Source organism: Balaenoptera ricei, chromosome 16, assembly GCF_028023285.1.
Source record: "Balaenoptera ricei isolate mBalRic1 chromosome 16, mBalRic1.hap2, whole genome shotgun sequence".
In the NCBI taxonomy this organism is placed as follows: domain Eukaryota; kingdom Metazoa; phylum Chordata; class Mammalia; order Artiodactyla; family Balaenopteridae; genus Balaenoptera; species Balaenoptera ricei.
Genome location: NC_082654.1, coordinates 18,862,148 through 19,006,326, shown reverse-complemented (window position 1 = coordinate 19,006,326; position 144,179 = coordinate 18,862,148). Strand labels below are relative to the sequence as shown.

The window sequence follows — 144,179 nt, the reverse complement described above, 5'->3', positions numbered from 1 at the left end:
CTGGGAAGATGAGCCTCCCAAGTCTGGCTTTGAAGGCCAGTGGGGCTTGTGCATGGGAAAGCCAGAGGGCTGCAGGAAACAGAGATCCACTTTTAAAGGGTGCATGCAAAATCACACATGCTCTGAGACACAGTGAAGAGGCACTAATTCAGAAGGAGACTGGGTCAGACACAGTTGCTGATCTTGGAGAGCCTCCTAGAGAGGCAGAAGGAAACTGGGACTCTCCCTGGGACATAGATGCTGGCTGCAGCCATTTGGGGAGCTCATTCTACCATGAGAGCACTGGTGCTGGAAACTGCACTGGAGTCCTCTCTCTAGCCTGTTAGTGCTGAGGCTTACCTGCCCACCAGCTGGATAGTCCCAAGACCCCTCCAGGCCGGGCAGCCAGCCATGCCAGGGCCTGACCCCACCTACCAGGGGCCTGCAGCCTCCACATGAGGCTTACCAGCATACCTACAGTAGTTGGCCATGCCACAACAGAAGGGCACATTCAGCCCACATAGGGGGCACCCCTAGATCATATAGCTCTGGTGACCAGAGGGGAGTGTGCTGCTGGGCCCTAATAAGATGTATCCTACATAAGGCCACTTCTCCAAGATCGGGAAATGTAACTGACTTCCCTAATTATAGACATAAACATAGAGAATTAGGCAAAATGAGGTGACAGAAGAATATGTTCCAAACAAAGAAACAAGACAAAATCTCAGAAAAAGAATTAAATGAAAAGGAGGTAAGCAATATACATGATGGAGAGTTCAAGGTAATCATCATAAAGATGCTCAATGAACACAGGAGAAGAACAGATCAACAGAAGTTTAACAAAAAGTTAGAAAACATAAAGAGAAACAAAACAGAGCCGAATAATATAATAACTGAAATAAAAAATACACCAGAAGGAAGCAAGAGTAGAGTAGATGATACAGAAGAATGGGTCAGCAAACTGGAAGACTATTAGTGGAAATTACTTAGCTGAACAGAAAAAAAGGAAAAAGAAGAATTTTAAAAAATAAGGACAGTTTAAGAGACCTAAGTGAAAGAAGTCAGAGGAAGACAAATACCTTATGATTTTACTTATATGTGGAATCTAAAAAACAAAATAAATCAACAAACATAACAAAACAGAAACAGAGTCATAGATACAGAGAACAAACTCAGGTCTGAGTCATCTTTATAATAAGTTACTCACGTGGTAAATGAATAATTTTGGATGAATCTCTTAACCTAAGATATTAGTATCTTCCCTGTAAACGGAGCTTAGGATACTTAACTTGCAGGGTTGTATGAGCTGAATGAGATAGTAACATTTTTCGTGATACCCAGCTACACCCCAGGGTGATTAAATCATACTCTCAAGGTGGGATCCAGGTATCAGTGCTTTTAAAGCTCCCAGAGAATTCCCATGTGCAGCCAAGGTTGAGACCCACTGATTCATGGGGGTTCACCTCATGACAGACATTGTTTTAAGCATTTTATTCATATCACTGTTACTCATTTTGACTGGCAATTCACATAACCTGAAACCAAAATGCCAGAGAATATTCATAAGTGAAACCACACGTGCTCAAATTTTCTTTGCCTGGACAGAACTATCAGGTTGCCCCCTCTTCTTTTAGTTTCAACTATCACCTGAATTTTTGCCTTGATTCCTCCTTTCTTCCCTTTGTGTGGAGATCTGCTAGGCAACTTCTATAGGGTAACCATTTTCCTGCCAATACTCATGGGTGAGTTGCCAGGGAAACCTCAAGGCAAGAGAGAGGGCACGGTGAGACCCACTGAGTTCCTCAAGGTTTAGAAGACGGCTGCTGGCATCCTTGGGAGCCATTTCGGCAACCGTCTAACCTTCTTTGCCTCTCCCAGAGCCTGTGGAGAACTTCCACAGCGGTTCCCACAATTACACGGGCCGCCTGGGGACTTCCCTCATTCAAAGCCAAAACCCAAGGGAAGCTCCACTCAGCAGCAAACCAACAGTGGCATCTGCTAACCACAGACCTGCCCTTTGGGGCTCCTACTTGGCCTCTCTCTTGGCCATTATGTTCCTCATGCAAATATTTCCTTAGCTGCAGGCCCAGAGACTGACCTTTCCCATATCACAGGACATCTTCATCAAAGCGATGAGACCAGAGATTCGAACGTTTGAAACTGGTGGAAATGAGAAAGGAGGGGGTGTTTGCTTGTTTCCTTTGTCAGGCCCTCTGTTTTGCTTTATTTGGTTTCATAAGAGAAACACTTCTAACTTGCCCTAATGATGCTTGGCCTCTTTGCATGACATTTCCTGGTCATTCTTGGCAGCGGTCCTCTCACTTGTAGAAGCACTAGTTAGCGTAGGGCCGCAACGTGTGGTCTGGGACCATTAGCATCAGAATTACTGGAGCTATGGGAGGCTTGTTAAAAATACAGATTCTTGGGACTTCCCTGGTGGTCCAGTGGTTAAGACTTCACCTTCCAGTGCAGGGGGTATGGGTTCGATCCCTGGTCGGGGAGCTGAGATCCCACACGCCTCGTGGCCAAAAACCCAAAACATAAAACAGAAGCAATATTCAATAAAGACTTTAGAAATGGTCCACATCAAAAAAAAAAAATCTTTAAAAAAAAGCAGCAGATTCTTGAGGTCCACTCCAGACTTAACAGATACAGAACTTCTATATAAGTGGGGCTCAAGAGGTTGAAATTTTAACCAGCACCCTATGTGATTCTGAGGTGCAATAAAGCTTGAGAATCATTGGTTTTAAACTCAATATTCTTAATTTTGTGCGAAATTTTAGCACTTGGGTTTATATTATCTTTCTTCATTTTCTCTTTGAAGAAAGGTGTTCCATGCATGAGGCAATAAATATATAAGGTTCCTGAGGGCTTGCATCCCCAATTGCATCCAGCTCAGCACCAACCCACAAAAGATGCTTGGTATAAACTATCCTGGATCGACTATAGTTGCAGCTCAAAAAAAGAACATGATTAGTGCCAATTTCCGTTTGATGGCCCAGTGCTTGGAAAGTGCTGGGCTGAGGGCAGGTCAAGGGACTAGCACCCTCTAATGATGCCAAGAACAAAGTTTCCTTCTTAAAGGAAATTTTTTTTTTTTTTGGCTGAGTTGTGTCTTTTGCTGCTGCACGTGGGCTTTCTCTAGCTGTGGCGAGCGGGGGCTACTCTTCGTTGAGGTGCGCGGGCTTCTCATTGCGGTGGCTTCTCTTGTTGCAGAGCACGGGCTCTAGGCGTGAGGGTTTCAGTAGTTGTTGCTCGTGGGTTCTAGAGCGTGGGCTCAGTAGTTGTGGCGCATGGGCTTAGTTGCTCGTGGGATCTTCCTGGACCAGGGTTCGAACCCGTGTCCCCTGCACTGGCAGGTGGATTCTTAACCACTGCACCACCAGGGAAGCCCTTAAAGGAGATTTTTATAAAACAGATTAAGGACTGCAGGTATATTGGACCTGGGGCTGCATCCAAGGTCTGGCTTAGCCTTACTTTAGCCAAAATGGTTGAATTCTCATAATTTCTGATACATTTTAGAAAATGAATTGTAATTAGGGTCTCTTTTTCTTCCATTGTTTTCTGTGGCTGCCTTTGAATTCAAATTACCCCGAATAACAATAGCTACAGTCACCCTGAGATGGAAAATGAAATCTATTAGCTCAGCAGATCTTCTTGGTGTTAGTTACTGACCGTGATAAGTTACAGTTTATGGTCAAGGTATAATTCTAGTTCTGGGCTTGTCAGCTGGATCAATATAGTTGAGTTAACAGTTGCAGAGAACTGTCTTGCACAGCTGTTGTGAACTGCTGCCTGATTTACTCACCTGATTCTGCTCTGGGATTGCTCAGGGTGGAAGAGGTAAAGCATTGTTTTACCTGAATCTTCCCCTGATTTTTGCATATTGTCTTTTCTTGCCAGCTGTTAGCTATGCAACTGGGCCCCTTGAAGGCTGAGCCCTGACCTCTTTTTAAAGAGTGTTTAGTCTCTCTGAACCTCTGTTTTTGCAGATGGAGCCCATCTTAGAAGATTTCCATACTTTTTTTTTTTTTGAGTGTGGCTTCTTTCACTTGGCATAATACATCTGAGATCATCTGTGTGATCTGTATCAGCAGTTCATTCCTTTTCACTGCTGAGTAGTATTCCATGGAAAGGAAGTAATATAGTTTGCTTTTCCATTTACTCACTGAAGATATTCGGATTGTTTCCAGATTTTGTTGTTAAGTATTTGCCATAAAGATTTGTGTGTAAACTTCATTTTCCTTTGAGAGTGGGATTCTTGAGAAGCATTTCTGAGGATGAGTTCTTTGGAGAGTTCTGTGTTGAGTGCTTCTCCCATTAACTGAAGTCAAAGAGTGAGGATTCAGCAGGACCACTTGGAGAGCTTGATATTTGTATGTGCAGTTAGGGGGATAAAATTGACTGGTGTTTGGTGTGAGTGACTGGCTGATACATGAGTGAGAAAGGCTGTGATAAGGTCCCTTGGTTGTTAGTGTTTCTTGGAACACCGTTACCCTTTTTCTTTGTTCAAAGTAAGTCCTGTTTCAAATGGAAAGTGTGACCTCTCAGGGCTGTCAGTGCTCTTGCTTACTCTATCTTAGGTATAATGTGTTTACCTCGTATTCACTTTGAGTCTTGCTAAACTCCCAAGCATCTTGGGTCCACTGGATTTTTGTGCTCGTGGGGCACTGAGATACTATATGCAAATCGCAAGAAAGGGTGGGCATGCATTCTGCGTGTATCTTCTTGATTCATTCACATGCTCCATGGTCCCAGTGGATGGAGGAAACTCCATATTTCCAACTACAGAGATCGGGGATGCTGAGATGTGACCAAGGGGTTTCAGTGGCTGTTGTGTCTTTGAAGAAATGAATCAAGTGTGGATCCACGTTTAACCTGTGCATCCAATCTTTTTTCTTCCATCTTTCTTTTACAATGTTTATTATAGACTTGACTTGTGCTGAGAATGTGGGATAGAGCATCCTCCTGGTTTCTTGGGACAAAAAACATTTCTCTGAGGCCTGGTATGGAAAGCCCAAGGCTTGGGTTCAAATATTGCTCACACATTATGCAGTCTTGGGCAAGTCAATTCTGAGTCTCACTTCTTCCTTTTAATATGGGAATTAAACAATTTTTATGTATAGGGCATTCGTGAGCATTCACACAAGGGAAATAAACTTGGCACAAGGGAAATAAACTTGGCACAATAACTGTTCAAATCCTGGGGACAGACATCTGCATGGTGCACGCCTTGCATCTGCTCCTTCTCCTTTCCCTTGCTGGGCCCTTCTCCCCACTGTGCCCTGCAGACCTGGCCCCTCAGTTGCCCCGGCCTCTACAGAGAAGGGACTTTGCAGATGTAATCTGCTCGGTAGGGCTGGAGGTGGGTGTGTGTGTGTCTTGATGTGGCAGCGTGCAATGAACTTCATCAACAATTAGGAAAACCTTTATGTAGATCAAAGAAGTGTTGATGGAAATTATTTGGTGGTTTGAAGACCCACTCCCTACCCGCACGCCCCCTTTGACTCTGCTATTGCTGCCACCTCTGCAAAGCACTGGGCTAGGAGTCAGGTGACCTGCTTCAGCTCTCTCTCTCTCTGCAATTCTTGTTTCATGTCTTTGAGCAAGTCATATTGCTTCTTTGTTTATCCATTTTTTTATTCCTTACCTGATTACTGGAAATTTCTAAAGTGGAGCTGGTAGTGTTGTCAAATTTGAAAAAAAAAAACAATATGGAACGCTTCACAAATTTGCGTGTCATCCTTGCGCAGGGGCCATGCTAATCTTCTCTGTATCATTCCAATTTTAGTATATGTGCTGCCGAAGAGAGCAGCATATAGCCTCTTTGAACTTCAGTTTCCTTATCTGTAAAATTTTGGTTAAAGAGTGCTTATTCTACCTACTTGCCAGGGAATTTGGAAGCTGTAGCATGCTGTATCAACATAAAACATTATTATTACCATTATCTAACACGTTGTATGATTTCAATTTAGTGTTTTATCTTGCTCAAGAATGACAGCTCCCTCCCCCATCTTTTAAAAGTGGACTAGAGATAATAAATCCAAAGGAGTGAATTTCTAATTGTAAAATTTCTAGTACTGTGGCCCTAGGATAGTCTTGCTATTTGAGAGTAGGGAGAACTTCCTGGTATCCCTAAAACAAGTGTAATTTAGGCAGTTGAGTATTTTGCTTACATCTCAGGCTGCCTCTGATTCCCACTCCTGAAGGCTCACTTCAGGCCTGTGGGTGGCTTAGAAATTTGTTTTAGAAACAAGGTTTATGTGTCAATTGCACTTCCTCTGTGGTTCTCTTATTGTCTATTTCTGACAATATTTGCATGAAACCAGATATTTGATTTCAAGAACATCTGTTTTTACAATTCGTTTCCCACCTGAATCTACAGTGTTCCGCCTGGGCTGGAAGAGCTTCTCTGCTCAGCGAGATTTGGGATGCGGGCAGCAGGGGGAGGGGAGGCTTGGTGGAGATGTTTACGAATACAAACAAGTTTGCCGGGGCGTCCAGCCTCAGAGGAAGATGTGATGAGTGTGGAAGCCTTGGGTAACTAGTGCTGTTTAGCCCAATTTTTCAAATGGGCCGTATTCTTTTAAACATTAGGATTTAAAATGATTTTGCTGTTTTGGTTAGAAATCTTTCTCAAATGTGGGGCTCCTCCTTACCTCCCAAATTGGAGCATGTGGAATTCATTGAGCTCTTATTGCCTGCTAGGCTTTGTTTTTTGTCCTCTAAGTGGAAAACATGGAGTCTGATCCCTAAATGTCAACACATGCACTGTATTATACTGTTTGTGATGCTTTTTGGGTTTATTAAGGTCAAAGAGCTTTGTTCTTGTACTAAATGGCCCTAAGGCCTGAGGATGTGAAGGAGTGGCTGAAAAAGGAGGTCTGTGGCTGGTCTAGTGAGAATTTAATGCCTCCCCTTCCCTTTCTTGTATAATTCTCAAGGCTATGACCTTTGAGAGTATTACACCTTTTAGATACAAAGTTGCAGAACAGAGAGTAACATTTGTTTTTATGGTGGTTTATAGGAACATGGTGACCTGACCTGCATGGACAGCAGTGAGAGCAAAGGATCCAACACCAAGAAATATGCAACAAATAACCGTGCCTCTCCCTCACCTTTCCTGTAAAAGGGAAAGGGGTGCTTGACATGAGCTGGGCCACAGACAAACAGGGGGTCCTGCCTGCATCCCCGGGTTCCCTGGCCTGGTCTAAAATCCTCACAGTGGCAGGAAATCACTGAAAGGTCTTAAGCAGGGGCACGAGTGATCAGATTTGTATCTCCAAAGGTCTCTCAGACTGCAGGTGGAGAACGAAGTGGAGGGGTGCTGAGGAGGCGTGTGAGTACAGTGGTCCAGGCGGGGGACAGGGGTGTGCGAACGCCCTTGTGATCTTGCATCTGCCCTGCTTGCCTTTCAGGATTGTTCTGCGTGCTTTCTCCCTTCTAACTGCTGCCTGTGTCCTGCCTTGCCGGGTTCTGCTCAGATCCTTAAGTCAGACTTGCCCCTCTATTTTCCCATAGAAACTCTCTTCTACCTATTAAGCACTTCCCCTCATCTTGCCTTGAGTCTGAGCAATCCTGCAATCCCGGTGGATTATCATTCCCTTGAGAGCTGGGCACAGTCTCACTTGTCTTTGTGTTTCCTGTAGAAGCCAGCTCAAACATGGGGGTGTGTTAGATTACACATTGTCCTATAAATGTTAAGTGGCATTTGAAAATACAGGAGGCAATGGGTAAATCTGTTGTTGAATAAATGAATGAATGGATGGGTGGTGAATGAATTGGTGGAGTTAGGGAATTTTTGTGAGGTGGTTCTTGATAAGATCCTATAAGCCAGACCCTCAAGTTAGAATTGTGTGTAAACTTAAATTGCCTAGATGGGAATTCTTTGTATTTTAGTATATTGGATTCAGAAGTTCCATTTTGTGCTTGCCCTGAAGCCATTTTGGTTTCCTTCCTGGTTCTCAGCTATGCTCTTGGTGGATGAAACTGTCAGAGAACCGAATGCATCTATTTTGGAGATAGACGAGGGAGATTTTGAAAGACACCTGTTATCAGGTTACTCCTGGGACTGCTCTTGCTTGCAGAGTTAAAGCAGTCACCTGCATGATGCCACTTCAGGGAACTCTGGAGGGACTCCTACTTTCTCCTCAAAATAATCCTTCTGCTGGTACCGAACGCAAGTCCGTGTGCCTGACGCACAGTGAGGCCAAATAATAGGGAAACGCCAGAGTTTGGAGCAGAGGAAGGTTTATTGCAGGACCCTGCAAGGAGACGGGTGGCTTATGCCTTAGAAACCCCGAACTCCTTCCTCCAAGGCTTTTGGCAAAGCCCTTTTACAGGAAAGGTGAGGGAGAGGCACGGTTAGTTGTTGCATATTTCTTGGTGTTGGATCTTATTTGTTGCATATTTCTTGGTGTTGGATCCTTTGCTCTCACCGTTGTCCATGCAGGTCAGGTCACCATGTTCCTATAAACCTCCATAAAAACAAATGTTACTCTCTGTTCTGCAACATTTTATCTAAATGGTGTAATACTCTCAAAGGTCATAGCCTTGAGAATTATACAAGAAAGGGAAGGAGAGGCATTAAATTCTGTCTCCACGCCTCCTTGCTGCTTTTAACATTTTACAAATTACTCGTCATTTTACTTGTTCCAGGTCCCAAGTCTCGACTTTCACCCTCAGAGATCCAGACGCTGGCTAAGAGGAGGGGATCCCTGTGTGGGCCGGTTGCCCTGCCAGGGAGCGCTGGTCCAGCACCCAGTCTGTGCCCTCCCTCCAGTGCCCAGGCCCAGCCGAAGAGGCAGATATCAGCTGGGGGTGCCCTCAGGGCCAGGTGCCCGGACCCTGCCCAGCTGTCATCACTGAGAGAGCCAGGCGCCCAGGTCCCAGCCGGCCCTCAGGCTCCTCAGGCCGCGCAAACTGGGGGCTGGGTTTGAGGACTGCATGCGACCTAGGGTGACTGCTGCCGTGGGAACAAGCGAGATGCTGACCATTGGCTGAGCGGGACCCATAAGGGCCAAGTGCTACAGAGAAACGGTGCCCGCCCTGCCCCTGGTACACTCCCTTTTCATGGAGGCCTTCTTTAGTGGGGTCTACAGTTTTATAGCCACAGCCCAATGTTCCCGGAAGAGGTCACACTCTGCCTCAAATGGGTTTCCTACCAAGGTACGAATGACTGTTGGCAAATCTTTTCTTGAGAGAATTGAGGGTCCAGGGGGGTGGTGGGGAGAGTGGAAGGGAGAAAGGGGAGGTTGGGGAATGCTGATCATCGTATCTGGTTTTCCACTTTACATGGTGTTTCAGTCAGGATTGTTTAGGTCAGGGGTCAGTGAATGTTTTCTGTAAAGGGCAGAACAGTGAGTATTTTAGGCCGTGTGGACCGTTCCGTATGTGTCACAACTACTCAGCCCTGCCGTTAGTGTGCGAAAGCAGCCACAGGCAATACAGAAATGAAGTTGGGGGTGGTGAGGGGGACAAGGGGAGCTGTGTTCCAGTAGAACTATTTACAAAAACAGGCTCTGTGAGCTGATTTTGTCCTGCCAGCCATGGTTTGTTGACCCTCGTCTAGGTCATTCTTAATTGAAAAGACAAAAGCAAAGCTTTTGGCTCATGGATTAACACATAAAAGGATTATTTCTGGCTTATACTAAATGTCTAGTGTAAGTCAAAAGAGTGCTCTCATGGTCATTCAGGGACTCAGAATGACAAAGTGTCCATCTTAACAGCTTCTACAGTCACCTTGGCAACGAGAAGACAGATGGTTGCGCTGCACCCTGGCTCTTGAAGTTGTTGCTTCGAAGAGACATGTGTCACTTATATTCACTTTTCACTGGGCAATGCAAGTCACATGGTCACCTCTAATTTTAAAGGGATAGGAAAGCGCAATCTTAAGGGCACAGAGGAACCCTAACCGGAATTCTGGGCTGGGTGATTTGCACTAATGAGAACCACACATGGGGAGATCAGAGTTCACAAGGATGCCTCTATTCTCTTCTCACTCCAACAGAAGGGGCAACTGTGGCTTCCTGCCCCTCCTTCAGCATCCTCAGGTCAGCACGTCTCCCAACGGCCTGGCCTGAGTCAGCATTTCCATACCATTCCCACCGCCTACTGGATACTTAGGGTGGTGCCTCTACTCACATCTCATCCATGCCAAAGCTCATCTGGTATTTCTGATTACCAGAGCCTGTTAGGATTGGAAGATGAGTTACTCTAGCTGAATGAACTAGCCTGTTGAAGATCTTCACTTTCCGGTTTCTTAAAGATGCCTCCCAACTCAAGTTCTCAAGTTCTAGACTCCGTAGGAGGAATTTTTTTGGCTTGGCTGGCCTTTTAGTAGTTCTCCAAGAAATAGTCTGAAAAAGAAATTTTTATGTATGTTAATCACATATTAAGCAATGTTTGGGCAACCTTTTATTACCTGGGACTAGACTTCCTGTCCTGGTTCATTTCCTACTGCTTCCCATACTTCACTGTACACTTCAGCCAAGCCACGCTCTGAAAGGAACAATGTGGTTACACGTCTTCACGTTATTGCCCATGCTGCTCCCTCTGCCTAGAAAGCCAACCCTTGGGTTGATCACCAGACCGAGGTCAGTTTTGTTAATAATGTTCCAGATCTTGGGTGGGTAGTGAGTTCACTTGTCTTCATTGTGTTATTAAAATCAATCAATAACTCCAGTAGAAAAGGGCTATCATCAGCCAATGGTGAGAGTGTGTTATGAATTAAGGATTGTGATTAATCCAATTCTGGGAACCTGAGGTCAAATAAATAAATAGATAAAATCCTATTGAGCAGGAGTTGGCAAACTATGGCCTGAGGGTCAGATTTGACCCGTCACCTTTTTTGCAAGTAAAGTTTTGTTGGAACACAGCTACACTCATTTGTGTATCATTTATGGGGTTTTCACACTGCAGTGGCAGGGCTGAGTAGCTGTGATAGAGACTCAATAGCCCATACAGCCTAAAATATCTACTTTTTGGACTTCTGCAGAAAATGTTTGCTGACTTGTGCTGTTGGTACGGTATGGTGAGCACTGGATCCTGGCCGTGGGGTCAGCACAAGAAAACGTTGTCACCTGAGCGCATTGGGGTTGAAGAGATATTTCTAGTGAGAAGGGATTACGCAAGAGTTTCCCTAGGAGAGGTCACCTTGAGTTCTGTTTCTGTCTCTGGTATTTTATTTACTAGTAACAGAATCCCAAATCAAACTGACTTAAGCAAAAATGGGGGAGTGGGGTGGTGGGTGGAGGCAGAGCAATTGGCAAATGTAACCAAAATTCAGAAAAGGCAGGGGTGGAGCTGACCTGAAGGTTGGTTTGCTTCTGGGAGTTGGAGGCACTTAGTCTCTTGCTCACTAGTTTTCATGTCTGTGTTTCTCTATGGATTGTTTCATTTTCTGTTGCAAATGGACTAGGGGGCAGGGAAAATGCCACTGGGGGGCTTTGAACTTGCATCTTCAGATTTTGGGCTGGAGGAAAATGCTTCCAGCTTCCAATTACAAAAATCACAGGGCAAAGGACATGGAAGCAACCTAAGTGTCCAGCAACAGATGAATGGATAAAGAAGATGTGGCACATATATACAATGGAATACTCAGCCATAAAAAGAAACAAAACTGAGTTATTTGTAGTGAGGTGGAGGGACCTAGAGACTGTCATACAGAGTGAAGTAAGTCAGAAAGAGAAAAACAAAACCTGTATGCTAACACATATATATGGAATCTAAAAAAAAATTGGTTCTGAAGAACCTAGAGGTAGGACAGGAATAAAGACATAGATGTAGAGAATGGACATGAGGACACGGGGAGGGGGAAGGGTAAGCTGGGACGAAGTGAGAGAGTGGCATGGACATATATACACTACCAAATGTAAAATAGATAGCTAGTGGGAAGCAGCCGCATAGCACAAGGAGATCAGCTGGGTGCTTTGTGACCACCTAGAGGGGTGGGATAGGGAGCGTGGCAGGGAGGGAGATGCAAGAGGGAGGGGATATGGGGATACATGTATATGTATAGCTGATTCACTTTGTTATAAAGCAGAAACTAACACACCATTGTAAAGCAATTATACTCCAATAAAGATGTTAAAAAAAAAATCATAGGGCAAGACTCTAATTGGTGGGTTTGGATTTTATGCCCACCTCTTGGACCAGTCACTGAGGCCAAGCCTGAGAGATACTGTGTTTGGCCTGGCAGTGCTTGTATGCCCACTTTGGTGATGTGAGGAGCAGACGTTTTACCAGAAGACATGACCATTGGGAAAACTGTTGTAAATTGCTTCTCCAGTATGTCTTTTCTACAGCTGGGTATTCATGGTATTGACGGGCAGGGGCCAATGGATCAAGGCATTTCTAGATATACATTGTTTGCAAACAAATGAAGGAATAAGCGATTTGAAACACTATCCATTGGTTCTGAGACTTTTTAAAAGGGAATAATTAGTTGATTTTTAGTAAATTTACGGAGATATGCAAACACCACCACAATGCAATTCTAGAACATTTCCATCACCCCAAAACATCCCCTTTACCCATTTGTTTCTATCTCCAGCTCTAGGCAACCACAATTCTGATTTCTCTGTATGGATTTGCCTTTTTTGGACATTCATATTAAGTGGAACCATGCAATATGTGGTCTTTTGTATCTGGCTTCTCCCATTTAGTATAATGTTTTTGAGGTTCATACATGTCATAGCATGTGTCAGTGTTCTGTTTTTCTTTATTGCTAAAAAATATGCCATCGCATTGATATACTACATTTTGTTCCATCATTTGATGGCCATTTGAGTTGTTTCCAGGTTTTGCTATTCCAAATAATGCTGCTATGAACATTTGCCTGAAAGTCTTTGTGTGGATAGTTGCTTTTATTTCTTTTGGGTAGATAGAAAACCTCTGTGACTTCTTAAATTTCTTTTTTTTTTTTTCCTTTAAGTAGTTCTTTTACATCTAGTAGTTTTTGAAAATATATAGGGTCAGTTCCAATTTGATCTGGTTCACTGGTTTAAAAAAAACTTTCAATTCAATTAGAAAGTTAATATTTGGATTCGCTGTGGGATTTAGCAAATGAGTACATTCATTTCTAGTTTCTGATTCACGTTCCACTTTAGTTCCTGTCCCTAATGGCAACTTAAAAGTCTGTAGCAGATTCTGTGCTGGAAATAAAGGCAGATTAGTGTACAAGGAGAAAACTCATCGCTGTATTAAACTCAAGCTTTGCAGTTAAATTGTCTTCTCTCCATCCTCCAACCCACATCCCCACAACCATCCTTGGGTATAAGATTTTATTCATTTCATAAAATGTCCCACAGTCATCTCTAGAAGGCTGTGGATTACTGCCCTAGAGGCCACTAGGAGCAGGTTCTCAGTGTGTGTGAGACAGTGATTCAAGCTTCCAGAGCATAATTCTGTCTGGCTGCAAGGGCAGGGGTGTCTCCTACAGGAATACAATTGTATCTCTGGGAAACAAGAGGCAAGGTCAGGACTGGTCCTTTCTTCTCTTTGACCTGTTGCCCTTCAGACATTGATCTTATTTTAATGCAAGCTCCAGCATTTAAGGGTGATTTCCTATACTAGTGAAAATGTATTTACAGGTAAAGGAGAGATGATTGTAAAAATCTCACCTATGTCTGGCAGCTTTTGGTTTTGAACTACAGAGGTATCTGCTATGTATGACCTATCTTTCAAGTAATTGCATTCCTTTTTGGGTTCTGGGATAACTTAAAATGGAGAGTTGGCAAATGATCTAAGAAATTATATTCGTGTTAACTGAGAGCCAACTGGCAAACTGGTTCATTGTATAACACTGAGAGTCACTCTTTCAGCTAAACTTTCCCACTGTCCTTCTAAATGTCTACCCTGTCCCCACATATCACCATAATGCAGGATGAGAGGGGAAGATCAGAAAGAGAATTATTGGGAGAGATGGTTTCTTGTGCTTGCTGCAATGACCTTGGCCTTTTGACCTTGGAGTTCCCCATCCACCTTCTCCTTGTGAACTCCTGGCATCTCAGTATCTGAGCATAAACACCAAAGAACAGACATCTTGGCTGTGGACTTCTCCTTTTCTAGAACTAATATTTCAGTAGTCAAATATCCAAGGTTACCCAACATCTGCCTATCGAATAGGGGAGAAAAGGAGATAGCGGTACTAATTCAGTGGTTCTGAATAGGGAAATAGGGAAAGGCAAGCTAGGGCATTATAGGATTGCTTAATCCAGAGTGCCAGGGAGCAGGGACAATTTATGACCTTGGAGAAGCTGTGATCTTGAAGCCCAGAATCTTCCCCTAATTCTACTAAAGCCATTCTAACTATACTGTGTTCCACCTCGGCATGTTCCTGTGAGACAGTACACAGATCACTTTCCAGATTTTATAGAAGACGCAACAAGGTTAGTCATGTGAAAGTGACCAAAATCCATGTGACCCAACACTTTGGTTCAACATTCTTTCCTCTTCTCTGAAGACTGCTTATCCATTATCCCAAATGAAATTTTTATTTTTGTTTCTAAGAGTTCGAGGGGGCAGGGAGCTGGACAAGTAGAGCATTTGAATCAATTCCAGTCTATTACTAGAGCTTTCCCACCTGGCCCTGGGATCCTGGGAAGAAATAACATTGGTCTATTTGCACGCAGTCCCCTGAGAAAGCCTGCTGTTAGTTTTGACACTGCAAGGAGAGGGCAGTTGAAGTTTTTTATCTTCCTGTTTGTTCTTTTTTTGGCTGGCATCCATTACCCTTCTGGTAACAGCAGGCTTGTTTTCCTCTGGGGAACACTCTGCCTGGAGTCTAGGTCCATGTGGTCTGAATGTTGTTAATTAGGCTCCCTGCTCTTAAGTGATCCTAAGACTCAGGTGGGGCCAATAAGAGCTTTTCACTCCCCTCCTGGATCAAAGTTTAGGAAATGGGCATATGACCTAATTTGGACCAATGAGAATCAGAGTAGAACTTTTGCTTTAACTGTGAAAAAATAGAGGTTCCTATTTTCTGTTGGGTTGGCTGCCAGAATTTTCCAGATTTGTATTCTCACAACTTCATCCTGCCACCACGATGGAAGAGTCTGTCTGATAATGGAGCAGAGAAAAACAAAGTTGAGAGACGGTAAGAAACCAGATCCTGATTCCTTCTCCTCATTACTATTATTATTATTTTACTTTTTACTGAAGTATAACATAAGTACAACAGACTGCACTAATCTTAAGAGGCCAACTCAATATATCTTGACATATTTGGAAATATGTATACATTTGTGTTACCACCACCAGATCACAGCATAGACTATTTCAAGGGCCTGGTTCTCTCATGCCCCTTCCCAGATAACAACTTGCCAGAGAGGACCAGGAGTCCATACATTCTCAATGGGGTGATACCAACCAAGGGGATGAGAACTGGTTCTTGGGGGAGGGAGGCAAAAAACCCTTAGCTATTACAATGGTTTGTGTCCTGCCAAAGGGCCACAGTATATAAACAGCTATGCAATATACCTGTGATATTAACATTTAATGAGGGAGGTGTTTTAGGGAGAAAATGTCTAAAAAGGCTCCTTGTCACAGGGGTTGGGGGGACAATAAAGGATAAAAAGACTAAGATACACTGCACTAATCTGATTCTATAACTGCTGATTTATTTTGCCTGTGCTTGAACTTCATAAAATGCAATCATACTGTATGTGGCTGGAGTTTGGACCCATCGATGGCTGGCTTCTTTTGTTCAGCATATTATTGTGAGCTTCATCTGCGTTGTTGCACGTATCAGTTGTTTGTTCCTTTTTGTTTACTGCTGAATTATTTTATTGCACATATGCTACAATTTGTTGATCTGTTCATCTCTTGAGAGATATTTGGGTTGCTTCTAGTTTTTGGCTATTGTGGATGCAGCTGCTATAAACACTATGTTTTCTTTCCTCTTGGGTAAATGCCTAGAAGTGACGGTGCTGGATCACAGAGTAAGCATATGTTAAACTTTACTAGATCGTGCCAGTTTTCCAAAGTGGTAGTACCAGTGTCCTGCAGCAGTATATGAGAGAGTTCCAGTTCCACATCCTCCTAACCGTTGGTATTTTCAGTCTTTTTAATTTGAATCATTCCGGAGGGCGAGTATTGGCAATATCATTGTGTTTTAAATTTGCCTTTCTTTGATGTTGAACACCATTTCATAAGTCTTTTGGCCGTATGGAGATCCCCTTTTGTGAACTGTTTTTTCATGACTTCTGCCTGTTTTATCTGGATTGCTTGCCTTTTTCTTACTGGATTGTCAGATACATGTATTGAAATTATCTTTTTCCAAGCTATGGTTTGCTTTTAATTCTCCTGGTGGTTACTCTTGATGAATAAAAGTTCTTAGTTTGTTGAGGTCCAATTTTGTTGTGTTTAAGAAATCTTTGCCTATTCCAGGGTGATAAGGAGTTCTTCTGTGTCTTTTCTAGAAGTTCTATGCATTTTGCTTTTCCACTTAGGCCTATTCTTGAATTAATATTTATATATGACATAAATAGGGATTACGGTTAAAGTGGTTTTTTCCATTTGAATATCTAATTGCTCAAGTGCTATCCATTACAAAAAAACCCAACCATTCCCCCATTAAATTGAAGTTATGTCTTTATTATAAATCAAGTGACTATATGTGGTCTGTTTCTGGATTGTCTATTTCATTCCATTGGTCCATTTATCTAACCCTGAAATAGCATGTTAATATAAGGGCATTTTTAAGAAGTCTTGCAATTAGGTAGGGTAAGTCCTCCAAATTTCTTCTTCTTCAAAACTATTTAGGTTATTTTAGACTTCACGCATTTTAATATAAATTTTATAATAAGCTTGTCAATTTCCACAAAAACTTGAGATTTTGATTGGAATTAAATCTGTAGATGTATTAGGAAGAACTGACATCTCAAAAATACTGATTCTCACAGTTCATGAAAATGGTATATTTTCTCTGTTTAAGTTTTTAATTTCTCTTGGCAATGTTTTGCTGCTTTCAGTGTAGAGAATTATGCACACTTCTTTATTCTTAGCCATCTGGTATTTTAAAATGCGACTGTAAATGGTATTTATTTTTAAGATTTTAGTTCCCAAATTTTTCTTGTTAATGTATAGCTATTGATTTTGGTATATTGACCTCACTCATGCAACATTGCTGAATTTTCTTTTAAATTCTAATGATGTGTTTGTAGATTCTGTGGGAACTTTTACATATCCAATTATATCATTGGCATAAAATGATACTTATATTTCTTTCCTTCCAATTTTATACTTCTAATGTCTTTTTGTTGCTTTCTTGCACTAGCTAGAATTTCTAATACAATCCTGAATACACAAGGTGATAGCATATATCCTTATCTTGCTTCTGATATCAGGGGGAATTTAAAAATATTTCATCCTTAAATATGATATTAGGTAAAACATTTTAACTTTGAGAGATAATTTACAAACAATAAACTGCATCCATTTGAAGTACACAATACAATGGGTTTAACCATTGTGAAACCACCTCTATGATAAAAACAAATGACCATTTCCATCACCTCCAAAAATTTGTTTGTAGGCAAAATTCTAAGAATGATCTCCAGTGGAGCTCATCCTAGTAAAAATCCCCTCCCCTTTAAGTGTGGATGGAGCCTGTGAATATTATGAGATGTCATTCCTATGACTATATATGTTATATGGCAAAAGGGAGACCATTCAACTTGGCCTAACTTAAAAAGCAGAGTATTTTCTCTGTCTGGGAGAAGCAGAGAGATTTAAAGCATGAGAAGGACTTGACCTGCCTTTGCTAGTTTAAAGATGGAGGAGCCACATGAGAAGGTAGTTTTATAAAGCTTAGAGTGACCTCTGACTAACAGCCAGCAAGGAATCAGGGACTTCATTCTTACAAACACAAGAACATTCCAACAACCTGACTAAGCTTGGAAGCAGATTCTTCCACAGGACTTCCAGAGAAAAGCCCAACTCCGCCTTGATTTTGGCTTTATGAAACCCTCAGCAGAGAACCCAGTTGAGCCTGCTTAGACTTCTGACCTAAAGAACAATGGTGAGATACTAAAAGAGTGTTGTTTTAAGCTGCTGTGTTTGTGGTAACTTAGTAGGTAGCAGTAAAAAACGAAAACACATTTTGATACCTGGAAGTGGGTGCTACCATAACAAATACCTAAAATGTGGAATCAGGCAGATGTTGGAAGAATTTTAAGGAGCATAATAGAAAAAGCCTAGATTACCTTGAGAAGGCTACTAGTAGAAATATTACATAGTAACAGGTATTGAGAATGAAACATGTTATTGGAAACTAGAGGAAGGGAAATCCTGCTATATAGTGGCAGAAAGCTTTGCAGAATTGTCTCCCACTGTTACGTGGAAAGCAAAACTTAAAATCACGAACTTAGACACTTAGCTGAGGTTTCCCAGCAAAATGTTAAAGGTACAGCCTAATTTCTTCTTGCTGCTTCTCGAAAAATGTGAGAAGAGAGAGAGAAATTGAGTGAAGAACTGTTGACAAAAAGGAACAAGACGATAATTGGGAAATTGTCAGGTGGCAAAATGTGATACAGTGTAAAAATGGCTGCTGCAAGCATGACATAGAGAAAAGACTGAGGATGTAGTTATTCAAACTTTTGCTGAAACCTCAGAAAGATCAAAAGATCAGAGTATTCAGCTACACAAAAGACCCTTCCAAGAGATTATACATCTTCTAAATCAAACCAGAAGACTTCTAGGACACTTAAAAACATTGTTCCTCCACCATCTGAGTAGAAGCCAGAGAAGAAATTCTACCTGTGAATGACAGCTTTAGCTATGAAGTTGTGGAACTATGGAGTTTCATCCTGCCTGAGGATCTGTGTGATGAGATCTCACTCCTGGGAATGTGTTATGTTATATGGAATAATTTACCTTAAAATAAGGAGATTATCCAGGTGAGCCTAATTTAATCACAGGATCCCTTAAAAACAGAGAGGTTTCTCTGGCTGGTGGTAGAAGAGGAAGGCAGAGGAGAAGTCAAAAAGATTCAAAGCATGAGGACTCGATACTCTTGCTGGCTTTGAAGATGTAAGAGGGCCATATGAAAAGAAATGAGGGCAGCCTTTAGGACATGAGTGGTTCCTACCTAACAGCCAGAAAGAAAATGGGGACCTCATTCCTACAGCCACAAAGAACTGGATTCTTCCAGCAACCTGAATGCACTTGGAGGCACATACTTCCTCCTGCCTGCCCCCCTGCCCTCTACACACACGCATGACCTGTAGGTAAGAGGCCAGTATAGCTGATACCTTGATTTTGGTCTTGAGACCTGGAAAAAACAACCAGTCAAATCCACCTGGACCTATGATCCTCCAAATTGTGAGAGAAAATTTTCACTGCTAATATTGTAGTGTTTGTTACACAGCAAAAGAAAACCAATAAAGCTAGTCTTTTAAATTTTAGCCATTTTCGTGGGTATATAGTGGTATCACTTTTTGACTTTATTTTTAATTTCCCTAATGATTAATGATGTCAAGCATCTCTTCATATGCTTATTCTCTATCTGTATATTTTCTTTGGTGAAATAGCTGTTCAAATCTTTTGCTCATTTTTAAATTGGATAGTTTGTTTTCTTATCCAGTTGTAAGTGTTCTTTATATATTTCTGGATATAAGTCCTCTGAGAGATATATGTGTTGTGTTTTCTGTGGGTTGCCATTCTGCCTTCTTAATGTTATTTTTTCAAATAGCAAAATTTTACAAATTTTAATAAAGTTCAATTTATCAATTTTGTTTTTTAAGGTTCATGGTTTTTCTGTCTTGCTAAGAAATATTTTCCAGTCCTCCAAGGTTGCAAATATTTTCTCCTTTGTCTTCTTCTAGGAATTTTATAATTTACTTTTTCTATATATGATGTCATGTGAGGGACAATATTCATTTTTTTCCCATTTAGACATCTACTTGTTCCAGCACCATTTGTTAAAAGGTTTTTCTTTTGTCCATTGAATTTCCTTGGTATCTTTGATGAAAATCAATTGACCATATTATGTATGGGTCTATTTCTTGATTCTTTTGAGTTCTGTTTGTGTATACATACACACATTTATATTTAATTTTGCAAATACCACATTGTCTTGATTACCGTAATGTTACAGAAAGTCTTAAAATTAGGTAGTGAAAGACCTCCAATTTTGTTCTTTAAAAAAATTGCTTTGGTTATTTTAGGACAACATCTTACCAATTTCTACAAGAAAACCTGTTAGAGTATTGATTGGGATTGTATTGAATTTATAGGTCAATTTGAGAATACTTGACATCTTTATAGCATTGAGTCATTCAACTCATGAATATGATATTATACCTCTCCATTTATTTAGATCTTTAATTTCTCTCCAAATTTTTTCTTTTTTAGTTTTCATTGTATGGGTTTTGTACAATGTTTGTTAAATGTATTTTGTATTTTAGAATGTCTATTGTTTATGGAATAGCTTTTCTTAATGTCACTTAATGATCATTCATTGCTACATATAGAAAGATTACAAAGATATTTTGTATGACACTGATCTTGCTAAAGTCACTTATTTGTCCTAGTAACTTTTTTGAAAATTCCTTAGAATTTCTAAATATAATCATGCAATCTGCAAATAAAGAAAATTTTACTTCTTCCTTTTCAGTCTATGCCTTTAAACTCTTTTTCTGGCCTCATATTTGCTATGATAACCATGCCAGTGTTGAAAGAAGTAGACACCCTGCCATTTTCTTGATCTTAGACAAAATAATTTAGTCTTTTTACACTAACTACAAGTGTTTTTGTTTGTTTGCTTTCTCTTGTTTTGTTCTTGTTTTTGGTAGATGCTGATTACTCATTTGGAAAATTCCTTTCAATTCTTAGTTGACTGAGAGTTTTATCAGGAATGGCTATTGAATTTTGTCAAGTGCTTTTGCTTCATTGGTTGAGATTATCTATTTTTTTGATCTGTTAACATGTTGAATTCTATCAATTGCTTTTTGAATGTTAAATCAATGTTGCATTCATGAGATAAATCCCACCTAGTCATGATATATTATCCTATTAATATATTGCTATATTCAGATTGGTAAAATTCCATTTAAGATTTTGGCATCTATGTTTGTGAGGGATATTGGTCTCTAGTTTTATTTTCTTATAATGTCTTTATCTGGTTTGCTGTCATTGTTATGCTGGCCTCATAAAATGAGGTACAAGTATTCCCTCCTATTTTATGGAAGAATTCTTATTGAGTTGATTTCATTTCTTCTTTAGATGTTTGGTAGAATCCTCCATAATGTCAACTGGGACTGGTGTTTTCTTTGTTAGAAAGGTTTAAACTACACATTCCATTTCTTTAAAAGATATGGGACTATTTATGCCTTCCATTTCTTCTTGAGTGAGTTTTCTAGTTTCTATCTTCTTTTTTCCCATGATAAATTTGGCCAGACATTTATCAATTTTACTGATATTTTTTGGTTTCATTAATTTTCTCTATTGTTCTTCTATTTTCAATTTTATTTAATCTCTAACCTTGTCTTTATTATTTTTCTTCTTCTGATTTATTAGAATTTAATTTGTTCTTCTTTTTCTAGTTTCCTAAGGTGGAATCTTAGATTATTGACTTGAGACTTTTTAACATAAGCGTTAAATGCTATGTTTAACGCTTTTAAACATAAGCATTAATGCTCTGTTTCCCTTTAAGCACTGCGTGAGCTGTATTCTGTAAGTTTTGATATATTATGTTTTCACTTTCACTCAATTAAAAATATTTCCTAATTTTCCTTGTGATTTCTTCTTTGACCCATAAGTTAAAAAGAAGCATATTGTTTAATTGTCAATGATTTAGGGGTTTTCCAGGTATCTTTTTGCTATTGATTTCTAGTTTAATTTTTTAATGATTAGTGAACATAGAGAACATTTTGTATGATTCAGTTTTCCTTGTATGCTTTTTTATGGCCCACATTATTATCTACCTAGGTGAATGTTTCTTGAACACTTGAAAATAATGTGTAATCTGCTGCAGCTGGATGGAGTATTCTATAATTATAAGTTAGGTCAAACTGGTTGGTAGTGTTTGTTCAAGTTTTCTATGTGCTTACTGATTTTTTGTTTTCTTGACCTATCAGTTCCTAAGACAGGAGTGTTAAAGTCTCTAAGAATAGTTGTGAATTTATATATTTATCCTTTTTATTCTATAAGTTTTGCTTCTTGTATTTTAAAGTTCTGTTATTAGATACATACACTTTTACAATTGTTACAGCTTCTTGATTAATTGAATTCTTTATCATTATGAAATGGTCTTTATCTCTGGTAATATTTTTTTTGTTGTGAAGTTTACTTTTCTGTTATTAATAAAACTACTCTGAATGCTTTCCCACTAAGTCTGGCCCCACAGATTCCCAGACACCTATAAATCTTATTTTCAAAAATAACTTCATGTGTAAATTATCACTTCAGTATTGATCCTCAAATAAATCAAAACAAATTCAAAAGGAAAATTTAGGAAGAGGGGCGGATACTCTTGTCTAATAATTTTAGACACAAACACCAATTCATACTAAGCCCATGAATAAATGTGAGAAATAGACAAACTTTTGGCAGTAGTACACCAAAAAGCTTCTCTTTTTCTCTAATAATGTAAAGAGAGATCAGCCTACTGATATGTTTCATATTAAATTTGAATTTGTCTGTAATGACCATCACTGTCTGTGTGCATCAGCATTCCCTCCATGGCTTTTATTATACACCACACTCCAGTGATTTGAGATGTGGCATTTTGCCAGTAAATTGGCCAAGATCCTAAATCATACAATTCCTGTGATCTTTGGTCTATGAAAACTCAGCATCCCACAAAGACCTGGTATATTCCACTGGACAGCAATGAGCTAGGATGAGTTAAGCAGTGTGGCGATTGCTCTATTTCTATAGATGACTAGTTATAAAGCTTGACTTAAGAATGGTTTTGCTTGTTTCTTCTGATTGTTTCCTGATGTGGGTGGTGAAGCTGGAGCTGGCTGGAGTGGATGTGGGGTGGATGGGATCAGGTATTGGGTTAAATAGATGTATTCATCAATGTGAAGGGGTTATTGGCTATAACGGATGGTTCTGCAGTAGATGTTACATAGCCTTACTACTGCTATTTTCCGAGCATCAACTTTTTATGGACAATTGTGGTTTTTAGCTATCTGCTACTGACTCAGGCTTTGGGAAAACTTGTATCAAGTTGGTTGGAGCACCTCTTTAGTTTCTCTCCTAATCCTCTCCATTCTTCAGAACCCACCTCTATTTTCTGAGATGCCTCTCCTGACTACTTTAGTCTTCATCAGTCTCAAATGTTCTCTGATATTATTGGACATTCCATAATTCAGCATCAATTATGCATGACCTTCTGCACTGTAGTTTTGAGCACTTGCTCCCACAAATATAACAAGAGCTAATTGATTGTTGAGATCAACTCCTACAAGTAGAAGTGCCCATAATTTCTGTTGAATGAGTGAATGAGTCAAAATTTGGGATGTTGGGTTTGGGGAGAATTTTGTGTTTCTGCTATATATGAGAAACTGTCTGCAATATTTGGTTTATATATCAATATATACCAACTGAAATTTCTTATAATTATTGATTGTTTCCTGGACCACAAGAGTTTAACTCAGAAATATTTCAGAAAAATCAGGGCATAACATCTTTCTACATACCTCACCTGTATTTGCCACAGGACAAAATACTTTGTAGTGATGATATACTTTAGTTTTCCATTTTTTACTATATTTGGTCTCTAAGTTAGGGGACATGGTAGCTGCTAATTCAACTATAAGGGAACCTCCTTATTGAAGATAGTATAACATCACCAAGACATTACCAAGTCTCAGAATCTGAAAACTTAATACAGTGATTTCAAATCTGGCTCATCATCAAAATCACCTGCATAACTTTGTAAACAGTTAAATATCCATGATCAGAGACTCTATTCAATACATTTGAGAGGGAACCTGGAAACTGAGTTTTGAAAAGTGCCCAGATAGTTCTGTTGATCAGCCAAGCTTGGGAATCTCCAACTGCTGGCTAGTCCTGTGATCAGAGCCTAGCCAAGGTGAGCTGCACTGTTGCATCAGCCAGACATTTGCTCCTTTGAAGGAGAGCAGCAGTGTGGACATGACCCAGTTGCCCCTGTTGGTGGCTGCACAGCTAAGGATGCAGAATTTGTTTACGTTACAAATTTTATCTAGATGGTCGATTCTACGAGTGATCAGTGCTAGGCTTCATTTCACGTTCCAAGGCTTTGTGGCTCTTTTTTTTTTTTTTTTTTTTTTAAAGCTGTTTTACAGAAAAGTTTTTTTTTTTTTAATTTATTTTTTATTTTTTTTGGTTGCATTGGGTCTTCGTTGCTGTGTACTGGCTTCCTCTAGTTGCAGCGAGCGGGGGCTACTCTTCATTGTGGTGCGTGGGCTTCTCATTGCAGTGGCTTCTCTTGTTGTGGACCATGGGCTCTAGGCGCACGGGCTCAGTAGTTGTGGCACATGGGCCCAGTTGCTCTGCGGCATGTGGGATCTTCCCGGACCAGGGCTCGAACCCATGTCCCCTGCATTGGCAGGCGGATTCTTAAGCCACCAGGCTCAGCCACTGAGCCACCAGGGAAGCCCAAGGCTTTGTGGCTCTTGATGTAAGAGTAAAGGAAGAAAAATTCCAATGAAAATGTCTAATAAAAAAAGGCAACCAAGCAAAAACTTTTAAAAATGATTTTTTCATGAATGTATATAAGATGAGAAAGTAATCATTTACATGTGCTATCTAGGACAGGTAAAAAAAAAAAGTAGGCATTGGTATTTTTAAAAGGACATTTTTTTGTAGCCCTTTGTCAATTATCCATGTGAATTCAGGCTTCAATCTTAAGAAGGGTTGGTGGCCCTCATCTAACTTTAGCCCCAGGCACTGGTACCTGAGTTGAAGGAGAACTGGGAGCTCTCACTGGATGAGCTGTGCTGAAAGGATTCTTCCTGCGTTGTTTCAGTTCCTCCAGCTTCCTAATGAACTAAAGCCATCCTTCTGGGCTGCAGAGGAATGGCTAATCTGATGCCCCAATCAGACGAAGAGTTTCAGTATCATTGGCATCTGCCCCTTGGGAACTCTGGCAAATAATAATCCTTTGAGCTGGTCCCGAAAGATAGGTGAACACTGCCTTGAAGGGCAGATCTGCAGGGTTGTCATAAGGGATTTTTTTTCTTTGTGGCATTGGCATTGTACTCCACACAGCATCATAGAGTACCTAGCTCCACTTGGACCTACATCAAAACAGTGTTCTTCAAAGAGAGTCCTGTGGAACACAAGTCCTACCTACTTTTTTCAGCTAAAAAGATCAGGATCTGTGAGAGGATAACCCCCAGGTGAATGCCCCTGTGACTGTGTTATGTACAACATTCTAATTCCAGAATTTAGCACAAAGCTTGGTTAGAGTAGCAGCTCAATGCACTAGGCCAGTGATTCTCAATCAGGGATGATTCTGCTCCCCAGAGGACTTTGGCAAAGTCTGGAGACATTTCTGGTTGTCACAGCCGAGGAGTGGAGGAGGAGTGTGCTACTGGCACCTAGTAGGGAGAGGCAGGGATGCAGCTAAACATCTTACAATGGCCTTCACAAACCTGGGCGTGCTGCACTTACCTGTCAGAGTGGTGCGTTCCCTCCAATGCCTTTGGTGGATGCTGTTACAAATTGGATGTGCCGGTTTTCACGGTGCAGCTAGGAATAATTAGGGAGTCAAACCTGCCCCAGCGAACTGCTGGCCACCTGGAAAAGGCCTCACAGGGGAGGCCTGTACAGCAGGAGCTCAGGGGCAGGGGGGCTGGGCGGGCTCTAGGAGTGTCTCAGGGGTGGGGCCACATCTGTGCATCCGTGCATGTAGGGCAGTCTTTCAGAAACTTTGCTCATCTTTTAATTTCTTCTTTGGTAAAGCTAACTGGCCTCTACTAATATCTCAGATTTCTCACTGCTCTGGTTCTCTGAAGATCAAAGATATAAAAAATTAAGAGAGAAAGAAGCACCTGACAAATTTGGACAGGTGTCAGACCTTGCTCACATATACTTTATTGATTTATAAAAATGGCAAATGTCCATTATATAAAAGATTCAAGCAATGCTGACAAGTGAAAAAAGGCTACAAAACTCCTCAAATACCACCACCCAGAAATAATCAGTGAGTATCATTACAGATGTCGCCTCCTGATTCTGTGTGGGCAGAGGGATGTGAGCGAGAGAGAGACAGAATATTACAGAAAGAAGGGTAATGAGATGGATGGATGGGGACAGAGGAGCAAAGGAACTTGCTGTAGGCGACACAGCTGGCTCTGATTCTGGCCACCATGGGATCCAATCCAGTGTTAAAAGCTGATTTTAAAAAAGTAAAATCATGATGACTCTCATTCAGATATACAATAAACATGTGTTAAAGATCGTATTTAACTCATCACTAATAAGGGAACTGGAAAGACGTTGTAAGTGGTTCAAAGAAAAATCCAAAGAACAGACACATTGATAGATCAGGAAAGTGGGTGTAGGGAGGAGTGGGACTTGTCCCTCTACCAGAAAAACCTCTGATTACATGTCCACAGAAAAAAATTTTTTGCATTGATTGATGTTATGCACAACTTACAGAGTCGTAAAATTGCTCAGAGGCAATGAAAGACTAGAACCAGATAATCCTGAGAGGTATGAGCCAAACAATGCATAAGTTTCCTTTGGAGACATCCAGTAATCTATTCTGTTTATTCTAAATTTCGTTATATGCAGATGTTCTTACTTTAAGACCCAGATGTCTTCTGAGGTTTCTATTTCTTACTCTTGCCAAAAGGAAAAGGAGTTTTTGAGCACTGCAGGTACAGCTGCAAGAGTCAGAAAGATCTTAAAGATCTTTGTGCATTTATACTTTTTATCCTTTATTTTAAAAATCATATGCTTTATTCGAATAAATGAAAAAAATCCAAAAATATGTAAATAAAGTATAATAATTTCTGCACTCCTCCCCTCATTCTTCCCATATCCACTGCCTCTGGAGGTAACCAATACAATTTGTTATATATTCATTTATATTATATATTCATTATTTTCACAATAACACATAAACATTTAGACACATGTAGGAATTTTGGTTGTGAAAGGTTACACAAGTGGGAACATACTATATATATATATAACTGTATCTAGCTTCTCGCATTTAAAATAATACATTGAGGCTATCTCAGATACACAGATATTGAGCGAATGCATTCATGTAAATAGCTGTAGGACATGCTGTGACATGGACGCCAGTCTCCCAGGCTCTGATTCCTGGAACTGAGTGAGGAAGAAATGCAGACAGTCGTGGAATAGGAGAGAAGTTGTCCTTGCAGTGGGCATGGTGGGGAGCGGGGAAGGAGCACAGGCTTGGGCCGGGATGGAGGCACAGCCATTGCCCAGCTACAATGCACATCAGCACTCTCCAATCGTGCTGGTGTTTCACAGTCAGGGTGTGAGTGGGGAGCACCATTCATTCATTTTAAAGAAAATAATTATTTCCTTAGTAACAAAAGACAAAGAATTTTCAAAGAAAATTGATATATTTACTATTGGGAAAAGCAGTTTCCCTACACCACCTTCTAAGAAATACTGAAAGTCTATCACAGCAATCTTAGGACATCGGAGGAGTGCTTGCTACATATAGCAGATTAAACATTCCTATTCTATGAAATAATGTCATTTGCAGCATCATGGATGGACCTAGATATTATCATACAAAGTGAAGTAAGTCAGAATGGAAAAGACCAATAACCAGATGATATCACTTATATGCAGAATCTAAAATATGACACAAACGAACTTATCTATGAAACAGAAACAGACTAACAGACATAGAGAACAGACTTGTGGTTGCCAAGGGGGAGGGGAGGTGGGGGATGGATGGGTTGGGAGTTTGGGGTTAGCAGATGCAAACTATTATATATAGGCTGGATAAACAACAAGGTCCTACTGTATAGCACAGGGAACTATATTCAATATCCTATGATAAACCATAATGGAAAAGAATATGAAAAAGAATGTATATATATATATATATATATATATATATATATATATGTATAACTGAATCACTTTGTTGTACAGCAGAAATTAACACAACATTGTAAATCAACTACACTTCAAATTTTAAAAAACATTCCTATTCTATAGAAAACCCCAACATTAAATAACACTGAAAGTTGTTTGTGTGTTAAAAATTAGCGATCAGAAAGAAACTCCTCATTACTAATACAAATTTATGTTATCTGGAGCCAAGAAAAAAATGTTTGGTGATTGAGTGGGAAAGAAAAGGAGTGTAAAAAAACCATTTCTGAAAGGGAATGCTATGAGATTTACTCGTGTAAGACTCCTTCCTAACTAGAAGGAGGCAAACCCTTAAAGCATTGTGAGCTTGTTAACCTGGAGGACACGGAAACCAAGAGCCCTGAGAGGAGGGAAGGTCAGCAAGGCGGGCCTTAAGCCAAAGGGCACCTGAACTGCCTTTCCTACGTGTCCCCAGGCCTCAGACCGGCAGTTTTAAAAAGCCAGCTCCTTTATACTTTCAGTGGTACACTCTGTCCACACTGGCCTTTCGTTCCAATCAATCAACACGTGTTTTATTGATCATTTCCTATGTGCCAAGAGCTAAAGGGGTTACAACTTCCAGTTACGATAAGCTTTTTTTTTTTTTTTTTTAAAGACACCAATTGTACTTGAACATTTGTTACTTTTTTTTTTTAAATTAATTAATTTATTTATTTTTGGTTCCGTTGGGTCTTGGTTTCTGTGCGAGGGCTTTCTCTAGTTGCGGCGAGCGGGGGCCACTCTTCATCGCGGTGCGCGGGCCTCTCACTATCGCGGCCTCTCTTGTTGCGGAGCACAGGCTCCAGACGCGCAGGCTCAGTAGTTGTGGCTCACGGACCTAGTTGCTCCGCGGCATGTGGGATCTTCCCAGACCAGGGCTCGAACCTGTCCCCCCTGCATTAGCAGGCAGATTCTCAACCACTGCGCCACCAGGGAAGCCCCGATACACTTCTTAAAGGTAGAAACCATCTCGTTGAAGACAAAGAGCATAAAAGTAGAAATAATATACAAGGCAGCATGTAAAGAATTTTTAATAGCGAAGTCTTAGCACTTGTTGAAAAGTTTGGAGGTTTTCAGCTGAGAGGAATTCTGAGAGGTAGAGAAAAGCGTTTCTCATGCATCAGGAGCTTAATACATGTGTGAAGTTTAGAAGGAGAGACTCCTTTGAAACTGGGCGCTCAGAAAGGTGTCAGTGAGGCAGTAAGGTGTCATAGGAATAAAAATAGCAGTAACTATGATCATGGTAGGAATGACAATAAAAGGGACTTGTGTTTATTAAGCACATCATTTCACTAGATGATGAAATTAGATATTTTGATTATTCCCATTTTAGAGATGAGAAAAACAGAGGCTTAAATCAATTTAGGGAACAAGTGAGACTGTGGTAGAGTGACTAGAAACCACAGGCTTAGCCCCCAGGAACACACCCGTAATTGAGAAAGTTACTATCACTCATTGCAATGGTGGGAGCACACACACCATGGGGAACCGTGGGGTGTCTCAAGAAGGGGTGTTAGAACTATTGCTGGATTTGGGATTTAGATGGGTAAAATCGGGAAGTGACTAAGGAAGTGGATTCTCTCTTGATCGAGCAATTCTATAATCAATTAATAAATCTTAGCTAGAAGGAGGGCAGACCAGAGAGGATAAAGTTATAATTGGTAGGAAAGTAGCAGCCACTCATTCAGCCAAGGGGAGGAGGGGTGTTTGATGTTTTGCTTGTGTAGTGACATCTGAGTGGATATTCTGTGAGACTGTGGCCAGGAGGAGGAAAACATGATTTCGCTCTAAGCATCAGCATTCCTGATATCATTAAGGCTCAGCTATGAGTTGCCAGATGTTAGGGGCTGCCTTTTCCTTTGCAACACGTGATTAGTTCCGGCAAGAGGCTGAGCCAGTTGACTTCACTTTCATTGTCTGTAAACTAGAGCTGTGAGAATTAAATGTCACACAGACAAAGGACCTGACACCTAGCCCATGGAAGGCTCTCCATCACTGGGTTATTTCTGGGGGCGGAAGACCAAAGATAGTGAGAGGATGGATGGGATTTCCCGTCACTCAGGAGATGGGGGAAGGGCATCTGATTGTGCCATGGCAGGAGTACCGGCAGGGATGTGGGGACAATGTAGTTTCCCTTGAAATTCCCATGAGTTGGCTAGACTCACCTTTCAACTTCTTTTGGCCCTTAGGAGCTCTGTTCAGTCAGGGTCATTTTTTTTTTTCAGAAAAGGGCAAAGACATCCTTACGATTTCCCCAGCAACATTTCCCTTTGTTATTCTGGGCATAGAGAGAACAGCATCAGCCTCTGGAGAAAAACTGTTTTATAAGAAAAGGTGCTTTTGTTTTTTTCTTTCCATTGCCGATATTGGTGAAATAAAGCTGAGCTCATCATTTAATCTTTTCCTTTTATACAGTTATAGACATTTGTTTCTTAGGATCGTAGAAAGCCCTGATGCAGCAAAAATGTATGCTGCATAATTAAGTTCCAGCACATCAGGTGATGACTGAAGCTCAGCTATAGTTGCAAGGAAATAATTTTTTTTCAAACCTGAAGATAAGAAGTAGAAATAGCTGTCCAATTTTAAAGTGGATCTTATATGTTTCTAATGAGTAAACTAATAAACAGCACTGGTATATGATTTGTTTGGACATTTCTAGTTAACAGTGAGCGCATGGTATGGAATATCCTCCAAGTGACTCTCAGGTAGGTGGGGAAGGGTCTCCTTCTACTGTTTAAGGGTGGGCACATTTCATTAGAGCTGCTGTTGTGGTGTCAGGGAAAATAGGGCATTTTGCCCTTTTAAAGGCAATTGCTGTTCTTACAAATGATATCATTAGAGGAAATGACAGTGTTTAGCAACGTAAGCAAAATGAGAACTGCAAAAAAATGCAGCATGCTTCTGGATGACAAATTTTCCTTTATAAAGAGAGAAGATGGAGAACTTGAAACATGAAAATACCTGCACAACCGAAGAGAAAACCCTAGAAAAATTTCAGTTTCACCCTTACAAGATGATATCTAGACCGATCTAGGTGAATTAAAAAAAAGGAGAAAGGGAGGCTTTTCTGGAGGCTTTAGGTTCTTTTACATCGTGGGACTCACAGATTGTTCAGGATATGATTTTGTGCTCTTCCAGATAGACTAACTTGGCCAAGAAACTTGCCGAAGGCTAGATTTCTCATCCGAGAATGGTGATAATAGGTTTCTTATCACGTTCTTGCTGTCATTAAAGGAAATCTGAGATTTGGGGTCTGTCTCTAGAAAAGTTTCCTTTTCTGCATTTTTGGTTGCATCCAGCACTTCTTCATCTTCAGAGATTCACATACACTTCATACCATGTAAGCTCAGTGATTTATATTACACTTGTGGAAATTAAAATCCAAAGAAGATAACCAAATTTTAACCAGGATTGACCAAATTGTATCTGTATACAATGCCAAGATTTAGTCCCTCTAGCTTCTCACTTTTCTCCATTTACATAGCGTATTTATTAATGTTTAATTATGTTGCACATTTTAAATTAGCTTTCCTATGATTTATAGTTAGAATGCAGAATCAATCTAATGATTACAGACTTACTTGGAACTTGATTTTCTTTTTCACATTTTTATGGAGTCCCTGTGCTAGGCAGGCTCTAAGGAGGGAGCACAGTGTAACATTAAGTCGATTTGCAATCAGGTAGGGCTGGATGAATGCACGTTAGCAGCTGTATTAGTTGGGTCCTTTTTGGTCGCAAGTGACAGAAACTTAACTCTGTTTCTTACTACCATATGCCCCCAACTCTGTGGGAGGCACAGAGTGCAATAGGGCTGCAAGGACCACTGGAACTCAGACCCAAAATGTGCTGGTGAGAACAGTGGAAGGACCACAGGCTTCGGAGGCAGAGAGCCTTGGGTTCAAATCCAGCATCTGCACTGCTCACCACCTGTGTGAGCTCAGCATGGTTAAGAAGTCTCCCATGTTCCGTTCCCCCTGAAAAATGGAGGTCGTAGGTATGTCCTTGAAGGGTGGTCATTCAGTGAGATAAAACAGATCTCTGGGGTTAAAGGATGGAGGGCCAGAGGCCTGGGAAGGCAGGCAGTGCCCAATCTTCTTTCTGCTATAAAAACAGCAGCATTGGGGATGGAGGACAAACTCAAGGTCACACCTCCCCACTCACTTTGTTCTGTTTTGGTTTTTGATCCAGCTTCTCAACAGCCATGTGGTTTTACTCTCTTGTTGGAGGGGGAATGATTCCTTAACCTGGAGGTTCCAGCTAATAGTAGGAGAGGTGGGAAAAGCCATCTTCATAGAGAATGAGAAAACACTACTAGACCAAGGTGGCCACGTGGAGGAAAGTGTGCTGACTCCACCAAACGGGTGTAATTATTTCACCCCCAAATGGGCAAAGATATAAATGGACAAAAAATACCTTAGAAGAGATAGATGTAATAGTATTTAGCATCTAGAGTTGGAAATTGAGAATTAATTTCCTTGCAAATACTTTCAACCTTCAGGGGACAAATCTACCTAGGCTTTTAAGCATAAAGATAGAATAAAATGTTTCCAATTATTTTGTAAGAAAAAATAATAACTAATATAATTGCAAAGAGCACATGAAAAGATTTTTTATATATGTATAGATATTAATATTTTATTAATATAAGATATAATATTTTACTTGGGATTTGATTTGGGCATCTGTAAACATCATAGCAAATAGAATCCAGCAGTATATTAAGAGAAAAATCACCATGACAAGGTAAGGTTCATTTTAGGACTGCATTCATTATTTAATATTAGGAAATCAGTATAATTTAGTTGGTTAATAGCAAAGAAAAAAACCCAGTGTAATTGATCATCTTGATAGATGCTTAAAAAGCATTTGATAAAAATTAACATTCATGCCTGACACAAAACCACTCAATAAAATGTCAATAAATAGATATGCTCATAGTATTAAACATGTATTTATAATCCATGGCTAGCCTCATACTCAGTGGTAAAACTCCCATTGAAGTCAGAAACAGAAACAACGTTCATTGTCGTAACTATTACCTGGTAGTGTTTTTTTCCAGACGTGCCAATTCTATTAGAAAAAGAAATAAAATTAATAGAGGAGTTAATATCATGATTTGCAGAGTGTGAAATACTATGAAGCCATTTAAAGGACAGTAGGTTCTCCATATACTGACTCATAAAGATGTCTACTCCATATTGGGGGGAAATATAGGATATGAACAGTAAGTAGGATATGATGTCATTTTTGTAAAAGCAGAGTATATGAGTATATGTAGGGAGGTGAAAACATAGAAAACACTCATGAATTGTATTTAGCAAATATTAACTCTTTTCCTTCTAAGTGATGGGCTAACAGGACACTCTCATTCCCTTCCCTGTGCCTTTTGAGAATTGCTTGACTTTTTAATTTTTAATAAATAATTTTCCCAAGGTCAAATGCAGTTTGACTTTAAATCCTATGCTTTTAACCACTCCTCTATTACTTTTATTATTAGAAAAAAAGTCATTGTCATTTCCAAAACACAAACATAAGTTTTATGTATATAATACACACATATATGAAAAATTTAAAATCATGACATAATAGGATATCTAGCACACGGTCAATAAATTATATTTATTAACTTCTCTAAACTCTCCTTACCTTAAATATGAGCAGGGACTATGCTTATTCAGCTTTGTATCCCCTAACAATAAGCAGGTGCCCTTCACAGAGTATTAATATGAAACAGACATATTTTATACATGTAAATATAATACACACTAGGAATTTGGATCACACTGTACAACGAGCAGTGGAGCCTCCTGAGAAACACCCGTGACCTTCCTCTATGATGAGAAGCCATGCTGACCTGCGGCCTCCACGGGGACCAAGTTACAGCCACTGGCAGGGGTCCAAGGAGTTGTGGATTCAGGGCCTGCTGTTGAGTGGGAGAAGCCCATTGAGAGATGACTTTCCGATGCAGAAAGATGTGCATTTCCTCTTCCCAGAAATCTGGCCCCTGCAGAAGCCTGGACAAAGAGCTCAGCTTTCTGCTCAAGGCCATCCTTCAGGGAGGTTGTGAGGAGGAGGAGGAGGCTCTGGCGAGCCTGTGGGGTAGGTGAAGGCTTCTTATAAGACTCAGCGGGCACCGACAGACCTGACAGCCCTAGCTGAGCTGTCTGGAAAATACAGGGGTTCAGTTTTCCTCAGCTAGAATACAGCACCGTGTGTTTTTTCCACGTTCTGGTTTCTGAACTCAGAGAACATGAAGAAAGGCTCATATTGCCATGAGTCCTGGCCGTGGAGGGAACTAGATGTTCCAACAAATGGGTCCTGTCATGTGGTGCTGGGATGGATGTTGCCAAATCTCCCTGCAGGTGCCCTTTCTGCCTTGGATGGGGGAGGCTCCTAGAGCTTCTCCCCTCCTTTGTACTACACCCATTACCCCCCCTGCCATCTCTGCTCAGGAGTCTGTGTGGTCCTGCGCTGACTATGGGGAATGGATTAAACTCCTCTCTCAAATTAGCTCTCAGGTACCCAACTCTCTCTTTACGAGTTACTTTTCCCTTTTATTGGGTGTAGGTTTTGGGTTCTTCCCCTTAAATCTGTTTATCTCATCTCTCACTCCCACCTCCTCATAGTTTCCATGATCTACGTCTCCAGTGTTGTGAGGAAGAACTAAGTGATTGAGGACCAAAAACTCCTTCATTAGGTGGGGAAGATTGAGAATAACTCAGTGTGTCCCCCGCCGCCATGAGTATTTTCACATTTGCACTGAGCTCTGGCTTAACTTGAGGAACTAATTGGTAAGGAAGGAATTACAGGCAGGCTGCTGGGGTAGATGGATAAATGGGCAGTTTTCATTAGCATTTTTCTAATCAATAGGATAAGTGACCACAATGTACATTCTACCATATGGAGGACACATACAAATCATATTTGTGCGTTCAAGGAAGTAGCAACTCACAACACAGGGACATAGATCATAAACATATAGATTAAAAGTATAGTCACACAAGGATTAAAGAAAATGATAAAATATCATAAGGTGTGGCATAAGATGTGCTTAGCCAATCAGGGAATAAGATGAACTGGAAATAGTACTCTCTGAGCATCTGTTGTGTGCCAGACACTATACCAAGCACTTTCATATATTCTTTCTACCTACTCCTTCCCAAACTCTTTAAGTTAGGTTTTATTATTTTTATTATGAATTCGAGAAAACTGAGGTTCAGAGATGTGAAGTAAATTGTGTTGAAAAGTCACCCTGACTGGAAGCTTCTGTGAGATCACGAGCGTCTCAGCAGGGGTCAGGGATGAGGTTGGCTTGTCCATCTTTTAGAAACACAAGACTAGAGAAAGGAAGCATGTTCCTAGGCCCACCTTCATCAGAAATACCTGAAGATTTTGCTGAATAAACAGATTTCTGGGCCTCACCAGAGAGCCGTTCAATCAGAATTTCTGGGAGTGAGATACAAAATCTGAATTTTTGAGAAATGTAAAAAATAGAAAAGAGGATAAAGAATAATATATCCTAACCTTATTATGATTATTGAGAATTGACAACTGAAAATATCTTTCTAACTGTGAGGTTTATTGAGGTATAATTTAATGCAGTAAAACTTACCCTTTCTGGATGAGCAGTTCTATTAATTTTGGCAAACACAGAATTATGTAACCAGCAACATAATGGAGACTATAGTTGATATCCGTCACACCATTAAGTATGATGTTAACTACAGTTTTTTGTAGATACTCTTTATTGAGTTGAAGAAGTTGTCTCTTATTCCTAATTTGCCAAGTGTTATTATCATTAATATATTTAAAATTTTGTCAAATATTTTTTCTGCATCTATTGAGATGATCATTTTTTTTTCTTTTTTACACTGTTAACATGTTGAAGTACATTGATTTATGAATGTTGAACCAACCTTGCATTCTCAGGATAAAGCTTACTTACCATGACGTGTTATTATTTTCATAAAGTGCTAGGTTTGATTTACTAATAGTTTAAGGATTTTGCATCCACGTTCACAAGGACTGTTGATTTGTAATTTTATTTTTTTGTTGTGTTCTGAGAGTTATGATAAATGCTAATGATAAAGTGATAACATTTTGTGATAATTGCTTTTTTTTTTCCAATAAAGCCAAACTTATTAAGTATTTATCAATAGGCTTCTTTGTACTCTGGCTTCTGGCTGATTTTGGCCAACAGGATGCCTTGGCAGAGACAGGAAGGAAAGAGGAGAATGGGCTGGTGCATTTATTTTTACCTGCTTTCCTCCCTGACACACCTTGGCATCTTTCTACCTAAGACCACAGCTCTTGCCAGGAAGTTGTCTCTATATAGCTCTCTCTCTGGATTCCAGAAATTGTTTTCTCACCTTCCTTCTTTGGGCTGGAGTAGAAAGCAGTTCCCTTTTCTTGTTAGCCTTGGTATTGCACCTTGTAGTCTTCCCTTAACCTGGTACACCTTTGTAAATTACTCCTTAAAAACCTCAGTAGCCCTCTTTGTGTGGTCTATTTGATTTCTGCTGAGACCCTGGCTGATATATACTTCACCAGCTTTCAATCCTTATATCCTATTATTTGGACTTACAGATACCTTTTAGTTTCATTGAAAATTAAGTTTCTGTTTCTTGATTGTTTTGGGGGATTTTTTAAGAAGAGAAGGGGGCAGAAAGTACTTCGCTTGAAGAGAAGCTTTTGAGACCATATATTGAGTGAGTTACTCTTCCACACTGGAGTGTAACGAGTATTGTCCATGTTTGGTTTAAAGATGGCAGAGTCACATAATCCATGACCCCTCTCTTTCCTACATGCCAAGAAGAATGAATCACTGCCTCTTCAGCGTTCCCAGATTACCTTGAACATGACCGTATTGCAAGTGCTCCATATGTCTTGAAGGCAAGAGGCACATCTCCTTTGCCTTTGTGTCCCCAGAGAATAGCATAGAGATGAGAAATAGAGCTAGTCCTCTGGTTACAGAGGCTCACTCTCAAAGGGTGACTAACGATCCAAGGAGATTAAGATAGCAAATGCTGCGCTTCTGTGTGTGGGACTGTGTACGTGTACATCTGTGTGTACATCCAGTCTCTAAGCTTTTGGCACATGCCTTGCAGACTTTGTACCAAAGTCACACAGAACTGAGGCCTTGAAACTTTTCTGAGGACGTGTGGACCCACAATGACTGGTGTTTGCTGAGTATATAATGCCTCCTAATCCTCAAATGAGGAAACTGTAGAACGCAGAGGAACATCCCACAAGGGTATTTAGTGTGTAGCTATTTAAGACATAGGATTATCATATTTTTTCATTAATTAACATAAACATTAATAACAAAAAAATGATCATAGTATTTTTTAAATCTTCTCCATCTCTTTTCTTCACCCTATTTTCTCCCTTATTTCCACTTAGATCATTTCAAAGTTTTCAGGTCACTAAAATAAAAATTTTTTTAAAAAATTTATTTATTTAGTTTTTATTTATTTTTGGCTGCATTGGGTCTTCGTTGCTGTGTACGGGCTTTCTCTAGCTGCGGCGAGCGGGGCCTACTGTTTGTTGCAGTGTGCGGGCCTCTCATTGCGGTGGCTTCTCTTGTTGTGGGCACAGGCTCTAGGTACGTGGGCTTCAGTAGTTGTAGCTTGCGGGCTCCAGAGCGCAGGCCCAGTAGTTGTGGTGAACGGACTTAGTTGCTCTGCAACATGTGGGATCCCCCAGGACCAGGACTCGAACCCATGTCCCCTGCACTGGCAGGTGGATTCCTAACCACTGTGCCACCAGGGAAGCCCTAAAATAAAATTTTTAATTACTTAATGTGTGTAAGCCTTGCTATATGTTCATAACTTTCTCTTCTCTTACTCTTGTTCTTTTTCTCTTGTTCCTAATCCTCATTGTATGCTGCATCTTTTCTTTCACATTTGAACATTTTAATCTTCTGTGGGCCAGGCAACTTGTTAACAAGCCAGTTAGCACAGTGTGCTACACAAAAGTCAATAAGCCTTGGAGACAGAGGGATTAGATGTATGACACAAAATGGTCTCTGTTCTAGTTGGATACTGCTCAAATTTTCACATGTATCAGAAATCTCCTGAGGATCTTATAAAGTGCAGATTCTGATTTAGTGGGCTTCTGGTAGACCTGTGATTCCTCATTTCTAACAAGCACTCAGTGACCCTAATGTTGCTAATTTACAGATCACACTTTAAGTACAAAGTTAGGCTCTTGGGGATCAGCACAAATTTAGTCATTAGTTATAGGGGACATTATTGTTAAGTTTTAATATGTATTTTTAAATGCTATTGGTTCATGGTCCCCTTTGAAAAGTGTTGGCTTCCTGACAGATGAGTCAATTAGAAGGATCTAAGCAAAATATCACTCAGCAGCTATTTAAAAAGCAGAACTCTGTGAATGAGGTAAACATGTGTGAGGAATAAATGTTGGGCCAAGGGAGAATCCTTTCAACAAGAAAAAGAGACACAGCTTGCCATCAGTCTACTTCAGGTGGGTTAGAAACTACTTCAGGAGAACATGAAGATTGTGATAATTCTCTCTGGTTTCTCCTCAAAACGTCAAGTGCTTTAGGATATAATCTTGGTGTCATTTATCTTCTAGAGAGTGTAGGGAGAAAACTTTGTAGTTGTCTTCTGGGATTTTGCTTAGTGGTTTGGAATGATGAGAATTGTCCAGCACGCTTTGCGACCGTTGCCCAATCTGCAAGAGGATAGCTTTTCTTTTCACTTATACTTTCTCAGGATCCTCTGTGTCTTAGGATTGTTCTGGTTCCCTTCTTCAAAGGTACTTTATGGGAAGTTGATTTAGGCAAGGGGTGAAAATTCGGTATTACTTTTGCCAATTCAGATTGATTGTTAGTGGCTGAGGGATTACTGTGTTAAAAAGGATTCTAAAAGGATTTTGTTAAAATTAATAAATGTGGTCTGCTAAGAGGGTAGGAGTGAGGCATGTGCGTCAGATATTTGCCATTTCTAACCCACCCTTAGAAGGCAGAAGACTCCTTGAAAGGCTAGTGGGACATTGGTTCATTAGCCTTAAGCCCTATAACCACTAGAATCAGCCCCGCATGCTGTTTCCCCCATTCCTTGTTTTCAGTGCCATTGCCCCTGCATTTGAGGATAATGTGCAAGTTTTGGCATGATGAATTATTTTTAATTACCCAGTCAGATATGATTTTGTTGGATGTCTTCTCATTTTTATTGTCTATCCTATGCCATGAGCATTTCTAAAAAGGCAATAGTGTCCTAAGTAAGAGAGCAGCAAGATTTGTTAGTTGGTCTCGCTGGCATTCTTTTTGAATAATCAGGCGATCTGCTCTCTGAAGCTTGTCTTCCCAGCTGGGAAACTGTCACTTGTCACTCTTGGGTTGATCACTAGAGAACAGCTTGTCTTGCTGTACTCTGGACTGTCATGGGATCGCTAAGTCCTCTGGTCTTGAGGCTCTGCTGACTGTAAGGAAGGTTTATGTGGTACCTCCATCCTTTCAATAAAATCCCCTTTACAAGACTGGAGCTAAGGTCTCTTATTACACTCAGCTGGGACCTTTTTTTTGCAGGATTGATTTTTCATTAGCCAAAGAACAATGACAAGCCAGTGTTAACATGGGTCAACCCAGAAATGAGCTCTGGGTTTGCTGGCCTTCAGTCAGTGGTTTTGTTCAGTGGGAATTGAACTGGTTTATTTGGATAGTTCTGGGTCTGAGTTCTGCCACATCTCTTTCTAATTGGTGACCTTGACAAAGTCATCGGCCTCTCTGAACCTTCATTTTCTCACCTGCAAATTGGAGACAATAATAAGTACCTCCTTGAGGTGGTATGAATATCCTGTGTATTCAGGATCTAGCACAATGTTTTTCACATTCTTAATGCAATAGATACTCATTCAATGCCCTTTTCTCTTTTTTACCCCCTTGTGTTTGATGTAAGGTCTTATTGTGTTTTGTTTTGATTTGATTTTCTTTTGATCTTAATAATTCAAGTGTTCTGGGGTTTTGTTACCATGGGATTTTCTAGGTAAAAATCAAGTGTCAAGAGAATTGAGAAGAGAATGAGGTATTAGTGACACGAGGGCTCAGGGACCAGTTGAATAGAGAGGTGGGCAGAGTCCAGAAGTTTCCAGATTTAGTGAGTCTTTAAGGAATTGCCAGATTATTAGACACAGTGCTTCATTTATTCAGAGGCAACTGAAACATGGCAGGGGAAAAAGTACCATGGAAATGTTTAGAAATATGTTTTCCAAACAAGGCTGGACTCAAGCCAAGCTGGGATCTAGGTGATATTTCATTCATTCATTGATTCATTCATCCATTGAATCATTCATGTCCCAGACATTTACTTAGCACTTTGGGTGTGCTAGTCACTACATCAATCCATGCTTCAAAGAGCTCGTGGTAGAGCGGTGGAATGGTAATTATATAACACTTGATGCCTGTCTCTATTTAACTAAAGCAATGAAGATAAAGCTAATTTTATTAAATATCTTAAGACCAGCCCTCTCTTTTCAGTATTTGTCCCCCACCCCAATCCATCCTCCCTTCTTCTGGGGCATTAAAAAAGGGTACCCGGAGAAAGATGGGATGTCCCACTTTCACTTGCAGCTTGCTGTCACTGAGTTCTCCCCATTGGAATTTGAGCAAAAATGGGTGTCCTGTGCTTAAAAAGAAATCCTTTGCTATGAATCTCCCCTCTTTCTTCTCTGTCTGCAATGCCAGACAACCTTGGAAGGCTTTGTCGAGGATAACAGAACCTCCCTGCTTGCCTGCTTTCAGGGATGACTTGACGGAACAGGGCTGGCCACCTGCCCTGGGCTGGCACAGGAGAAAGCAATGATCTTCCAAGTACTTTAAGCCCCTGAATTTGGGGATCTCTTCATTATATCTTCTATTGTAACAAATTAAGTAGTCATGAGTTTTTTGAGGTTCTGAAATAACTCAAAATGATATGAATGTCACTGATCTAGCAGAAACTTAGAAGATTTTGTTGGCCACATGAGATTCCTGAAGATATAGGAGTCTGACACATTCTGGATCCAATCTCAGCTCTGGAACACTTCTGTATCTAAGATTTTATACAACCTCAAAGGAAAATAAATTCTCAAGTCTTCAGACACCAAAGAGTCAAGATCCAATCCTTTTTCCAGGGCCTTACCTCCTTTGCTAGTCTAAGATTTGCAAAAATCAATGAGGAAGCAAGTGAGCAAGTATCTGTATTTTACATATGAATGGATCAGGTTTCCCTTGGTGGTAGTGGGGAGTGCTGGAGATATGATTTGGGGGCAACAATGGAAGCAACGGGAAAGCTCGGGTCTGACCCTTCAAAATCATGCTTGAGAAGATAGTGCCAGAAAAAAAAGGAGGGGATATTCTTCAAGGTCATCTTGTACACTTAATCCAAGCATCCTTGGACCTACCTAGAGGACAAGGACCTTATCTAGGGGTCAAGCAGCCTCATCCTAGCTCCATTCAGCTGAAACCTCCTCTGTACCTTGTATCGTCAGAGTCAGCCTTTCTATGGTTCTCAAAGATCAATGGCCAGTATAATCTACACGAATGGGAGAAGACCCTCCCCTCTTACTCATGAGTAATGAATTCATTTACTCATTCATTAATCATGTAGTTACTGAACACTTATTTTATGCCAGGGAGATTGTAGATGTGTATTTTAGTGGGTATGTAGCTGAGAGGACTAGAATGTGCAAGAGGCACGATACAGGTGCAAGGAAGGTAGTAAATGCAGCTGGAATCAACACAGGCACCGCACAAGGCAGCTGTCTCCTGTCACTCAGCTGCCTTTGTCTACTGTGATAAGGGCATGTGATTAATTACACACAGAGACCGTATGTATGTTCCCTCACTTGCTAATTGCAATTAGTCGCAGGAGCACTGAACATATTGCTTTTCCTGAATGTCAGGACATTTCACTGGATTCCCCCTGGTTCTCTGAGAAGCCACAATTAACTTTACTAATTATTCCCTTCACCACATGTGCTTCACTTAATGTAGAACCAAACTAATGAATGTTAATCTTTTAAAAACTTTTTTTTTTTTTCTAAAAGCCATCTTGGCTGCCATCCAATTAACACCAACAGTGGTTCCTTAGACAAAACCACAAATATCATCATGTCCGTCCAAGGCTGTTGGGAGAGGGGAAGCCAACTTCAGTTTCAAGAATTTGTTCATTTCTTCTCCAGGGAGGGAGAGGCTCTCTGCTCTGGTAAAAAGCCATGTGGTACTTTCGGGTGGGTGTGCTTTGAAAGATTTTCTAACTGGCCAAGCAAGCGTCTCTGCAACGACCCTTCCATAGCACCCGGTAGTGGTGGAGAGTTGGCAAACCAGAGATGTGTACCAAGGACTAGGCTAGGAATGCAGGACAACTTAAAAATGCACGAAATCCTGCTCTGACGCCGGCAATACACCTAGAGTTGAGCAGGGTGCTTTCCTGTCTTTATGATCCAGGTAGCTTCTTCCTCCTTACGCTCCTATGATTTTTCTCAAGATTTCTGTGAATCTGTGTGTGTGTGTGTAAGGGAAGGCTTACTTGCTCATGGCTTTTCCTACATCCGTGTATCTTGCCTCTTTCCCACATTGTGTTGATTCAGGTGTGAAGCTCAGCAGCTTCTTTGATTTTCACACACACACACACACACACACACACGCATACACTTTCCCAAAGCATTCATGAGAATTTGAGGGCAAGATAGTAGGTGAATTTACATCACACCCCCACCCCCCAAACAAGCTCAAATGGAGGAGCTGGCATCACTGTTTGAAGACTTCCTTTAGGCACCCCTCTCCACGGAGTTCTTCACCCCATCGAGTTCCAGCTGAGTCCACCTGGCGAGAAACAACGCATTTTGCTCTGTCGCTGCAGAGCATTTTCATCGTTCTCCTCTGGAACCTTGATGGTTCTTCTGCCTGTCAACTACTAATTGGCATTTTCTATTGGCACTTGCCATCTATCTCTACAAGGATGAAATCATTTGCTGCTGCAGCTGCTGACTTTCAACACCCCCTGAAAGGAGTTCAGGTGGAGAGCAGAAATGAGGCACTCTGTGCTCTGGGAAAAACTGGCAGAACAGGTCTTCAGATAGATATTTTCAGGAGCCACTTTTATGAGCCCAATTCTATCTCCTCATATCTAGAAAAGCACTAAAATCCTTCATGGTGACGTCTGCTCCTCGTGACTAGCAGTAACCTGCACGAGACTAGCAGAAAGCTTCTGTAAAAAATATGTGCTTGAATGCATGTACTCCCCCTTCACCAAAATCACATGTATACTGACCTTCCCCCCTGCTTTATTGGAGCAGTTTCTCAGAGCTATCTGGGATGCCGTCTCCTGGGCTACAGTCCTCATTTTGCCCCAAATAAAACTTAACTCGCAACTCTCACGTTTTGCACTTTTTTAAGTCGACATGCCTCAAGCATACCCATCAATGTTTTTGTTTAAAGATCAGGAGGAAGAGGGAGAGGTAAGAGAAAATTCCTGTTGAAACAGGAATTATTGTGCGAGCTGCTATGACAATACTTCTTTTTACGTCAGCATCACCGCAATGCGTTCTAATTACTACTTAAAATACCTGGCACTCCAGTGAGCTTTTTAATACGCCGCCGTTATTGAGTGTTGCTGTAACCTTGTGAGCCAGGCAGGGCAGCCATGTGTCATCACCACATTTTGCAGGTTAGGAAACTGAGCCTCCAGGTGGTGAATGCCCAAATGGGCATAGCTTGTTTTTGGTAAAATGTTCTTTCTGCCTTATCTGGCTCTAAGATGGCTGTTTTTTGGGGGTATAGGAGGGATCAGGAAGTGGTGAACCATTTAACCTGGGCCCTTCTCTCTCTCATTCCACTCCAAATTCCATCTTGCTTTGAGGCAATGCTCCGAGGTACATGGAGCAGAATGTGAGAATAGCCAACCTGCATTGGGTTATTTGCAATGTTTCTCGACCTTGACACTATGGAAATTTTATGCAAGATAATTCTTTGTTGTCGGTGAAGGGAGAGGTAGTATGATGTTTAGCAGTATCCCTGGCTTCTACCCACAAGACGCCAATAGAATCCCTGCTCCCAATCCTGTGACAATCAAAAATTTCTCCAGATATCGCCGAGTGTCCCCTAGGGAGACAAAATCACCTGCGGTTGGGAACCACTGAGGTATTGTCACACACCCATTGTCATGGTGGTTTGTCTTCATGACCTGTACCATGGATAATCGATCACGTTGAGCATCTCAGAGAAGAGGTGCGAATCGTGCAAGGCATATGGTAAAGAAAAAGGATGTGAACCTCGTGATCCCTTTTCACTGGAAAGAGGACATGTGCCTTCACTCTGATGAAGACAAAGGAAGATAAATATGTCACCCCTCTCCACGGCAAGAGCTCTTCTGATGGGGCATTGCTGCTGATGTCTCCGACTTTTACTACAAACTGCCCGAGCAGTGCCAAGAACACACGTCAGTCCATTTAAGGAAAAGACGGCGTATTTGAACAGCTTGACACTGTGAAGGCATAAATTGTTGGGAGAGACAAATGTGAGCTGGAGAGATTTGTAGATGTGGCAGAGGGTAACCCTGGTATTTCATGTTAATTGTTTTGCTCAGGCAGGAGACCTTCTGTGATTTACATTCTGGAGCAGGGGGATGACGGACTGAGCCAGACAGCTTGTCACCTCCGGAGAAGACGAGTGGGGATGTGACAGCAACCTTGGAAGCTCTCATTTGTTCCAGAGCATCAGGGCTGCTGTCACGGGCCTGGGGGGCGGCCAAGCGGGAAGAGCGGAGGCCTGTACCCAGTAGCTGAATGGAAGAATTGAAAACTAGGTGGCAAAATCCCTTCCATCCAAGGGCTCAGAAGTGATGTGCAAATAAGCAGGGGGAGGGCACCAGACAGACGCTAGGGTTGGGTTTGTCTAGCCCATCCTGCAAGTGGGAACCCTGCGTACTTTGTTGTGCGTGGGTGGAGTTGGGAGGGGCAGTTAGAGACTTCAGAAGGAACAGAGGGTGTTTGGCCAGACCAGGAAAAGCTTTGATCAGTACAGAAGAGTGGATTTAATCTCTGCTCACCTGGTACAGCTGATGAGGAAACAGGAAAAGGTCACGTTGTCTCCCCTGAGTCAGTCTGTTCCTTTACTTTAGTCTTTCCAGAGGCTCTTTGCCCAGAAGCTATTGCTCCTTTCTCCAAACTGCAGGAATGAGCTGAGACCCTTCTGCACTGAGGGAAGCTCAGTCAGACCGGGCTAACTGCAGACTCAAGCAGAATCACGGTGGGTCCTGGGCACAGAGGCTCTGGAAGCCAGCCAGAAGCAGTAGGAAGAGATGTTTACTGGTCAGTGTGTGGTCAGGACTGGACCCAGGAGCCATCAGGGTTGTCAGACCCTTAGGAAGAGATGTGGTCAGGGAAGTGGTGGCATTGACAGGGCAAGGTGCCTTCGTCAGGCAGCATAATGTCAGCCTGGCCGAAGCTGGAGCCACGTTTCCAGAATCTTCTTCACTGTGAGGTTCGGGGTCAGAGTGGGCCCAAGGGGACTTTGTGTGGACTTGGAAGGTGGCAGTGAAGCAGTAGCCATTCCTCCCAGAAGGTGATCATGGTCATCCATGGTGACAGATGGACACCCAGGTGCCCTGTGGGTCCTGGCTTGGCTTGTTCTCCACTCTGTGCCCAGTTTGTCCTACCGAACAATGGCCTCTGACCAGTAGCGGCCCAAGTCCACCACAGGTGTGCGGCCTTGACCCACAAAGACAGCAGCTCCGCAGACTGTCCAGAAGCCCCCTGCCAGGTCCTCCTCCGTGGCCGGGTGGCCTGGCCTCGACACCTCCCCATTAGCTCCAGTTTGTCCACCTGCGCCAGGTAGACCTCAAGGGGGCTGGTCAGTTACTATTTCTTTGATTTTCTGACTCCTTCCAAACTTCACTTTACTGGCTTCTCCCACATTTTCATCTCATTCCTTTCATAAAACTCTTATCTCTGTACTACTTAGAGCGCATTGTTTTTCCCACTGGGCCGGATTGACACAGCGGGGAGGGATCCTCTGAAGTCTGGTGGCCTTTTTGTGGGAGCCAAACAGTCGCCCATACACGGTTGTCCCTCAGTATCCCTGGGGGGATTTGTTCCAGGAACCCCACAGATACCAAAATCCGCAGGTACTCAAGCCCCGTATATAAAATGGTGTCGTATTTGCATATAATCTGCACATACTCCCATAGACTTTGTCACCTCTACGTTACTTAACATATCTAATCCTGCGTAAATGATATGTGAATAGTTGTAAATGCTATGCAAATAGTTGCCAGATTGCGGCAAGCTCAAGTTTTGCTATTTGGAACTTCCTGGAATTTTATTTTTTGGACTGTTTTCAATCTGTGGTGGGTTGTATCTGTGGATACAGAACCTATGGACGTGGGGGGCTGAGTGAACTCCAAGGAGACCAGACTGCCTGAAAAGTGAGTATGGTGCAGACCAGGAAATATTTCATAAGGAAAAATGATCCCAACATTTATTCATTCATTCATTCATTCATTCATTCATTCTCTTCATCAATAGAAAGGAGAGGGCTGTGCCAGGGAATGTGCTAGAAGTACAGTGGTAACTGGTGACTAAAACAGAAATGGCTGCTTTCCTCAGAGTGTTTAGAGTTTAAAGCGGATGGCAGAAAATTAAATAATTAGCATGTGATTATAAATTATAGTTTATCACACGGCACCTATAACAAACAGCATGAGGCAATAGAACATAGTATAGCTGAAAGTGAGACCTATTTAAATAAGGGCGCCTGGGAAGACCCCTCTGAAGAGTTGAGGTTTAGGCCAAATCTTGTAACAGAAGATGGATGCATCCACAGGAAGAGTGTTTGTTCTCTGCTGAGGGAACAGTCTGAGTGAAGGCCCTGAGCTAGGACAGAGGCACATGACAGAGTCATGGGAGAACAGCGAGGACATTTTGTGTAATTGTGACCAGCTCTTTGACTGAAAAATACCAGCTTCAAGCCAGAACAGAGTGAGGCCTGAGACCCCCCAGAACTCCGGCAAGCAGTTGGTGTGGACCCACAGGAAACCAGAACGTGGAGCTGAGGGTCAGGGAGAGGAGAGAATGTTCATGAAGAAGGAGTCAGGACCGTGATCCGGACCAGGGCTGCCACTGGTCCATACGGTGCCTTTGTGTGAAGCGGAAAGAGACGCGCCTTCCTCTGAGAGACAGAACCCGGGGCTGGGGTTCTTGGCTTGGCCAGCGGAGCCAAGGCTGGATTTCAACTCCCACTTCGGCAGGGCCCAGCCTGCATCACCACATGCAACACCTGATGGGGATAATGAGTTTGTGCTCAGCTGCCTGAGGCCAGAAGGATTTCTGAATCTCTTGCTAAAGAGGGATTTGGTGAGTAAGTATCCCACATCTGACTCTATGGGAAGCAGCTAGCTGCCCGTGTACCTAAGCTAAGTGCTAAGCCAACTGGCACTTCTCATGATGCTATTGTTCATCTCAATGAATTTCTTTCGTCATTTCAGAGGCTTTGGGGGCACTATAAATCTGATGTGCAAAAACAAGATAAATCCCCTCCCCCTCCCCCTATTAAGAGCTTCATGCTAGGCCTCCAGCGGCACATACGCAGCTGGGATGACCTCTGGTTGGGGTGAACCTGTCAGTTTCTATAGTGGGGAAAAGAGGTGAAAGGGGGGAACTAACGTTTATTGACCCTTACGACATACCTGGATGTTAGACATTTTACCTACACTTGTGATTTAACTCACATAACTATTCATGAAGCAGGTATTTCCAACCACATATGACATGGGAAGATCTATTAGCTAACTTGTCCCCATCTCTGTAAGTAAGTGCAGCAATGGGATTTGGTCCCAGTTCTGTCTCATCAGGACTCTGTGTGAAGAAAGTAAGAGCAGATGCCTTTGGAGTTGCTGTAAGCAAAACAGTTTGGAAATAGACTCAGGTGGTGATGGACCTCTGATGTTGGCTAGATTCCTTTATCCACCTGTGCCAATGAGGTATCTGAATTTCTCTGGGGTGAGGAATCCTGGGAGAGGAAATGTGCCGATCAATGTACTATAACTGACACTTGATCAGCCAGGAAGCCAATACCTAAAAGAGAGGAATTTTCTCCGAAAACAGCCTTTGTTTGCTCTCCCCTGATCATATCAGGCTTATTGTCAGTGTTTCTGATGTGCTCTTGGATCATTGGTGTCTGTCAGGGAGGAGAGCCACGTAAGAATCCGAGTGTCACCTTCGGAACAATCGCTGGGACTGTACAATATAATCATTCCCAACTGATGTTGAACTTGGACCTTGAGCACATGACCTATGACTGAATTCAGTTTCTTGACCTTATTTATGAGAAGAAAAAAAGGAGACCATGTGTCTGAGCAGAATTCTTGAGCTGGAAAGACCTCAGCACTGCCCAGATCACTGTCATCTAAGTTATCAAGAAGAGATAAAACACCTGCTCTCTGTGTGCAGGTGCTGAACCATCAGAAGGGATGCCCTCACCTCCCTGAGCTGGCCCAGAGCTGGCTTTTAGACTTTATGTTGGTTTTGGTTGCTTTCTCTGTCTGTGACTGTCTCCAGGGGAGGAATCTGAAACTAGGGCTTCCTTGCTTCTGGGCACACAACCTCAAGTTTGAGAAGCAAAATGTCATAATGTCATTGTGTGTGTGTGTGTGTGTGTGTGTGTGTGTGTGAAGGTGGTGTGCACATATAGGAGAGAACCATCAATCTACTTCGATCCAGAAGAAATCTGGGTGAGGTACAAATCAAATGTCCACATGCTCCTTGTCTGTTTTAATAACTCCTATCCAGATGTCAGCAGATTTAAAAGGCTGCCCAAGTGGTGAAAAGTTGTGCTTTATTTGCCAATCACTACATATGGGTGAGGTCAGACATTCTCACTTTTATTTGTCCTTCCCTAAAGTTTTGAAAAAAATACTTACCTGCCGAGTGCTACCTCCTCGGAGGATTCTTAAGCTAGAAGCAAGCACCCAGGCATGAGGAAAGCTTCATGTCCATTTTGCTGGTCATTCAGATAAACTTTACGGCCCAGGGAAAGTGTTGAGTCATGTTATTTCCTTTTGGTGACTTGAAACATGACAGTGAGGAAGGAGTGATTTACCCAAGTTATAGCAGGTTGGCAGGTACAGGGGAATAGAGCTTGACTTAGGAGACAAAACAGAAAAGTAGATTTTATCTTAACTGTAATTGCTTCTAGACATGACAACTTTTACCTGGCACCTGCTCAATATTAGAGACCTATAGTTGGCTTGATGCTACCAACTGACAGAGACCTCCCTTTGCTGCCTAAGATAATGTAGTCGCCTACCTGTGGTCCTTTCCTAGCTCCCTGTGCCCTGCACTCTGAAGGGTATTGGTCACAGTGATAGAACCCAGCTCACCCTAAACCACTCGATAAAGGGGACTTGACCCATGTACTAGGCAGTTCGGGGATGATTGGATTTAAGAGACCAAATCCAATTAGGTTTTAGGATACTCAATCCATCTATTAGAATCTGTCTGCTTCTTTCACGTTTCTCTATAGGCTCTCCCCACTAGGTGGTCCATGATAGCTTCACATTTACATCCCACCAGTTGGACGATCCTAGCAGAAAGGGTCTTCTTTCCCAATATAACAGTACCCATGGCTCTGAAGAGGCTGACTCGGGATGGTGTACACACCTGAAACAGAAGCAATTTCTGTGGTGGGTGAGGCTATATCCTCATTGGCCAAGCCTGGGTTCCCAGACTACTAGAATCTGAGAGCGGAGCTCCTCCGATGACAGGGAATATGAATGAGGGAGAAGGTGCAGTTATCAGAAGGGAAGATGGAGCCCAGGCAGACAAGACTATTAGTGTTTACTATATCATTTTTCATAATTTGTCATTTTATATTTTGAAAAGACAGACAAAAATATCTGTGACCTCCAACAAGTCTGTAAGTTCCATTTTTCCATTGAGCCCTTCCTCATGCTGGAAAGAAGTTTCTGGTTTGGGTGTTACCTCCCAGAAACTCCATATCCTCTCTCATCACACTCTTCAAGATCCTCTAGTCCTCCTGGTATCTCAAGATCTTCTGGAGGTCCTGCCTATATCTTTCTTGCTCTCTGTTGACCTCATATTCTGTATTCCCATTGGGAATGGAGAGTAGCCGACAGTATTGCTCCGTCAGCTGATAGTCAGGTCTCAAAATCTTTCTTTACCTATAGATCTTCAGGTTAAATAAGTCTGATTCTATAAACTATTTCATAGAACTACAGTTCTTTTTTTTTTTTTTTGTGAGCCATGTATGGAATTTTTAATTTTCTAGTTGCCATACCAAAAAAGTAAAAAGAAATAGGTGGAATTAATTTTAATAGTATATCTTATTCATTCCAAACAACCAAAATACCATAATTTCGACGTGTAGCAAATACAAAACTTCTTTGTTTTTTAACATCTTTATTGGAGTATAATTGCTTTACAATGTTGTGTTAGTTTCTGCTTTATATGAATCAGTTATACATATACATATATCCCCATATCTCTTCCCTCTTGCATCTCCCTCCCTCCCACGCTCCCTATCCCACTCCTCTAGGTGGTCACAAAGCACCGAGCTGATCTCCCTGTGCTATGCGGCTGCTTCCCACTAGTTATTGGTTTTACATTTGGTAGTGTATATATGTACATGCCACTCTCTCACTTTGTCCCAGCTTACCCTTCCCCCTCCCTGTGTCCTCAAGTCCATTTTCTAGTAGGTCTGCATCTTTATTCCCCTCCTGCCCCTAGGTTCTTCATGACAATTTTTTTTGTTTTTTAGATTCCATATATATGTGTTAGCATACGGTATTTGTTTTTCTCTTTCTGACTTACTTCACTCTGTTTGACAGACTCTAACTCCATCCACCTAACTACAAATAACTCAATTTCGTTTCTTTTTATGGCTGAGTAATATTCCATTGTATATATGTGCTACATCTTCTTTAAGAACTACAGTTTTTCATAGAGTGGTAAGGGAAGACCTTATGAGCAAGTCACAGTTGTACAGAGATAGGAAGAAAGTGTATTAGACAGGGTCTCTGCAAGAAATAGTTGGCCAGCTCAAAGAGTATCTTAAGAAAGTTTAATGAAAAGACAGTTTACAATGATGAGGATACAGTTAAAGGAACATAAGAGGGATGGTGAAGCCATCAAAGACTATGACCAGGAGGAAATGATTACACCCCAAATCTTGAAGGTGTTTTATGACAGTTGTAGCCATAGGAGAGGGTTTGCTTGGCATGAGCTGTGGCCTTGAATGGGGATCATAGCCACTGCCAAACTGTGGCCGGCAAGGAGGGAGCTGAGGGAAGAAATACCCCAACTTTCTTTCTCCCCAGCTTCTAATTCTTGCCAGTGCTTTCCATTGGTCAACCCAATCAGAAACCAAAAAGCAAGGGAGCCTGGCCGACACTGTCCACAGAGGCCAGACTCCTGAGGCTGAGCAATAGACATTGCAGAGTGGATGAGGAGGGGACAGAGAACAGAGAATATCCAGCACAGGACTCGATCAAGCTGGCTCTGGCCGAGAGAGAACATGTTCAATGGTTCTAAGAACTGAGTGTACCTGGACACTTTGAGGAATGGCAAGAGGGTTGAGTGGCTGGAGGGGGATGAGTGGAGGAGGAATTATGTTTGAAGATTCAGAAGACGTTCTTGACTTTGACGGTGTCTCCAGTGAAAACCGATATACAGCACAATGAATCCAACCATTGCTACCTGGAATGTTACAACTGGTAGAGATTTTGACTTGTTGGAAGGGTGCATCAACACAGTTTTACTGCATCACCCTTCATTTTTAAATTGCCGACTGCTGTGTGTGTGTGGCAGGGTGGCGAGGCAGGGTGGCGAGGCAGGGAGGCTTATGACTCTAGCTGGAATTACCTCCTTCTGTTCAGCTCCAGCTGATCAGGAAGGCAGAGGGCCAGGAAGAGACAGTTGGGCCACATCAACAGTATGGCTGTTTCCAAACAGGGGAGCTAAGACTCTCATGGAATAGAGAGTGGGAAGAAAACTGTAGGGAGGCCGGCCTTGAGACCTAAACTTCATTTTTTCCTGGTCTCTAACAGCTCTGCATCTACGGTATCTCTTGCCTGTTAGTTCCTAGTCCAGGCATGCCAGGAGCAGTCATTTCCGTAAGAGGTAGTTGATTCCTTCCTCTTATCCTAATCAGGTATGTATTTCTTCTCTTTCCTAAGAAATACACAGAAACTTGGCAGATTTCCATGTCAGTGGCTATTTAAACCTTTTTTCTGTGGTGTATACACCAATGTCTTCTGCACACCTGTGTTTCTTACCTGCTCATAGACAGTGAGCTTCTCAAGAAAGAGGCAATATTCGGAACTGACTAGAATCTACCCCCTGTTTTTAGTGCCAGGTTTAGAAGCCATTGGCTTCTTAACAGGAAGTGACATGTTTTGGATGCATTTCTAAGAAGTCAGTATCAGTAGGCTGAACAGGGAGTGATTGGAAAATGATTTGTGGTGGAGATCAGCATTATGCTCCACTGTGGAGGATAAATAGGATTTTGATAGATAAAGGGGAGAGGAAGAGGTATTTTGGGCTGGTGTGATAGAATGAGCAAAGGCTTGGAATTGGGGAGGATTGTGATTTATTGGAAGAAAAGTGTGTAGCTGGAGTATAGGCCATGTGCTAATGAGAAATAGAAGGGAAAGCTGGAGGCCAGTGTTGAGGACTTTCTGCTCCTCTTCCCACTAAGTGGAGGACTTAGCATCAGGATGGGAGTTGGGGCTTGGCTAGGACTTAACTGGGGTGGGTCTGTGATGTCAGTATATAGCAAAGGGGCAACCCAAGGTGGTGTCCTGAGCAGAAGAAAAGCAGAGAACCACAGAGGTGGTCTGAACAAAGTAAGCGATCAAACGAGCTTCTCTAATATAGGCTCTGTCCATGGAGATGGTACAAAGAGGCCTCTGATCTTCAGGGGAAAGAAGAAAGCTAGTTCTGAAGCAAAGAAGAGAAGGGTAAGATAAAATGGGTAAGGTGGGGGAGTGGAGGGTAAGATTGAGGGAGTTCATTTAGAAGGACACATGGGGGAGGGCAGGACCAGGAGGGGTTTCTGAGGCTATGATGACGAACAATGGGATTCTTTTCATGGGGGACCTGGGAGGGCCTAAGGCGGTCACAGTCCCCTGCCCCCCACCCCACCCCACCCCGAACAAGCTCCCCTCAAGGGCTCCTGGCCCTTTGTCAGCCCTGAACGCCAGGCTAAATGTTGTGGGCTTGATCTCAGTGATATGTACGTGGTGGATGTATCCAAACATGGCATTCCTCCCTTGGGGAGTTTCTCTTCTCACACCATTCCCAAGTTGAAGCTTTGTCTGCTAATTCCAGATGCACGGATGAAAAAGGGAGATATTTAGCAAGACCATTGGTGGCGATCTGGAAGAAGAAGCATGCTGCTCACTACAGAGCAGAATCATTTTTTTTTTTATAGTATAATGTAATGTGTATGTAAAGGTGGAGCACAGGCAAAGAGGAGACATTGTGAAATTGGCAGATACTTGGACCCATCCGCAGAATCACTGAATGTAACACCTACAGATTACAGAGCAAAATCTTAATAAAATTCCCTTTAGACTTTCCCATTAGTTCCCTATATATCCATCCTAGTTTCTGTCTCTAGCAACCACCGTATTTTCCCTCTTTTCCTTCCTGTTGCCAGACTCTATAAATCCCTTCTTAGCCCTAAGCAATCAGACCTTGCTTTCTGTGATCATGACCCATTGAGCCAAACAAAAGTGAAAAAGGAGTGCCAGTTTTTGCCTCAAGTATGTTCCTTAGAGGACCTCATTGTCCAAGTCTAAGCAGCTTATAAGGATAGTCACTCCACAAAACAGGGCTCTTTACAGGGAGGAATTCTTTCCCTCAGTACTATCACACCGGCTCTCCTGGATGAGGCCACCAGAAGTTGAGCACAGAAGGGTATATGTCAGGATGAGTCTAGCAGCCCCAGCGTGGGATGGGAGGGTAAAGGGATGTCAGGGAAGGTCACGTGATGAAACAAAGGGAAGATTGCTGCCACCATCCCAGGGGGCAGCGGGGAGGTAGGGTCTGGACAGAAACACAGTAACTGTTCATTGGGTGTCTGCCACAGCACAGGGCCCTGAGACTACAGCAATGAATCAGATCATCCCGTTGTCCCGCAGGAGCTCAGAGAAGAGGAGGACACGGAGATGCAACCATGGCTGGTCCTCGGGGCGGACAGTGTCCTTGTACCAAGTCTGTGCCTTTAAGAGTACGTGGAAGTGGACAGCTGTGTAGGGCCTTGAGGTTGGGGATGGGTAGTCCTGTAGGAACACTGCAAAAGAAGGAAGAAAATGGAAGAAAGAAAAATACGTAGCTTCTGGCTGCAGGATAAAACTGCACACCCCGTCTTCATTTCGGGAGGGAAAGTCCAAATATGACTTACGGCTTTAAACAACATGCGGATTTCTGCCAAGCACCTCCCCCTTGTGATTTTTGTTTTTTAAATATTTCAAGAGCACATTGTCATCCCAGATTGTCATTTCCAAATTGGCAATGGGAGTGATTATGATAACAAAGTATTTTGATCAGAGGCAATTTGCGGCGGGCTTTAAAAATCCCCATGACTCTCTAGATCCTGCCTCCTCCTTGGCTCTTCCCAGTGCCAACCCACAAGACAACTCAGCAGACCTTTTAATCATGACAGTCTTTGTGGTGGTTTGTTTCATTGCTTTTTAATGAACTTGTTCTTATAGTTAATACTGGTGAAGGGGGCTGGTCATATCAGCCTAGTTCTTTGGAATAGAAAATGGGCATCTCTGAAGCTGGGGCCTCTGTGACTCAGTCTCTAGAAGTTTGGCGTAAATTTCCACATTGTAATGCCCTTTTTATTGGGTTGAACATACATCTTTAGCGACACTGCTTAGTAGTCACTACTTCTGAGGTCTGCCACCCTCAGTGGTCACTGTACATCTGCAGCAGGCGAGCCTAAGTCACGCAGCTGTTTGAAGACATTTGTTGATGCCTGTCCTAATACCATAGACAGACTACAGCAGTTGACCTTTTACGAGGTTTCAGACAGAAGCAGGGGTGCCTGCAGAATTAACGTGGTGCTTCCTTCTCTCTTGTGTTTTTCATGCTTCGGAGTCTAGGACCTATCACTCAGATGTCAGCTGAGGCCTCTTGCCCCTTCAGGATCTGGTGAAATTCCACAGCCTTGTGGGGCAACTGCGGCCTCCTGCTTTCTTGTGCTTCTCTCTGTCACCACCTATGGGCTATTCCTATTTCAGTTGCTAGAATGGAGAACTCAACTTCTCCAAAAAATCTGCTCTGATCTAAGGTTTTATCTGTCTATTCTTTATTGTATTTTTCGATAGACTTTACGGATGCACAACAGGGAGGGGTTCTTCTCATGGAGCACCTGACCGTCTATACTCTCCTAGGTTTTTCTCTCCTGTTCTTTCTCCCTGTTTCTTCTCTAGTGCAAAAGCCTCCCTGTTCTCCTGAATCAGAAGTGCTGCACTCATCGAGTTCCTTGAGATCTCAGCTTCAACTACGAGTAGTTTGCCAAGGAATATTTTTTTAAATTTAAATTTATTTTTTTTTATACAGCAGGTTCTTATTAGTTATCTATTTTATACATATTAGTGTATATGTGTCAATCCCAATTTTTTTCTGGGTAAATGCACACTGTCCCTCAAAGGAATCCCGGTAGTTTTGATTTCCTCAATTTTGCTACAGCTATTAGAGTAAAAGGATAGGGCATGCAGTGGAGGACTTAACAGAACTCTGACAGAGAGGGGTCAATGCTCATCTATTGATTGGTAAGTGTGAATCACAAGTTAGTCCAATTTGACTCCCACCCTCATCCCTTCCTAGGAGTACCCTGAAGCCAAAATAAACTTTTTCACTCTTCCGTTTCATCCCTGCCTGCCCCAGTACATGCTGTTTGTGTTCATCCTTCCTCTTCATCTGGAAAATTCTTTAAGATCCAGTTCCAAGGGTCTTGGAACTCATTGGAGTAGGTTGCATTCTTCTCACTGTTCTCTTAACATGTGGTACAGACTCTACCATGGCCTTGACTTGATTGAATTTGTTTTTCTTGTTTGCTATCTGCCTTCTCACATGACATAAGCTCCTCGAGAAAAGAGACTGTCAATATACATCCTTGTGTCCTTAATTCCTAGACCAATATTGGGCAAACATAGGGGTTCAACAGATGTTTGTTGAATGAATTAGAGCTTGCATCATGTCTATAGTGGGACAGAAAGATGGAATCCATATGTTTTTGGATTAAGGGGTCAAATATCTTTGAGTCACTATATTCTCCCAGTTTTTAAACAGTAGACTGAAAAAGTCATGTCATAGATTTATGCATTACACTTGGAAAAAATATCTCTCTTGTTTCCCACTTCCCCAGATTGTTCTCTGCTTTGCAAGTAACTTTCTAGAAGTTCAGCTGGAGGAAAGGATTGCCCTGTGGGAAATTCCTGAAGGACTTTCTGAAAAGCTAGAGAGATAGAGACTGGTTGAAGGCACGAGGCCAATGAACTACATGCTAAGTTGTTGGGAAGGGTTTGGCAGGAGTTGTCTTTATGAATAGATAAAAGAGGGAATTGCCTTTTCACCATTCTTAATAATATCTCAAGGTCTTTTTAGGAACATAATATAGCTATGATTCCTGCAGATGGCAATTATATGACATATTTGGTTCTGTTCTCTCCTGTCTTGGCCTATCTTCCATGGCAAACATCAATAAGTGATCATGAAACTCTTCTCACCTGAGCCATTCAGAGACTTCAGGATCCTTCTCAAGACAGGATTTCAGACAGTCATTGCCAGTTAATCTGATCTGATGCACAATCCATGTGCCTAGACTCTACACTGGCCACAGACATGGGTGACTCATCTCTCATCCTCTAGACGTCCAGGGCATTTTCTCATTCTCATCTCACATCCAGTCTCTGGCTAGGGGCTTTGCAGAACCTCCTGCTTAACTACCGTCAGATATATAAGTCCTATGATGGGCCATGTGCTGTTTGAAAAAGTGTTCTTGTTCCTTTCCTCATTCTCATGTGGGCATCTACCTTCTGAGGGTTAAAAAAGGGTGTAGAAATGAATCCTGGCTCTGTCTCTTCTATTTTATATCCTTCTGTTTTATACCTTAACCTCACTGCAACCTTGTGAAGAAGGTATTATGATTGCATCTCACACATTCAGAAAAGAAAAGTTTCAGAGTTAACATGAGCAAGTGCCTGACACAGGACCCATAATATTGGTGCTCAGTCTACATTAGGATAAAGACAGCTGGGAGGGGAACTCATTGAAGCAGATGCTGTCCTTACACGTAGGCATCTACGTGAAAAAAAAGAAAACAAACAAAAAGTCAAAACCAAGCTCTATCAATCTAAACCGAATTAAACCAAACCCAAACACACAACGGCAACAAAAACCCTGGCAGCCAAGTCTCTTTGCAGCTATATATTATCCAGTGAGACCGAAGGGGACTTTTCTTGCTATTCTCCTCCTCTGCCCTCTGCCACTGAGCAGAAGACCTTCTGTTCTCTGTAGCTAATCATTAATCAGCACATACCTTCAAGTTTCATCTCTCTAATTCTCTGTCTCCCAGTTATCCAAAGAAATAATTTGGCCAAGCAATGAAGGCAGGCATGTTTGCTAACAAAAGGATATTTCTGCCTCTGCGTAATAGAAATGAATATTCTGTGAAATATCAAGTAAGCAGTCATCGTGGCAATTTGTGACCTGGAGCCCCTCGGGTTCTCAGTGAATCTCTGGTGTTTAATTATGTTGAGGGTTTCCAGAATCAGCCTCTAGTAGTTTCCTCTGAAAACACCTTCAACCACTTTATGGCATCTAAGTAGAGGGATTAGAGTAATGACAGTTCAAAGAGCTGATGGGAGCCTGCGATAATGAGCCAAGACTGGGTCCAGGACTCAGGGCTTGGTTTAAGTACTGAGGGTCACGTAGATTAAATTTCCATTAGCACCATGGAGTGTTTGTTGTATGAGAGAGGATAGCTACTTCAGACAATGTGCCCCAGAGCAGTGCTTCAGCATCTGCAGAGGCCTGGGCTCCTCAATGATGATTCCCTGGAAGGAGGAAGCAGGCCATCGCTAACTGGCCTAAAGAGTCTATTGTGTGAGTGGGTACCCGAGGCACCTCTGAACAGTCCATTTGTCACTCTCCTTTTTGTGATTCTGAGGAATATCTTCTGATTTATTAATAAAATTAATGATGAAGATGATGATTACTGCTCACCTTTACTGAACATGTTCCACAGTCCATGGCATGGCATGTGGCAAGAATTTTAAGCACCATGACCTTTGCTCCATAAGGAGGTACAATTTTTATCCATATGTTACAGATATTTGAGCTTGAGGTTCAGGTAAGATGATCACTTGCCCAGGGCCTTCCAGCTAGGAAGGTGTGTAGAGGTAGGGTTCAAACCCAGGTCTGTCTGACCCAAGTCCATGTTCTAAACTGTTAGGTTACACTCTTTCCTTTTTGACAGAATGGGATTAATCATCCACGGACCGTGTGAGGACACAGGGAGCAGTATAGCTGGGCTCTGATGTGGCTGAGAACCATTGTATTAGCAATGGGTGAGAAACAATCTAATTCGCTGTGTTGAGCTGTTGGGAAAAGTTTTGGGGCTTTAACACGTGTCTCGTGTCTTACTATTCTGTGACATGACTTTGTGTCATTCAGACATAGGGGGAAATGATGATCTGTTTTGATGCCTGACGTGGTTCTCTGTTTTACAACCACAATCCATTGAAAGTGGCAAAGATCTGAGAAATCATTCACTCAAGTGCTCACTTCCCATAGTTGAGAAAAATGTGGTGCATGCCTTGTCCAAGGTCAGGCAGGTCAATACAGGTAAGAGTTGTAACCAGACCCAACCTGGTCTGTTTAGATCATTCCAATACTCTGTTTAAGATGTCAGGTACACTGCCCCTCTGAATCGAAGGCAACTCACAATATTATGGCTTTACTGTGGCAGACTTGGGAAAATTCATTCAGAATTTAAGAAAATGAGAGGGATATAGGGAAGGCAGCATGGTTAGTGGAAGGAAACTTGGAATGAGGTGCTTGCTCATTTTTAAATTTATTCTTTCATTTATTTATTTAACTCACAAGTACTGTTTGGAAATACTGATTCTAGAGCCAGTTCTAGTGCTAGTTGTGTCATTTATGTTGAGCCTCTGTTTCCTCACCCAATACATGAGAGTATTAAAATTCATCAAATAATTTAAATACGGAAAAAATTTGATCTCATTGGTGACCATAGAAATGCAATTTTACCCACTACTGATTCGCCATTTTTGTTTTTACCTGTCGAAACAGCAAAAACACATAGAAGATAATGCCTAATGCTAATGAGGATGTGATAGAAAAGGCAGTCTCAAATCCACATTGGTATAAATTTTTGGAAAGGAATGTAATGGATTAGTAAGAGCTATTGAAACTCCTTGACCCAGTGATTCCATTTCTGAGAATCAATTCTAAGTACATTTTAAGAAGGAATCTATGTACACAATGATGTTCAATGATGTTTTTAATATTACATGAAATGGGGAAACAACCTAACTGCTAAATCAAATGGATAATAGTTAAATAAATTACGGTCTATCCACACTGTGAAATGTTAGGCAGCCAATAAAGAAAATGACTATCATGAGGTTTCCATAGTAACACGGAAAATATTTGATGTAATGTTAATTGAAAAAAAGAAAATACTCATTATTACCATACAGATGAGGAAAGAGCTTCATAGAAAAAAATAATCAATCGCTCCAAAGTACTGTGGTGGAGTGGATTAATGGGTTGTTTCTTTCTTATTCCTAACGTTTTTATTGGAGTATAATTGCTTTACAATGGTGTGTTAGTTTCTACTTTATAACAAAGTGAATCAGTTATACATATACATATATCCCCATAGCTCTTCCCTCTTGCGTCTCCCTCCCTCCCAACCTTCCCTATCCCACCCTTCTAGCTGGTCACAAAGTACTGAGCTGATCTCCCTGTGCTATGGGACTGCTTCCCACTAGCTATTTTACATTTGGTAGTGTATATATATGTCCATGCCACTCTCTCACTTTGTCCCAGCTTACCCTTCCCCCTCCCCGTGTCCTCAAGTTCATTCTCTAATAGGTCTGCATCTTTATTCGGGTCTTGCCCCTAGGTTCTTCATGACCATTTTTTTTTAGATTCCATATATATGTGTTAGCATACGGTATTTGTTTTTCTCTTTCTGTCTTAATTCATTCTGTATGACAGACTCTAGGTCCAGCCACCTCACTACAAATAACTCAATTTCCTTCCTTTTTATGGCTGAGTAATATTCCATTGTATATATATGCCACATCTTCTTTATCCATTCATCTGTCGATGGACACTTAGGTTGCTTCCATGTCCTGGCTATTGTAAATAGAGCTGCAGTGAACATTGTGGTACATGACTCTTTTTGAATTATGGTTTTCTCAGGGTATATGCCCAGCAGTGGGATTGCTGGGTCATATGGTAGTTCTATTTGTAGTTTTTTAAGGACCCTCCATACTGTTCTCCATAGTGGCTGTATCAATTTACATTCCCACCAACAGTGCAAGAGGGTTCCCTTTTCTCCACACCCTCTCCAGCATTTATTGTTTGTAGATTTTTTGATGATGGCCATTCTGACCGGTGTGAGATATCACATTGTAGTTTTGATTTGCATTTCTCTAATGATTAATGATGTTGAGCATTCTTTCATGTGTTTGCTGGCAATCTGTGTATCTTCTTTGGAGAAATGTCTATTTAGGTCTTCTGCCCATTTTTGGATTGGGTTGTTTGTTTTTTGATATTCAACTGCATGAGCTGCTTGTAAATTTTGGAGATTAATCCTTTGTCAGTTGCTTCATTTGCAAGTATTTTCTCCCATTCTGAGGGTTGTCTTTTCGTCTTGTTTATGGTTTCCTTTGCTGTGCAAAAGCTTTTAAGTTTCATTAGGTCCCATTTGTTTATTTTTGTTTTTATTTCCATTTCTCTAGGAGGTGGGTCAAAAAGGATCTTGTCATAGAGTGTTCTGCCCATGTTTTCCTCTAAGAGTTTGATAGTGTCTGGCCTTACATTTAGGTCTTTAATCCATTTTGAGTTTATTTTTGTGTATGGTGTTAGGGAGTGTTCTAATTTCATTCTTTTACATGTAGCTGTCCAATTTTCCCATCACCACTTATTGAAGAGGCTGTCTTTTCTCCATTGTATACTCTTGCCACCTTTATCAAAGATAAGGTGACCATATGTGCGTGGGTTTATCTCTGGACTTTCTATCCTGTTCCATTGATCTATATTTCTGTTTTTGTGCCAGTACCATACTGTCTCGATTACTGTAGCTTTGAAGTATAATCTGAAATCCAGGAACCTGATTCCTCCAGCTCCATTTTTCTTTCTCAAGATTGCTTTGGCTATTCGGGGTCTTTTGTGTTTCCATACAAATTGTGAAATTTCTTGTTCTAGTTCCTTGAAAAATGCCAGTGGTAGTTTGATAGGGATTGCATTGAATCTGTAGATTGCTTTGGGTAGTAGAGTCATTTTCACAATGTTGATTCTTCCAATCCAGGAACATGGTATATCTCTCCATCTATTTGTATCATCTTTAATTTCTTTCATCAGTGTCTTATAATTTTCTGCATACAGGTCATTTGTCTCCTTAGGTAGGTTTATTCCTAGGTATTTTATTCTTTTTGTTGCAATGGTAAATGGGAGTGTTTCCTTAATTTCACTTTCAGATTTTTCATCATTAGTATATAGGAATGCAAGTGATTTCTGTGCATTAATTTTGTATCCTGCTACTTTACCAAATTCATTGATTAGCTCTAGTAGTTTTCTGGTGGCTTTTTAAGGATTCTCTATGTATAGTATCATGTCATCTGCAAACAGTGACAGCTTTACTTCTTCTTTTCCAATTTGGATTCCTTTTATTTCTTTTTCTTCTCTGATTGCTGTGGCTAAAACTTCCAAAACTATGTTGAATAATAGTGGTGAGAGTGGACAACCTTGTCTTGTTCCTGATCTTAGAGGAAATGGTTTCAGTTTTTCACCATTGAGGATGATGTTGGCTGTGGATTTTTCATATATGACCTTTATTATGTTGAGGTAAGTTCCCTCTATGCCTACTTTCTGGAACGTTTTTATCATAAATGGGTGTTGAAATTTGTTGAAAACTTTCTCTGCATCTATTGAGATGATCATATGGTTTTTCGCCTTCAATTTGTTAATATGGTGTATCACGTTGATTTGCATATATTGAAGAATCCTTGCATTCCTGGGATAAACCCCACTTGATCATGGTGTATGATCCTTTTAATGTGCTGTTGGATTCTGTTTGCTAGTATTTTGTTGAGGATTTTTACATGTATGTTCATCAGTGATATTGGTCTGTAGTTTTCTTTCTCTGTGATGTCTTTGTCTGGTTTTGGTATCAGGGTGATTGTGGCCTCCTAGAATGTGTTTGGGAGTGTTCCTCCCTCTGCTATATTTTGGAAGAGTTTGAGAAGGATAGGTGTTAGCTCTTCTCTAAATGTTTGATAGAATTTGCCTGTGAAGCCATCTAGTCCTGGGCTTTTGTTTGTTGGAAGATTTTTAATCACAGTTTCAATTTCAGTGCTTGTGATTGGTCTGTTCATGTTTTCTATTTCTTCCTGGTTCAGTCTAGGAAGGTTGTGCATTTCTAAGAATTTGTCCATTTCTTCCAGGTTGTCCATTTTATTGGCATATTGTTGCTTGTGGTAACCTCTCATGATCCTTTGTATTTCTGTAGTGTCAGTTGTTACTTCCCCTTTTTCATTTCTAATTCTATTGATTCGAGTCTTCTCCCTTTTCTTCTTGATGAGTCTGGCTAATGGTTTATCAATTTTGTTTATCTTCTCAAAGAACAAGTTTTTAGTTCTATTGATCTTTGCTTTCATTTCATTCATTTCTTTTTCATTTATTTCTGATCTGATCTTTATGATTTCTTTCCTTCTGCTAACTTTGGGGTTTTTTTGTTCTTCTTTCTCTAATTGCTTTAGATGTAAGGTTAGGTTGTTTATTTGAGATGTTTCTTGTTTCTTAAGGTAGGATTGTATTGCTAAAAACTTCCCTCTTAGAACTGCTTTTGCTGCATCCCATAGGTTTTGGGTTGTTGTGATTTCATTGTCATTTGTTTCTAGGTATTTTTTGATTTCCCCTTTGATTTCTTCAGTGATCTCTTGGCTACTTAGTAATATATTGTTTAGCCTCCATGTGTTTGTATTTTTTACAGATTTTTTTCCTGTAATTGATATCTAGTCTCAAAGCATTGTGGTCAGAAAAGATACTTGATATGATATCAATTTTCTTAAATTTACCAAGGTTGATTTGTGACCCAAGATACCTCTCCTGGAGAATGTACCATGAGCACTTGAGAAGAAAGTGTACTCTGTTGTTTTTGGATGGAATGTCCTATAAATATCAATTAAGTCCATCTTGTTTAATGTATCATTTAAAGCTTGTGTTTCCTTATTTATTTTCATTTTGGATGATCTGTCCATTGGTGAAAGTGGGGTGTTAAAGTCCCCTACTATGATTGTGTTACTGTCGATTTCCCCTTTTACGGCTGTTAGTATTTGCCTTATGTATTGAGGTGCTCCTATGTTGGGTGCATAAATATTGACAATTGTTATATCTTCTTCTTGGATTGATCCCTTGATCATTATCTAGTGTCCTTCTTTGTCTCTTGTAATACTCTTTGTTTTAAAGTCTGTTTTGTCTGATATGAGAATTGCTACTCCATCTTTCTTTTGATTTCCATTTGCATGGAATATCTTTTTCCATCCCCTCACTTTCAGTCTGTATGTGTCCCTAGGTCTGAAGTGGATCTCTTCTAGACCGCATATATACGGGTCTTGTTTTTTTTTTTTTTTTTTAAAGATTTATTTATTTGATTGATTGATTGGTTGCTATGTTGGGTCTTCGTTTCCGTGCTAGGGCCCTCTCCAGCTGCGGCAAGCGGGGGCCACTCTTCATCGCGGTGCGCGGGCCTCTCAGTATCGCGGCCTCTCCTGTTGCGGAGCACAGGCTCCAGACACGCAGGCTCAGCAGTTGTGGCTCACGGGCCCGGCTGCTCCGCGGCATGCGGGATCCTCCCAGACCAGGGCCCGAACCCGCGTCCCCTGCATTCACAGGCAGACTGTCAACCACTGCGCCACCAGGGAAGCCCCGGGTCTTGTTTTTGTATCCATTCAGCCAGTCTATGTCTTTTGGTTGGAGCATTTAATCCATTTACATTTAAGGTAATTATTGATATGTATGTTCCTATTACCATTTTCTTAATTGTTTGGGGTTTGTTATCGTAGGTCTTTTCCTTCTCTTGTGTTTCCTGCCTAGATATGTTCCTTTAGCATTTGTTGTAAAGCTGGTTTGGTTGTGCTGAATTCTCTTAGCTTTTGCTTGTCTGTAAAGGTTTTAATTTCTCCATCAAATCTGAAGGAGATCCTTGCTGGATAGGGTAATCTTGATTGTAGGTTTTTCCCTTTCATCACTTTAAATATATCCTGCCACTCCCTTCTGGCTTGCAGAGTTTCTGCTGAAAGATCAGCTGTTAACCTTATGGGGATTTCCTTGTATGTTATTTGTTGTTTTTCCCTTGCTGCTTTTAATATTTTTTCTTTGTATTTAATTTTTGATAGTTTGATATGTGTCTTGTTGTGTTTCTCCTTGGATTTATCCTGTATGAGACTCTCTGTGCTTCCTGGACTTGATTAACTATTTCTTTACCCATATTAGGGACGTTTTCAACTATAATCTCTTCAAATATTTTCTCAGTCCCTTTCTTTTTCTCTTTTTCTTCTGGGACCCCTGTAATTTGAATGTTCGTGCATTTAATATTGTCCCAGAGGTCTCTGAGACTGTCCTCAATTCTTTTCATTCTTTTTTCTTTATTCTGCTCTGCGGTAGCTATTTCCACTGTTTTATCTTCCAGGTCACTTATCCGTTCTTCTGTCTCAGTTATTCTGCTATTGGTTCCTTCTAGAGAATTTTTAATTTCATTTATTGTGTTGTTCATGATTGTTTGTTTGCTCTTTAGTTCTTCTAGGTCCTTGTTAAATGTTTCTTGTATTTTCTCCATTCTATTTCCAAGATTATCGATCATCTTTACTATCATTATTCTGAATTCTTTTTCAGGTAGACTGCCTATTTCGTCTTCATTTGTTAGGTCTGGTGGGTTTTTACCTTGCTCCTTTATCTGCTGCATATTTCTCTTTTTTCTCATTTTGCTTAACTTGCTGTGTTTGGGGTCTCCTTTTCGTAGGCTGCAGGTTTGTAGTTCCCATTGTTTTTGGTGTCTGCCCCCAGTGGCTAAGGTTGGTTCAGTGGGTTGTGTAGGCTTCCTGGTGGAGGGGACTAGTGCCTGTGTTCTGGTGGATGAGGCTGGATCTTGTCTTTCTGGTGGGCAGGTCCACATCTGGTGGTGTGTTTTGGGGTGTCAGTGACCTTATTATGATTTTAGGCAGCCTCTCTGCTAATGGGTGGGGCTCTGTTCCTGTCTTGCTAGTTGTTTGGCATAGGGTGTCCAGCACTGTAGCTTGCTGGTCGTTGAGTGGAGCTGGGTCTTGGTGTTGAGATGGAGATCTCTGGGAGCTTTTCACTGTTTGATATTACATGGAGCTGGGAGGTCTCTGGTGGACCAATGTCCTGAACTTGGCTCTCCCACCTCGGAGGCACAGCCCTGATGCCTGGCTGGAGCACCAAGAGCCTGTCTTTCACATGGCTCAGAATAAAAGGGAGAAAAAAAGAAAGAAAGAAAGAAAAAGATAAAATAAAATAAGATAAAATAAAAAAGTTATTAAAAAAATTATTAAAATTTTTTTAAGTAATTAAAAAAAAAGAAAGAAAGAAAGAACAACCAAACCCGAAAACAAATCCACCAATGATAACATGCGCTAAAAACTATACTAAAAACAAACAAACAAACAAAAAACGGACAGACAGAACGCTAGGACAAATGGTAAAAGGAAATCTATACAGACAAAATCACACACAGAAGCATACACATATACACTCACAAAAAGACAAAAAGGGGGAAAAAAAAAAATCTTTGCTCCCAAAGTCCACCTCCTCAACTGGGGATGATTCGTTGTCTATTCAGGTATTCCACGGATGCAGGGTACATCAACTTGATTGTGGAGATTACTCCACTGCTCCTGAGACTGCTGGGAGAGATTTCCCTTTCTCTTCTTTGTTCGCACAGCTCCCGGGGTTCAGCTTTGGATTTGGACCCGTCTCTGCGTGTACGTCGCCTGAGGGCGTCTGTTCTTCACTCAGACAGGACGGGGTTAAAGGAGCAGCTGCTTCGGGGGCTCTGGCTCACTCAGGCCGGGGGGGAGGGAGGGGTACGGATGCGGGGCGAGCCTGCGGCGGCAGAGGCCGGCGTGACGTTGCAGCAGCCCGAGGCGCGCTGTGCGTTCTCCCGGGGAAGTTGTCCCTGGATCACGGGACCCTGGCAGTGGCGAGCTGCACAGGCTCCCGGGAGGGGCGGTGTGGAGAGTGACCTGTGCTCGCACACAGGCTTCTTGGTGGTGGTGGCAGCAGCCTTAGCGTCTCATGCCCGTCTCTGGGGCCCGCGCTGATTGCCACGGCTCGTGCCCGTCTCTGGAGCTCCTTTAAGCTGCGCTCTGAATCCCCTCTCCTCGCGCGCCAGGAAACAAAGAGGCAAGAAAAAGTCTCTTGCCTGTTCAGCAGCTCCAGCCTTTCCCGGACTCCCTCCCGGCCAGCTGTGGCGCACTAACCCCTTCAGGCTGTGTTCACGCCGCCAACCCCAGTCCTCTCCCTGTGATCCAACCGAAGCCCGAGCCTCAGCTCCCAGCCCCCGCCCACCCTGGCGGGTGAGCAGACAAGCCTCTCGGGCTGGTGAGTGCTGCTAGGCACTGATCCTCTGTGCGGTAATCTCTCCGCTTTGCTCTCCGCACCCCTGTTGCTGCGCTCTCCTCCATGGCTCCGAAGCTTCCCTCCTCTGCCACCCGCAGTCTCCACCCGTGAAGGGTTTCCTAGTGTGTGGAAACCTTTCCTCTTTCACAGCTCCCTCCCACTGGTGCAGCTCCCGTCCCTATTCTTTTGTCTCTGTTTTTTCTTTCTTTTTTTTTTGCCTTACCCAGGTACCTGGGGAGTTTCTTGCCTTTTGGGAGGTCTGAGGTCTTCTGCCAACGTTCAGTAGGAGCTGTTCCACATGTAGATGTATTTCTGATGTATTTGTGGGGAGGAAAGTGATCTCCACGTATTACTCTTCCGCCAACTGGCCCTTTCTTGGGACGTAGGGAACATGCAAAGTTTTATATTTAAGGGATTTGGGAAGCTGGTTGGTTGGGAATTGGTCATTTCCCTCACTTTCTTCTTCTAATAACTGCCTTTGGTTCTATATAAAAATAAAAAGATGGGATCATTATGTGTGCACTTAGGAGCAATGGAAGAATCTGTATGATGTTATATGTTTAGAGTTGTCCTACATCTTGCGTTTCCTGAAGCTTTTGATGTGTGGAGGATTTGAATGGTTATTCTCTTGGTGCCAGAAAATTTATAATATCTCTTATGTATTTCTAGAAGCAGATGTATAAAAGTTTCCTGGGAGCAAAATGGTTCTTTCAAAATGAATGTTGGATGATACATGTGTAAGTGAATCAGACAGATATCGATTAAATGTCCTTCCAACACAAAACAAATGGACCAGATGTGTCAAGGGTTCTGCCACATCCCAGCATTTGATATCCCCCAATGACATTCAATTGCTGATTTCCAGCAAAGGCTTGAAAGGTGGAAATTTTGCTTGGAAATGTTTTAGTGGAATTAGGAGTGAGGGAGAAAGACAAAGAGTCAGCTCTGAGGCAAAGATAAGCTTCCAGCCCTTTTCTTCATATCCATGGAGATATTATGCAAAAAAAGGAAAACAAAAAGGTGAACTTGGAAAAATTCTGTGTCATATGTGCTTATTTCCCTCCATTCTGGTGAGATAGCATGAAAGAGACCCAACCGCTTTAAGACCAAATGTGGAAACCAAGTCAAGTTTCATTAAGAGGAACTTCAGAGGGAACCCTGGCCTTCTGTAAATGTAGTAATTCGAACAATGAATTTCACAGAGTTTTATACAATGGGAATCCCTCTCTGTCTGAAACGTTATATCATACGTTTCTGGTTTTACAGACCAATGGGTCTCCCCTTGAACAGATGCTTCAATTCATCTGAGAGTGACACTTTTTCAAACTCTCTTGCTTACTTGTAGCAAGTTGAAGAATTACCAAACAGTGGTGGCAACTCTCTTGTATTCTATCTCTGGGAATACTCTTATCAGTTGTGTGATAGTTTTGAGCATCCCATCCAGGCACTCATGGACCATGGTGACCAATTCCCAGGCTTGATAAGGAAAAGTTGAAGAGAGGCCAAGACACGTGGTTCCTGAAGGTGGTGGTGGAGGTGAGGGGGCATGTCACCTGAAGATTGGTCTTGAATGGAGATAGGATAGCACTTGATTCTGGAATGAGTATTTATGAGTGCCTTTGAAGCTTGGGTAATTTGGGTGGGGGGAACGTTGCAAATGTGGGGCTCCACATCACCTGCTTTCATATATATTCAGTATCACCTTTAAGTTGTATCCATTTCTAGCCACATTGTTGAAGCCTATCTTGGCCAACATCACTCAGCTTGGTAGCAGAGATCTAAGAACTTGAGGAGTGACTCCTGAGATTTCTGCTCTAATCTGCTTTAGCTTGACCAAGGAATGCCATTTATGCCATGGTGAGACTTAGAGGTTTGGGAACTCAGATATACAAGGTAAGGTTTTTTGTTTCTTTTATTGCTGGACAGAGGCCATGTCAAAGTCCACTGGAGACAAAACCAGCTCTTCCACTGTTCCTGACAGAATTGTCAACTTGTTCCTTAGGATTTATATCACTCAACAGCATTTGGAGAATATGACATTGTTAATTCTGATGGACTCATCTTAAAACATCTTGGGTCAGGTGCCTTTGGTATCGAGTTGATCAATGGAGCCTTGATTCCTGGCCCCACTACTGCAGCAAACATTCTTGACACCTATTAATTTGGAGGATATAAAAATCTTGTTATCATGAATTTGCTGCTAAGTAATTGACAGCTGCTATCCTATCCTTTCCAGTCCCTGGTAAACATATTCACTGGTTGACCCAATCTGAGCATGATTAGGAAATAGACGGCTTTTCCTTCAATGTTTCCAACCAGTAAAATTATCCTCATATCAAATTAGTCTACTGCTCTCTGATGAAATAGAGAAAAACCCACTGCCTTGGTAGGGATTAGTGGATCTGAGCAGTGGCTGCTCAAACCACCATGCTGTGCTGAATTCTTCCCAGCCTGTTCTCACCAGATCACATGGTCACAGCAGAAGGGGAGCAAACATTGGAAGAGAAGGAAGCACAGTGCATATAGGAGACTCCTCTCATTCCAAAGACACAACTTTTCTGAGCCAGGTTAATGCCTTTTTTTATTGTCTCTCTTGGCAGAGCCTGAGCTATACTCTGATGAGGAACCTGAAAGCTAGAACAAGAACCAAGGAAACCCTTCATCTCCATGGTTATTTTTCAGGGAAGCTTTAATCTGTCCACAATAGGATGATAGGACGGTGCTGAGTTCTGATGCAGGAAGCAGATTGAAGTCAGGACCTGCAGAAAAAGCAAAGGCCGGGGGCTGAGCTGATGTTACCCGGGAACAAATTTTCAAAAGGAAGACTCCTTCAGTATTTTGTCCTTGTCTTCATTTTAATGATGAGGAAACTGACCAGGGGAAGCTCATTTAGAGCTTTTTTCCTCCATATAACAGAACAGGGCATGGTTTGGTAGGTGCAGGGTGGGGACATTGTAGCAATGCTACTTACCCAACCTCTGTATTCAATCTTATCTCCCATTTCATCCCCCCTTCCCGTCACTGATCTGTTTTCCATTTTGTAAATGGAATAGCAACCAGTCCAATAGGGCAGAGTGATATGAGAGGCACAAGCCCTCATGTGACACATAAATAACTGACCAGACATGACATTTCAAAAACAGTGTAATCTTTTGGAAAGCTGGTTTCAAAGGTTAAAGCTAAAACACCTTGTACATCAGGCCGTCATAATATCTCATGATTGAACACAATTCATGTGCAGTCTTCCCCAAGTATTCAATGACTGGAATGTCTGATTTTATCACACTCATAAAATACAATGTGGTGCTTAGGATGTCCTGGAACCAGAGGGGCTGGTTTGGAGTCCCAGCTTCACCAACTTATTAGCTGTGTGGTATGGGCTGGGTTGTCTCACTTTGCTCTCTTGTAATATGAAAACAATCTTCACAAACACACGTGAAGTAGTCACTGTTGATGAGTAAGATAGTGTGGGCAGTCATTAGTGTTAAGTAGTTAGATAGTGTGCTTAGCACAGACACAATGTCAATTTATGACAAACAAATAATTAGTAAATGCCTGCTGTATGCAAGATCTTGCGTTAGGCATAAAACTTACCTCTCAGATTTATCAAAGTTTATCTTGAAAAAAAATAAGGCTTTTGGTGCCACTGTTGACATGCCCAGCTAGTCAACCAGAAAACCAGATAAAAGCGCTCTAATATTTACAACAAATTCAAGCTAAATCGTGAATGAAGGGTTTTCTATGTGAGCAATTTCTCCAACATCTGTTAAAGTTTTGAATTTATTGACTATCCCTTGGATGCCCTTCCAAATGACAAATTTTGGTGTCAAAATTACTGTTTATTTCTGGTAGTGTGAAATTCCACACCTAACTCCCATCCAAAGGTACATCTGTCTCTGTCTTCTTTATGTCCGTCTGTTTTCCTCTTAGTGATGCTTGCATTAGGATGATGCTTTTTGTAAAATTGGACTTGTAATAGATGCTGGAGTGAGAGATGGGTCACAAAACAAAATTAGGCTCATTTTTGGGTGCATTTAAGTGCTAACTACTGCCCCAAATGGTAAATTACAAAAATGATCATTGGACCCTGAGGAGTTGATGGATTTCCTACCTCAAATTGCTAGACAGTTACACGAGTGAGGGTGATTTTCCTAGTGTTAAAACTGTTCCCTGGGGGTAATTTTAGGCACCTTGGGAAGCTGCATTAACTACTTTTGGCCACTAGACAGCCATTGCTAAGTGGGCACTTAAGTGTTCACATGACTATAAAGTGGTGCCCCAGTTAAGAATAATTAGCAAAGATCTTTGTGGTGATAAAGGTCGGGGAAGTTTTACTGGAAGAAATATCCTGACTATATAATTCCCTTGAAAATGAACCTTTCCAGAAGATAAAACTTGCAGATATGGAATGGCTTGCTACTGCTGCTAATTTTTATAAGACCCTGCTAGAAAATCAGGCTTTATGGATTTTAAAGACATTTTGTGAGTATTAACATCATGCTTATCCACAGTACTGTCAAATAGGGAGTGGAGGTTAGGATGTTGCTTTACAAGCAGAAGGCTGCAGGACTTCATGGGAGGAGCTGAAAATTTAGAATCAAGAAAACCTGAACTTTAATTGGGCTTGGCTACTTCCTACTCATGTGGCCTTAAGCAGTTCATTTTCTCTCTTTGGGCTGCAATTCCATTGTTTGTAAAACAATGGGATTGGATTAGATCAGGGATGGCACATTCTTGGCAAGTATGCTACCTTCACCTCAATCTGCACCCTTAACAGACTTTGCTGATTGGTCAGAGCAAAATCTCAGGCTGAGCATCAGAGGCCTCCGATCAATGTGACCTCTCTCCATAGGTCAACCACAATGTTGACCCACCACATAGGCATCTGTAATGGGATCAAGGGAAGGTTACATGAGATGCTGAAATGACATGACCAGGTAATTATGGGTTGAATTTTTCCAGCTTCACAACTGAATTTCAATATGCATTATGCCACCAGAGGCAGAATGAATAGTGGTCAAGGGGGTGGATCCTATGTTCAAAGGATGATTGTGAGGTTTAGCTAAGGTAAGGCATGTAAAATATTTAACACAGTGACTTCAATATTCCTAAATGCTTACTAAAAGCTGGCAATTAATATCCAACCCTTGTTTTCTGATGGGATAGCTAGGAGTTAATGAAGAAAATATTAGCTCAGATAATTGCAACCCCTTTCAAAGAGTTCTAGCACCTTGCTAATGACCTTGCATCCCAGAAGCCCCCTTCCAAAAGTTGCTCTCACAGCACTCTGAGCTTTCATTAGTGGCTATTGATTGACAGGAACCTTGGAAATTAGTTTGTTTTATTTTTGGAAAGCAAACTTTTGGTGTAGCCTTATTTGTATAACCTATCCCCCAGATCCTGCATCTTAGTCACATTCAAGGCTCACATCTGTAGATTTTTGTCCTACCCAAAAACATAAAATGGTAACAATGTAAAACTGCAAGGAAAGTGACTTGCATTTGGGGATATTGGGTGGTCTTCTGCCTGAATGATCCTCCATTGTTCTGAAGTAGTTCTTCCTACTTTTTCTTTTAGCTTGAGCTGGGGACCAAGACTGGAACCCCTTCCTTCTTGTGGTTCTAAAAATTCTTACCCTAATTTCTTTCCTGCCAGAAGAGTGCACACTTATGTACCTGGTCAAATTATGTGTCAAATAGGGCTATTTGTGAGCTGTCACCATGGAACTCATTCAGTGGACATCCTAAGAACGTCTCCCAGTGAATTTGATCATTTTCATTCCACAGGCACAGACTTTATTTACTTCTTACATAGAGAGACAAAGACCCATTCATGAAGCCAGATGATACCCCTGGGCCCTCCCGCCTCCTCACAGCCAGCCAGACCCTAAGGAGTCCGGATGTTCCCCCGATAACCAGCACCAGCAGATCAGACATACATTTGACATTACAGAGATGCCATCATACATTTAGGGAGGGGTTAAACTCTTCCAAGACAATGGGTTTAGACTGGGGCTCCATTCATAGGTGAGGAAATGCAGGGGAACACAGGGAAGGCTGTGTGGTTGAATCCTGGAGCCCACCAAAAAAGAATCTTCTCCAGAGAAACTTGACTCTAAACTGCTGGTGCTTCAGCGGGGATCCCAGAGGAGTCCCCCGATTCTGACCGAAGTTATTTCCAATCAGAGATGCTTTTGCCCACTGACTCGGCCGTGATTGCCCTACCCCTGTCCAACCTCCTGCCTCCTGAGTTCCAGTCCTCTTTCATGAAGTATCACTAAGCTGACCCTGAATAAAACATCCTATGTTTAGGGCAATGAGAATGGCTACAGAGCAGCAGGGGTTTTTTTTTGTTTGTTTTTATTTTTAAATTTTCTCGAATAAGAGACACACTGCGCTCACTGGAGGGTGGAGTATTTCCATAGAGACCTATTTGCCTGCTACCTCACGTAATGAGAAGTAAAATTCCTGACATCTTAACCCCAGAATTCATGCACTTTTTATTCATTTGCCAGATGGATTCTTTTTTCATAACTCTAAGTAGGTTTATTTTGCCATGGATGTAGTTTACAGTCAACACCTTCTATGGCACACGCTTGATTTGGGAGTCAATATTTTTTGGTTTAGACATGTACATTGAGATTTCTACTGAAATCCTCACGTCTATCTTTCTACTAATTTGAATTATTTATTTTCTAACCTTGAATTTACCAAATAGCTCTCTATTTATTCAACACATATTTATTGAGTAACTACTATGTGCAAGGCATTGTTGTAGGTGCTGAGGATACGGCAGAAAACTAAACAGAAAAAACAAGAGCAAAATCATGTTCCCTCCGTTATGGTGTTTTGCAGAAGGAGAATGGACTCCCAAGTCAAATTTTGGTTTGGATGTCGAGGCTGATAGTGTCCTACACACACCAAGAGGTTATGAAAAGGTTTATTATTTATATCACGAGACATTGGGAATATCAGGAAAGCTCTCAGGTCCAAGAGTGGCTGGAGACAACCAGGAAAGGAGACTGGCTTGGAATTCTTATGGTGGTTAGGGAATGGGGCTGGGGTAAGGATTCCCATGCTAGAGTAGAGGCTTGAGTGATTTGAACCTTCCCTCAGCCCCAAAGTAGGAAATACCCAGGCTTTCTTATCAGCTTGCCCAGATGTGGGGCAGAAAGTGAAGAGAAAGGGATGAGGCTTAAAAGCTGTCAGCAGTCAAACATCAGAAAATGGAGTCAAGGGGACTTCCCTGGTGGTCCAGTGGTTAAGGCTTTGCGCTTCCAATGCATGGGGCGCAGGTTTGATCCCTGGTTGGGGAATTAAGATCCCACATGCTGCGCGGCGAGACCAAAAAAAAAAAAAAAAGGAGTCAAACTCTGGCTTACATTCTTAAAAAAAAATTTTTTTTATTGTAGTACAACATACACATAGTAAGTGCACAAATCTCAAGCAGACAGCTTATGAGTTTTTGAATACATATAGATGTATGTAACCATTATCCAGAAGAGATATAGAATGTTTCCAGCATGCAGATGGTTCCTCTGTGCCCCTTTCCAGTCATACCTTTTCCCCAAGATATAAACACTATTCTGACTTCTATCATCCAAGATTAGTTTTTCCTGTTCTTGCAATTTTTATAAATGGAATCATAGTATGTACATATGCAGTGCTGCCTTGGTCTGAAGTCAGGTGACTATATATATGTGGATCTGGTTCTGAACTTTCCATTCTGTTCTATTCTTGTACCAATATGACACTGTCTTAATTACTATAGCTTTATAATAGTCTCAGTATTTGGTAATGGAAGTCCTCCAACTTTGTTCTTCTTCACGATTGTTTCCTATACCCGCTGCCTTTCAACAGAAACATTTTAGAATAAACTCAGTTTATGTGCACGCACACACACACACACACACACACACATACATCTTGATGGGCTTTTGATTGGGATTGCATTGAATTTACACATCAATATGAGAAGAACTGACATCTTCCAATCCATATTGAGAATTTAAATCTATTAATATAAAATATTTTCCCACTTATTTAGGTCTTTTAAAATTTCTCTCACACAATGTGTTAATTTTCACTCTAGAGGTTTTTCACCTCTATAATTAGATCTATCCCTATGTATTTAATTTTTAAATACTATTGTAATGAATACTTTAAATTTTTTTCTAATTATCCTAAATATACATAAATATAATATATTATATATAATTGATTTTGTTATTGACCTTGAATCCAGCAACCTTTATAAATTCCCTTATTAACAATAATAGTTTGTATATAGTTTTGAATTTTTGATGCACAATCATATGTGAATAATGACAATATTTCTTTTAAATTTCTAATATTGGTATCTTTACATTATTTTTCTTGTTTCATAGTGTTGCTAGGAACCTCTTGTGCAATGTCAAAAGATGTGGTAATAGTGGACATCCTTTTCTTACTCCTAACCTCAGGGAGAGATACTTCCACATTTCACCATTATAGTGTTGGTTATAGATATTTTATAGATATCTTTTAATAGATTAAAGAGTTTTTTGCTTTGTCTAACTTGCTATGAGCTTTTTCCCTTAATCTCAAACAGATGTTGAATTTTATCAAATGCCTTTTCTGCTTCTGTTGAGAGGACATAAAGTTCGTCTCCTTTATTAATGTGGTGCTTTACAGTGACTGCTTACCAAATATTAAAGTAGCTTTGCTTTTCTGGGATGACCCCATTTCATCATGATGTATTTGTAGGGGATCAGATATGCCACCCCAAAATGTGTCACTCTGCATAAAAACCATTTTGAGCTGAAGGCAATAGAGAAAAAAGCAGACAGAGGAGGAGCTCTCTGCCTTCCCCTTATCTGCCTGAAAAGCAGGGCATAAATTCTCCTTGTGAAGGTCCTACCCACCCTTTCCTGTACCAGGAAGGGAAGAACAAGCTTATCACCTGAGATGAGATAGTATCAAGAAGAGTCTACATGAGGGAGTTCCCGGCAGTCCAATGGTTAGGACTCGGTGCTTTCACTGCTGTGGCCAGGGTTCAATCCCTGATGCGGGAAATATGATCCTGCAAGCTGCATAGTGCAGCCAAAAACAAAAAACAAAACAAAACAAAACAAAGAAGCATCTACATGAACAAACGTTACTAAATAACCCTTATCTACCATTAGTATCCCCCTTATATTTACCTTCCCACCCTTAGAAGTCCAGAAGCCCCTTTCCTTTGTCTTGTCACTTCTCTACAAATTTATTGTCCTCTGTCAGAATGGTATAAAAGCCTCCAAGTCTAGTGGCTTCTTTGGGACTTTTTGATTCTTCCTATGAAGTTTCCTCCCCTACCCATCCCCAATCTTGTTGCCACATAATACATTTTACATCAAATGTGTATGCTTTTCTCTTGTTAATCTGCTTTTTGTCAGAAAACATTTTCTCTCCTACATATTACACTTCTGTAAATTGCTGGATTCAGTTTGCTCATATTTTGTTTAGAATTTCTATGCCTGTGTTTATGAGAAATATAATTTTCCTTTCTTATAATGTCTTTGACAGGTTCTGTTATCAGGGTTTTGCTGGCCTCAGGAAACAAGCTGGGAATAGTTTTTCTCTCTCTTTTTAAAGTTTGTATTTGATTGTTATGCTTTCTTTCTTAAATGTTTGGATTTACATTCTTTATTACCACAAAACCCTGTGAATTTCCCCGTTGTAAGAGATACCTCTGTGTATCCTATTTCTAGCTCATCACTCAGGGTTTGCTTTCTAGTTGCTGCTGAGATGCTTAAATATACTTGCTTTGGGACTGGTTGACAAGTCCTGCTCCTGACCCTGAAAACTGGAAAGTGTTTATGTTTCGGTAAACACCATTATGAATGATGAAAGGATGATCGCAAATGTATTTTGTGTCTACTGTAAACTTATGATGACACAGCCTGAAATCAAAATCTGGGAGACTTGGAGTCATTTATAAACACACGTCATAGGAAAATGTCAATGGTATAAGCATTAAAAAAGATCTCTAAGCCAATACATTAGGCTGTGGTGGAAGTGGAATGGAAATATGACTCCAAGGAAATAAACCAATGGTAAAATTTCTGTCTATTAAAAAAAGAGATTGTTCAGGTACTTTCTAAATAGATGATGCTGAGGCCCCAGATCACTGTGGTATTTAATCCCATCAAATGGATTTTATTTGTATTTTTTTTAAAGAACTTTATTTTATTTTTATTTATTTATTTATTTATTTTTGGCTGCATTGGGTCTTCATTGCTGTGCATGGGCTTTCTCTAGCTGTGGCGAGCAGAGGCTACTACTCGTTGGGGTGCGCGGGCTTCTTGTTGCGGTGGCTTCTGTTGTTGCAGAGCACAGGCTCTAGGGGCACAGGCTTCAGTAGTTGTGGCACGCGGGCTCAGTAGTTGTGGCTCGTGGGCTCTAGAGCACAGGCATAGTAGTTGTGGTGCACAGGCTTAGTTGTTCCGCGGCATGTGGGATCTTCCCGGACCAGGGCTTGAACCCGTGTCCCCTGCATTGGCAGGTGGATTCTTATCCACTGCGCTACCAGGGAAGTCCCATCAAATGGATTTTAAAAAGCAATCCAATGGTTTTATTTGAAGATATCAATACTTGCAACATGCTGGAAAATGCATTCTTTGTTACTATTCAAACATATAATGACAAATTTTAGAAGTCACCTTAAATGTGTGAAGTTTTTTGCTTACAGAACTTCTAATAGAATTTGGAAAGAGTTTTGAATAATAGCCTAAACAGAATTGGGATTCTGGGGAAGAAGAAGTGAGGAAAGAATTCTGAGTATGCCGCCAACAGTGTCCACCACATACATCTCCCAGAGAAGCATGTAGTAGATCACTCTGGAAGTTCTCATACTGTTTCTGCCCAGTGGGGCTCTTGATTCTGTCTGGCTTCAATGTATTCACCTAACTCCAAGTAGAATAGAATGTATGTACCAAAAAAGATCTTTCAAGGAAAACATCCTGATCCAATGTATATAAGAACATCTAATTCTGAGACAAGGGGAGCCTATAAACATCTCAAAATATAATATTGCTCTTCGATTAAAAAAAAAACAAAGGAAAAATATGTGCATGTGTTTAAGATTATGTGTGTGAAAGCATAAACATATCTCAAAAGATAACATCTAACTGCCATTTTCTCTGGCTGTTATTCTTTTTTTCTCTTTTTAAATTAACATACTATAAGGTTAACTTTATTTTGGTGTAGAGTTTTATGAATGTTAACACATGGATGGAGTCATCTAACCCCATTGCTATCAAGATACAGAACAGTTCCATCATGCCTAAAAAATTCCCTCCTGCTGCCCCTTTGTAGACATGCCCTTCCTCCAGCCCTCACACCTGGCAACCACTCTCTGTCATCTGTCCCTATAGTTTTGCTGTCTCTAAAATATCAGATAAGTAAATCATGCAATATGTCACCTTTTGAGACTGGCTTCTTCCACTTAGCAAAGTGCCTTGAACATTCACGTATTTTGTTGTATTTATATTTTTTTCTGAGTAATATACATTTTATGGATATACCAGAATTAGTTTATCCGTTCAGCCATTGAAGCACATTTGGTTGGGCTGGCAGTTTTAAATACAACTGCTGTAAATATTTATGCACAGGTTTCTGTGTGAATATAAGTTTTCTTTTCTCTAATGGAACAAACTAGGAGTGGGGCTTCCTAGTTCGTGTGGTAAGTGTATGCTTTATTTGATAAGAAACTGCCAAATGGTTTATCAGAGTGGCTGTACAGTATTTGGTAGAGCAATTTATGAGTGTTTTAGTTGCTCAGCTTCCTTTCCAGCACTTGGTATTGTCAGTTTTGTTTTTTTTAAACCCTTCTCATAGGTGAGAAGTGGTATCTTGTTGTGGTCTTAATTTGCATTTCTTTAATGGCCAATAATATTGAATATCTTTTCATGTGCTTATTTGCCATCAGTATGTCTTCTTTGGTGAAGAGTCTATTCAAATTTCATGAAAGAGGGCTTCCCTGGTGGCGCAGTGGTTAAGAATCCGCCTGCCAGGGGGCTTCCCTGGTGGCGCAGTGGTTGAGAATCTGCCTGCTAATGCAGGGCACATGGGTTCGAGCCCTGGTCTGGGAAGATCCCACATGCCGTGGAGCAACTAGGCCCGTGAGCCACAACTACTGAGCCTGCGCATCTGGAGCCTGTGCTCTGCAACAAGAGAGGCCGCAATAGTGAGAGGCCTGCGCACCGTGATGAAGAGTGGCCCCCGCTTGCCACAACTAGAGAAAGCCCTCGCACAGAAACGAAGACGCAACACAGCCAAAAATAAATAAATTAATTAATTAAAAAAAAAAAAGTAACAAATGTTCAAGTACAGTTGGTATCTTAAAAAAAAAAAAAAAAGAATCCACCTGCCAATGCAGGGGACATGGGTTCGAGCCCTGGTCTGGGAAGATCCCACATGCCGTGGAGCAACTAAGCCCGTGCACCACAACTACTGAGCCTGTGCTCTAGAGCCTGTGAGCCACAACTACTGGGCCCACGTGCCACAACTACTGAAGCCTGCATGCCGCAACTATTGAAGCCCGCACACCTAGAGCCCGTGCTCTGCAACGAGAGAAGCCAGAGCAATGAGAAGCCTGCGCACTGCAACGAAGAGCAGCCCCTGCTTGCTGCAACTAGAGAAAGCCAGCATGCAGCAATGAAGACCCAATGCAGCCAAAAATAAATTAAAAAAAAAAAAAAGTAAAAAAAAATTTTGTGAAAGACTGTGTTGCATGGAGCACAGTTTGGGAAACTAATTCATAGCAGAAGATGATAGGTACCACAAAGCAGAGCAAGCCACCATATTTGGCATAAAGATCTCATTACATTGGTCCTAAATACACTAGAATTTCCTCCAGACCTACTTTTGTGGGTCCGTTTTATGAAATTGGTATTTAGATTCAGGGAGACGAGTGGAAATGGGTAGGGAGAAAATATAAATGACAAATCAAGTTATACATACTGACATTTGTATAATTATAAGAGTAACCTCTAGTAAGTGCATTATCTGCTTTTATCTTCATTTTACTAGTGAAAAATATTGAGGCATGCTTTAAGACTTTCATCAGCTTTAGGGAAAATTTATGACTTTTGGCATTTGCTTGGGAGATGGGGTGGGGAGTCAGTTGGGAATGGTTCTGAGAGCAGATTTGGAGACTGAACTTAGATGCTTGATCTTGTTTGGTATTTCATGTATTGTTAGTCATCATCTTTGCAGGTGGGAGCCCTGGGCAGTCCATTTAGGTCTGCTGTATCCACTAGGTACCATGGGCACTGTGTCAAAGAGCTAAGCATTTACAAGACCTAAAGAAAGCTTGAAATGTGGAAAAGTGATTGTCTCCAGAATAAAGAAAAAAAAAAAAAAAGAGAGAGAGCTGAGAAATCAACAATAAGCATTTAGATGACTAAATATTGTAACATCAGGTCAACTCTAACTCCACTCAACTCTTGCATACTTTTTTGTACACAAAATTATATTTAATGTAGGACGGTAAAACATTTTAACACTTTTGATATTCTGTGAAGCGGGGCCTCCAAAAATGAGTTCCCAGATCCTTAAATTCATTTTGAACTTTGTATTTCAGGGTCAAAGATCCTTAGAGTTGAGAGAAGGGAACCACCCTCTTTCCCTCAGAGCTACTCCTTAGATGCAAGGTATTTGTATCAATTAAGGTGGGCTAACCACTGAAACAAACGGCTGCCTAATATCAGTCCTTCAACACAATAAAAGTTTATTTCCCATTCCTGTGATGGTCCAACAGAGGTATGTCTTGTTAGAGAGCTCTTGTGGGTAACTTCCTTTTGAGTGACAAATTAGGGACCAGACTCCATCTGTCTTGTGACCCCACCTCCTCTGGTCCTTGGGGTCTCTCTTTTCAGGGGAAATAGGGTGTGGAGGAACATCAGAGGGATTTTAGGGGTTAGGCCTAGAAGTGGCATGGCTTGGTTCTGCCCATATTTCAAGGGCCCAAACTCAGTCCTGTGGCCCTGCCTACCTGAAATGCAGATGCTTCAGTCCAGCTGTTTGTGGACAGAGGAAGAAAACAGGCTGTGGTGGACACGTAGAATTCTCTGCTTTGCTGTTCGTCAGCATTTGTAAATGTAGTTTATCTTCTGATCTCTTATGTCTCCTAGCCTCATGAGAAAGTGTTGACTTCCTTCCTTGATAAGAAACCTTGGTATTTGAGAAGAAAACAATTGTGTTGGTTTTATTTCCTTTTGGACCTCTCTGTGGTATTTTCATGTTTTCTATTTCCAGCTTGTTCTAGTTGGCTTCTAGCGCTCTAGTTGACTGCTAAGTGCAGAACCTCCTTTAACCATTGCAGTAATGTAAGGTTTCCATGGCCTTCTGTTTTTCATGCCCTTAACTCAGGGGCTGAACTTAGAAGTAGCAGAGACTTACTCCAAGCATGGGGAGAATTAGGCAGATCAACTCTATCTACTCTAGCCCCAAAAGACAGGCTTTGGGAAATAGTTTGGGAGGTCCATGCAAGTATTAGACTGAGGAAACACATACCAGGTGAAGCCCATGTCGTCATTTAGGAATGGCCTTGAGCACAGAAATTTGTCTCTTTGCCCTTCAGTTATCTCCTTTGTAAAATAGCTACTGTAGCTTCCACCTCCTAGGGTTTTGGGAAAGATTAAACAAGATAATGCAAATAAAATGCTTAGCATATTATTGGGCACATAGTAAATGCACACTTTCCCCTAAAAATTGGGATCTGCTTTTTACCAGTCAGGTTTCTTATTTTCAAGCCTTAGAAACTGAGTTTGGAATGGTTTAAGCAGAAAAATATATAGCTACCTCACAGAATTTCCAGAAGTGGTGATGAATCAGGCTCATATGCCACACACCCCGGAGCAATGCCCCAGATATACTTCAGAATGGTTCTTGGGATAGCTGTGTCACTGCCACTGCTTCCCTTTATTACCACAGCATAGGACCCTGGATGGTGGCCTTAGAAGTGGTGCTGATGCTGTGTCTAGAAACCACCATCATGGCTGCCACTGCCACTACCTGTCACCAAACTGGATTCTGAGCAGTCCGAGCTGCATCACGCCACCAGCCTCCTTTTGAGTGACAAATCAGGGACCAATTCAAAGTTGAGGTCACATGTCCATGCCCAAGATGCAAAGGAGTCTGGGAAAGTGAATATTTGACATTTTCAGATTCGATGGGAGGTGTTCCTCACCCAGGCCTAGACCTCTTTCTTCTTTTTGCCAGTCCCTGCCTCTGAGACCCCAGTCTGCCTCTAACCTATGACCTTATGGCTGTGACCCTATTGCAGTAGTAATAGTAAGCACTCAATAACTGTGGATGATGTGCCAGACACTGTGCCAAGCATTTTGTATGCATTAAACCTACTCACTTTATACCCATTTTACAGGGGATAAGACTGAGGCTCAGAGAAGTCAGATGAAATTCTGGTTTAAAGATGACAGCATAAAGTCAGTAATTCCCCCTTTTTCTTCCTGGAAAGTATCCATAAGCAATAGCGAGTGAAAACATGACAACTTTATTTTTGGTGATGCTAGGAGATAGCTAAAACTTTGCATTCTGTGAATATTTGCAGCTGCTTTTCTCTACTGGTTTAGGAGAAATTTTACCTATATAGAAGCCTACATATCAACTTGGGGACAAAAAGGATTATGTTTAGCCAGGAACATGGCCCCAGCTCTGCCCTCACACAAACCTCCACCCATTAGCTGGTCCGAGAAAATCTTCCCTTCTTTGGAGACAGATAACAACAAAAAAACAAATAAGCATAAAATCCATACAAAGATAGCACAAAGACAAAAATGGAAAAACTAGAACAAACTATGCCAGAAATCAGAAACATTACCAGAGAGTTGATACAAATTGTGACCAAAACTTTAACCAGAGAGAGGAAAACATATGCTGTCAAAACTCAGGAAAGAAGTATGTGTGTGTATATGTATGTGGGGGAGAGGAGACTTAAATCGTCATAGACATGAAGAAGAAACTGGAGAAAACACGAGGGAGAATAGACTGCTAAAAACATGATAAAGGATGTAGATAGTAGAAATAAGAAAAATAAACAATGTTAAGTTGAAATAGAGAGAGGAGTAAAGCAAGTTAGAGAAAAATGATAGATGGTGGACAGGCAAATTAAGTCCAACGTATGTACAATTTTCCTCCCCTCCAAGGAATAAAAAGGAAATAATTGCCAGAACAAATATCTACAGATACAATTCAAAAAAAACTTCCCTGAAATAAAACTTGACTTTACATAATGATAGGACAAACCCTGAAGGAACACAACTTTGGCAAAATTATAGGAGCAAAAGGAAGACATAGATAAAACGAACTAAAAAAAATACTGGGGGCTTCCCTGGTGGCGCAGTGGTTGAGAATCTGCCTGCCAATGCAGGGGACACGGGTTCGAGCCCTGGTCTGGGAGGATCCCACATACCGCGGAGCAACTGGGCCCGTGGGTCACAACTACTGAGCCTGCGTGTCTGGAGCCTGTGCTCCGCAACGAGAGGCCGCGATAGTGAGAGGCCCGCGCACCGCGATGAAGAGTGGCCCCCACTTGCCGCAACTAGAGAAAGCCCTCGCACGAAAACGAAGACCCAACGTAACTAAAAATAAATAAATAAATAAATTTATTAAAAAAAAAAAATTGTGTGTGTGCGCGCGCGTGCGTGTGTGTGTGTGTGTGTGTGTTGCTATTGTTGGTTGAAGGGTATAGGGAGACAGCTGTATCACAGGGCAGACATCAGCCAGAGAGGCAGAAGGGAGAGCAGACTGAGAGAAAGCTTTTGAGTTCGACTCTTGATCTTGCCTCTCTCCAGGATTATTTTGAAGCAGATAGGAATCCTGGACAGTCACCAGTTGATGACATTAACATCACTGTTGTCAACAATGGGTAATGATGAGGCAGTAAAAAAGTCCTGCTGGGGTTGAGGAGATGGAGAAAAGTTGTGAGCTGACTGCCTTCCCTTGGGCAGTCTCTCCTTCACCTCGTCCTTCTCTTGGCACCCTGGATGAGTGGGTTAAAGTCTAAGGATAAGCCGTTTCCCAATACTGTTTGTCTTTACTGAGTTTAAAAGAGAATCTATGATCAGAGGAAATGCTTGATTTTAGAAAGCAACAAATAGTGACACAGTGATTCTCCAGTGCTTGGAGCTCTCTTTGTCTTCTCTCTCCTTAACTTCATAGACTAGAGTTAGGACTTCAGCTCTTCCCTTCTGTACATGCCTGGAGAGAGCAGTTGCTACCCCAGGAGATGTGAGCTTGCAAGCTAAAATAACCAGATATTCACAGAGGATAATCACTATAAAGAAAGACAACACATGGAATGACGTATACCAACCAAAACAGAATCATCGGAATAGATGACACTCCACAGCCTGTCTTCAGAGCAAGTGCTCTTAGTGGCCAGGCGTACCAATGAGTATGTATCTGCTGCACCCTCCCCACGGCAACTGACTGCCTGGACGTCGGGGTGCAGCAGGCCCTGGACACCTGTCTCTGTCCCCCATCCCACCTGATACCCTCAGTATGTTGTCTTTGATTTACAGTGCTTTCTGGTGACTCTTTGCCCAGACGGATATGAGATGGGCTTTACTCTGTGCTTGCCCCACTATCACTACCTGCTGCCAGGAAAGCAGATTCTCATCACCTGCCCTGCTTTGTTGTGGAGTCTAGGGCAAGGCTGTTCTCCTTTTACCTCTTCCCATGGTACTGCCTGGCCTTGTCACCACCCATCATCCTCCAGTCTTGAGACACAACAGTCTTGTCTGCCAAGAACATGAGCTTCTTTTAAATCAGGTCAGTGCCAGCTGAGGTAAAGCCTGTGTCACACTAAATAAATCTGAAGCCACATAGCAACATGAAATAAAAAGCATTTCTCTTGCCTAAAACAAAGCAAATCCCCAGCAAATGCTGGAACTGAGCATCTTCCTAGACATACTTCTGGTGGTAGGAGATCAGTAAACCCAAGCCAAGGATGAGAGTCTCTTCCTACTTTCCCTATTTTCCTTCTCTTCCTTTTTGTCTGGTAGCCCTTGGTGCAGAGGCTGGTCTGGTGGGTGAGCACAGAGTATGTGGCCATCTGGTCACCAAAAGAGTAAAGTCACGACAAAGTTTTGGGGCTGGTATCAGAGAAGGGGTAATCTGGGGAAAGCCACACCCATATGTCCAGGCAGACAGGTGGCATCAGCAGGGGTGCAGAAGGTAAGCATTCTTTTATAAAACTTGCCCTTCTAGGAAGTTCAGTCCCAGATACCTCCTCAGCTCTAGGCTTTAGAAATTGGAATTCACTCTTGAACAGGCTGGTTTCTTTCTGCAGAACTTAAGCAGAGTTCATTTGATCAAATGATGTTTCATGAATCTCTGAGGTCTTTTACGTGGAGAGTGGGTCACTGTGACAAAGAAAAGATGTTTAAGGGAGTCTGGGAAAAGATCAGCTGATGGGTACAGTGATAAATTACAGGGGTGAGTGCTGGACACTTTTTAAAGCTTGTCATGAATTAATTCTTGGAGCTGGTGTGAGATTTTTTTAAAAATTTTTATTGGAGTATAGTTGCTTTACAATATTGTGTTAGTTTCTCGTACAGCAATGTGAATCAGCTATACATATGCATATATCCCCTCTTTTTTGGATTTCCTTCCCACTTAGGTCACCACAGAACATCGAGTAGAGTTCCCTGAGCTATACAGTAGGTTCTTATTAGTTATCTATTTTATACGTAGTATCAATAGTGTATATGTGTCAATCTCAGTCTCCCTGTTCATCCCACCCCTGCCCTTTTCCCCTTGGTGAGAGATTGGTGACATTTCCAGAGAGTCTAATTTGAAGTTGATTGGGTGCCTCACATCCTTTGAAGATAGGCTCTTCTCTTAAAATGTTAAAAAATAAAGCACAGAGGAACTTACCCAGCGAGAGTGGCAAAACAGTCTGGCTGCTGACACGTCCCTCTGACATCACTCAGGAAGAGCAATGTGTCTGTTTGAATTGGTTTTGAGATGCAGACAGTGCAATGGCTAAATTGTCAGCTGGCAAATTGGATAAGCCTGTGATTCTGCCTCTTGGGAAAGATGACATACATTTTAGTATGTCTAAGACTTGTTTTTTAAAATCCTCCGTGCATTTAAAATATCAAGCTGGCAGGGCTGCTGTGATTGGTTAAAAAGAAAAGATTCACTGGGCAACCAGCTCACCTTCCCACCTGACATGACCTAGGCTATCAGAACCTTGTGCTATGACCCACCAGGCATGCCTAGTTCTCGGATGCCCAGTATCATGATAGATTATAACACATGCAGTCCATGGCTGTTCCAGACTTTTCTCTTCTCTAAAGGGCCAGGACCACTACAAGGGCAGATGCAGCTTTTGGTGTTCCTGGGGCGAGGGGGAAGAGAATAACTGAATTACCGTTTCCTACTCAGAATAATATTCTCAATGCCACAGGCCAGAATCAGTTCTCAGCATTCATTTGTCCAGTTGAGCAGTTTCATGATGACAACGTTCTGTCACTCTTGAAGGCTTTTAACCAATTTGGTGAGAGGATGGAAACATTTTAAATAAACTTTTGTTTTGTAATAACTTTAGATTTATAGAAAAATTGCAAAGAAAGCACAGAATTCCTGTATATCCTTCACCCATATTTTCATAATGTAGTCTCTTATATAGCTGTGGTTCATTTGTCAAAACTAAGAGGTGATTACTGATATATATTACTATTGACTAAACTCCAGACTTTATTTGGATTTCACCTGTCTTTCTACTAATGTCCCTTTTGTGTTTCAGGATAACACATTGCTTTTATGTCGGATATCTCCGTAATCTCCTCTGGTCCTTACCAGTTCTCAGTCTTTCCTTGTTTTTTTAAATGACCTTAACATTTTTGAAGAATAATTGTTGGGTATTTTATATGATGGCCCTTCATTTGGGTTTCTATGATGTTGGCCTCATGTATAGACTAGGACTATGAATTTTGGAGGAAGACTATCACGGAGGTGAAGTGCCCTTCTCATCACATCATATCAGGGGGTACATGCCAACAACATGATTTATCGGTGAGATGGCAACTTTGATCACTTACTTAGGATGATATTTTCCAGGACACTGCATTGGAAAGTTCTTATTTTTTGCTTTCCATAGTCTGTTCTTTGGAAGTGAATCACTAAGTCCAGCCCATGTTCAATGTTGGGAAGGAAATAAAACTTCACTTTCTGGATAGGGGAGTATCTACATGGAATTAGATAAAGAAGATATGCCCCCTATTTATTTATTTATTCAATTATTTATATTAGCATGGACTCTATTATATACTATATATTTATTTTATACTTTGAGTTATGAACCAATACTATTTATTCGATCATATTTTGTTGCTTAAATTGTTCCAGGTTTAGCTCCTATGTTCCTTTGACACACTCCCATTCTCTCTTTTTTTTTTTTTTTTAACACTTCCTTGCTTTCTGGCACATAAGATGCTCCAGGCTCATGTTGTATTTTATCTATCCCAACCCTAGAATCAGTCATTTCTCCAAGGAACTGGGCTTCCTTTTATTGGAGAACGGTACTAGAAACCAAGATCTAGGCACAGGTGTGCTTGTTGCACTTAGACTGTCACTGCTTCTAGGCCCTGTCAAGGACAGAGCTGGGAAACTTAGGTATGTGTACTAACCATTGTATACATACGTATCCATAATTGTTTCTGTGTGTGTCCATCTGTATATATATTAAGCTACAAATGAGTTCACAGTGGCATCTGGCAAATCAAGTACTAGAACGTTCATGCTCTCCTTTCCCTCTTACTTATTTGTAATGTCTTTCTCTGACAATAAGAAACATAGCTCAGAATATGAAAGATTTTGATAGCTGTCATACTTTTAATTATTTGTATGTGGAAGAATTTTGATTCTCCTGCATATATCTGAGTATTAATAAGGAAATTCAAAGCAACGCTGCCACTGGTTCATTCTAAACTTCTGGCTCCATAGGAAAATGATAATCCACATACATATTGATGATTGGAGGTACTAATGGAGTACATTGTGCCCTCTGAAACACCATAGAAAAGTTCATACTCTGTTCAGTGGAATCTTCAGCATATACTGTTGTTTTCAATTTCTCTACAAATTTAGTAAACTCTCAGGGGATGTGTGAAAATGTCCAGCATGGTAGAAAGCAGGTTTAGCATGGTAGAAAGCAGGTGTAAATATTAAGTGAGTCTCCAATTATTTTTTTAATAGTTTTGTTGGCATGCAGTAAACTGCACATATTTAAAGTGTAGAATTTGATGTTTTCACGTGTGTATACACCTGTGAAACTATCACCACAATCAAGATAATAAGCGTATCTTTTATTTCAAACATTTTCTAATGGCCTGTGATAAATTTTAGCAAGGAGGTGCATCTGCAAATACAAAATCTATGAAGAATGAAGATCGACAGTATTTTTCCATCTTTATACCAATACCACCCTGTCTTTGATTATTATATCTTTATATTAAGTCTTAAAATCAGGTAGTGTTAGTTCTCCTATTTTGTTCTTTTTCAAAGTTTTTCGCTATAAATTTCCCTCTAAGTGCTGCTTTAGCAGTATCCCACAAATTTTTATGTGTTGTGTTTTATTTTCCTTTAGTTTAAAATAAGTTTTAATTTCCTTTTTGATTTCTTCTTTGATCTATAGGTTTTCTAGAAGTGTGTTATTTAGTTTCTGAATATTTGAAGATTTTCTAGAGATCATTCATTTATTGATCTTTTATTTAATTTGATTGTGTTCAGAAGATATATTTAATAGGACTTAAATCTTTTATACTGATTGAGGCTTCATGTACACTCAAGAAGAATGTGTACTCTGCTGTTACTGGGTGGAAAATTCTGTAAGTGTAGATTAAGTCAGGTTAATTGATAGGGTTGTTCAAATCTTTATCTTTACTGATTTTGTCTGATTAGTCTATCCATTATTGAGAAAAGGATATTGAACAAAATCCCTAAATTGAACTATATCAACTAAAATTGTATATTTGTCTATTTTATTTTACAGTCTATCAGTTTTTGCTTCGTATGTTTTGAAGCTCTGTTATTAGGTACATCAGCGTTTAGGATAGTTGTACTCTTGATTAACTGATCTTTTAATCATTAGGAAATGACCTTATTTATCCCTGGTAATATTCTTTGCTCTAAAATCTACTTTGTCTGATATTAATGTGGATACATCAGCTTTCTTTTGATTAGTGCTAGCATGGTATATCATCTCCCATCTTTGTACTATGCCATAAAAACTATTTGTGTATTTATATTTGAAGTTCATTTCCTGAAGGCAGAGTATATTTGGGTCTTGCCTTTTTTTTTAAATTAAATCTGACAATCTCTACCTTTGAAGTGTGATATTTAGAGTGTTTCCATTTAATGTGATTATTGTTATGACTAGGTTGAAATCTATCATCTTGCCATTTGTTTTCTTTTTTTAAAAAATTTATTTATTTTATTTATTTATTTTTGGCTGTGTTGGGTCTTTGTTGCTGCGCATGGGCTTTCTCTAGTTGTGGCGAGTGGGGGCTACTCTTCATTGCGGTGTGTGGGCTTCTCATTGCAGTGGCTTCTCTTGTTGTGGAGCACGGGCTCTAGGTGCGCAGGCTTCAGTAGTTGTGGCACATGGGCTCAGTAGTTGTGGCTTGTGGGCTCTAGAGCACGGGCTCAGTAGTTGTGGCACACTGGCTTAGTTGCTCCGTGGCATATGGGATCTTCCCGGACCAGGACTCGAACCCGTGTCCCCTGCATTGGCAGGCGGATTCTTAACCACTGTGCCACCAGGGAAGTCCATTGTCATTTGTTTTTTACTTATCTATCTGTTCTTCATTATCTTTTTTCTCTGTTTCTTCTTTTGGATTAATTAAATATTGTTTTGTTTTGTTTTTTTTTAATCCTCATGGAGGCCATTTTTTAAAAATAATTAATTAATTTATTTATTTTTGGCTGTGTTGGGTCTTTGTTTCTGTGCGAGGGCTTTCTCTAGTTGCGGCGAGCGGGGGCCACTCTTCATCGCGGTGCGCGGGCCTGTCACTATCGCGGCCTCTCTTGTTGCGGAGCACAGGCTCCAGATGTGCAGGCTCAGTAGTTGAGGCTCACGGGCCCAGTTGCTCCACGGCATGTGGGATCTTCCCAGACCAGGGCTCGAATCCGTGTCCCCTGCATTGGCAGGCAGATTCTCAACCACTGCGCCACCAGGGAAGCCCCTACCATATGTCTTCCACCAATGCTTGTTGTAAAAAAATACTGGCATCCAAGTGCCAGCCACAGAGGGTGCTCCACCTCAGAGCCCACTATGAGGTCATGAGTGGGGGAACTCTGGGTCCCAATAATTGTGCCAGAATTCACTGGCTAGGAACAGGGCAAGGGCTGTTGTGCTCTGCTGTGTTCTGTCTTGAAACCCAGAGCAGCTGGAGGAAGAAACAGGGAGAGGAGGCTGGCAAGATGTTTGAAGTTCCTGCCAGCAGTAGACCCGATACCCCTCCCTTGAGGTCATCAGATGCAGCAGATTAGCGTCCTGGGGAAAAACGACAAATGTCCTCCCAATTTTAGGAAGAACTCTTTATTTCTAGCTATTTACATTTAAATGTTCTTTCTTAACCAGAATAACACCATGGTATTTACCTTTAAGTTATTTATCTTTTTAAATGCAGAAATGTAAGGAAGAAAATAGAAGTCACGGGTACAGAAAGAGACTAGATACAATAAATGTTACTAGTGGTTATCTGTGAGAGAGATTATCATTCTTTAAATATACCTGGGATCATGCTTTATTCATATAAAAATTTTAATCTTGTTTTATTCATTTCAAACATCATTAGCTTTCTTCTCATGTCCTTAAATATTCTTCATGAGCCTAATTTTCATTGACAGCCCCATGATTACTTTAAATTATTTATATCATAATTTGCTACCTTATTTCTAAGTTAGACATCTAGATTCTTTCCAGTGTTATGTTTCACTGAGTGCCTGGTAGCTGTGATGGTGGTTTTGTTTTCCTGGTGGTCACTGGAAGGTCCCCAGTGTGTTAATCATCCTAAGGCCATCTTGAATAGCCATTCCATGTATTTGGAATTTTGAAATACATGGACAAATTTTCATGTATTTGTTGTGTAATGATATTATGTGAGCACTTGGGAAACTCCCCCAGGAGGTCATTATGACTGAACAGTGGTCCAAGAGCATTTTAAACATAGTCTTTGGTGCATTTATGCTTTCCAGGAAAGAATCGCTCTCCCCCAACTAAGTTTTCTGAATTAATGCAGTTCTCTAGGGAAGCCTATGGGGAAACATGATCTCTTGTTTAATGATGTGTCGTCAGCTCACTTAACGCTGATTTCCGCATCACCCAACAGAGGTTTGGAAGTAATATTCTCTTGCTTTTGTGTGTTTTCCTGTGGATTATTCCTGTGGAATAATAGTGTTAACACCTCCAGGAGAGTTGACTTCCAAGCCTGAAGTGGGGACTGTCATTATTTAAAACATCATGATTATGAAAATCTATTCAAACTTTCCTCTCTGGCAAAGTTTGTTACCGTCTTTTTAATTCATTCAGTGCCTATCCTTACCACCACACCCCAATAGATTAGGCTGGTAAACTTACTGCAGTATTTTTTAAAAATGAGATTGAGACAGGGTGGAGAGGTAAGGAGATTTTTAAGGAGACAGCTATGAAAGAGGCCAGGTTCAGCTGAGGTGCCCATCAGCCTGGTCCTTTGGCTTTGCTGCCAGCATCCCTCTGTCCTTTCATGCTTCTCTGGTTTCCTGGGCTTGCCTTCCATGGAGAAGCACTTTGTTCTTTGGATTTTCTCTATACCTTACAATCTCAAATGGAAATTATGGAGCATTTTGAGACCTTGGAGCCAATGATGGAGCCAAGAGGTGACTTGGGAGTGCTTTGGCTCCTCCTTCATCTCCGAAGTCATCCTCAATACTAATAATTCTATTGGTGAGAAGACAACAGCAACGACATGGACAAATAGCATTTTCTTTGCTGTAAAGTCTCTTTAGAAATTTTGCCATTCTGATCTGTATCATATGCTGTGAGTAACATGATTGTGCTTGCTGTGTAAACACAGCTTCCAGACAACTGTTTGCCAAGCAGCATGCCACCACCAAGCCCCTCCTGTGTACAAATTCTGGATCTGCTTAAAGAAGTGACTTTTAGTTGACTTTTGGGTTATGGATCCCTTTGAGACTCTGATGAAAGCTGTGGATCCTCTGCTGGGAAAAAGTGCAGAGATCCTACATTTGACACACAATTTCATGGGGTTTACTTTAGCCCTGAAGCTGGTTAAAACAAAGCAAAACAAAACAAAACAAAAGAGCAAAAATCCTTCTGAACAGACCCAAACACTCTCTAGAAAAGAAAACCAAGTCTGCAGAAATAAATGGTTGGTTTGGGTCTCTTTAGCAAGTATGTGACAGAGCTGGGACTAGACCTCAAGTTACTAAATACTGATTCCTCCAAATTTTAGTGACTTGCTTTTTTAGTGTAGCCAGGGGTGATAATCAAAATATTGACCAAGCACTATAGCTTGGGAATACTGATCTGATGAATCAGTTGATTTTCTCTGTCACCTCGGGGCTTTGTTCAAAGGTGCATGTTCCCTGAGATGGGAAAAGGCCTGGGAACCAGCCAAAGACTTAACCATGAGGAGGGATTTCTCAGTACAGCAGCAGGCTGATGTGGCAGGCAGGGCCTGATCTGCCCCTGGCAGCAACTAGGTTCTCTGCCCACAGGAGGAGCGGTCATCCAAGACTGAATGTGAAACGAGGCCATCGGTGTGCTGACAGCCTGACCACCAGCAACGTGAGCTCAGGGATGGTTCCTTGAGTGATGCGCAGTTTGAGGTTTGCTGGGAGACAGAGCAATTGATTCTGGTTTCCTAGGCAAGTGCTTCACATTAGACAGTTGAGTGCTGGGTGTGGTTTAAAGTGGAACGATGCAACATCATCAGCCTTGACAATCAGCAATGTGGACAATGCTGACGGGGCCAGTGGCGTGCTTTTGCATAATCTCTTTCTTTGCAAGATGTTTCCCTGCAAGCAAGATTTCCCATCTTCTTTGAGTCAGCGAATGTTAAATCTCTGGTGGGACTCAGAACTCATCTAATGCAAATCCGCTCCCACTTGCCCTGCCTATCTGCCCCTTCTGACCCCATTTATGGAAACAGGGTGTCAGAGAGGAAAAGTGATGGACTCAAGAGGTGTACAAATTTAGTACTGAAACTCAGTTCTACTGCTCCAAGCCCAGTGTCATTCATAATATTACTTGTTTATTGGGACTTTAAAACAAAATACCATCTTTATAAAGATTTTTTTCTTTAGCAATTTCCTAAAATATATTTTCTTCTATTGCCCTATATATTTTACGGTAAAACATACTATCGAATGTCTCAAGTCAAGACAGAGTCAGTGGGGCAGTACCCTTGCAGGGAAGTCAAAACTGCCTCCTGCAAACAAACCTTCTAAAGTGAATTTTCCTGTATCTGCTATGAGCAAAATTGTTTGGGGTTGGACATGAGCAAAGCTCCGCTACCATGAGATCTCATCTCAGCAATGCCGCAGAGGATCATTCCATGGCCAGGGTCACAATGTGTCCCGTGATACATGCAACTCTGTGGAATTCCAAAGCCTTTGACTGTAGCATTTCATTGCCTTAACCTTTCCAAAATGGCAAAAGAGACATTTCCTGCACCTAAGTGTTTCTCCAGGCAAACATTAGCTTGCAGTGTTTTATTCTCACTTACCCTCCAAAGAAGTCTGTTATTGAAACTTTGGAAACAAAGATAAATGAGACTTTCCCCCAATCCATTTTCTGCAGTTCCCTTAATTGCTAAATTACCCCATGCTGTTTGTCTTTCTACAATATTTCTATGCTCCAGTTGAGCTCTGGAATAGGTAAGAATGTTTGGGTTGTGTCAACAGGATTATCACAAATCCTCTTTCTAATAGGTCTGCATGCATTGGCATACATCAAAGTACTACTTTCAACTGCCAGAGTCTCCATATTCATGAATATCTGCATATAAAAACTAGGGTTTTATTTGCATATGGATTAAAACATGATGTAGGTTTTCCTATAGTTTATGTTCCCTAAAGTAGAGGTATAAATGGGCCATGTTTTCTTTGCACTTTTATTTTTACTTATGTTTTAAAGCATAGTTTATTTTTTATTTACCTTTTCCTGATTATAAAAATAGTATGTGCTTATTGTGAACATGGGAAAATGCAAAATAATAATAAAAACAAAAACATCTTCCACAATCTTACCACCTAATTGCATTTTGATGTACCTACATTAGGACAGGCTTTTCCCCCAGAAGTTGTCAGCATACTATGTATACAATTTTATCCTTTTCTTTAAATTGAACATGACCATGTTTGCATTTTACAACGTTTTCAGACATTTTAAGATGCTCTTTATATACTGTTTTTAAGGGCTGCATTATGTTCCATCACATAGGTGCATCATAGTTATCTAGGGGCTATTTAGAGAGTTTCCTCCTATTATTATTATTATTATTTATTTATTTATTTATTTATTTATTTATTTATGGCTGTGTTGGGTCTTCGTTTCGGTGCGAGGGCTTTCTCTAGTTGGCGGCGAGCGGGGGCCACTCTTCATCGCGGTGTGCGGGCCTCTCACTATCGTGGCCTCTCTTGTTGCGGAGCACAGGCTCCAGATGCGCAGGCTCAGCAATTGTGGCTCACGGACCTAGTTGCTCCGTGGCATGTGGGATCTTCCCAGACCAGGGCTCGAACCCCTGTCCCCTGCATTGGCAGGCAGATTCTCAACCATTGCGCCACCAGGGAAGCCCCCTCCTATTATTTTTATTGTTTTTGATGCTGTAGATAACACTGCTTTGAAGATTTTTGTGCATTAAGTGTTGAGTAATTGCCCTCAAATACTTTATCAGAAGTGGCATTACTGGTTCAAAGGTTTTTGTTTTTGTTTTTTTAAGGTTCTTGACACAAATGACTGGTTTTCCATCTAAAATAGTCTAACCAATCAACACTCTCTCTAGCGCACTATGAGAATGTTATTACATCCCAACTTCAGCCTCTCTGATACATATATATCTTATATTTATATCTTATACATACATATCTTACATACAAGAGTGGTTTCTCATTGTTACGTAAGCTTAAACATCTTTGATTACAAATGAGATCATATTTTTTCCATATGGTTCTAGCTAATTGTATTTATTTTTCTGTAAGCTCTCTTTCCCAGTCATTTCATGAGTTGTAGTTTAAGACTGAAGCAGAGTACCCGAGAATGCCATTATACGAGGCTTGTCTGTAGAAATCATACCAGAACTACAAAGACACGAATGCCTTTCTTCATATCAGGTGGACTCTGCCAGTCCTCCTTAGAGATGCATGAGCTTGGGGCATTTTCTTATATTTAAGCTGATGTAAATTTTTCTGCTTATGACTTGGGGAACAAGTTTTAAATGAACCCCTACAGAAATGCCAAATGTCAGTTACCAGCAGTGAGGCTCATTTGGAATAATTGAAATAATGTCTGTCATTAGCCTGGGGGTCGTTCCAAGAAGTGGATGAGAGCTCGAGATGAGGTCTAGCATGGTGGAGGTGGTCCTGGGCATTATCCACTCGACATATGCCTGTAATGCGATGTCTGCGCCTGAGGGTTAGGTTTAATTGGTAACTTCCTCCTCCTCCTCTGCTTCTTTGTCGAAAGACAAATCAACTTGGGACATTTGAATGGTGCCTTCTCTGAGGAATCCTGTTTAGTGTTCTCTCTGAGAAATAAAAGCTCCACCTTGTGGGGCTTAAGTGACTGGAGATATTTGACACTTGGCATTTCCCAGCTTCATGAAAAGGAATCAAAGAGATGAGGGTGAGAAGTGCTTATTGTTTCCACAGCCACCATCACCTCAGGGGAGCAGCACTCTTCCCAACTGTGTGTGTGTGTGTGTGTGTGTGTCTTCTTAGTTGAATGAGTTCAACTGTTTTGGACCCAAAAAGTGAAATTATTCAATATTAAAATCTTGAAAGTTGATGTGGTCACGTCATCATCTCATTGCATTCTGACCCATCCTGAGTTAAAAGCAAGTGTGCCTGCCTGTTTTACTTACCCTGCCAAGACCTGACCTAGCTGTTTGCCATTTACATGGTCTTAAGACAACTGAGGCCTGGGAGGACAAGGAATTTGCCCAGCCCTAAAGAGAAGTTGAACTATTGGTCTCTAGATTTCTTTGCAATGCATTTTTGTAGACCCTTAGACTCTCTGACCTGCCCTCAGAAGGAGGCATCCTTTGAATTGTTTTTGCATCTTAGGATCTCATCTGCTTGTAATTTGTTGCCTAGTCCCCTTGTGACCTAGGTCATTGCATATCTGAGATGGATGGCGGCATTAGGGGTTTAATCGGTGACTTGGGAGCATTTTTCCTCTTTATGAAGCCAACAGGCCTGTGCAAAGACCAGCTCCCAGGTTTTCTTTATTAGTTACACATGCTAACCATTGTGCTGACCCAAATAGGGTTACTGTCTTTTTTTGACCCCAACCCAGCGCTGTACATTTGGGAGCCCTGCAGAGCTTCTCATATGATTCTAGTTTAGATTGATACCCCACATAAAAAGAAGTTGAGATGTCCATTTACCAGCAGGAAGTCCTGGGAACTGGACCCCCCTAAAAAGCTCAGACCACAGAGCCAAGTCAAAAACAAGACAAGGAATTCGTGTGTACTTACAGCTAGAAGCCATCATGTGCGTGAGTGGTTTCTTCTGGGATAGGCGGTAGATTAAAGCAAACAGCGCAACTGAAAAGCAAAATACTAAAAACCAAAAATTCCCAAGACATCCTTTAAAGCATGGAATGAATTTGGAAAACGAAATTCATTCATTCATTCATTCATTCAACAAATGCTTATTGATGCCCTCAGATGCCAGTCAGCAAGTGGCCAGACACTAAGAACAGAGAGGCAAGACGGTGGCATGTTTGGACTCAGCCCAGGAATCACAGATTTAAGATAGGTTGCAAAAGAAAAGAATAAGCAGGAGAAGGGACGCCTGGCTAGTTTAATGGTGAGAGAGAGCAGATTCCCAGATAGAAGATACATGTATTCGTTTCCTATTGTGTCACAAATGGCTGCCGCTGCAAACTGTCACCAACTTAGTGGCTTAAAACAACACAAATTTATTCTCTTATAGTTCTGGAGGTCAGAAGTCCTAAGATGGGTCCACAGGGCTGCATTTCTTCTGGAGGCTCTAGGAGAGAGTCAGGTTCTTTGCCTTTTCCAGCTTTTAGAGGCCACCTGCATTCATTGGCTCATGACCCATACTCCACCTTCAAACCCAGCAGCATAGCGTCTTCCAATCTCTCTCTTTCTCCTTCCGCTTCCCTCATTACATTGCTCTCTGTTTTATAAGGACCCTTGTGATTACATTGAGTCCATCTGGATAATCCAGGATCATCTCTCATCTCAAGATCCTTAATCCCATCTGCAAAGTCCCTTTTGCCATATGAGAAACATATTCACAGGTTCTGAGGATTAGGACATAGTCATTCTAGGGGGCCGTCATTTAACCTACTGTAACATGATAGCAAGGAAATTGTATATGTTCGGACATGATACAGATTATCGTTTGCAGTTGCTTGTTTCTGGGGTAGGGACAGGGAGAGGTAGTGACTCCTCTCACTCTGCATCTTGGTGTCCTCTTCCCCCCCCACCACCCCCGTGCCCCAAGAGAGAACACACATGGGTGGTTATTTCCAATAAGATTGCAGAAAGGAGAATGACAAGTAAAGAGATGAAAGACAGGAAGAACTCCTGATTTATAATCCTTCTCATTGGAAATATCTCCAGTCAATGAACGCACAGTTTCAGGCAGACCCACATTAATAAGGTCCAAGTTAGTGACCTTGTAGAAGAGGGCAGCATGCTGACGGTAGAAAGATGGGCCTTTTCTTCACAGTATTGCCTTTTGGTCTTACTCTGCCGGCCCTGAGGTACAGGGGTGAGGGAGTGAGACAGTTAGGTCTCTTGCCATCTGATCTGTGAGGTCCCTCCCATCACACCACACACGCACACACATACACAAACATGCATATGCACGGGCACACAGACACACACACGCACACACATAATCATGTGTACACATTCACATTTACATACATACACATGGTGATTCTTTCTCTATAATTTTAATTAATAGACTTTTTGGAGCAGTTTCAGGTTTACAGGAAAAATGAGTAGAAAGTTCCAATATACTCCTTCATCTTCTCCCCAACTTCCCCTATTAACATATGCGCATACATGTGGCACATTTGTTAAAACTGATGAGCCAATATTGATATATTATTATTGTCTAAAGTCAAAAACTTATATTGAGTCACGCTTTGTGCTATGCATTCTATGGATTTTTGACAAATGTATAATGACATGTATCCACCATTACAATATTATTCAGAATAGGTTTACTGCCATAAAAATCCCCCTAAGCAAGAGGGAAGAGATATGGGAACATATGTATATGTATAACTGATTCACTTTGTTATAAAGCAGAAACTAACACACCATTGTAAAGCAATTATATTCCAATAAAGATATTAAAAAAAAAAAGTCTAAAAAAAAAATCCCCCTAAACATCCCCCATGCTCTACCCCTATCATTTAAAAATTTTCTGTGAATTTTAGGAAGATTTTAGTCTCTTTTGCACTAATCATTGTGTGGCTCCTTCAAAGACCCTATAGTCTAGTGTTCTTGGGTGTGCGGTACCTTGTCTTGGTCCTATATGGGATTAGCTCAGAGGAGAAGCTTTTGCCCTGGAGCCAGTGGTGGGCCAGAGGCAACTCACCAAGACCTGTGAGACTCCATCGTATGCATCTCTTTCCAACTCTGAGTTCAGTGAGGTCAAGACGATAGTCTCAAATCTGCCAGGATAGAGGTATTTACACCATGGAAATCAGCAAATACAACAAATCAAGTGTTTTCCCCACCAAGAGAGCCAGACATTAAACATTGACCAGCACACCACTTCTAGAGTTCTCCCATCACCCTTCTTCATGGCTGGGAAATGGTGACACTACAGCACTTGCCTGGGATCCGGAGAAGGAAGCCGTAGGTTGGGCATGGCTGGGTCAACTCAATAGTTTGTGTCCTCGATGACTTTGTAGGGCAAAGGCCATCCTGCAAACCCTAGACTGCTCAGCTGTTTACTTACATGAGAGAGAAAGATAAACTTGTATCTTTTCTGAACTACTCTATTGTGGGATCTTTTTTTAATAGCAGCTTGTCTTGTACCCATTTAATACAACCTGCTTATTTCTTGCCTGTTCACTACTGTTCAACACTTCCTCACCTACCCCCACCCCAGGTTTAGAATGAGAATATACATACAAGATGCATCTATTTTACCCTCTGTAATCCATTTTCCAAATAGAAGTACGAGTGATCTTTTGTCAGATCATGTCAGTCTTTCACTTAAAGCCTTCCTCTGGCTTCTCATTGGACTTAGAATAAAGCCCAGACTCTGTACCATGATATTGCCCCTTTCTACTCCATCAGTCTTGTCTTAGGTCTTCTCCCCCTCACTACCAGGTTCCATTATGCTGGGCTGCCTTCTGTTCACTGAACATGCCAAGACTGTCTACCTGTGGCACCTTTGCACTCACCATTCCCTCCACTAAGAATGATGGCTGATTCCTTATCACTTAGTTATCAGCTCTTGGAAGTCTTCCCCTCTCATTGCTTTTTTTTTTTTTTTTTTTAAACATCTTTATTAGAGTATAATTGCTTTACAATGGTGTGTTCTCATTGCTTTTTGTTTTTGCACCTGATTTTATTGCTTTATAGCATTTATCATCACCTGAAAGGATCTTGTTTATTGATTGGGTTACTTGTTGATAATCTGTCTCTCCCCAGCTAGAACTTAAGATCCGTGAAGGTAAGCATTCTTCTGTTTGATTCACTTTTAGGCACCATGGGTATGCTGGTGTACAACCACTGTGGATGCTCATTTATCAAGTGAACACATGTTTATCCAACAGAGCAGAATCAGCCTTGTTTCTTTTCTGTCCTCAAAGGGCTTATGATCAATATGCAGGTGCCCTTGAAGCCAGTCTGCCAGCCCCATTAGACCACTTCCACATGGCACAATCGTGGGACAGTCTGCAGGGACAAACTCCACTTTACAAATCAAGAATTAATTACAACACCAAAGCAACCCAATGCATTTACATAAATTAATTAAGTTTAACTTAATTTCCAGCTAGACTGTAGTGCTTTTTTCCCCCTTTGGAAATTTTCCACTTCATGAGGAGGTAAAACAGAATAATTGTTCAGATTTTCATCAAGAAGTTTGTTGGAAACCAGGAATGGTTCTGCAGCTATTGATGTCAGAGTGGGGAGGGAGAGAGGTGAATGATTTTTCTGAGCCCATATCTAGCCCAACTCTGTTGACTTTTTCCAAGTGTCTTTCTTGGTGATGCTGAAGGGGTCTTCTTGCTTTCATCAGCTAGAAATGGGAGCTGATCAGCTAGAATGTGGAACTGCTGGCAGCTATTTCAAAGAAAACTCATCTTACATCTAAGACTTCCACTGAAACCTACAGGGCCAGGCTTTGAAAAAAGTGAAATGTCTTTAGAAATCTCTGCACTGTCTTTATTCCAGGGTTACTGCCAGTCTCTGGCACTCCAGGCTCAGATGCACAGGGAAACCTCCCCTTCTCCTGAATCAATGGTGCCTTTTCCATTAGATGGAAGATCCCCACAAAATGTGCAAAGAAATTGCCTCTTGCTCTGTTGACTTCTCTCAGGAAAGGGAAACTTTCCCCAGCCCTCTCTGAAGCTGTCACTGAGAACAGGACTGGAGGGGTGGATTTGCCAAATGGCTGTCAGAGCTGACACTGAAGGCAGTGTCAGCAGGGAGCCTGAGTTGCCTTTGGTGACATGATCTTTTCTCCTGCGCATCCCCTAGGGTTCCCTTCAACTCTTCTGAACCAATGACACAGATCTCAAGCTCCAAGAAACAGCTAAATTACTCACCAGCTGATTCTTCTAGTAATTGGTGAGAATGAGCGGGAGATATCTTTTAGGGCCTGCCTGAACCCACTTATGGAAATAGGAGGCAGGTGTATGGAGTTTGCTTCAAGGTGGGCTTACTCAGGGAGGAGTTTGCCATGAGCAACATTGACATGTAAATTTCTCTCCTTTCTTACCAGCTCCTCAGCATAGACCTGTTTCTCTCACTGGCAAACCAGTGAAAAGGGCTCTCATGAGAAGGAACCAAGGAATAGGAGAGTCCACTGTTTAGAAACTTCAAAATAAGTGCTCTAACTTTGAATATTCATATTGATGATTTATGTTACTGTTTGCAATAGAAAGTCACTGAAAATAATAATGCAACAGTGTTTTATAAATATTTAGACATTTCAGACAGAAGTCTATCCCAGCTTAGTATTCTAAGCTGGGGATGGTAAGCCCTTGGTATTGGGTTTCACTTCCTCTGCCTCTGCCAGAGCAGACATTGCTGAATGATCACAGCATTCTTTCTGGTTGAACTGAAATGCAGTGGGAGAATCTTTCTGAGCACAATGTTCTCAGCAGCCCCTATAATTGATCAGAAATGTCATGCAAAATGAAACCCATTTGCCATCCCTGTTCCTAGTTAATGAGGTCTACTCTATGTGTGTGAGCCCAGGTGCCACATGGGATGGCCTCAACTGAAATGCTCTCATGTTTTTAATTTCAGTTCCAGACTCATTTTTTTTCTTTGGAGACAGTCTCCTGCCCAAAGTGAATCAGCCTTCTTGTTCTTCCTGCTCATCAGCGTTTCTCTCTGGGCTCACTTGAGTGTGGATCAAAGGGCAGCTGTGAAACCTTGTTGGGAGCACCTCTTCCTGTGGCCTTTAAAAGTCAAGTCCCGAAAGAAATGGGTCCTCCCAAAGACAAGAGCATTGGAGGCTGGGTCTGGACCCAGGAATCTGTGGTGCATAAATCTGGCCTGGAGCCATTTTCTTTAAGGTTCTCACTGCAGTGTCCCATGACTGATCTTATTTCAGGGAAGTGTATGTGTTCTCTAGCAAATTACAAGGAAGGTCTAGTTCCTGAAATCACCCAAAGGCCAATTAAGGTTTCTTGGGGCCTTTTCCCTCAGCTGAAATGTCATCGTAAATGACTCTCCAGTGCAGTGGAGGGCTGATGTTTTATAAGCCAATACCATGTTTGGAGTGATTAAAATCTTCATCTCAGTCACCTGCCTGACCAATGACTAATAGCCATGAAACAAAAGGATTAGAGTCCATTCATATCCATTAAGAAAATGACTGGAAACACTACTAGTTTGGGCTCAATGGGGCTTAATCTGATTTCAGGAAGAAAGAAGAGATGTACAGTTAAAGGAGAGAGGACAGGCAGAAAAGAAATCCAAATGAGAATTTTCCCCAGAGCCCAAGGCCTTTTTGCTTTGTTTCTTTCCATGAGGATGAAGTAATTGTCAAGTTCTCCCTACTATGGTCGACTCTGAAAGGGTAGAGAGGAAGGAGAAAACACTAGCAACGCCTGTCCTTGGAATCTGTAGGCTAGTAGGGGAGAAATACCACATATTGAGGAAGCAGCCAGAGAATTGGCAAATTCATGTCGGCATGAATTTAACATCTTTAACATCTTCTAGGTGCCTGGCACTCTTGGAGAAAGAAGAGAAGGAAAATGAATAGCAATAGTTGACATTTACATGGGTCTTACTATGGGCTTTGCATTTAATGATTTACATATTAACTCAGTCTTCACAACAACCCTATGATGTGTATACCACTACTATCCCCATTTTGCAGATGAGGAAACTGAGGCCCAAAGAAGTGAAGAAAAGTCACGCAGTCAGCAAGTGGAGGAGCTGGGATTTGCCCATGGATAATCTGACCCTATAATCTGAGGTTTTAAACATTATTCTATGTTGCCTGCCAAGGAGATGGGGTATTCCCCACCCTTGAAGATTCTCATTTTCCCTGGGGCTATTGGGCCTGGGTCTGTGGAACAGTTAGGCTAGAGGCAGAGGATGGAACCATGGAGGCAGGGAGTACAGAATGATGTCTCCAGGAAGGGGAGGGGTCTGAATTGACCTTTGGACATAGATGTGCATACATGAAGGGACTCTCTGCACAGAGAAGTAGAGAAGGTTCTAGACCAGGAAAAGAGCAGGAGCAGAGGTGACCAAGAGCATAGCTGCAGTTAATGGCTAAAGGGTTTGCAGCTGCCCAAGGAAGGGGACACATTAGATCAAAGGCTGCTGTTCACGTGGACAGGGGTCATGGCGCTGGGCACTGGGGACAGAGCAAAACTTGGAATCTGACAGATTAGGTTTAAATTTTGATTATGCCACATGATCCTCAAGTCACCTTAAGCAAATTACCTAACGTCTATCAGTGGAACTTCTATTTCAGTTTCACCAAATGCAAGATAGGAAGAAGGGCTATAGAAGAATAAGGAGAATCATGTGCCTTGTAAAGAATTCATTTATTTATTTCTTTAAAAATATTCACTGAGTACCAATTACATGCCATATGTTGGGCTAGATGTTGGAACAATAAACAAAAGAAACATGAGGGCTGCCCTCCTGGAGTTTGCCTTGTAACTGGGGAAGCAATAATAAATAAGCAGACAAAATAATTTCAGGTTACCAGAGGGGGTTGAAGAAAACACAGGGTTAGGGCTGAGTGGAGTTAATGGCTTTGACCGTGCCAAGGACAGTGTGTGTCAGGTAGGAAGCAATTGATACATGGGAGCTTTCATTTTACGTAATATCAGGTGGAATTCAACATATGAGAGGAGCCCATGGTGTCAAATACTCTTTGCTGCCTACCCAGCAGGTATTTCTCTTTTCTTTCTTGCTTACAGACCCCAATTTAATCTATGATTCATCTTCCAGCATAGGGAAGAATCCCAGCCAATCATGGCAATCCCACTCACTTTGCCAGGGGCTGGTTTAAGGGAAATCATGTGACTCGGTTCTGGCTGAGATGTGAGGGGGCTTCTGGGTGAGACTCCTCCTTGCTCTAAAAATGACCAACCAAACAAAAGGCATATAGAGAAAACAAGCTGTGCTCTCTCTTCCTGATGCTTGCATATGAATGTTGAAAATGCAGTAGGCTTCCTGGGGCCATGAAGGAGCTGGCCTAGAGGGCAAGCCAGCATGCTGAGTGTAGCAGAGAAGAAAGGGGAAAGAATATGGGTTTATAATGCTTGTTGGGAGGGACACTGAATTCATTGCCTCGGAGCCACCCCTTACCTCTTAGGTAAGATAATGCTGTGGTACTTACTGTTCAAGGCATTTGGGGTTGGATTTTCAGCAGCCAGAGCTGACGGATAGAGGCACAACATAGTGACAATGAGGGGTCTTAGGAGCAGGCTTCTGGTTCTTCCTCAGGGTTGGTGTGGTGATAATAGGAGAGGAAGAGAGTTCAACTCTGTTACTGATGTGCAGCTTTGGAAGATCCAGCCCCAGATTTAGCAAAACGACCCTGAAAGTCAAGTAGGGAAGTCCCTCCTGATCCCGTGGCCTGCCAGAGTGTCTCCTAAGGACACTGCTCTTCAAGTGTGGGCATGCCTACTCCTGGGACCCCCACAGGCAAGGCGCTGAAGGCACAGGAAGCCCAGGGTGGATGTGCTACATCTTCAAGAAACTACCACTTCCTACAAATATGTGGGAAGAAGCTCCAGAACGGACCTTTATAAAGATAGGGATCATAGTATATTCACTGCTCTTCCCCCAGTGCCCAGAACAAGTCCCAACAAAGAATAGGGGCTCAACAAATATCTGTGGAATTAATAAAGAAGTGAATTGAAATAAACATGGATATGTTTTAGAACTGCACGAGCATGGCATGAATTTTTTAAATCCAAACAGGTAAGTATACCAAGAGTGTGTCTTTATATTTTCTATCACTAATGACATTTGTTGAAAATATTTAAGGAGCTCTCGCCTGGGAATATCCAACTGGACTTTAATTTGAGCATTACCACATATCATTAAGACCATGTCTTAATCCTCTTTCCTGGAGCACGTTTCTACACGGACAGTACCCAGTTCTCCAGGACAGCTGAGGCTTTTCCAGGAGCCAAATTAGCATCCTTCATCCAGGATAACTAGAAGGAAATAGGCTCTTGAATGGCACAGCTGGGTGGCCTTTGCTAGTGCAATTGTTCTCACCTAATCTGGTCTCCCAGCGCTTAGAGACTCACCCTCTATCCTGCAAAGCCTGGCCAGAAGCCCGTTCAGTTTTCCTCGCTGCCTTGGCCCACAGTGAGCTGACTCACATATCTCATAATCCGCATAATGTATTTCTTATCTATCATAGGCATTAAAACATCAAGTGGCAGCACAGGACAAAACCTGGCAGAGCCAACATCCTGCTTCCCCAACAGAATGTACACTCTACCAGGCAGAGGTCACGCCTTCTGCTTTTTCATACATCTCTGGGTCAAGTCCTGGTGATCTCACTTACTACTATATTCTTAAAGCTTTTTGAGCCTCAGTTTCTTCAGCTGTAAAACGTGTACTACACTAATAGTTCCTTCAAAGGGTTACTGTAACTATTAATGGGGAAAAAAAATGTAAAGCGTCTCCTACAACATCTAATACTAGTTGGCAATCAAAGGTTACTTTCCTGTTATTAGGCTGTGGTACGTGCTCCATCCCTGTTCAGGGATTTATTGAATAATCCATCCTCTGGTAGCTGAGAGCAGACTCTGCTCTCTCGCTTCATTGGGACGGTGGTTTGAAACATAGAGGTTCTCAAACCCGCTCTGAAATTGTCATGGAGGAGAAGGCAGTGGTTTCAGGAATGGAAACCGAAGCGTAGCTGGGCCAGCCTCCGCTCTCTGAGGTGCTCACCAGCCGCCGGATTGACAAGAGCCACAGGACAAGCAGGAGGCGAAGCGCACAGCTCTCAGGGTGTCGGAGCTGGCAAGGTCTGCACCTGAGCGGTGTCCTGTGGAAAGTGAGGTTACCAGGAGCCCACGGAGGGTCGCGGGACGGAGATGCCCTGAGAGCCACCAGCCCTCTGGAGGGAACGTGGCTGACCCACAGAAGGCAGTTCTTTCTCTTTGATTGACCTTTGTTACTGATCTCACTATGAGAGCGTTTCAGTAAGGATCAGGCAGGAGACTCATGCTAGGTCTGATTCGGCTGTCTCCCCCGAGACACAAATAAAACTACTGAGATGCCAACAGTCAGGAAGTCATTTACTCTTCGCTCACTTCTTCAGCCTGGGCCAGTGGTGACCACCAAGGTATTGACCGTTGCCAAAGTCCAGTTGCATCAAGCCTACGTAGAGGATGAAGGCGGGGGATGGACCACTGATGCTGGGTGATTCTTTAGAGGCCCCTGATGCCACCTCCTCATTGTACAGAGGGGGAAACTGAGGTCCACAGAGAAGACAGCACTTGTACTGTCACATGGCCTATGGATGTTGAATTGGAATCTGATTCTCCATCTTATGCTCTTTCCAGCCCTAAATGTAGTTAGAAGCCCACTTCTGCTCTGGAAGACAGAAAATGGCCTCTGACCATAAGAGCTGATCTTATACAACCAACCCAAGAAAAACAGAAGGCTTCAGCATGTCTTTGGCCTGGATCCACAGAGATCCTAGGCCAGGAATGGATGGCTGGATTAACTCTTACTACCTTCCCAGCCTTAGCCCTTTGGAGCTTTCTTGTAACCCGTGAGGTTTGTAAACCCACACATTTGATTCTCTCCTGTAACGTGGTTTTCACAGGAACATGGGCCAGAAAGAGGTTCACATGGAGGGTTTAATTAATACTAGAAATAATGATAATAATGTGATCGTTAACATGCCATGCTCACAGGGTCAAATGCTGTTCTATGTCCTTTGTGCATATTAACTCATTTAATCCTCACCACAATCCTGTCCAATCAGTTTATAAAGGAGGAAACTGAGGCATAAGAAGTAATGAGCCGGGCTTCCCTGGTGGCGCAGTGGTTGAGAGCCTGCCTGCCAATGCAGGGGACACGGGTTCGAGCCCTGGTCTGGGAGGATCCCACATGCCGCGGAGCAACTAGGCCCGTGAGCCACAATTACTGAGCCTGCGCGTCTGGAGCCTGTGCTCCGCAACAAGAGAGGCCGCGATAATGAGAGGCCCGTGCACCGCGATGAAGAGTGGCCCCCACTTGCCGCAACTAGGGAAAGCCCTCGCACAGAAACGAAGACCCAACACAGCCATAAATAAATAAATAAGTAAATAAAATTAAAAAGAAAAAAAAAAAAAAAGAAGTAATGAGCCCAAGATCACTCAGCTCGTCAACCGTAGAGCCGGGATTTGAATTTAGCAAGTCTGACCTCGGAGCCCCTGCTTTCTCCCACGATGCCTTACTGACCCAGTTGCAGCAAGGGCCACTTTAGAACATGGCGGCACTGTGATTATTATTTTTTAAACCATCGATTACGAATTCTGTCTCCCTGTCCTCAGGAGCTCGAGGTGGAATGGGCTCAGAAAGGCAGCAACTTCCCTCCCCCATGTCCCACCCCACCCCTCACCCCCTCACAGCCGGAGGTAGTCACCTGCCCCAGCACCGCACTCTTAGACGCTCGCCTGCAAAGGCAGACGAAGTCAATACTGAATTGAGCTTTCATATTCCCTTCGGGTAAAATTTGCAGATTCTCACTTGTACGGTGAAAAATCACCATTTGATCTCTCTCAACTCTATGAATCTTGCCAACTGGTCTCCGGAAACCACTCAGGTGACAGGAAATAAATAAAAGGGAGCCCACTCTTTCTCTCCAGAGGAGGGGTTAGGAGGAGGGAATAATTCATCAAGGTCTCCATCCCACCACGCACACACACACACACACACATACCCACACACCCACACACACACCCAGCTCTCCACTCTGCCAGAGGAGCATTCATATTGCCTCTGAATTATGTGCCTTTGATTAATTTCTAAGGAAAAAGATCAGCTTTGCCAGAGCTTATGTTGTGTTTTCTCTAAATCAGAGCAAATAACATTACTTCTCCCAATGTTGCTATTAGAATGAGATATATATTTACCTAGAAAGGCTGCTCCTGAGAGAGATGCAGTGAAAAGTTTATGCTACAGACAGAATAATCTGCCCTGCTGAATGTGATTTGCTGCAGAGGGCTGTTTGGGGTTTGGATAAATGAGAAAGATAAACACGATGACTGCTGGTGGTTTTCAGTAACCTGATTACTGTGTGGGAATAGATCTCTCTCCCTCTTTCTGTGTCTCTCATCCTCTCAGCTTGTGAATGAGCCAAAACCCAAAATTTTCCAAAATAGAGGACTGAGCTGGTAAGGCCCTGATATGTGCCCACATCCAGGTCGTCCCACGTGTCCATGGGCACACATGCACGCACTTGACACACACAGCACACGTGCACAGGCATGCGCACACAGTGGCATTTGGAGCTCAGCTTGGGCAGCCTGGTGGGCAGAGGGGTAAGACGTTTCCCACCACGGTCATCTTTCCTCCAGCCAGAGATAGTGCACATTGGGCCCTAAAGGAACTACCAATATACTGGCAGGAAGCAGTTTGTCCCACAAGATAAAGCTGTGAAATTCAGACCAAGTAAAAGGAAATTCAGCTATAAACCCCTTAGGTGCTTGGAGTTTTACTACTTGTGGTTTTAGGCTATGGAATAAAAGTATTCCATGGGTGTAGCTGGCTTTGCATTACTCCTGTGTATTTTGCGGATCAGAGTCAGAATTGGAAAGAGGAATCAGGAATTCAAGATTCAGGCTCTATCCTCTGTTTGTTTAACATTTGTGAAGCTCTCACTTATGAAAAAGGCTGTCCTGGGTCTCCGAGGAGGAATCAAATATAGTCCTTGCTCAGGGAACATCAACGCATGACCCCAAGTAGACTGAACATAAGCCCAGTAGGTAAGTAAGAGGTACCAAGTGAGAGGCACAGAGGGAAGTTGCTGTGAGAGGCATCACTTCTGACTGTGGAAGGAGGCGAGGGGACTGGCACCTCGCCCTCGAGTCATGTCGTGGAGGAGACGTAAGATTTGGACAGAAGCTGGTGGAGGAGGGAAAGCCTTTCTGGCAGAGAGAATAGCATAATTAAAGATGGAGAGAGAGGAAAGTGGGGGACGTGTTTGGCGATAACAAACAGGCTATTCTAGGGCATTGGGCACATGTGTGGATGTAGAAGAGAGGAAAGTGGGTGGAAAATAAAATATCTTTTCTGTGTTCTCTTTGCTCCCTGTCTTCAACCACTTCCTCTTCAGTGCAGTGTGATCATGCTGCAGGTTGCAGTTCTGAAACCCATTTTCCAGGAAGCAGTCGCTCTCACCAGGTATCAGTAAGGGCTCTGCGCTCAGGACAGAGCATCAAAGTGAAAGGTTCTGGAGGACGCCTCGGGGAAGAAACACATCTTCTACCTGCCTCCCTGCTGCGTTTGCCCAAGTTATTTGTTCTGCCTGAACTCTTCCTCCTTTCCCATCACGATTTGTCTAAATTCACACTCATCCTCCAAGATGCAACCCGAATGCACATTTCACAGGAAGTTCTTCCTTCCTATCCCCAGCCAGAAGCAACTACTCTTTCTCTGGAACCTTGAAATCCTGTGTTCCTCTGGGATGTTATTGGAACTCTCCTGTCAACAGTGGAAAATCCCAACCTATTAGTTGTACCCCAGCTCCCAATTCTGTATGGTCTCTGTGTGTCTATTCCTGTACAAAGTTCTTATTATGGATCTGAAGTCAACAGCCAAACTGGGCTTAATCAGCATAAACTGTCTAAAACAGAGAAGATTAAAGGGTCAAATGTTAAATCAGCTTTGAAACTTTGAATCAGCTCATCAAAAAAGTGGCCAACAGTGTGAGAGCAAGACAGCATTATTCCAGCGCCTCTGCTCGGGGTCTGGGAAGGGGCCAGTCAGTTCTAAAGCCCAGCATCCTCCAGGGAGGCATTGAGAAAAGGACGCACCACCACCCAGAATACAAGACGTCCTCAGGTGTCCCTATCAGTGGATTAGAAGGCACAGCTTCTACAGCCCCAGCCTGGGTGCTTCCAGCTGCCTCAAAACCAGACGAATCACCTTCTCTCTCCCCAGACCTGGCTTCCTCTCTTGCTTCCAACAGCAACCCCACGCATATAGTAATGCAGTTCAGAAAACCAGAAGGCATCTTCAGCCCCTTCTCTCTTTCACCCTCCTTTTCTAGTCTACCATCTAGTCTGGTGATTTTCTGTACATCATTTAACTCCATGCTTTCTTTCCACCTTTTTCTACAGTGCCCGACCAAGCCATGACCACCCCTTCCTGGGTAATTGCAGTAGCTCCTAACTCTTTACCCCGTGCTGTCTGGCCTCCCTCATGTCCATTCCCACACGTCAGCTAGTTTGATGTCAAATCTACAGCTGCTTCCCAGCCAGCCAGGGACTTGCACTGCTGTCAGCTGGGGTCCAGTCATGCAGCCTGGGAGGTCATGGCAAGGAATTTGGAACCATTTCACCTCTGCAGTCTCATCTTACCTGACTCCCGACTTGTCTCTCTGAACTTCAGATGCCATGGCCTCTCCCCACAGCATTTGCAGATTGCCTTTCTCTCTGCCTAACACGTGCACCCTCCTAGTTTTAGTTTTAGCTTTAGCTTTGCTTAGTTTTCAGTGTAATTGTCATTTCCTCAGGGAGGTCTTCCTGTATCCAACAGACTGGACCATGTCCTTCTCTGATGGGCTCTGAAGTACCCCATGCTTCTTGCTCAGCGCTTTTTTTTTTTTTTTAATTTATTTTATTTTATTTATTTATTTTTGGCTGCGTTGGGTCTTCGTTGCTGCACATGGGCTTTCTCTAGTTGCTGTGAGAGGGGGCTACTCTTCGTTGTGGTGCGCGGGCTTCTCATTGCGGTGGCTTCTCTTGTTGCAAAGCACGGGCTCTAGGCATGCGGGCTTCAGTAGCTGTGGCTCGCGGGCTCTAGAGCACAGGCTCAGTAGTTGTGGCGCATGGGCTTAGTTGCTCCGCGGCACGTGGGATCTTCCTGGACCAGGGCTCGAACCCGTGTCCCCTGCATTGGCAGGTGGATTCTTAACCCCTGCGCCACCAGGGAAGCCCTCGCTCAGCACTCTTAGCACTGTTTATAATTAGACATCAAGCAGTGACAAAACTGTATCTTTCCTACTAAACAGAAACTGCCTCAGGAATTGAAGGTACTGTGGCTGATTTCTCATTATTGTATTCTTGGGAGATGGCAGAGTTCTGAGCACCTAGAGGTGTTAATGCATATTTATTGTGAATGAATGAATTTGTTGATAAATTAATAAGCAAATGAACCACACGGCTATAAGTAAGGACCAGAAGCAGCTAGTCCCTGGGAAAGCTTCTTTATAAGTCTAACAGTAAGGCTGGTCTCTGATTTGTTTTCTTTTTTCTAGAGCTCTCCTGGCCAGCAGAATGTCACTACTGCAAAGAATATGTACATGTCAAGCCCTGGACAAGGGACTGGCTCCAATTTGGGGGGTGTGGGGTCATCTTTTGGGAACAAACCCCTCCCTGGATATTGGGACCTGCATTTTGTGTGTCCTGCCTCAGACTACTAACCTCTCTTCTGCGAAACCTTCCCATGTTTATATCAGTGAAGTCTAAGAGAGTTGTGGCCAACTTTCAGTATTATGAGCTTTCTAGACTTTGCCTTAGAAAATGGCCTTCTAACTTGTCTTCTTGGCTTCAGTTTCTACAAATACCAACCACCCTGATACTAATGCCATTTGCATTCTCCTAAAGCAGAACCTTCAATCTGTTATTCTCTTGAACAAAACCCAACAGTGTCCCCTCTACCTATAGGGTGGAGCCCAAGGGGTATGACTGAGAACAATTTAATCTTCATCTAAAGTATGCTTTTCTTCAAATATAAAATGATCTTTAAGGTACTTCCCAGCCTCATAATGTTATAATTCTGACCCGTGAGTGTGGCACTTAGGGCTCTTTCTGGCCTCATCCTACTTCCCCAATCCAGTTGTAGCCAACCCTGGATCCCAAAACACACCTACTGCTGGGGGTGGTGTGAGGGAGGGGGATGTCTCTTCTCCGTTCTGGCCCTACAACTTCCCATGTTCATCTTTCCCTGGCAGAATTACCAAGGCATAATTCAAATAAATCCTTGATGTGTGCTTCTATTACATGATATCAGGCCTCTGCATTGGTTAGGATAGGCTAAGTTATGCTGCAGTAACAAATGCACCTCAAATTGTAGTGTCTTAACACAGAGCAAAGGTTTTTTTCTCCTCCATGGTACACATCCAGTGCAGTTCAGCAGGAGGCTCTTCTCCTCAAAGAAACCTAGGAACGTAGGCTGACAAAGGCTCCATAATCTAGAATGTTTCTGGGGAAAAAAAGAACAGGTAGAAAGTTGTCGTGCTCTTCTTGTTTTGGTCCAGAAGTGATACTCATCACCTCCACTCACAACGTATTGTCCAAAACGAGTCACAGAGCTCTGCTTAAATGCAGAGGGGCGAGGAGATGTGGGTAGCATCTAGATATTCCATGATCAGTAAATGCTTCTGCCAAGGCAAGTAAAACATTAGTGCATACTAAATTCTCAATAAAGGTCTGCTTATCGTGGGGTGCAGTGCCAACTGATTTTCTTTCAATTCTGAACACAAACAATGTTTTATGCCTGGAGATCTTTTTTTTTTTTTTTTTTAAATGCTGTTATTGATGGCATTTGCTTTTTTTTTTACATTATTTAATTTTTATTTATTTATTTATTTATTTATTTATTTATTTATTTATTTCTTTTTGGCTGTGTTGGGTCTTCGTTTCTGTGCGAGGGCTTTCTCTAGTTGCGGCAAGCGGGGGCCACTCTTCATTGCGGTGTGCAAGCCTCTCACTGTCACGGCCTCTCTTGTTGCAGAGCACAGGCTCCAGACGCGCAGGCTCAGTAATCGTGGCTCACGGGCCTAGTTGCTCCGCGGCATGTGGGATCTTCCCAGACCAGGGCTCGAACCCGTGTCGCCTGCATTGGCAGGCAGATTCTCAACCACTGCACCACCAGGGAAGCCCTGGAGATCTTATTAATTGACTGAAGGCCAGACTTTGGCCTTGCCTTGATATTAGCTCTGTGTTATGTTTGTCTCACTTTCCTTACTAGAAGATAAATGGCTTTAAAGCAGGGGCCCTTTCCATTATTAATAAATAACTTCCTCAAGCAGCAGGGTTAGAGGAAAGCACTCTGGGTATGAGTGGAGCTTTATCTATGGCAAGCTGCATGATCTTGGGCTAATTATTTAACCTCTGAAGACAGAATAACCTTGAATTTCAGAGCAAGGGTACAGAACTTCCTTTGTTTACATACCAGCTCTGTCACCCACTATATGTACAACTCTGGGAAACAATCTCTCAAAGCCTCAGTTTTCTCATCTGCACAGTGGAGATAATAAAGTATCTACCTTATAGGGTTGTTGTAAAAACAATGTGTGCAGACTTCTTGCCTGGTGCCTGGCACAGGTTAAGCACTTAGTGTTAGCGCTTAGTGAACCCTGGTTTCCTCAACTATAAAACCAGCATAATGACTCCCTCCATGCTTATCCCATGGTATCCTTTGGGTACCAAATCAAAATGAGCAGAAGTTAAAAGCACATGGTAAGGTGTCACATACTATTAGGTGTTTCTGCTGTTATTAGGCAATGCAGATATAAAAGAAACAAACCTCTAATTCAGGTTTGGACACGGAGTAGGTGACTAGCAGATACTTAGTGAAATGAACTAAATATAATCAGTAAGAGCAGGCGGCTTTTCTAATTGTTTGGCACCAGATATACCCCCATGAATATTCCTGTTTGCATTTCAGGTGGAAAGTTCTCAGCACACTTCCAGGCACATACAGGGGTGTCCCTCCTGGTGGCTCAGGGTGTCCTCCGTGGCCTGGGAAACTTCAGCTCCCTCCCTCATATGCCCCATCCATCATGCTTCTTTCCCCCTGTGCAGGTGGTAGTTGAACCAGTGGCCCTGCTGCTTGCTTGGTTGCATTCGTATCATTGGAGAGAAACTAGAGAGAGCTAGTTGCACTTGGAAAGGGGAAGTGATCCATTCTCTCTCTGGTCCTACTCATTTTTCACTTTAAGACAAGACAGAAGGAATCATATTTCTTTCTGAAGTCTTTATTTTCCTGTCAGTAAAAATCTTGTTAACTGCCTGGCTGGGCAGGGTTTAACACTGGCATGCTCATTTGGTCAATCCTGTTTTTGTTCCCTTATTAACCCTGGCTCGGTGTTGGACAGTTGAAGTGCTGGAGCCTTCAAGATCAGAGCTCTCAGGTACAGTCACCAGCCCAGGACCAGTACGTTGGTTTGGAATCTTGTCTTCTCATTAGTTTGATGAACCTTCACTACTCATCCTACAAGGAACTGTGAGGGACGTAGAAAAGCGTTAGAGGTGGCTGGGGGATGGCATCATGGGGAGGGATGTGGGTAAGAGTGTGGTCGCTGGAGTCCGATTTCCTGGGTAGGAAGTGTGGCTCCATCAACTGAGGACATTTCTGTACCTACTTACGCTCAAGGGTCCCAGGTTGCTCATATTGTTGAAATAATGAATATAAAGTACTTGGCTTAGTGCCTGGAAGGAAGGAGATAGGCAATAAATTCTCACATTGATAATGATTATTCAGCGTTAAACTGTGGATTGAAGAGCACCTGTTATGTGCCAGGAGCTGTTCTGAATGCTTGGAATGCATCAGGGAACAAAACAAAAATTGCTGTCCTCATGGAGCTTGCATGACAAGGATGACGATAAAGATGAAGATAAAGATAATGACGATACTGAAGACGGTTCCTGTCCTCCGGGAGCTTAAAATCTATTGGGGGAAATAAAATGAATCCCCGTGTAGCCATGGCCTTACCCTGTGACACCTGCAGCCCAATGAATTTCTCTCGTACTTCACAGTAGGATCGTTGGGGGTCCACAGAACGCTCTATTCATCTCTGGACCTCCACTGCCTAGTTTTCTGAGTGTACTAGTGAGTCTCTTGTATTAAATTTTCAACCTCACGACAGGGTGTGGCCTGTCATGGGTGAGAAGGATGGCTCAGGGAGACCCTGTTAAACCAGAGAAAACATGACAGGGTGATGGAGGACAGAGATCATTCGTTTATTCATCCATTCATTCAGAAATATTTCTCAAGCACCTAGGAGGTGGCAGGAACGGTGTGAAACACTGTGAGGGGCACAGAGATGGATGAGGCACGGTGCCGGGTCACACTTCACCAGAGCCAATGATACACATGGGTGGCTATTTCCCTATGGTCATTGTGAGGAATCTCATGCCTGCATTTCCAGCCTTCATCCCCTTCCTCTGCAGTGGGAGGAGGCGAATGGCTGCAACTGAGGGAAGTGTGTTTGGGCAGAGAACCACCCACTGGAACACAGACTAAGGAAAACCAGAGGAAACTGTTCTGTCCTCCGCGGTCTGAGTGGGAACAACATTAGCAACGTCAGCGTCTCTAGAGAAGAAAATCAATTACGTGAATAACTGAACTGTAAGTCAGTGAGAAAGGTTCCACACCCGAGTCAATACCTTCTACAGCCGATGCTTTGAGAGTTCATCATGAAAAGAGAACATTGATGTTGCAGCGATTTGAGGATTAGTTGGTCACCCTTAGATGCTGTATTTGTTTCACACCTGGTGTCACCTTGTCAAGGCCCTGCTGTTAAAGACAGGATGAGTTCTCTGGGATGGAGATGACCTCCTGAGTGATGGGCATGTGAAGAAGGAGGAGAAGGAGGAAGAAGAAGAAGAGATAATGACACTTTAATAGCGCTGTCTATTCTGAGGGCTGTTATATGTGGTCCTCCAAACAACCAGTAGAGTGGACAGGAAAGGTATGTATCTCTTAGTTTCAGTTTCCTCAGTTGTAAAATGGGACAAGAGACTTAGCCAAGGTCTTAAAACGAGTAAGTGTCAGAGAGGAGTCTAAAACCCAGGACTCCAGGATCCAAGTTTAGTGCCTTTCCCGCCATACCAGCCAGCTCACTACTTGTGACATAGACTTGAGTAAAGAAACTTCTGGATGAGTAGATGGTTTCTCTAGAACACTAGTTCCTTAACAATGTTAAAGGTATTACACACACACACACACTCACACACACACACACACACACAGAGGCATTTCTGTCAAATAAGTCAGTGGTCACTAGAATGAGGAAAGGTAAATGGGCTTCATTGCTGCAGGACTTCTCAGTGCCTTGATAGGCTCAAGGGACTCCTCGAGACTATTCAAAACAGGGAGAAAGGATAAATTCCATTCCATTCCATGCTTTCTTCATGGATTACTTGTAAGGACTAGTTTTCTAAGAAACATGCTTACAGAAACCCTGCTTTGATTTGTAATTTTCTTCTTTTTTTTTTTTTTGAAAATTTTTTTGAAAAATTTTAAAAAATTAATTTATTTTTGGCTGTGTTGGGTCTTGGTTGCTGTGTGCGGGCTTTCTGTAGTTGGGGCGAGCGGGGGCTACTCTTCGTTGCAGTGTGCAGGCTTCTCATTGTGGTGGCTTCTCTTGTTGTGGAGCACGGGCTCTAGGCACATGGGCTTCAGTAGTTGTGGCATGCAGGCTCAGAAGCTGTGGCTCGCAGGCTCTAGAGCACAGGCTCATTAGTCGTGGCGCACGGGCTTAGTTGCTCTGTGGCATGTGGGATCTTCCCGGAACAGGGCTTGAACCATTGTCCCCTGCATTGGCAGGCGGATTCTTATCCACTGTGCCACCAGGGAAGTCCCTGTAATTTTCTTCTTTAGTTCCCTCTAAAAACCTCAGAGAGACACCTGTATGAACCAAGGGAGACTCAGGGGATGGTAGCCCAGTGATTAGCGGCAAATTTGTTTCTGGCCTGGGTGACCTTCACATCCAGCCCTCTGTTCTTACACAGGTCTGTACTTCAAAGGCCTCATATCCCCAGGAAAGGGCTGACCTGGTGGTCAGGGGGCTCTGCCACCACCCTGAGGTGTGACCTTAGGCAAGTCAAGTTCCCACTTTGGACCTCAGATTCCTGTCCTGTAAAGAGTGCATGAGTCTCACCAGGACACTTTGTTAAGATGCAGAATCTTGAGTCCCACCCCAGAGGTTGCCATTCAGTACGTTTGGGGTGAGGCTTTGGAATCTGTATTTGTAATTGTCATGCCAGGTGATTTTGGTGTGAAAGCCTGTCTACACTAGGGCCCTGAAGAGATTTATTCAAACCAGTGAGGACCACAGAGAGTCCTCTGAACATATGGAAGAGATGAGGAAGTCAGCCTTACACATCAAGTGATGTCAGGTATACACATCCAGCTTACTGCCTACCTTTCTGAGAAGATGGCCATCCCCCATCTACATCTTCTTCTTATCTGGGATTTACTATTCTCTTTTTATTCATCTCTAGTTGGTAATTACTTACAAACAGCTCTCTTGGGGAGTGGGGAGGAATCCCTTTGTTTATCTACATTTCACTCCCTATTACAAGGCGTTAAAAAAACCCCGTAAATTGTATCACACTTTTAAGTGTATATGCTGGAAATACCACCACGGTGGTAAAAACCCATTTATAATCTGCTTAAAACCTGTTTTGAAATGATGGGTTCTAGAAGAGAAGTTGGCCCTTTAGAAAAGTTTTTCTGCTACACTGAGAGTTACATAATCCCAAGCTCTGGAGGCGAGCTGCCAAGAGTTTGGGCTGCTAAAAGAACAATTATTTTCCAGTTTCACTTCAAACCAGACATGGATAAGAAACTTTAAAATTAGGAAGATTTTCAAGTGAACATAAATTACTTTGGTAATCAAATGTAAGTTATTATAAAAAGGTTTAGAGAAATGAAGTAGGATTGGGAGTCTGAGAGTATTGAAATCCTTCCTCCACTGGCAAACTGGCAGAGGAAGTTCTGATTATGAAAAAACTGTGGTGGCAGTTCCCACTCCTGACACCAAGATGGTTGTCCTTCCCAGTTTTCACTGCTGTCAGAGGGAGAGGCAGTAGAAACAAGCAGAAGGTGTACAGATATACTTAGTGTCTTGGGCTTATTTTCTAGTTACTTGTGCTCATATTGTATACAGGCTTTTTACCTTACTTTTCCACGTGACATTACAACACAGCAGCTTACCCAAGTTGCTACAAATCCTTATAACATCATATATAAAATTTCATTGTTTTCCATCACACTAGTACACTCTAAATTCATTTAGCCATTACCCTTTTATTGGACATTTTGGTTATTTCTATTTTTTTCTCTTGTAGAAAAAAAACAAATTGCAATGAACTTTCAGTGCATAAAGAGTTTTCTGTATTTAGAATTATTCCCTTAGGAGAGATTCTAATATAGATTGAATTCTGGTACCACAGCAGTGTAATTGTCCTCAATTTTTCTTTATTTTTTCAAAATGCTTGGAAGAGCTTTCGAAGACAAGCTGGTCTGAAATTACCTCCTGGGAGGGGTCTGATTTCAAAATAAAGATTTATGAAAAGAAAAAAAAATCTATGCAAGTCTAGATATAAAATTAGAATGCTACTAACTACTAATTGATCATATTTATGGTTTAATAAGAAAGCTATGAATGGAGTTCTGTGTGTTTAATTCTTTAAAGCTTCTTTTGCGTATATATCATCTTTTCACTCATTTGAGTTGAAAGCATCACCTGAATGTTTAGCCACAAAGTCTAATTCATGGTAGTAACAGTGATGTATTTCAATATATTCATGTTAGACATGAAAATACTCTGAAAAATTTTCATGTTGCTGTTGTACCCATCAGGAGAGTTATTGGGCTATTATTTGACCGTTGTTCAAAATGAAGAAGCAAAACACAGCTTGGAGGAGGGACTTATTTTTTAGTTCACAAGGCTAAGTAGAGGCAACACTGATGCCTGGGGCTGTGTTTCCTGATTCCCAGACCTGTGGTTAATGGGAATGCTTTTATCACACGAATGTAAATCAGTCTTCATCCCTCCATTTATCTCTATGTGCAATAAGTGGCATAATGATTGTACCTAAGAGGGGGTCAATACCTAGATGCTGGAAATAAAGGGATTAAAAAAATGATTCTCTATTCTCAAGAAACGACCATTATAATGGGAGAATCATAAATGCCAATAGATTACCTACAATTTGAGTATGTGTAACTCTGTTACGCAGTTCAGTATTGAGGGCGCACAAAAGGGACGTAACTAACAAGCAGAGAAGTTGGGGAAGGCTTCTCCAAAGCAAGGACATCTGAAATCATCCTTAAAGGAAAAATATGTTTACAAGTCAGGGATTAGGTGTGTGTATTGGGGAAGGACATTCAAAGCGGAGGGCGCAGGAGGAGCCTAAGCAGAGAAGCGTTAAGGGTTATAGACTCTTCTAGGAAAGGTGACATCAATTCAGTGCCATTGGGTCTGGAGGCTTGGAGGGTGGATGAATGGGCGACAAGGCAGGAGGCACTGGGCAGTAGAGGATGTGCAGGTCATTGTAAGAAGCTTGGACTGAGAGTACCGGGCACCGGGCAAAGGGAGTCAGGAGTGTCTTGCAGGTTACGTCGTGTGTGTGTGTGTGTCTGTGTGTGTGTGTGTGTGTTTGTGTGAGAGAGAGAGACAGAGACAGAGAGGGACAGAGAGAGAGACAGACAGACAGAGATAGAAAGAGAGAGAGAGGGACTTCCCTGGCGGTCTAGTTGTTAAGACTCCGACACATGTAGACGGGAGATCATTTACGAGGCCTTTGCAAGGAGGCAGGTGAAGGATGAAGATCCAGCTAAGGCTGGAGAGAAGAGGCCGCATGTAAGTGATATTGACAGAATCAAGCTTTAATTAAATGCGGGGACTAAAAAAGAATCAGCTACTTAGGATAATTTTAAGACTTCCAGTTAGGGAAAGTGAGGCAAAAGTAGAGCTGGAAGATGCAAGAAAGAGAATCAGTTGGAGGGAAGAAGGATAAGAAAGTGAGTTAGGTTTGGGATGTTTGGAGGGAATCCAGGTAAAGGCGCGGCAGTCGGAGATGTGAGCGGGGCAGTTACAGCAGGGGACAGAGATTTGGAAGTTGGAGCAAATGTAGTTTGGTGTAGTTGAAGAAGGAGTGGGTGGGGGTCATCCAGAGAGGACAGGCAGAGGGAATAAGAAAACAGGAAGGAACCACACCTGGGAAATGCTGACCTTTGCTAAAAGGACCCAGCAATGGAGCCTGAGAAGGAAGGGGAGAAGAGGCAAGAAAAAGCAGCGATTTGGAAACAAAGGGAGAAAAACCTGTTGTTTTTCTGCCTGAAAATTTCCTACTGGAAAGAGGGTCAGTATAACCCAGTTAGGACTCTTTTTCCAGCAAGTGCTAAACTGGACAGGACACAGGGCCCACAACCTGCCCTGGGGAACCTAGGATGAATGTCGTCCTACCTTGACAAGAGCAGACTGAGGTAGCCGGGGTTGCCCTGGGGAAAGCGTCTCAGGGAGCTGCTGCAGAACTTATTTGTCCTCATTTTCTAAAGCAGGTTGGGGGGAAAAGATTAAAGAAGGAAAGAAAATAACCGCACATGGTCACTGGCTCCCTGATTGGTGCTACATTTATTTCATCTCCTTTAATGATTTCACCATCCCTACAAGGGAGATGGAGGTGGTATCTGATTGGGGAACCTCTTCTTCATCCTATGTTTCAGGTTCCATCACAGACCTTTCCAGTCTCTCTTTCACACTCCCATCCCCAAGAAGCTGCTTCCTTTTTCCAATTGGTTGGGTGCTAAGGGTCTGCACACCCATTGGCCCATCATTCTTTTCCCAGGTGGTTTAAGACCATAGAGTCCCTGTTTCCTCTTCTTGTTCTGGAAGTGATCTGATCCTCTGTCTGATCCCCACTATTCTCTTCTTTGTTGCCAAGAGTAACCTTTGGGGAAGGTAGATGGTTATGAGTATCTATTTTGCCTGAATTTGGTTCAGTTTTTGGAAAAGGGAAAAATATTAGAAATATTAAGAAATACTGGCTGTGGATTCAGACTGCACTCCCGAATCCAGATGTCCCAAATCCAGTTATTAAGGTGATGTTGACAAACCCACCCCCCCACACACAATTTGACTCATGGCTATTTTTTATTTTATTCAGATTCTTATTTGGAGGAGGAGAAAAGTGTTATTTATTGACCTGTTCAAATCCCAACATATGCTCATTTTACATATGAGGAAATTGAACTCACTCACTTTATAAATGTCAGAGCAGGAGTTAAAGCAGAGTTTAAACCCAGAGAGTCAACCCAAACTCCTTGTCGTATTTCTGTTTCTCCATGCTGCCTCTTCAGGTTGACATTATGCTGACAAAAAGAAAAAAAAGTCTCACAGTCAAATTATGTGATCCCACTTACAATGATTCACTTAAGCCAGCTTTTGATGTCCTGCCTGCTCCCAGGCTATCAGTTCAGGAAGTGCTCTCTGGTCTATTCCCACGAGGTGTATTCTGAGATGGTCTTCTCATCGGCTGTGCTGGGAAAGAACTGACTATTGACACGGCAGACACTCTTCCTTTCCCTAAAGATTCCACTTCTTTGGATGATGCCAACTTTCCTAATGGGGAACAGGAAAAGGGTCCAGTTTCTCTGCAGGACCATTCAAGCATTTTCCCAGGGCAGGATGATCCTTGGGAAAGTTACAGGAATTTCCCTGCAGGTTCTATCGTGCTCTAGGCTACAGAGAATTCTTGCCTGTTTTTCTCTCACCCTAACCATCACCTCAGCAACCCCTCCCTGCCCCCTAACCAAGCAAGGGCATGCATGTGAGAATGCCTTGCACTTACTCCCAAAGTAAGACTGTATTGCTTCATTGGTCCTAACAATCGCTCTGCGGGTTCATTTTCCCAAGTGAGGAAACTGAGTCATGGAGAAGTGATGAGCAGTGTCCCAGACATAGATGGTAACCAGATATAGATGGGGACTAAGCTAGTGTAAAACATGGGTCTGGGTCTCTCTTCTTCTGGAGCTCTTTACCCTATAAGAGTGAGTATATGTATTTAAAAAATTATATCTCAACATATAAAAAAGGAAAAAAAGTAGAAATGACTTGGAAAGAGTAGAAACTGGGAGGTCCTCATACTCAGCTTCCCCTTTACTTCCTGTGGTCTCCTCCAAACCCCTTCTACAGCATGCACTGGTGCAGATTAGATTCTGAGTATGTATTTTCTGATTTTAAAGTCTGGATGTTTGGACCAAGAAAGAAAAGTCTTAAGACTGAGACTTGTGGTATGCTGGAAATGTATTTAGACCAGTCTCACCAATTTTAGGTTCAAAACACTATCTTCTGTCCTTAATTGAGGCAAAGTGGTGTAGTGTGAAAAGTATGGAATTTGGATTTAAAAGACCCAAGTACAAATCATGGCTCTGCCACTTACCTACCATGTGGCTTTTAAAAACATTTTTTTATTGAAGTATAGTTGATTTACAATGTTGTGTAATTTCTGCTGTACAGCAAAGTGATTCAGTTACACATATATATTCTTTTTTTTAATATTCTTTCCCATTACGGTTTATCATAGGATATTGAATGTGGTTCTCTGTCCTGTACAGTAGGACCTTGTTGTTTATCCATTCTATACATAACAGCTTACTTCTGCTAACCCCAACCTCTCACTCCATCCCTCCCTCAGCCCCCTCCCCCTTGGCAACCACAAGTCTGTTCTCTATGTCTGTGAGTCTGTTTGCTGTGTGGCTTTGATGGATCACGTAATCTCTGAGTCTCAGCATTCTCACTGGTGAAATGGGCTTACATCCCCTCAACCTCACAGAGCCATGGTGAAGAGCATATGACAGGACACATGTGAAAGCTTTTTAAAATGTTATTTATTTACATGTGTGTGTTATTTGCTATTGTTATGGCCACTTCTGTCCTTTGAAGTGGCTGAGTTGCAGATATTTACAGTGCCACCTTTCATTAAGTAGAAGCTAGCAACATTAAGTTGGCATTCTAGTTTTCATTTTCCAAGGAAACCTTGGAAAATAGTTAACAGCAGCCACAAGCAGGTGGAGGAGGTTAATGGGTATAAAGAAGCTGTCCCTGACCAAAGAAAAGAATCTGTTGGGTTTCCATGGTTACTGCCTTTTGGATATTCAGAAATCAGAAGTACTCTCAACATCTTTGAGGCAGCAATGAGGTTCACAACTGAAATGAGGTAGCAAAACCCACCAAGTATAGACATTTTTTTTTTTTTGGCTGCGTTGGGTCTTCGTTGCTGTGCGCGGGCTTTCTGTAGTTGCGGTGAGCGGAGGCTACTCTTCGTTGTGGTGCGCGGGCTTCTCATTGCGGTGGCTTCTCGTGTTGCGGAGCACGGGCCCTGGGCACGCAGGCTCAGTAGTAGTGGCACACGGACTTAGTTGCTCCGCGGCATGTGGCATCTTCCAGGACCAGGGATCGAACCCGTGTCCCCTGCATTGGCAGGCAGATTCTTAACCACTGCACCACTAGGGAAGTCCCTAGACGTTTAAAAAATATCCAAATTCACCCTGTGAGTTGTCATCTGTAAAAGATACATGCTTTGAGAGCTGTGAGGCACGTTGAATTTGGGACCGAAATGACAGACAGCTGGTAGCTTGTTGATGGGACAATATTGAGCTGGGCTTGGCCACTGCAGAGACTCAATCAGTGGGTCTCAAAAGCCTTCTGGGCACAGGTGCTACCTTCCTACTTAGATCACGGTGAGGGCTCTAAGGATGGAGATGTGGTTGGAGATTTGGGTAAGGAGTAAGGCATGGTCGGTGAGCTGCTGAACAGATACGAGCTTGGGAAGCTCCTACTCATTCTGACACATTCTTTTACTTTGCTAAATCTTTAAAAAATAATCGAAAGTCAACAACCTCCAGCCAATATGATGTCACAGTTGTACATCTTGTTAAGAAAATTTGAATATACCTAAGCCAAAAACTAGTGAATAACTCTGCACACTCTCTGCACTGCTTTGAGAATTAGATCAGTGTCACATCAAAAAATATTTTTATTTTAAAATAATAAAATTTAAAGTAATAAAAATTTAAAATATAAAAATAATAAAATAAGACATTTTAAAATAAAAGAAATCGTGGATGAAATCCCCCTGTTCCTCCCATGCAGCTGGGGCATAGGAGAAAGGTGTTGACCTGGAATTTTATATGAGATGATCAATGTAACTTTTTAATTTTATTTCTAATGGCTATATTTTCTTGGCTCACTTCCATTTTGCAAACGCTTGAAGTACAGTATATTTGATGTGGAGGTAATAGGTAAGGATTCAGTTAGATTTAAAATCTACATTGTAGATTCCTTGGCATCTTGGCACTTGTTCAAATGAAAATGTATGGCAAAATGTGTTTTTCAAAGTGAGCTTTTGAACGAACAGAGACCTGAAATGTAACGTATCTTGTGGAGAACAACTGGTTTAACAACTTTGCAAATTAATAAAATAAATTTGTTTCTTGATTATTAGGGGCTCCTCATTAGGATGGTTAAAAAAAGAAAAGGGGAAAGAAAAAAAGAAATCTCAAACCATCTACAGATGCAGGCAGACAGGTCAACTTTGGACTCTCTGAAACTATTTTAATATCTTACTATTCAAAGCATGATAGGAGGACCAGCCACAAAGAATCACCCAGAGTTTTGTTAGAAATGCTGGATCTTAGGTCCCACCCCAGACCTTCTGGACCAGAAGTTTCATTTAGCAAGATACCTAGGTGACTTCTATGAACATTACGGTTTCCTTGGCTTTGGTACTTTCAGTTCTCAGGGCTGAACTTTGGGAGCAATCCTAAACTAGATGCCAGACTAGACCTCTTGAGTCCTAAGGAGCCAGACCACTGATGTTCGGAATGATGGTTTAGTTCCCAAACTCACGGGAGACATAGTTCTGTGAGTGACCAACTGTCCTTTTGTATAAACGACTGCCTCTGGCCCAGGGCTGTGGGTGAATCAGAGCATGTGATTTATTGGACATATATTTAGAAAGAAAACGATTGCCAAAAGAAGGAGGGCGTGGGACTTCCCTGGTGGCACAGTGGTTAGGAATCTGCCTGCCAATGCAGGGGACACGGGTTCGATCCCTGGTTTGGGAAGATCCCACATGGCATGGAGCAACTAAGCCCATGTGCCACAACTACTGAGCCTGTGCTCTAGAGCCTGTGAGCCACAATTACCGAGCCCAAGTGCCACGACTGCTAAAAACCACGTGCCTAGAGCCCATGCTCTGCAACAAGAGAAGCCACCGCAATGGGAAGCCCGCATGCCACAAGGAAGAGTCGCCCCTGCTCGCTGCAACTAGAGAAAGTCCACACGCAGCAACAAAGACCCAATGCATCCTAAATAAATAAATAAGAACAACCTTTCTTTGGCTTAAAAAAAAAAAAAAAGAGAAGAAACATGAAGAAACAATATCACTCATATCTGTTTTTCATTATAAAGTAATATTGCTGGTTTACAGGCTTTCTAGACTCCTTAGGGTATTCTATTGCCAATCTGAGGGGTTTTTTCTTTTTACATATTTAGAAGCTATTTAATAGAAATGTTGCTGCATGGGAACAAAAATATTATTCTCACAAAATGTTCCCATTCAATCAGTTGCCACATATTTTTGTTCCATGCGACGCTTCATAAACTAACAGTATCTGTAGGCAATGCAATTGACATAGCATCAGAGGAGTAGATTTATATGTTTAAAGTGGGTATATGATTTCATGTCCAGGGATTTATTTTTAGACAAAAGATCCTTGATTTAAAAAAAATTTTTTTTAACATCTTTATTGGAGTATAATTGCTTTACAATGGTTAGTTTCTGCTATATAACAAAGTGAATCAGCTATATGTATACATATATCCTCATGTCCCCTCCCTCTTGTGTCTCCCTCCCACCTTCCCTATCCCACTCCTCTAGGTGGTCGCAAAGCACCGAGCTGATGTCCCCTTGCGATGCAGCTGCTTCCCACTAGCTATCTATTTTACATTTGGTAGTGTATATATGTCAATGCTGCTCTTTCACTTCGTCCCAGCTTACCCTCCCCCTTCCCTGTGTCCTCAAGTCCATTCTCTACGTCTGCATCTTTATTCCTGTCCTGCCCCTAGGTTCATTGGAACCATTTTTTCTTCTTTTTTTAAGATTCCATAGATATGTGTTACCATACGGTATTTGTTTTTCTCTTTCTGACTTACTTCTCTCTGTATGACAGACTCTAGGTCCAACCATCTCACTACAAATAACTCAATATTGGGTTTTTTTATGGTTGAGTAATATTCCCATGGTATATATGTGCCACATCTTCTTTATCCATTCATCTGTTGATGGACACATAGGTTGCTTCCATGTCCCGGCTATTGTAAATAGAGCTGCAATGAACATTGTGTATGTGACTCTTTTTGAATTATGGTTTTCTCAGTGTATATGCCCAGTAGTGGGATTGCTGGGTCTTATGGTAGTCCTATTTTTAGTTTTTTAAGGAACCTCCATACTGTTCTCCATAGTGGCTGTATCAATTTACATTCCCACCAACAGTGCAAGAGGGTTCCCTTTTCTCTACACCCTCTCCAGCATTTATTGTTTGTAGATTTTTTGATGATGGCCATTCTGACTGGTGTGAGATGATACCTCATTGTAGTTTTGATTTGCATTTCTCTAATGATTAGTGATGTTGAACATCTTTTCATATTTTTGTTGGAAATCTGTATATCTTCCTTGAAGACATGTCTATTTAGATCTTTTGCCCATTTTTGGATTGGGTTGTTTGTTTTTTTGATATTGAGCTGCATGAGCTGCTTGTATAGTTTGGAGACTAATCCTTTGTCAGTTACTTCGTTTGCAAATATTTTCTCCCATTCTGAGGGTTGTCTTTTCATCTGGATTATGGTTTCCTTTGCTATGCAAAAGCTTTTAAGTTTCATTAGGTCCCATTTGTTTATTTTTGTTTTTATTTCCATCTCTCCAAGAGGTGGGTCAAAAAGAATCTTGCTGTGATTTATGTCAAATAGTGTTCTTCCTATGTTTTCCTCTAAGAGTTTTATAGTGTCTGGCCTTACATTTAGGTCTTTAATCCATTTTGAATTTATTTTTGTGTATGGTGTTAGGGAGTGTTCTAGTTTCATTCTTTTGCATGTAACTGTCCAGTTTTCCCAGCACCACTTATTGAAGAGGCTGTCTTTTCTCCATTGTATATTCTTGCCTCCTTTATCAAAGATAAGGTGACCATATGTGCGTGCATTTATCTCTGAGCTTTCTATCCTGTTCCATTGATCTATATTTCTGTTTTTGTGCCAATACCATACTGTCTTAATTACTGTAGTATAGTCTGAAGTCAGGGAACCTGATTCCTCCAGCTTCATTTTTCTTTCTCAAGATTGTTTTGGCTATTCGGGGTCTTTTGTGTTTCCATATAAATTGTGCAATATTTTGTTCTAGTTCTGTGAAAAATGCCATTGGTAGTTTGATAGGGATTGCATTGAATCTGTAGATTGCTTTATAGTTATTTTCCCAATGTTGATCCTTCCAATCCAAGAACGTGGTATATCTCTCCATCAGTTTGTATCATCTTTAATTTCTTTCATCAGTATCTTATACTTTTCTACACACAGGTCTTTGTCTCCTTGGGTAGGTTTATTCCTAGGTATTTTATTCTTTTTTTTGCAGTGGTAAATGGGAGTGTTTCCTTAATTTCTCTTTCAGATTTTTCATCATTAGTGTATAGGAATGCAAGAGATTTCTGTACATTAATTTTGTATCCTGCTACTTTACCAAATTCATTGATTAGCTCTAGTAGTTTTCTGGTAGCATCCTTAGGATTCTCTATGTATAGTATCATACATACACAGTATCATCATCTGCGCACAGTGACAGCTTTACTTCTTCTTTTCTGATTTGGATTCCTTTTATTTCTTTTTCTTCTCTAATTGCTGTGGCTAAAACTTCCAAAACTATGTTGAATAATAGTAGTGAGAGTGGAAAACCTTGTCTTGTTCCTGATCTTAGAGGAAATAGTTTCAGTTTTTCACCATTGAGAACGATGTTGACTGTGGATTTGTCATATATGGCCTTTATTATGTTGAGGTAAGTTCCCTCTATGCCTACTTTCTGGAGGTTTTTATCATAAATGGGTGTTGAATTCTGTCAAAAGCTTTTTCTGCATCTATTGAGATCATCATATGGATTTTCTTCTTCAATTTGTTACTATGGTGTATCACATTGATTGATTTGCGTATATTGAAGAATCCTTGCATTCCTGGGATAAACCCCACTTGATCATGGTGTATGATCCTTTTAATGTGCTGTTGATTCTGTTTGCTCGTATTTTGTTGAGGATTTTTGCATGTATGTTCATCAGTGATATTGGTCTGTAGTTTTCTTTCTTTGTGACGTCTTTGTCTGGTTTTGGTATCAGGGTGATGGTGGCCTCGTGTAATGAGTTTGGGAGTGTTCCTCCCTCTGCTATATTTTGGAAGAGTTTGAGAAGGATAGGTGTTAGCTCTTCTCTAAATGTTTGATAGAATTCGCCTGTGAAGCCATCTGGTCCTGGGCTTTTGCTTGTTGGAAGATTTTTAATCACAGTTTCAATTTCAGTGCTTGTGTTTGGTCTGTTTATATTTTCTGTTTCTTCCTGGTTCAGTCTCAGAAGGTTGTGCTTTTCTAAGCATCTGTCCATTTCTTCCAGGTTGTCCATTTTATTGGCATAGAGTTGCTTGTAGTAATCTCTCATGATCCTTTGTATTTGTGCAGTGTCAGTTGTTACTTCTCCTTTTTCATTTCTAATTCTATTGATTTGAGTCTTCTGCCTCTTTTTCTTGATGAGTCTGGCTAATGGTTTATCAATTTTGTTTATCTTCTCAGAGAACCAGCTTTTAGTTTTATTGATCTTTGCTATGGTTTCCTTCATTTCTTTTTCATTTATTTCTGATCTGATCTTTATGATTTCTTTCCTTCTGCCAACTTTGGGGTTTTTTTGTTCTTCTTTCTCTAATTGCTTTAGGTGTAAGGTTAGGTTGTTTATTTGAGATGTTTGTTGTTTATTGAGATAGGATTGTATTGCTATAAACTTCCCTCTTAGAAGTGCTTTTGCTACATCCCATAGGTTTTGGGTCATCATGTTTTCATTGTCATTTGTTTCTAGGTATTTTTTGTTTTCCTCTTTGATTTCTTCAGTGATCTCTTGGTTATTTAGTAGTGTATTGTTTAGCCGCCATGTGTTTGTATTTTTTACAGATTTTTTACTGTAACTGATATCTAATCTCATAGCATTGTGGTCGGAAAAGATACTTGATGTGATTTCAATTTTCTTAAATTTACCAAGGCTTGATTTGTGGCCCAAGATATGATCTATCCTGGAGAATGTTCCATGAGCACTTGAGAAGAAAGTGTATTCTGTTGTTTTTGGATGGAATGTCTTATAAATATCAATTAAGTCCATCTTATTTAATGTATCATTTAAATCTTGTGTTTCCTTATTTATTTTCATTTTGGTTGATCTGGCCATTGGTGAAAGTGGGGTGTTAAAGTCCCCTACTATGATTGTGTTAGTGTCGATTTCCCCTTTTATGGCCGTTAGCATTTGCCTTATGTATTTAGGTGCTCCTATGTTGGGTGCATAAATATTTACAATTGTTTTATCTTCTTCTTGGATTGATCCCTTGATCATTATGTAGTGTCCTTCTTTGTCTCTTGTAATACTCTTTGTTTTAAAGTCTGTTTTGTCTGGTATGAGAATTGCTACTCCAGCTTTCTTTTGATTTCCATTTGCATGGAATATCTTTTTCCATCCCCTCACTTTCAGTCTGTATGTGTCCCTAGGTCTGAAGTGGGTCTCTTGTAGATAGCATATAGACGGATCTTGTTCTCGTATCCATTCAGCCAGTCTATGTCTTTTGGTTGGAGCATTTAATCCATTTACATTTAAGGTAATTATCTATATGTATGTTCCTATTACCATTTTCTTAATTGTTTGGGGTTTGTTGCTGTAGGTCTTTTCCTTCTCTTGTGTTTCCTGCCTAGATACGTTCCTTTAGCATTTGTTGGAAAGCTGGTTTGGTGCTGCTGAATTCTCTTAACTTTTGCGTGTCCGTAAAGGTTTTAATTTCTCCATTGAATCTGAATGAGATCCTTGCTGGGTAGAGTAATCTTGGCTGTAGGTTTTTCCATTTCATCACTTTAAATATGTCCTGCCACTCCCTTCTGGCTTGCAGAGTTTCTGCTGAAAGATCAGCTGTTAACCTTATGGGGATTCCCTTGTATGTTATTTGTTGATTTTCCCTTGCTGCTTTTAATATTTTTTCTTTGTATTTAATTTTTGATAGTTTGATTAATATGTGTCTTGGCATGTTTCTCCTTGGATTTAGCCTATGTGGGACTCTGCGCTTTCTGGACTTGATTGACTATTTCCTTTCCCATGTTAGGGAAGTTTTCAACTATAATCTCTTCAAATATTTTCTCAGACCCTTTCTTTTTCTCTTCTTCTTCTGGGACCCCGATGATTCTAATGTTGGTGCATTTAATGTTGTCCCAGCGATGTCTGAGGCTGTCCTCAATTCTTTTCATTCTTTTTTCTGTATTCTGTTCTGCAGTAGTTATTTCCACTATTTTATCTTCCAGGTCAGTTATCTGTTCTTCTGCCTCAGTTATTCTGCTTCTGACTCCTTCTAGAGAATTTTAAATTTCATTTATTGTGTTGTTCATCATTGTTTGTTTTCTCTTTAGTTCTTCTAGGTCCTTGTTAAATGTTTCTTGTATTTTCTCCATTCTATTTCCAAGATCTGGATCATCTTTACTATCATTACTCTGAATTCTTTTTCAGGTAGACTGCCTATTTCCTCTTCCTTTGTTTGGTCTGGTGTGTTTTTACCTTGCTCCTTCATCTGCTGCATATTTCTCTGTCTTCTCATTTTGCTTAACTTACTGTGTTTGGGATCTCCTTTTTGCAGGTTGCAGGTTTGTAGTTCCCATTGTTTTTGGTGTCTGCCCCCAGTGGGTAAGGTTGGTTCAGTGGCTTGTGTAGGGTTCCTGGTGGAGGGGACTTGTACCTGTGTTCTGGTGGGTGGGGCTGGATCTTGTCTTTCTGGTGGGCAGGGCTGCAGTCGGTGGTGTGTTTTGGGGTGTCTGTGAACTTATTATGATTTTATGCAGCCTCTCTGATAATGGGTGGGGTTGTGTTCCTGTCTTGCTAGTTGTTTGGCATGGGCCATCCAGCGCTGGAGCTTGCTGGCTGTTGGGTGGAGGTGGGTCTTAGCATTGAGACGGACATCTCTGGGAGAGCTCTCGCTGATTGATATTATGTGGGGCTGGGAGGTCTCTGGTGGTCCAATGTCCTGAACTCGGCCCTCCTACCTCAGAGGCTCAGGCCTGACACCAGCCCAGAGCACCAAGACCGTGTCAGCCACACAGCTCAGAAGAAAAAGAAAGAAAAAATATAGATAAATAAAAATAAAATAATATAAAATAATTAAAATTTAAAAAATTATTAAAATAAAAAAATTAAAAAGTAATAAAAAAAAGAGAAGAGAGCAACCAAACCAGTAAACAAATCCACCAATGATAACAAGTGCTAAAAACTATACTAAGATAAACAGAAAAATCAGAAACAAGTCAGTTGCAGACAGCGAACCCCAAGTCTACAGTTGCTCCCGAAGTCCACCGCCTGAAATTTGGGTTGATTTGTTGTCTATTCAGGTATTCCACAGATGCACAGTTCCTCAAGTTGATTGTGAGGATTTAATTCGCCACTCCTGAGGCTGCTGGGAGAGATTTCCCTTTCTCTTCTTTGTTCGCACAGCTCCTGGGATTCAGCTTTGGTTTTGGCCCCGCCTCTGGGTGTAGTCCTCCCTCAGGCTTCTGTTCCTGCCCAGAAAGGACGGGGTTAAAGGAGCAGCTGATTAGAGGGCTCTGGCTCACTCAGGCTGGGCGGGGAGGGAGGGGTACGGAATGCGGAATGCGGGGTGAGCCTGTGGTGGCAGAGGCCAGTGTGACTTTGCAACAACCTGAGGTGTACCATGTGTTCTCCTGGGGAAGTTGTCCCTGGATCACAGGACCCTGGCAGTGGCGGGCTGCACAGGCTCCCGGGAGGGGAGGTATGGATAGTGACCTGTGCTTGCACACAGGCCTCTTGGTGGCTGCAGCAGCAGTATTAGCATTTCATGCCCGTTTCTGGTGTCTGAGCTGATAGCCGTGGCTTGCACCCGTCTCTAGAGCTCATATAGGCGGTGCTCTGCCTTCTGTGGGCAGACAGGAAAGGAATCCCCTCTCCTCGCGCACCCTGAAACAATGGTCTCTTGCTTCTTGGGCAGGTCCAGACTTTTTCCCGGACTCCCTCCCAGCTAGCCGTGGTGCACTAGCCCCCTTCAGGCTGTGATCACACAGCCAACCCCAGTCCTCTCCCTGGGATCCGACCTCCAAAGCTGGAGCCTCAGCTCCCAGCCCCCACCCACCCCAGCGGGTGAGCAGACAAGCGTCTCAGGCTGGTGAGTGGTGGTCGGCACCGATCCTCTTTGCGGGAATCTCTCTGCTTTGCCCTCCGCACCCCTGTTGCTGCGCTCTCCTCCGTGGTGCCAAAGCTTCCCCCCTCCACCACCTGCAGTCTCCGCCCACAAAGGGGCTTCCTAGTGTGTGGAAACTTTTCCTCCTTCACAGCTCCCTCCCAGAGGTGCAGGTCCTGTCCCTATTCTTTTGTCTCTGTTTTTCCTTTTTTCTTTTGGCCTACCCAGGTACATGGGGAGTTTCTTGCCTTTTGGGAAGTCTGAGGTCTTCTGCCAGTGTTCAGTAGGTGTTCTGTAGGAGTTGTTCCACATGTAGATGTATTTTTGATGTATTTGTGGGGCAGAAGGTGATCTCCGTATCTTACTCCTCCACCATCTTGAAAGTCCCCCAATCATTGATGTTTAATTTTTAAAAAACATACAGTGTTAAAGAGGAGTTCAAACTAAATTCCCCAAAAAAGACTGCAGAGGAAGTAAATTTATTCATTCACTTTATTCACTCATCAAATTTACTGATTTTTTTACTGGAGATACAAAGATGAATAAAACATTGTCCATGGCACTGAAGAACTCACCCTCTAGTGGCAGAGAAAGAAAGAAGACACCACAAGGTGATGAGAGCTTTCAGAGAGTACATGTGGGTGCTCTGGGAGCACACAGTAGGGGTTCTTAGTGAAACTGATGGGTGGGGCAGGAGCTGAGGGAAGTCTTCACGGAAAAGGTGACCTCTAGGTGGAAGCCATGAAGCTACTCCCTCAATTCCTTCAAGTCTTTTCTCTGTATCAATGAAGTCATCTGACCATCTGTATCAAGAGCAATAGTCACTCCAAACACTGTCTTCCTCCCCACCCTTTTACCCTGCTTTGTATCCTCCATGGCACTTATTACCACCCATAGTAGCCAGCCTCCAAGACAGACCGAAGATCCCTCTATCCTGGTATCCATGCCCCCAGGTAGTCCCCTGCCGTATTTGATCATAGTTAAGAACGATATGGCAGAGGCAAAGGTATGCCGCTTCCAAGGTTAGGTTATAAAGGATACCATGGCTTCCATCTTGACCACTCTTTCTCCTGGGTCACTCATTCCAAGGGAAGCCAGGTGCCAGGTTGTGAATAGATCTCTGGGGAGGTCCACATGGTGAGCAACAGAGCCTCATGATGATGCCACATGAGTGAACTTGGAAGCAGATCCCCCAAAGCCAGACACATCTTCAGATCCACCCTCATGACAACTTGACTACAACCTCATGAGAGACCCTAAGCCAAATCACCCAACAGTCTCCTGACTCTCAGAAGCTATGAGATAATATATCTTTGTTGTGTTAAGGTACTAAATTTGAGGTAATTTGTTACACAGGAGTATCTAACTAATATGCCATTATAAGTTTACTTATTTACTTATTGTCTCTCTTCCTCCATAGGCTGTGACCTACGTGAGGAGAATCACTTTGCTTTGTTCACTGCTATACCTCTAGTGCATGGAACCCAACCTAGATCACAGTAGGTGCAGAGTATACGTTTGTTAAATGAATGACCAAAACCTGCTGATGCTCATTCTAGTGATTTGAATGAGGATTCATCATGTTTCTATGTATATGGGAGGTCCTCAGGATGGGAAGAACTAGCTTTATTTCTCTTCTGATCTAACTGGTTGGGTGTTTTGTAAGTGAGGAACCACACAACTAATAGAAAGAACCGAATCAAGCTCTCCAGAGAACAAAAGCGGAGGCATGATTTCAGCTTTCATGTTTCACATGTTTTCATTCAGTGACAATGCACAGGATAACTGACTTTTCCTATTTGGGTTCTCTTCGAAGCCAGTGACAGCAAACCACTGTTGGGACTGGCCATCAACACAAGGTGGTAATGGAGCACCAGAGCTGGCTGCTTCCAGGGAAATATGGTCCCTGAATTATGAGCCAAAACAGACTCCATGGAAACCAGAATCTAATCCCTCTCCTCTAACTGCCCAGCCTTGGGTCTGGTAGGGCTAGCGAGTGCCAGAGTTCCTCAAAGCTGGGGGAACGCATGGGCCAAATCTAAGCCATAACTGTGGGAACCCAAAGGCCAAGAGTCCAAAGGAAAACATGGAAACTAAAGAAGCAGGGTGATAATGGGCAAATTGAACTGACTAGGGACTGGGGCAAAACAAAAGCAAACCAGGAATGCCTAGGACAGTCCTAAATCCAGACTTTCCATAGTCAGTAGTTCTTAACACTGCCTTCCCAATAGAATCACCTGGGGCAAACAGTTCTGGTTATTAATGCTTATTTCTTACCTCAAATTCACCCTTCTATGCTTCACTTTGAAATGCTAGGACTGGGATTCAGCCAACAGTATTACTCCTTTATCAGCTCTGCCAACAGGGGGCGCTAAAGGAGACTGAAATGATGGACTATGGAGAAAGGATTTTGCTCCATCCCCTTTGCTTCCTGTTCCTATCAGTGTCACCCTGGCCACAGCAGTTGGTTCTAATAGCAAAAACTGGTTTCAGTTTCCAGTTTTGCCACAATCCCAGAACGATTTGTATCTGAGATACAAGCTCTAGCAAACCAGATACAAGCTCTTCTGAAGTCTGGGTTTCATTCAGCTCCACGGGATTCTTCCTCTGAGCTCAGACACCAGCAACAAGTGACAGCACCCACTCCTCCCAGAAGTCGGAGTCTCAGTACTGCAGGGACCCTCCTCTACACTCTAAGTTTTAATAGCCCTGACTTCATTCCTTTGTTTCCCCCACCTGTAGCGGTAGTAGCTGCTTCCTGCATTCCTCAATAACTGGTTAAATTTTTTAAAAATTATTTTAATTAAGTTCTTTGTTTCTGGTTTTTGCGTCCTGAAAGGACCCTGATTGTAGGCACATAAAAACATATGCAGTTGTCTGGATTCTCCCATAACCAAATGTTGATTTAATTCGTCTGCTGTGATCAGGCACAGGGCATCTTAAAATTCCACAGGTGATTTTAATGTACAGACAGGGAAGGGAACCACTATACTAGAGTGTTCTTGTGGACCTCTGTAGAATGGTCCGGCTGACTTAAAGATAGAGGGTCAAAGCAAGACTCTGAACTGTCCCCATTCTAAACAATTCCTTCAGCTGCCTATACTCATGTTTAGCAGAAACCACCTTCTTTTTAATTTGATCGAGTCCACTCATCCATGGAAAAGTAAGGGTCCTTTGGCTAGTCACACATCCTACTCCTTAGCAGATGGTACCAACCATCTGGAGGGGTTACACCCTTTGGTTTCCATATTCAGAATGTCCCTGGACTTCAAAAATACCTCTGGATATCCCATTCTGTGTGGAATCAACTGAGGCAGGAAATTACTAAATGACTGTTTCCCTGTCACTAAAAGCAAAACAAGGGACAGCTCTTGGGTATATGCAAAGGTCCCAATGTTCACAGCAGCATTATTTACAGTTGCCAAGATATGGAAGCAACCAAAGTCCCCATCAACAGATGAATGGATAAAGAAGATGTGGTGTATATATATACAATGGAATACTACTTAGCCATAAAAAAGAATGAAATTTTGCCATTTGTAGCAACATGGATGGACTTGGAGGGCATTATGCTAAATGAAATAAGTCAGACACACAAAGACAAATACTGTATGATATCACTTACATGTGGAACCTAAAAAATAAGACAAACTAGTGAGTACAACAAAAAAGAAGCGGACTCACAGATATAGAGAACTAACTACTGGTTACCAGTGGGGAGGGGGAGAAGGGCCAATATAGGGGTAGGGCAATAAGAGGTGCAAACTATTAAGAATAAAATAAGCTACAAGGATATATCGTACAACACAAGGAATATAGCCAATATTTTGTAATAGCTGTAAATGGTTGAGTAAACTTTAAAAAAAAAGGTCTTTAGAAAAAAACAGCAACAAACTTGCATTAGCATTCAGAGAATATCCATCTTACATAGGTTCTTTGTGTGCAAATTCAATTCCCTAGCTCCTGATTTTCATTAAATAGTTCATGTGTGTGGGGAATATTGTCAACATTACGAATGGGGTTTCTGTTTAATTCCTTTATATAATTTATCACCAAATAAACTCCCAGAAAGGCATTCTGACCAACTGGATGGGACCTCACAAAGAAGGATGGGTTGTTTCTGCAAAGGGAATGATTTCAATTTCCAACAAGCAGGAGCTTGGGAATGTCTGGATCTGGTGACTTGGCAGGAAGAATTATGGAATGCAGTTAAAAGGATGTTCCCAGCACAGAGGCTCCCTGTTTCAGGTTTCTGCATAATGTATCTCCTTGAGTCAGACAGGGAGATGTACTTCATGAAAATTACCACCTTCCCTCTGAATGAACTTTTGTCTGCTTGGCTGTCTTGCATCAGACCATGGAATGATGCTGATCTCAGATGGCACACATCTCAACAGATAGGAAGAGCATCCCCCCGCCTCACCCTTTCTCAAATAACCATACAACAGTTCAGAATAAAAGGCAATGGAAGGGAATAAACAGACTCACAGGAAACTGGTAAAATAACAAAAGATGTGCATACACACAGACTCTAAATCATGCCACATGACACATTTTTTGACCGGCTTCTGCTCTCATCTCTCAGGGAGAAGCCTAGACCCAGCACCTGTTCTACTTGTTATTTCTTTAAGAAAATGAGATTTGAGGTATAATAGGCTATAAAAAAAGTGTGTTTAAGCAAAACCACTTACAGCCTTTCAAGTACTTCTAGTTTCTGCTATTGAGAGAAACTTGGGAAAAATACTATCCAGTAAAGGAAAAAAATCTTGAAATGAATTGGGGATAGGAGGACATTTCTTTGATCTTCAAAAAGCTTTCTTTGGTTTGTTTGTGGTTTGGGAGAAGTAGCCTTAAGTGGGGTAAGGTTGTAGATTTCTAGAGATAGGAAGAGTGGCTGAACAAATCATTGATTTGAACTGTTCCTTTGGTGCCATGAATGTCAAATTAATCAGGAAAGCTTCCACCATGTTCTACTACTCAGAAACCTTCAATGACTCTTAAGTACCCACAGGAAAAATCCTTGGATTTGGATCCCACCACAATTTTGTACCAACTTCCTTTTTTCATTTTGGTCACTTGGAGCTATGCCATGAAAATGTTCCATTTTAGCCTAAGGATTCATGTCTTGCATTAATAATTAGGAGCACTCTTTTTCATATGTCAGCGTCCCATGTAGTAGTAACTGTGCCATCTTGGATGAGTTCCTTTGCCTCCTAACCATCCATCCCCTCCTCTGTAAACTGAGAATGATAGTAAGATAGGTCTCATAAGGTCATTGTAAGGAATGCATGTAGGTGACCAGTAGGCCCAGTCTGTATGCGGGACTCGGTGCTAAAATGGGAAAACCCCCACACGCTGGGATGAGTTGGTTACTCTATACAACTTATTGTAAATGAAACATTTAGCACTGTGCCTGGTGCATAATAAATGTGATGATAGCAATCATTATATATATTTACTTCCTCTTTTCTAAACATGGCTTGTATTCCACCTCTCCAGGCCTTTGTCCCCTCCCTCCCCCCTGTGCCCCATGCCTGCCATTGGCATCTCTTATCATCTCTCCTTTGCTTATCAAAATCCCATTCATCTCATTTCCCTGACCAGACTGGACACTAGTGAGGGTGGGGCCGTCTTACTTAGACTTGTGTTTCCTGCAGCTCTTGGCAGAGTGCCTGCCACGTGGTCAGGGGGTGACCCATACATGTTTGTTGGTATATTAACTAATGTCTATTCTTCACCTTAGGAAAAAATTCACATCAGTAATTATATCAAATGAGCAGAAAACACACTTGCCTGGAAGGTATTTGTTGCCTAAGAAGTAAACTCATGCCACAGTGGAAAGATCTAACATCAAAGTATCAAGGAATAAATTTATAGTTGCTGTATATTCACTTTCACAATTGCTACTGAGATGTTTCAATATTTCCCCAACCATCACACTTAAAAGGCACAGACAGGGGCTTCCCTGGTGGCGCAGTGGTTGAGAATCTGCCTGCCAATGCAGGGGACACGGGTTCGAGCCCTGGTCTGGGAAGATCCCATGTGCCGCGGAGCAACTAGGCCCGTGAGCCACAATTACTGAGCCTGCGCGTCTGGAGCCTGTGCTCCGCAGCAACAGAGGCCGCGATAATGAGAGGCCCGCGCACCGCGATTAAGAGTGGCCCCACTTGCTGCAACTAGAGAAAGCCCTCGCACGGAAACGAAGACCCAACACAGCCATAAACAAACAAATAAATAATTAATTAATTTAAAAAAAAGATTAAAAAAAAAAAAAAGGGACAGACATATCATTCAGAGGAATCAGACTTTCTTTTTAGTTCCCTGTAAAATAGCTCAAGGAGTTTTTGTCGGCATCACCAGGAGAAATTCTGACACTGCAGGGTCATGCTTTTGCACTCAGTGGAATGTTTTAGAATGTTCTTTTTGGAAGAGATTGTATTTTGCTATTTCCTTTGTGTAAATATAACACTTAATTACCAACACAAAGAAACTATTCTCTGAGAACTAAATTGCTTATTAACAAAAGATTTGAAATGGACTTGAATTTCAAAAGGAAACAGAAGAAATTGAAGACATGTATCTTTAAACAATAATTACACAGTTGAAAATCATATACTGGACATAATTTTGCAGATTCAATTTACTTGTTATTAGAGGAAAGATAGAAGACTAATCTTATAAATTGAAAAGTGTCTGGATTTGTTTTTTTCAAAACTTGACTTAAAATGTGATACTTCAAATTTGGGAGTTGTGGTCCTTATTCCACATCTCAGCTGGCAATTGTTTGGAGAGACAAGTCCACTTCTATGGTGACAGTCTCAGAAAAGTTTAAGAGCAAACAATCCTTTTATTTTACTTATGTCTTTCCATCCATTACAATTGGATCCCTGTGGAATGCTGATTATTCAATTTTCAGAATCATGCTTATTATATTTTCCATCTCATTTCAGAGTTCATCGAATCTGAGACCCAACCATAATATGCAGAAGCAATTGCTATTGTTTTCTCCCATTAATGCAAGCATGTTATTCTCCTCTGCTCCGATTCTTAAAATACAATTCACGTTAATAAGATCTCTAAGTCTGAATCCAGAGTGACTGATGGGCTCTGAATGTGATATAGAGGGATGGCAATTCATATGAACAGGCCTAGGGGAAGAAGAGTTTAAGGTCATCATGGTTTTGTCCCACTAGGGCAAGACAACCGGGTCATACAGGCTTGCAAAGCTTATTTAATACCAAACACTTCCTCAAAGGAGGCAGGGAGCCACAGGCTCCCCGGGCCCAGGAATCCTGATTAGAGAGTCTGTAGCAGTCATCAGCCACAGAAGATCTAAATAACCAGGGCCTTCTACGATCTGGAACAACACCCCACTCCCCTCCATCCCCACCCCTGCCCAGCCGCATACACATGCACCCATGCTCTATTTCAAGATAAAGAGGTAAAGCAGAGGAAATCAAATAAAACAAAACAAAAGAAGAAGAAAACCCCACGTAATAAAAAAAAAGACCAAATTTTTGTTACGCTGAATTAAACAGACATTTAGTGTAATTGACACATTTTTCAATAATGTATGGCAGGATTGAGTCTTTGATAGCAAAAGAGGTGTTACAGAATACTGGTTAAGAATATGGGCTTTACAGTTGGACAAACCTGGTTTTAAACCAGGTCCTGCCACTAATTAGCTCTGTGGTCTCGTGAACTAAGAAGTAGACTCTGCATTCAAAGATTTAAACTGATTGCACATTTCTGCCATTGCTTTTTTTTAAACCATTATTTAAAAAATAATTTTTAGCTTTTCAAAATTATTCTTTAAAATGGTAATTAATTACCTTCAATCCAACTAATTCTATGCAACTATTATTTTCATTTTTGCCTCCTCTTTCAATTTGTATTCATCTACAGAGTTATACTGATATGGTTGCAATCACAATTCCCATATTATTTGGTAATTTTTCTCTCACTTGATACTTTAGCTTAAACATTTTCCATGTATTTGAATCTTTCTAATTATCATTTCAATGAATGCATTATCTTTCTTCATAGTCCACACACCATAATTTACTTAACAATTCCAGAATGCTGCACGTAGAGATTGCTTCCAATTTCTTCTTGCATTGTACTGATAATGTTGTTAACTAACATCTTTATGCATACTGCTTTTTTTTCCCCCTGATGAGTTATTGACTCAAAGGGGAAAAAAAGCCCTCATGTATTCTGAAACTGACTGCTGGAGTCTGTGAAACAATATTTACATCCTTGAAATATGGCTTTGCCTTCGGTTTCCAGCTAGAAAGGAAGGCTTGAGACCCAGTTCTCATCAGCTGTCCCTTTTGAAGAGACCTTTTGAAAAACTGTCCAGTGGCACTTGGGCAAGCCCATTTATTTTAGCGTTCCTCTTTTTTCTTTTAAACACTGTGTTACAGGAGTTTGAGGGCAGAGTAACTAACTTTTAGATAATCAGGTCCTCATAATGCCAAATCCAGGAGGCAAGACAGAGTAACCGCCCTCCACCACGTCAGTCCCTTACAAACCCGTGTTTTCCTATAATAGTGCTGCTTGAATAACCACCCATTCATTTCCAAAGCAAAGAGAGAGCCATTTCTGTTTAAATGCAGTACATCGGACACTGCAAATATGACACTCCAAATCAGAAAGAACTATGAACAATTTCAACCACATTTAGAAACACCCTTTTTAACAGTGTGGCAAATGTTGCCAATTTCAGACCCAGGGTAATAAGTCCCTAAAGTCTGTATTGTTTTAAGCTAAAAGTCAAAAATTAATTGAGTGATTTTCATTTTTATGGGAAACAAGAGTTATTACAAAATGCAAAAAAAATCAAATTAAATGAAATTCCAGCCGCACCTACAACGATGCTTTAAAGCAGAAAGTCTAGAAGTCTGATGCTATTTACCAAAGGCATCACCAGGCTTGGGCGGCTGAGCAAGTGTAGACTGAAAATGTCTCACGAAGCGCAATATAGGTTATTTTTATTCATTGTGTTATGCAGAGTCATAGACCTCAGAAAAACACACTAATAAAACATCACGCTCAACTTAATGGTCTCCCCTCATTCGGCACCATAATGATAAATGAAATGCCATTAGCATAAGGCAAGTCCATTTGTTGTAGTCTGTGGAGCCCAGGACTGTGACAGAATTGGAATGCAGAGAATTGACTCTTCACAGTTCAAAGAAAAAATAGACCGTGTTTCGTAACCCCACGCCAAAGCCCAGATGGAAGTCCAAGCTCTGAGAAGGATCGGGGTCCCCAGGCTGTGAACACGGAGTGCTCAGACCGAGGTACGTGGACCGGAGTGTTGCTTGGAAAGATTTTTTAAAGTAGCATTTGAGAAAGACCAGAGAAGCAGAAAGCTAGATGCTTCCAAGGGAGTCTCCCTTGCTCTGCAAAGATCCTTTATTCAGTCATTATAAAAACACCTTTGTGTTACGTTCCTACCATGGGCCAGGTATGCTGCTGAGCCCTGGGAATACAGATAGATAGAAGATAGACAAGATCCTGCTCTCCTGGAGTTTACATCCTTGAGGAAGACATTAGGATAAACAAGTTAAAAATGACAATTTTATAACACTTTTCACTGCCTGGAATTATTTAACAGGATAAGGGATGGGTAGGCTTGTTAGATTTAGCAAATAAAAATATAGGAAACCCAGTTAAATTTGAATTTCAGATAAACAGCAAATACTTTTTATTCAGTGTAAGTATGTCCCAAATGTTGCATGGGATGTGCTTACACTAAAAATGATTCATTATTTATCTGAAATTCAAATTTAACTGAGCATCTTGTATTTTATTTGACAACTCAAGGAGTGGGTAGTTGGGTGAGTGCAATGTGAAATAGGATGGTCAGGGAAGGTCTCTAGTCCAAGACCTTTTCAAGTTGTGAGGAGCCTGCCTTTTAAATGTCTGTGTGATAATAACAAATAGCAAACACACATACAGAACTTGCTTATGTCAGGCACTGCTCCAGGTACTTTACATATTATTACCTTAGTTAATCTTCACAACACTGTTTGACAGATAAGAAAACTGAGGAACAGACAGGGTAACTAACTCACCCAAGGTCAGTTTAGTAAGTCCACCATTGGAAGCATTCCTTCCTTCCTTCCTTCCTTCCTTCCTTTCTTTCCTTTCTTTCTTTTTTTCTTTCTTTCTTTCTTTCTTTCTTTCTTTCTTTCTTTCTTTCTGTGACAATTTAGCTATAAGGCTATTCTTTTTTTAAAAATTAGTATAGTTGATTTACAATATTATGTAAGTTTTAGGTGTACAACATAGTGATTCACAATTTTTAAACATTAAACTCTGTGTATAGTTATTATAAAATATTGGCTATATTCCCCGTGCTGTACAATATATCCTTATAACTTGTTTATTTTATACATAGTAGTTTGTACTTCTTTTTTTTTTTTTTTTTTTTTTAATTTATTTATTTATTTATTTAGTTTTGGCTGTGTTGGGTCTTCGTTTCTGTGCGAGGGCTCTCTCCAGTTGCGGCAAGTGGGGGCCACTCTTCATCGCGGTGCGCAGGCCTCTCACTGTCACAGCCTTTCTTGTTGCGGAGCACAGGCTCCAGACGCGCAGGCTCAGCAGTTGTGGCTCACGGGCCCAGTCGCTCCGCGGCATGTGGGATCCTCCCAGAACAGGGCCCGAACCCGTGTCCCCTGCATTGGCAGGCAAACTCTCAACCACTGCGCCACCAGGGAAGCCCAGTAGTTTGTACTTCTTAATCTGCTATCCGCATCCTGCCCCTCCCTTCTCTACTCTCCCCACTGGTAACCACTAGTTTGTACTCTATATTTGTGAGTCTGATTCCTTTTTGTTATATTCACTACTTTGTTTTATTTTTTAGATTCCACATATAAATGATATCATACAATATTTGTCTTTCTATTTCTGACTTATTTCACTAATCATAATACCCTTAAAGTCCATATATGTATATCACATCTTCTTTATCCATTCGTCTGTTGCTGGACACTTCCATATCTTGGCTATTGTAAATAATGCTCCTATGAATATCAGGGTGCATGTATCTTTTAAAATAGTGTTTTCATTTTCTTTGGATATATACCCAGGAGTGGTATTGCTAGATCTTTTGGTAATTCTATTTTTAGTTTATTGAGGACCCTCCATACTGTTTTTCACAGTGGCTGCAGCAATTTACATTCTCTGGTGGCGCAGTGGTTAAGAATCCGCCTGCTAATGCAGGGGACATGGGTTCGAGCCTTTGTCCAGGAAGATCCCACATGCCGCGGAGCAACTAAGCCCATGCGCCACAACTACTGAGCCTGTGCTCTAGAGTCCACATGCCACAACTACTGAAGCCAACAACGTACAAGTGTTCCTTTTCCTTCACATTCTGACCAACATTTGTGATCTTTTTGATGATAGCCATTCTGACAGACGTGAGGTGATATCTCAGTGGTTTTGATTTGCATTCCTCTGCTGATTAGGGATGTTGAACTTTTTTCATATGCCTGTAGGTCATTTGTATGTCTTCTTCGGAAAAAAGTCTATTCAGGTCTTCTGCCCATTTTTTAATCTGGTTGTTTGTTTTTTGGATATTGAGTTGTATGAGCTGTTTATATATTTTGGATATTAACCCCTTATCAGTCATATCATTAGCAAATATTTTCTCCCATTCAGTAGGTGGTCTTTTTGTTTTGTCAATGGTTTCCTTTGCTGTGCAAAAGCTTTTAAGTTTAATTAGGTCCCATTTGCTTATTTTTGCTTTTGTTCCCTTTGCCTTAGGAGACAGATCCAAAAAAAAATATTGCTACGATT

The 144,179-nt window shown here is 41.7% G+C and overlaps 1 non-coding gene across 1 annotated transcript; it reads right to left on the bottom strand.

The window, feature by feature from the left end:
• Positions 1 to 5,687: 5,687 nt before the first annotated feature.
• On the bottom strand, positions 5,688 to 5,792 carry LOC132351339 (U6 spliceosomal RNA). The gene has a single exon (XR_009498278.1). It is a non-coding gene; the product is annotated as a U6 spliceosomal RNA (small nuclear RNA).
• Between the last annotated feature and the right edge of the window lie 138,387 nt (positions 5,793 to 144,179).